At 44.3% G+C, this 144179-nt stretch overlaps 2 protein-coding genes and 1 pseudogene across 2 annotated transcripts in view; all 3 read right to left on the bottom strand.

Annotated features, from left to right (window-relative positions):
* Nucleotides 1-24289, bottom strand: part of LOC137346638 (myeloperoxidase-like) — a 66033-nt gene extending 41744 nt beyond the window's left edge. Inside the window, exons 1-4 of the mRNA XM_068010258.1 lie at nucleotides 24202-24289; nucleotides 19911-19984; nucleotides 5256-5349; nucleotides 1-10 (exon numbers count right to left, since the gene is read on the bottom strand). The exon at nucleotides 1-10 is cut by the window's left edge and continues 166 nt beyond it. Of these exons, the coding sequence (XP_067866359.1) occupies nucleotides 1-10; nucleotides 5256-5349; nucleotides 19911-19983 (177 nt within the window). The 5' untranslated portion in view covers nucleotide 19984; nucleotides 24202-24289. The remainder of the gene's footprint in view (nucleotides 11-5255; nucleotides 5350-19910; nucleotides 19985-24201) is intronic.
* Nucleotides 24290-59006: 34717 nt separating this feature from the next.
* On the bottom strand, nucleotides 59007-111785 carry LOC137346433 (myeloperoxidase-like; annotated as a pseudogene).
* A 16550-nt stretch (nucleotides 111786-128335) lies between these two features.
* On the bottom strand, nucleotides 128336-128812 carry LOC137346432 (protein HP-25 homolog 2-like). Its single transcript, XM_068009883.1, has one exon. It carries the CDS (start codon nucleotides 128810-128812, stop codon nucleotides 128336-128338), a length of 477 nt encoding a protein of 158 aa, XP_067865984.1.
* Nucleotides 128813-144179: the final 15367 nt, after the last annotated feature.

The raw sequence follows: 144179 nt of genomic DNA, 5'->3' as shown, positions 1-144179 counted from the left end.
TCTTCTGCTACTAAAATAGAAGAGAAAAGAATTTTATGGGCTTCATGAAGGCTATGGACAGAATTTTGTTCTGCCCTTGGAGGTTGGGGGGGGGGGGTGGGGGAGTGGGGAGGGCCATTCCCAACATTGCCCAGGCCCCCTGAAATTTTGTTCAGGACCGGGAAGGCTGAGGGCAGCCCTCCCACCCCAGGCCAATTGAGGCCCTTAATGGCCAATTAATGATCACTTAAGGGGCTCCTCCCACCTCCAGCTCAATTTTGTGGAGGGGCCAACAGCTGCATGGGAACACCACCAGGTAAAGCCTGTCAACCTTCCAGCAGGGTAGGGAGGGGTCCATCTCTTAGGGGCAATCCAGGGTCCCTGGTGTGTTCCCCTGGCAGCAATTGCCGCACCCCCCTCCCCCAAACCGGGAAGATACCCCCACCTCATCGTTGGGCCCCGTTGACCCTGACCCCACTCACCTTTCCCGGGATCTCTGGACCTCTTGGTACTGCACAACCTCTTGCAGTACTGGCAGTCACCACTGCTCCCAGTGGTGCTGTCAGTTCTGCAGAGCCGCCAGCTTTGTGATTGGCCAGCAGCTCTGGAGGTGGGAGCTCATCCCTTAAAGGGCCAACGTCCCTGACGGTGGACAGTTAAATGGCATTGGGGGCCTGACAGAGGGCTGAGGCGAAGCCTCCCCATGCCTTCTGGTCCACCACTGGGACCCCGAGTCAGTTTGACAATCTTGAAGCTTGTGATTACTTGCAAGTTTTCTAAAATCCCTACTTTTATGGGAGATCATCAAGGAATAGGGTGACCAGGGTAATTTTACAACATGCTTGTCACCCTGAGATTGCGACTCGTTGAATATCTTTTGTTACAACCTCAGTGAGACCGTTAATGAACACCCATACCAATTTAAAGAATTGCACAAGATTTCACATTAAGATTTTTATTATAACGACTAAACTAAAAGAAATCCCCAAGAACCAAATTGTACTTTTCAAGTAGCTGAGACCCCAAATTACAAACAAAGGTATTTTCTTATTAAAATTCTTTAAAACCTCATGCCACACCTATACGTTACAGTCCTTTTTGATTTGAAATCTTTGTTGTTAAAAGTCCCAAACTTCTCCCAGTAACAATGGGTTGGATCTCCCAGACCTTTTCAAAAATCAATGTGCTCTTCAATCACTTCTCAGAGCACTTCTGACCTGGGCATCCGTGAATAAGGTGATTCCTGGTGATCCTGCTAGATTTCTACTTCTCCGCAAGCTTCAACTTTCAAAACAGGTTCAAGTCTTTGCAGCCTTTTACTGTAATAGTCTTCTGAGAGCAGCTATTCCCTTCTCTGTCTCTCGAGGCTGCAACCACCGGTTTCTTCTCTTGCAGCATATCTGCCTTCAGAAAGTTTGTTAAATTTATCTGAACTCAAAGTTTATTATCCTATTCCAATATACAGAGTCCAGAAGTCTGGTTTCACAGAGCCACCTGGGCCTTCCATTGTTCCCAGGTGTTAACAGCTGCCTGGTACATTTGTATCTTCAGAATCACTGACCCCATGTTTTATGACTCATAAGTCTGGGAGGGCAAAACCCATTGTTCTCCAGGTGTTACCCCTGTGTTCTTTGTTGTCCTGGTAGCCAGGACTTCGGTCCTGTCCTTTCGCAGAGTGGATGGGAAGTCACCTGACCTGCCGGACTCCAACTTAAACTTTTAAAAGTCACAATTTTTAAAAACATAATCATGTTACTAAGTCCAGTGTTCATAACACTACCTACTGGGTAGTATAAGTTTCCACCTCTTATTCTCCATCCCTGCTATCTCAGAAAGCAGTGTTCCAAATTGGTGCTGAGTATCCATAAGTGGGACAAATTTCCACAGGGCTTCTTCCACTCACCTGCCATGGAAGATCCATAAAATGTTCAGCATAATAGCGAATGGTCTCCATGGTGTCCGAAATACAGCCCGCAGCTCCTTCAACCCAACCCCTGAACTTTTCCTTCTGTTTGTATGCTTAGCAGGCCAAATCCCCTGGGTCTTGACAATCCGAAAAGCTTTCCTGATTGGTGTATTTAGACCAATGAAAGGTAACACTTTTATACCAGAAAGGAAATGGTTTCTAGACGCAGGATTTAAAAAGGCTAAATGATCTTCCAGCTTAAATGAACTGTGGGACAGCAGAAAAACTGCAGCACAAAGTACAGCAGAAACTACAGTAGAAGACAGACCAGTCAGGCTATAGAAGAGAAAGTGGAATCACAAGACACAGCTGAAAAAAAACTGGATATGAGGTTGAGTCTTTGTGGAGGTAAATAGTTTGGCTGTTTCCTGTATTTCAATGATCTTGCAAATGGTAATACAGACTTTTAATATAGGAGGATTTTGATTTTTAATGTAAGAATATGGATTTTGTACTTGAGGGCTTGGATTTTTAGCATAGGGAAACTTTACACTTTAACATGAGTGGTCTGGGATTTCTAGTGTAAAGGGGTGGACTGCAATTAGCAACTTTGCATTTTTAACTTTTGAGAGGTTTTGGATTTTGAGTCTTCATTAGCCCACTCAATAATTGTGTCCCCATGATCAAGTGCCTCAATTAGAGGATATTTTATGCAGTAGACCTGGAGGTAGTTTATGGAGACTGTTTTTAGATTGTTCAAATACAGTGCCTACCATACGTGGGAATTTTTACCTCTTCTGTCTGTTCAAAACCAGATAAAATGATGGTGCTTGACCAGAGTATAGCAAGAAATATATTGTATGTCAAACTTGGGAAGCTACGATGTTTTGTTTGAGAACCAAAAATGTTAAGGGTGACCTGATAGAGGCCCTAAAGATTATAAAGAGCTCCGAGGAGGTAAATAGCAATAGATTTTTCCAATTGTTGAAGAGACGGTGATAAGAGGGCACACATATAAAATAATCACAAAAACAATGGAAGGGAGATTAGAAGAAATGTTCAGGACATGGATACTGTAAACTATTCTTGAAAGAGTTCATATTTCTTTCTTACAAGAGAATTAGTTAGATTCTCAGAAAAGAGGAATATTAAAAGGGAGTGTGGAATTAGATCAAGTTTCTGACATGCAGAAAGACACCAAACAGGTTGAGAGACCAAATGATCTGTTTCTGTGCTGTAATATATTATTCTCTCAACTGCTTTAGTCATTGACAGAAATAGAGGCGTAAATCTATCCTATTCGGTCATTTATGAGTTCATGCATCGTATTGTCCAAGACAGTGGAACTACTCATTACTCTTTCTCATTAGAGAGTGATGTAACTTTGGTTGCTGACATTGAATAAATTTGGTTTGACATCACATCCAAAGTAAATGTCTTCAACAGTCTTATTACTCAGGTAGAAGTATCAGCCTTAGGCTCATTGGTAGAGCTCTCACCTTGAGTCAGCAGGTTGCAGATTCAAGTCCCACTCCAGGACATAAGCACATCATCTGGGCTGATACTTCTGAGCAGTACAGAAGGAGTACTGCACTGTCAGAGATGCTATCGTTTGGATGAGATATTTAACTGAGGACCCTTCTACTCTTGCAGGTGGCCCTAAAAATTCCCACAACAAAAAAGAGCAGGGACATTCTCCCAGTGTCCGGACAACCATTTTATTCCATAACCAGCATTAAAAAAAAAAGCACCTTATCTGGTGTCATGCAGGGCCCCACCTGCCAAGAATGAGGCACACATTATTTCACCACATGAACATTAAAACTTAAAATTGCTGCTGGTAAGAAAAGAAGGCCTATCACAAGGAATTGCCAGGCCCCTCACTGGAAAGACCTTTTTTGCATAGTAACAGACAGCACTTGGAACAGACAAAGGGGCCACTCCCTGCTCCAATTTAATCCACAATGGACTTTTGATTACCAGACATTGAAGGTGGAGTGGCTAGCATTTTAGGTTAACTGCCAAGATGGCCGAATACACAAACAGACGTGGTCAGACCAGTTTAGTCACATGACTAACTGACTGTTGGAGTTTTTTGAATTTGAACTTGCCGCATGGAATTTGAACTGAGAAAGCTTTTTGTTCCTGGACTGAGAAGATCTCTCTCCTGTCTGTTCCCATCTCTTTCTCACAGAACTGAAGACCCATTGAAGACACGTGAACCCCAATAGAGAAATGTCTCCAACTGTGAACAAGGTTTAAGAAAAATACTGGACCCCCAAAAAAAGCAAGACTACTTACAAAAGGACTACAGTGAGCTCAAAGCACAGTAAACAAGAAACTCTTCTGATATTGCCTCAAACTTCTCTATTTTCCTTCCGCTCTTTTCTGTCCCTATTTGCATGGGTGTATCGTGCGTGCACGCTAGCCTGGGTGCGTCGTGTATCCATAGGTGTTAATAGTATTAGAGTTTAAGTTTTAATAAATTTCACTTTTCTTCTTTAAACCTAAGAAAGCCTGTTTATGCTAATCTCTTTGCCTTATAATTGGAAAGTAGCGAACAAGGATTCACCAAGGGGTGCTCAAAACACAGTGTTTAAAATTAAAGCCTGTTACAAGACCAGGTGAAGGCTAAAAGTGACCCCGAGGCACCTTTCTCACCTGGTTGCAACACTGGCCATTTATCTTATTGCTACTTGTGGGAGATTGCTATGCACAAATTAACGGCCACATTTTCCTGCATTGCACCGTGACTCAACTTCATAGGCTGCACAGTACTTTGGGAAATCCTGAGGTTGTGGAAGATGCTATATTAGATGCAACTTCTTTCTTTTTTCCCTTAGCATTGGAATGAGCAGTGAAGGCTTTAGGAATGAGCTGAAGTTCAGGAAAATTAATAACAGTAGACAATAAATAAATATCTGTGCTTGACGAGAAGTGAACAGAAGTGACTTTAGCTTCCATGTTCTTTGAACTATTCTCAAATGGTGTGAAGAATCTTAATTCTTGTAATGTCAGCAAATGTGTTGATGACATCAAGATATATGGCACATAACTAATAAAAAAGGGAAATGGAGCACATCCAAAGTGAGTTGGACCAGTTAAGCACATGAACCATGAAATGGCATGACATCTAGTCATGCACATTACATTGAGATAGTGAGACAGTTGGAATGTGACATATACACGATAAGGAATGTTGATTAACAAAACTGAAAATGGGAAATAATTCACTTATGATTATTGATAGTTCACTGAATATCCATTCAGTGTGAAGCTGGGATCACCACAGCAGCAACTGATTGGTCAAAACTATTCGAATCATAGAGATTGTTGGTCCAAGGGTAGTATTACTGAGGTAATTACTTACCCATCTCTGGTCTCTTTATAAATTCGGTCCATCATTTTGATAGTTTCCTGTAGAGGCCTTTGCTTGAACAGACTGCCCAGGGCTTCCTCAGAATCTGTACATATAGGAGGAACACAGCCACTCAGTAAACTCATGAAAAATCCCCAATCTGATATTTTAGCTCATTTCATTATTTAAATAATTTGACTGTAAATTAATAATACAAGAAATGTTGCTGGATAAACCATTTGGTTGCCCAGGAGTGTTCAGTTCATTTTTGTTAACAGTATTGCTCTCACATGCGTTCAAGTCTTCAGAAGAAGGAATTTTCCTCCACACAAGATCAGATGGCAGGTTGTTCAACCTTGCCCGTCTAAGAGCGAAGACCAAAGTATAGAAAGTCCTCATCAGGGAACTCCTCTTTGCTGACGATGCTGCATTAACATCCCACACAGAAGAGTGCCTGCAGAGACTCATCGACAGGTTTGCGGCTGCCTGCAATGAATTTGGCCTAACCATCAGCCACTTAATGGCCACTTAAGGGCCTTCGCCTGTCGCCACGGGTATTTTACCCGGGGGGTGGGGGGCAAGCCAGTCGGACACAGGGTGCCCAATTGAGGGCCGCCCCTGCCTCCCAACCCACCCCCGGGACCCAAGACACCCCCCTCCCCCCAAATAACCCCTCCAGCCTCACCAGGGAAGGACCGATCCCACTGGTGAGGCAAGCCCAACATACCTTCCCTCCTGGATCTATGACGTCGGCTGGGCTGCAGTCCCAGCAGTGGCCACCGCTCTCGGTGGCACTGCTGGGACTAAGAGCTGCCAGCCCGCTGATTGGCCAGCAGCTCATTGAGGCGGGACCTCCTCCCTCAAATGGGTGGAAGTCCCGCCTCAGGATAATTAAAGCCCGGGGATCCGTAAAATACGGGAAGGATCCCTGGGCTCGGCGGAAGCGGGTTAACCAACGACTTTCACGTCGGAGTCCGGCTCCCATCCATCCACCGTAAAATTCTGGCCAAAGAGTCCAGGGGACTCATCGCCAAGTTGCTTTGCCTTTTCAAATCTTGTTGGACCCTCTGTGAACTGGAAGATACTTTCAGAACATGCTCTTTCCCCCTTACAGACACAATGCAAACAGTTGGTGCACAATTACTACAATGCTATGCAGCAAGTTATCTGCTTGGCAGACTGCCGCCAAATAGTATGTTGCATCAGTGATGTTTGCAGGTGAGACTTCAGGCACAGATTGAGCACAGATAGTTATTTTTCCTTCTGCTAGCCCCTAAATTACTTGATTTATTGAGTTCAGTTTTGTTTCTGATGATGAATTTACTGTAGCTAGTGGCACCAGTTCTGGGTCATTTAACAGTGAACCATATTGGCTGATGTTCGGCAAGCTTGCACTGTTCCACTAACAGACCCTGCGGCAAAATAACTGAGAAAGTATCACTTTCATTGATTGCTGATAGAGCTCTGTGCTCTGCCAACTGCTCCTACTGGCTTAAAGCCAACTTTAAAGAGAGTATCATAAACCTAATGTGAGCTCCAAGACAAGCATCAGAATACCTACATATTTTTGACTTTATAATTAATGCTTAATGAACTCTTAAGCCAAAATAAAAGGTTAACAATAGCTCTATGAGTTAATGTGGGTTAAACTGATTCAGTCTTGGTTTGCAAATTTCTGTAAAATGGCTTTATAATACTAGCCATGAAACCTTCCTGTACTGACTTACTGAATCTATCTGCTGTCTTCATTTGCAAATAATTTGATTATATTGCGGAAGTTCTGCTCTCTGCTTCCCTGGGAATTTCAGGGACTTTTCAAAGTGTTAGCCCTTGTAACCCAGGCCCCTGACAATAGGATCAATCTTGTGCCTCGTTTATAGACCTTCCAGCACTTGACTGTCTCCCTTTCTTAAGTTATATAGGCAGGATCTTTTTATATTGTGGCGGTGGTGGGTGTGGGGGTAGGATGCTTACGTATGAGCTTACCAGATTAATAACAAAAGATTTCAAAAAAAGGTCTACTTTCCAGAATTTCACATGGAAACATTATTATGCCCATTTATCGAACAAATACAATAAGCGGGGCCTACTCACCAACAACCTGCACAGTGATGCTCAGTTTGTGTTCCACTAGGACCAGTCTGCTCCAGACCTCATTGGAGCCTTGGTCCAAACATGGACAAAAGAGTTGAATTCCAGAGGTGAGGTGAGAGTGACTGCCCTTGACATCAAGGCAGCATTTGACCGGAATGTGGTATCAAGGAGCCCACTCAAAATTGAAGTCAATGGGAATCAGGGGGAACCCTCCACTCTTTGGGGTCATACTAGCACAAAGGAAGATGGTTGTGGTTGTTGGAGGTCAATCGTCTCAGGTCGAGGACATTGCTGCAGGTGTTCCTCAGGACAGTGTCCTAGGTGCAAAAATCAGCTTCATCAATGACCTTTCCTCCATCATAAGGTCAGAAGTGAGGATGTTCACTGATGATTGCACAGTGTTCATTTCCATTTTCAACTCCTCACATGAAGCAGTTCGTGCCTGCATGTAGCAAGACCTGGACAACATTCAGGCTTGGGCTGCTAAGTGGCAAGTAATATTTGTGCCACACAAGTGCCAGGCAAAGACCGTCTCCAAAAAGAGAGAATCTAATCAACTCCCCTCGACATTCAATGGCATTAGCATTGCCGAAGACCTCACCATCAACATCCTGGGAGTTACAATCGACAGGAAACTTAACTTGCCCAGCCACACAACTATTGGAGCTACAAGAACAGGTCAGAGGCTGGGAATTCTGTGGCAAGTAACTTGGATATTGTCTTTCATCATCCACATAGCACAAGTCATGAGTGTAATGGAATCCACTCTGCTTGCCTGGATGGATGCAGCTCCAACAACACTCAAGAAGCTCAACATGATTCACAGCAAAGCAGCCCACTTGACTGGCACCCCATCTACCACCTTAAACATTCACTCCCTCCACCACTGGCGCACTATGGCTGCAGTGTGTACCATCTACAAGTTGCACTGCAGCAACTCGCCAAAGCTCCTTCAACAGCAACATTCAAAGAGGCGTGACTTCTACCACATAGAAGAACAAAGGCAGCAGCTGCATGGGAACACCGCCACCTACAAATTACGCTCCAAGTCAGACGCATCTTAACTTGGAAATATATCATCATTTCTTCATCATTGCTGGGTCAAAATCCTGGAACTCCTATTCAAAATCCTGGCATCTATTCAAAGGAATGGTTGCACCTCAACAGGAATGGGACCAATGTCCTTGCAGGGAGGTTCACTAGTGTGGTTGGGGAGGGTTTAAGCTAAATTGACAGGGGGGTGGGCACCAGCATACAAAAGTAGAAAAAAGGAATAAAGTGCATAAACTGAGAGTGTTGGATTGTATTGGAGAAGGGAATAGCAGCATATTAGATAGGAGCAGATTAAAAAGGACCATGAGGAAAACAAGGACAGGATTGCAATGCATGTATGCAAACACTCAAAGTGTGGTGTATAAGTCTTTTGAGCTATAAACACAAATAGCCGTGTGGGAATATGAGGTAGTGGCAAAAACAGAAATATGGCTTACAAATGGTGAGGTCTGGGTGCTTAATATTCACGAATACAAAGAGTTCTGAAAAGATAGGGAAGGGAAAAATGGAGGTGAAGTGGCAGTACTGATTAAGGAAGACATTGCAGTGTTGGAAAGAGAGGATGTCCTTAAGGAAGCAAGGACAGAATCCATTTGGTTAGAGTTGAGGAGCAAAAAGGCAATGATCATGCTACTGGGGATATCCTATAGGCCTGCAAAATAGCAAGACCGAGAGATACAGGAGCAAATCTGCAGGGAAATCACAGGGATGTGCAAAAACTATAGAGTGGTAATATTGGGGATGTTAATTGCCCAAATATTGATAAAGAATGAGGAGGGGTAGGAATTTATGAAATGTGATCAGGAGAACTTCCTTGACCAGTACGTTCTCAGTCCAACTAGGAAGGAGGCATTGCTGGATCTGGTGCTGGGGAACGAGGGGGATCAAGTGTCTGTGAGGGAGCAGTTGGATAAGAGTGATCATCATAACATAAAGTTTAGACTGGTAATGGAGCAAAGCAAGGAACAATATAAAGTCGAACACCTAAATTGGAAGTGGGATAACTTCAGTGGGATAATAAGGGATCTAGTCAGGGTAAAATGGAAGACTGACAGGCAAAACTGTAATGGAACTGTGGGTGATCTTTAAAGGAGGAGATATTTCAGGTGTAGGCTAGGTACGTTCCAACAAGAGTGAAAGGAGCCAAAGCCAGGGCTCCTTGGATGATGAGGTTGATCGAGAATATGATCAAACAAAAAAAAAAGAGGGTGTATGATACATTTGAATGCTTCAAGTAAGAACTGGGTCAAATACAATAAGTTGCAAGGGGAAGTGAAGAGGAAAGTAAGACTGGCAAAGAGAGAATAGGAGAATAGAATGGCAGCCACATAAAAGGGAACCCAAAAATCCTCTATCGCCTTGTAAATAGCAATCTTTGCAGTAAGAGGTGGACTGTGTTCTATAAGGGACAAAGAAGGTGATTTATGCTTAGAGGCACAGGGCAAGGTTAGGATACAAAATGAATACTTTGTATTGGTGTTTACTAAGAAAGAGGATGCTGACAAAATATCAGTAGAAGCAGAGAGAATAGAGGTAAAAGATGGGGTGAAAATTGAGAGACAGGAAGTACTGGAAAGACTGGCTATGCGTGGAGTGGATAAATTGCCTGGTCCGAATGGCCTGCCTCCCAGGTTGCCACAGGAAGTGGAAGTGGAGATAGAAGAAGGGCTTGCCATAATCTTCCAGTCTTCCCTAGATATGGGGGAAAAGAGGTGATCCAAGAAAGGGTGGAAGGACAGTCCTAGTATCTACAGGCTGGTCAGTTTAACATCTGCGGAGGGTAAGGTTTTAGAAACAATAAGCAGGGGAAAAAAAATCAACAGGCACTTGGCAAGGTCTTTGTTAATTAAGGAGAGCCAGCACATTTTGGTAAAAGGCAGATCATGCTTGACTAATCAAATAGATTTTTTGATGAAGTAATAGGGTTGATGAAGGGAATGCAATGGATGTTGTCAACATGGATTTGACAAAATACCACATAAAAGGCTGGCTAGCAAAATTGAGGCTCATGGAATATGGGAGTCAGTGGCAGCTTGGATAAAAAAATTGTCTGAAGGACAGAAAAAAAAATGAATTGAGGTAAATGTTTTTCAGACTGGAGGAGGGTAGACAACTGTGTTTCCCAAGTTTCAATGCTAGGACTACTGCTTTTTTGATATACATAAATGACTTGGATATTGGAATACAGAGCAAAATGCACCATGGCTCCTTAGAAAGCACCTTCCAAACCCGCGACCTCTACCAACTAGAAGGACAAGGGCAGCAAATGCTTGGGAACACCACCACCTGCAAGTTCCCCTCCAAGTCACACACCATCCTGACTTGGGACTATATTGCCGTTGCTTCACTGTTGCTGGGTCAAAATCCTGGAACTCTCTTCCTAACAGCACTGTGGGTGTACCTACCCCACATGGACTGCAGCGGTTCAAGAAGGCAGCTCACAACACCTTCTCAAGGGCAATTAGGGTTGGGCAATAAATGCTGGCCTGGCCAGCGACGCCCACATCCCATGAATGAATAAAAAATAATAAAATTTGCCGTGATACCAAACCTGGAGGAAAGGCAGACAATGAGGATGATACTGTCATGCTAGGCCCCCACCTGCCAAGAACGGGGCACATTGATTTTAAACTGTTACTGGAATGAGGGGAGTGATCTGTTGAACAGATCAGCCGTGGCTGGAAAGACATTTGCATATTAACAGACAGAGTTTGGAAGGACAAAGCAACCATTCCCTGACATTCAACCCACAATGGATTTTTCATCACCAGACGTTGAAGGTGGGGGAGCTCGCATTCCAGGTTGACTGATAAGATGGCTGAATACACAAACTGACATGGTCAAACCAGCTAGTCATGTGACTAACCTGCTGGGCAACCTGAGTTTTTTGAATTTGTACGAACAGTTTGGGAAGAAAAGCTGTTTTCTCCTGGACTGAAGATCTCTCTCTAGTCTGCTCCCATCTCTTTCTCATAAGCATCTGAATCCACTGAAGACACAAGAGAGAAAATTCTCCTACAGCGAGCAAGGTTTAAGAAGAATACTGGGCCCCAACGAAAAGCAAGATCTACCTACAAGGACTCTACAGTGAGCTCAAAGAACCGTAACAACAACTCTTCAGATATTGCCTCAAACTTTTCCACTTTATTTTTCTTCTGCTCCTTTCTGCCTCTATTTGCACCTGTGTATCGCATATGCATGCTAGAGTGGGGCGCCATGTGTATCCGAAGGCGTTAACCAAATTAGAGTTTAAGTTTAATAAATTTCAATTTTTCTTCTTTAAACCGAAGAAAGCCTGTTTGTGCTGGTTTCTTTGCCTTATAATTGGAAAGCAGTGAATAAGGATTCTCCAAGGGGGAGCTAAAGGTGAATACTGAAAGGGGGCCCTAGACCTCTTTCTCACCTGGTCGTAACTAACCTGCTGGGCAACCTGAGTTTTTTGGAATTTATACAAACAGTTTTCTGCAACAAGACATAGATAGGCTGGCAGAATGGGCAGACAAGTGGCAAATGGAATTTAGTAGAGAAGTGTCAGGTCTTGCATTTTGGCATAAGGTCTACGGAGAGGCAATATAGACTTAATGGCACATTTCTAAAGGATCTGTAGGGACAGAGGGACCTGGGGGTGCATGTGCATTCATCTTTGAAGATGACAGGACATATTGAGAGAGTGGTTAGAAAAGGATATGGGATCTTGGGCTTCATAAATAGAGACATTGAGTACAAAAGCAGGGATGTTAGGCAGAACCTTGATAATGCTCTGGTTCAGCCACCACTGGGAGCATTGCATCCAGTTCTGATCACCATAGTTTTAGAAGGATATGAGAGTCCTTGAGGCTCTCCGGACCCCATGAAGTCTCATGGCATCAGGTCAAACATGGGCAAGGTAACCTCCTATTGATTACCAGCGACCGCCCTCCATCAGCTGATGAGTCAGTACTCCTCCATGTTGAACACCACTTGGAGGAAGCACTGAGGGTGGCAAGGGCACAAAATGTACTCTGGGTGGGGGACTTCAATGTCCATCACCAAGAGTGACTCGGTAGCACCACTACTGACCAAGCTGGCCGAGTCCTAAAGGACATAGCTGCTAGACTGGGTATGCGGCAGGTGGTGGGGGAACCAACACGAGGGAAAAACATACTTGACCTTGTCCTCACCAATCTGCCTGCCGCAGATGCTTCTGTCCATGACAGTGTTGGTAGGAGTGACCACCGCGTAGTACTTGTGGAGACGAAGTCCCGCTTTCACATTGAGGATACCGTCCATCATGTTGTGTGGCACTATCACCGTGCTAAATGGGATAGATTTTGAACAGATCTAGCAATGCAAAACTGGGCATCCATAAGGCGCTGTGGGCCATCAGCAGCAGCAGAATTGTACTCATCCACAATCTGTAACCTCATGGCCCGGCATATCCCCCACTCTACCATTACCATCAAGCCAGGAGACTAACGCTGGTTCAATGAAGAGTGCAGGAGGGCATGCCAGGAGCAGCACCAGGCATACCTCAAAATGAGGTGTCAACCTGGTGAAGCTACAAGCCAGGACTACATGCATGCCAAACTGCATAAGCGATCCCATTACCAACGGATCAGATCTAAGCTCTGCAGTCCTGCCACAACCAGCCATGAATGGTGGTGGACAATTGAACAACTAACTGGAGGAGGTGGCTCCACAAATATTCCCCATCCTCAATAATGGGGGAGCCCAGCACATCAGTGCGAAAGATAAGGCTGAAGCATTTGCAACAATCTTCAGCCAGAAGTGCCGAGTTGATGATCCATCTCGGCCTCCTCCTCAAGTCCCCAGCATCACAGATGCCAGACTTCAGCCAATTCGATTCACTCCGTGTGATATCAAGAAATGACTGAAGGCACTGGATACTGCAAAGGCTATGGGCCCTGACAATATTCTGGCAATAGTACTGAAGACCTGTGCTCCAGAACTTGCCGTGCCCCTAGTCAAGCTGTTCCAGTACAGCTACAACACTGGCATCTACTCTGCAATGTGGAAAATTGCCCAGGTATGTCCTGTACACAAAAAGCAGGACAAGTCCAACCCGGACAATTACCGCCCCAAAAGCCTACTCTCAATCATCAGTAAAGTGATGGAAAGTGTCATCAGCAGTGCCATCAAGCGGCACTTGCTTAGCAAAAACCTGTTCAGTGAGGCTCAGTTTGGGTTCCGCCAGGGCCACTCAGCTCCTGACCTCATTACAGCCTTGGTTCAAACATGGACAAAAGAGCTGAACTCAAGAGGTGAGGTGAGAGTGACTGCCCTTGACATCAAGGCAGCATTTGACCGAGTATGGCATCAAGGAGCCCTAGCAAAACTGAGGTCAATGGGAATCAGGGGGAAAACCCTCCGCTGGCTGGAGTCATACCTAGCGCAAAGGAAGATGGTTGTGGTTGTTGGAGGTCAATCATCTGAGCTCCAGGACATCACTGCAGGAGTTCCTCAGGGTAGTGTCCTAGGCCCAACCATCTTCAGCTGCTTCATCAATGACCTTCCTTCAATCATAAGGTCAGAAGTGGGGATGTTCGCTGATGATTGCACAATGTTCAGCACCATTCGTCACTCCTCAGATACTGAAGCAGTCAGTGTAGAAATGCAACAAGACCTGGACAATATCCAGGCTTAGGCTGATAAGTGGCAAGTAACATTTGCGCCACACAAGTGCCAGGCAATGACCATCTCCAACAAGAGAGAATCTAATCATCTCCCCTTGACATTCAACGGCATTACCATCACTGAATCCCCCACTATCAACATCCTCGGGGCCACCATTGACCAGAAACTGAACTGGAGTAGCCATATGAATACCGTGGCTACAAGAGTAGATCAGAGGCTAGGAATCCTGAGGCGAGTAACTCACCTCCTGACTCCCCAAAGCCTGTCCACCATCTGCAAGGCACAAGTCAGGAGTGTGATAGAATACTCTCCACTTGCCTGGATGGGTGCAGCTCCAACAACACTCAAGAAGCTCGACACCATCCAGGACAAAGCAGCCCGCTTGATTGGCACACTATCTACAAATATTCACTCTCTCCACCACCGATGCACAGTAGCAGCAGTGTGTACCATCTACAAGATGCACTGCAGCAATGCACCAAGGCTCCTTAGACAGCACCTTCCAAACCTGCGACCTCTACCAACAAGAAAGAGAAGGGCAGCAAATACATGGGAACACCACCACCTGCAAGTTCCCCTCCAAGTCACACACCATCCTGACTTGGAACTATATCGCCGTTCCTTCACTGTTGCTGGGTCAAAATCCTGGAACTCCCTTCCTAACAGCACTGTGGGTGTACCTACCCCGCACGGACTGCAGTGGTTCAAGAAGGCAGCTCATCACCACCTTCTCAAGGGCAATTAGGGATGGGCAATAAATGCTGGCATAGCCAGTGATGCCCACTTCCTATGAATGAATTAAAAAAAAGGCTACAGAGGAGATTTATCAGAATGGTTCCAGGGATGAGGTATTTTAACCACCAGGTTAGGTTGGAGAAGCTGGGGTTGTCCTCCTTGGCACAAAGGAGGTTAAGGGTAGAATGATAGAGGTGTAAAGATTATGACAGGTTTAGATAAGGCAGACAGGGATAAACTGTTCCCATTAGCTAATGGTACAAAGATTAGGAGACACAGATTTAAGATTTTGGGAAATAGATTCAGGGCGGATGTGAGAAAGAACTTTTTTTCATGCAGCGAGTGGTAACGACCTAGAATTCATTGCCTATAAGAGTGGTGGAAGCAGTGATGATCAATGATTTCAAAAGGAAATTGGATGGACACTTTGTTACAAGCGTTTTGATATTAAAAAAGAAAACTCAGAATTCTGTGTGTATAAAAAAAAAACTGAGAAAAGGATTTTTTTTTGCTCAGTGGACACTAACCTGCAAATAGTTGGAATTCCTGCAATGTTTTGAAAGGAAGCTCGTAAGAGTTGAACCTTATGGGTGCTTTGAAAGGAAGTTGAACTTGTACCAGGACAGGAAAGCCAGAAATTTCAAGGAAACCACAGGGGTTTGACATTTCTTCAGAGCAGCTTTTGAGTGACAGGGGGACACACTGTGTCTGGTCATGTGACCATGTTCAGGAAGGTTCTTTTTTCACTTTGGTCTCTTTAAAAAGCCTCTGAATTGAACAAAGGGCAGGCATTTGAAATCTTTGCTTTGACCTGCCTGGAGCAAGAGAGAAAAGAACCCAAAAGGTGTTACCTCTCTGTAAAGAAGAATTGCATCTCTTGAAAAGGAATCCTGCAGTTGAAAGGTGGCAGATTCCTGTTGCCTCCAGCCTCTGAAGAATTCCTGCATTCAGTGAGATTCTTGCTGTCTCCTGTGTCCTACGAAATCCTGAAATTTGAGGAATTCTTCTGCTAGACTGCTGCTTCAAACCCAAGCAGACCTGTTGCTACACCCCTGATGGAAGACCTATGTGATGCCTGCTGTAGTTAAATTGCCCTGAACACCTACCCATCACAGACAGTTCATCAACCTCGCCTGGAGAGACTGAGTGGCATCCGACTCAGTTGACTCTGGGACACCTCACCATACCGAAAACATACTACCAGAACACGAAACTCAATTTTTATTATTCCTTCTAATCCTAAGAAACAGCTGTAAACCAAAGATCCTTTTTCCCAGTTAACCAGTTTCTTTTTGAATATATATGTGTGTGCATGAGAGTTAAGTAAATAAGGGTTTTTTTTAATATATAGATTTATCTCATGAGTATTCAAGACCTATTATTACTTTCCAAATAAATAGTTAATGTTGTTGTTGTTTAAAGAAACCAGCTATTCTTCAGCAGGTGGGAAACTTTATTTGTTATGCTGTGAGCTGTGGAGTAGTGGGCCTAAATTAACAGTGCATTACTCCCGCCTTGGTCACAACAACTTGAAGAAAATAAACTTGCAGGGCTACGAGGATAGAGGGGGATTGGGACTGTCTAGATTGCACTATGGAAACCCGGCATAGACTCGATGGGCCGAATGGCCATCTTCTGTGCTGTAAATGACTATGATTTACTACTGTTACAACTAAGGTTGGAGGAATGTACTGTCTTTCTCTCGTTCCACTATTTAAAATGTTTTACCCAGTTATCGATAAGGCCAATTATATACCTTATCTACATTAGTTTCAGAATAAAAATCCGCCAACCAGGTTACTTTAATAAACAACAAAATTTTTCATTTATTCTAAAGCAAACTTTATTCAATAAAAATGCAAAACGTAACACAGTTTGAAATATGAAAGTATAAATATCTACCCTTCTAAAATAATCTAACACATTCGTGCACACACACACAGGTTAAAGAAAAAAAATAGAAAAATGAAAAAACTGCCTCTGCAGAGATCAACTTTAAAAAATACTTTGGCCAAGTTATTGTCAATTCTAGAAGAAAAAGGATAATATATGGAATGTTCCAGTTGGTTTTTGGTTTGACGTCAGAGTACACGTAGATGGCTGACACTGGGATCTTACTGGAGCAATTCTGTTCATGAGACATTGAGTAGTCATCTTGTGAGCTCTTCAGGAGAATTACTGCATCAGTGGTTTCAGCTATCACACTGGATTCTCAGAAGATTTTTCAAAACAGGGTGAAAGGGATGAGTTGGGTGGCTTCTCTCTTAGCCGGATATGCACCAACTGAACATTCAAACAGTCCAAGGCCCAAAACAGAAAGCCAAAACTGCTGACAACCATAAACCTAGGCATGTGACTTCTCTAAACAATTCTAATAGTCAGCAAGGCTCCTTATGTTTATTTAACACATTATTGTCTCTTCTAGTAAGTGCTTTTTAAAACAAAAATCCAAAGTTTCCTTTTAGTAACCTTAAAAAAACAAATCCAGCATTTCCTCAGTCTTTCAAGTGAACCAATTTCACAATCTTTTAAACACAAGACCTCAAAAAAAATATTAATAATGTAAGCACCTTCATGACACCACCTAACAGCACTATGGGAATATCTATACCACATGGACTACAGCAATTCAAGAAGGTAGCTCACCACCACTTTTCAAGGGCAATTAGGAATTGCTGGCTTTGCCCACATCCCATGAATGAATTTAAAAAAAAAGGAAATGAGAAGAAAAAGCATGAAGTCCAAACTCTGATTATATATCGCAAGTCTATCAATAACTTTGATACTATTCACTGCAAAACCCCAGTGAACATTTAGAGGTGCACTGGTTGAATTGTGAAACTGACTAGCTCTGGAAGAACATGTGTTGTGATCCAAGCTAAGATCTTTCAAAAGAAGGAGTGGTCTAATTAAAAAAAACTTCAGGCTGTGTTTGAACACCATGAATGTCTCTGCCTATACTACAGCTTGTTTCACTGCAACTAGAACTGGACTTTGTACTTGAGGTGTGGTTTGATCAGGGCATGGTACAGCTTGATCATGAAATCCTCTGACAAAATAGTAGACAACTTGGTAGATTTTTGGATGGTAATGACCTGCCCTTTAAAAGAACCTGCCCAATTTTCATTCCATTTAAATTAATGCAATAAAAATCAGACAAGAGCAGAAATCCATTCTCCCAGATTACTGGCCAGGTGGTTAAGATGAAAATCTACCCCACGGTCCACTGCTAAAGGCTACGTACTTTGACATTCTTTATTGATCGCTGCTCAGTATTGGATGGACATTTTGAGCATTGAATCTAAGACTCCTAGATCTTTTTCAACTTCATCATCAGCTATTTAATAACACTCGGAGTAAATGCATGGCCCATTTTTACTTCCTACATGTAGTATTTTACATTATATTTTCAAATACATTGCATTATATATTTATACACATTACATTAAGCATCACCTATCATTGTTCTCTCTTTAATTTAACTCATTCTGTAATTTTAGGGCTGCCACCTTCAATCCCACCCCTCCTCCTGGTTTGATATCAGCAAATTTGACCAATTTGCATTGGTTTCTGAATTCAAGCCATTGTTGCAAATTAGAAACAGTAATGATCCCAACACCGAGCCCTGGGGAATTCCCACTTATTACTTCTTCCTCAATTCAACCTAACTCATCTAACAATTCCATATCGTTTTCACTTCTCAAAGAAATCAAGGAAATTGATCAGGCAGAACCTTCCCTATCTGAAGCCATGTTAACTGCTGTTTATGGCGTATCATTGCAAAGATAATCCTTAAATTTCCATCTGATAATCAAGTCCATTGTATTACAAGAAATGAAGTAAGCACTGTCCCTTAGGGTTTCCATTTAACTCTGGGTCATGAAGCAATCAACAACATCAACTTGACTTTATATGGCATCTTTAGTGTAGGGAAACATCACAACGCTCTTTACAGAAGCCCAATTGGACAAAAACTAACACTGAGCCAAAAAATGAAGAAATTAGGACAGCGATTAAAATTTGATCAAAGAGATTGGTTTTAAGGAGGGCCTTAAAAGGAGAGATAGTGAGGCAGAGAAGCTTAGGAAGGAAATTCCAATGCGTTGAGCCTAGACAGCTGAAGGCATGGCAGCCAATGGTGGGGCAAATGGAGTACGCAAGAGGCTAGAGTTAGATCAAACATTACATCCATTGAGTCTGAACCACTTGAGCTGTTCCAATTTATATTTGGCAATTCAAGTCTCCTATTAAAATAACTTTGTTCTGATATACCCTTATTATCACTTTACTGTGAAAACTGCCCTCCTTCTTAGGTTGACTTGGTGATCTAAAGCATCCCCCTGGTGTTAGCTTAGATGTATATTCAATATTAGGGAAGTCTAACTAGAGTATTTTGGAGCTTACTCCCTCCCTCCCACAGAATCCACTTTATTTACCTTCCAGGCATCCCTGACATAAAAAGAAGCTACATCAGCTCCTTTTCAGTCCAATTTGCCCTTTTTGAACACTCACCAGCCCTGAGCTTTATAAATTATTCTTATCCTATGGGTCTGAGAGTTGGACCCAATCTCTCCTAATCTGTGAAAATGCACGACAGATCTAATGAGCTAGTACCACAAAGGTTTACAAACAAAGAAGGAAGCTATTCATCCAAGTGTCTATGCCGCCAGTTTGCTAGAACAATCCAATAAGAATTCAACTGCCCTGTTCACTCCTCATAGCCCCGTATCTTACACAGCTTTGAAAAGTTATCAATTTTTCTCCTTAAAAGATTAAATGGTCCTCGTCTCAACCATTCCCTTCTGCATGCTCTGGTAACTGTGTAAAGAAATGTTTCACAGCTCTGGCCCAGCACGTGGCTCTAATTTTATCCACTTCCAACGCTCTCCCAGTTTGAGTGATATCCATTTGCTCTACCTCTTAGCTTCCTGTTCATCAACTAACTTTCTATCCATATGTTTCATCTTATAATGTTTAGCTGAATTTTTGTAAGAAGCCTTTTGTGAGACACCACATTGAGCTCTTCTTAAAACCCATGTCTATTCGGACTGCATTCCCTTTATTTATCCAGTCACATATTCAAAAGAAATCTCTACTAAATTTGTCAAACACAACTTGCCTTTAAAAACTATGCAGGGTTCAGTCTCTTACCTAGTGGAACTCCATCAATCTCAGTCAGGAGAAATCCAGCGAGGGAGACACCCAGGAACCACATGGGTGTCATTCTGAAAGAAAAACATCTGTACATGAGTCAGGGACCTAGCCCTCAGTTCAGAAAAGAAGCCTGTAATAAGTAAATTGCTCCAGCAGAGGGAATAGTTTCTCTCTATCTATCCTATCAAATTGTTTAATCATCCTAAATGCCTCAATTAGATTATCCTTTAGTCTTCTACACTCAAAAGAATACAAGCCTAATTTGTGCAACCTGTCCTCCTAACATAGCTGTGTTAGCCCTGGTATTATTCTGGTGTGTCTGCACTGCACCCACAACAAGGCCAATATATCCTTCCTGTGGTGTAGTGTTCAGAACTGAATGCAGTAGTCTAGATGCAATCTAACCAGATCTTTATACAATTGTAGCATATCTTCCACCCCCATGGGATAAAGACTATCATTCCATCAGCCTTTTTGTACCTATCCATGAGTTTTTGCCACATTTTCTACAGTACAGTGACTACACTTCAAAAGTAATTCACTTGCTGTAAAGCACTTTGTAACATCTTGTGGTTGTGAAAGGCACTATATAACTGAAAGACGTCCTTTCTTTCATTTTATTGATTTCTGTACATGGACCCCTAAATCTGTTTGCTCCTCTACAGTTTCTAGCTTTTCAACAATAAGAAAACATTATAATCGGTCTTTCTTAGGTGTAAAGTAGATGACCTCATACTTACCCACATTGAACTCCAGTTGCCACAGTTTTGACCATTCAATGTCCTTTTGCAACATTTTGCTCCCACCTACACTAATTACTGTGCCACCTAACTTAGTGTCATTGTCAAAATAATCCTAAATTTGAGCTTCAGAGTATCAAAATTAAAAATTAATATCCACAGAAGAAAATCAATGTAAAGCCCCTCCTAAAAATCTGCACTCAAATTTAATTAATCTGCTGAAGGTGATTTATGACAGGGAAACTTGACAGGAATATTTTATGCCTATGCTGCAATCATTATTGTTCTAAATGACACTGTCACATTAACTTTGCATTATAATGCCATATAAACGGTCTATTATTACAATGTCACATTATACACACTACAGCCTTACATTACAATCATATTATATTAATACTGCACTATTATACAACAACAGCAGCAACTTGCACTTGTATTGAGTCTTTAACATAGTAAAACATCCCAAGGCACTTCACAGGACTGTTATCAAACAAAACTTGACAGTGAGCCACGTAAGGGAATATTAGGACAGGTTGACAAAAGACTAGTCAAAGATGTAGGTTTTAAGGAACATCTTAAAGGAGGAGAAAGAGGTAGAGAGGCAAAGAGGTTAAGGGAAGGAATTCCACAGCTCTGCATCTAGGCAGCTGAAGACATGTCATCAATGGTGGAGTGATGAAAAATGAGATGTGCAAGAGGCCAGATATAGAGAAATGCAGACACCTAGGGAGGGTTGTTGGACTGGAGGTGACTACAGAGATAGGGAAGGGCACGACCATGGAGGGACTTGAAAACAAGGAAATTGAGGCTTTGTGGCGTGGGAGCTAATGTAGGTCAGTGAGCACAGAGGGGATGGGTGATCAGGACTTGGTGCAAGTTAGGATAGTTGTGGCCATCTTGTTTGGTGGATGGGAAGATGGAATTCTAACCCTTGATAATCTATTAGTCAACATACATCTGTATTTTAAAGGAACAAGGAAAGAAAAGGTAAATTCATTGGAATCTGTTGGTATTTTTGTCTCTGAAGCCTTGGTGCAATAATGGGGGAGAGTTGGTAGAATCTTGGTAACTTGGGTGGTGTATAGCTCTGTCACAGGTTTAGTGAAGAGGACAGAATGGTCTAATGGAAGGAAATCTTCTAGCTGAATCTCATCAATTTGTTGTGGTGTATTTCAGTGCCATGGCAACATCTTGGTTAGTGTAGCAGTTATGGTAGTCTTTTGGTAAAGGTGTGCCAACTATGGAAGCCTATTTATTGGTTTGTGTCTATTGACACCTATTCGTTAATGTATGTCAGAATGATGAAAGTCGACTGGTTCGCATATGTCAGTCATGATAGTCTACTGGTTGGCATGCAGTAGCTGGGTTAGAATTCCACCTTCCCATCCAACAAACAAGATGGCCACAACTTGCACCATGTCCTGATCACCCATCACCCCTGTGCTCACTGACCTACATTAGCTCCAACTCCACAAATCCTCAATTTCCTTGTTTTCAAGCTGAGAGTCTGTTGGTTGATGTATGTCAAGGTTCTTGGTACTTTAGATGAAGCTCATCCCCAGTTGAGAACCTCTTGGTTCATTGGAAATTTTAAATGCAGATTTTGAAAAACCAAATTTTAGAAGGATAAAATTCAATTACAAACTCAAATATAATTGAATGGCTGGCTACACCAGATCAGAAACCTTAGCCTGGTGTCGGAGATTTGGAGCAATGCATTTTTTACTAATATTTCCTGTAACTTTACTTGCCTATTATAGTCAAGCCCTCTGTATCAACAATGACTGACAAATTAGTTGGGGCCTCTTTCAGTTGAATATGTTTGTCAGTGGGAGTTGGATCAGGTTTGTGGTATTAGCCAGAGTTGGATCGAGCTGGGTTTACACTGAGAAAGGTCAGATTGGGTTTTCGCTGACAATATGGCTGTGCTAATAAAGGAGCCATATGACTGGATTCCCTGCACCCCTCCATTCAGTCAGTACTATATTCAAACTTTGACCTTTTGCTTGTCTTTTACATTTGTAACTCAGAGCTGTAAATATCAGCACAGAGTTAAACCTTATTTTTAGCATTAGATGAACAAATCTGATAGATTCCATGTGTGCCAAGTTGCCTGTTAACCAATCCTTAACCAGTAAAAATCTTGGTTTTGGACTCCTTTGTGCACAACCAGGAAAAGAGAGATCATTCAGCCCCTCACGTCTGTCAATTCTTTAATCTGAAATTTATCTCTCTGTCCTCTATTCTCCCTATTGTCCTGTATCTTCCTCCAATTCACATTTATTCATTTTTCCCTTGTAAATTGCAATGATTTTTGGCTCAATTATTCCCCACGCTTTAACAACTCTCTGCATAAAAGTTTATCCTAATTCCTCCCTTCACACTCTGTGGCAATTTTAAATTGATGACCCCCTCATTATTGGAACCCCAGAGGAAATAATCTTTCCCTATTAACCCTGTACTATTTTAAACCGCTGATAAATCTTCTCTGGTCCAGTGTAAACAGTCCCAATGTTGCAAGACTCTCCTTATAACTATATTTCCCAACCTATTGTCCCTAAGGAGATCTTCAGTAACAGATCACAAAATTGTGAGCTGTCTTAACACCAAGAGGAGGGTCTGTGATTGCTATCGAACAGCTTTGTTCACAACTTACTCAGGCTCAGTTAAATTTAGTCCAGAGAGCAACAGCACAGGTTCAAATGAGGGAAGGGTATTTTTTGGATACTTGGAACTAGGACATACATAGGCTTCTGCACAAATGCAGGACACAGTCATAGGTGAGATGTTTAATCAAACTATTAATGGCCAGGTCCCCAATAAACCATGATAAAAATAGCTCAAATGCTTTCACATTAATTTGTAGGACATTACTTAGTGATTGGAAACACAAGGGGAGTTGAGTTTAATTTACTGAGAGTGCTGCCAATCTTTTGCCTGGTCGATTATTTACTAACAATACCAAATAATAGCTTATGCATTACCATAGTGTGTAATGTTATCTGGGATATGGCAGTGTCACAAGAGGCTAACTCAAACAGTGAGCAGGCCAAAAATAACACAGCTAGGTACCGCAAAGATGAAACATTAAACATATTCAGTACTGGCCTCAGTTGGGGTCCTGCCCTCAGCAGGATGGGGCTTCAGTCACTCTGGAATTCTATGTTTTCATACACTGGCACAGATATTTCTCATCGCCTGTTTGGCAAAGGTATTTCTCAGTTCAGTTCAGCTTACCTCATAGCAATAAAACGTTGCCAATGATTTTGCCTGTCCCTTCACCAGTAGAACAGTGTATATCCTACACTCTCAGCTGTGTTCCAATCTACCTATTGTTATGTACAGCTGACCAGGGATAATTGCCCGAACTACTAATCGTCATAAACTACAATTCTTGCAAAAAAAAAACCCACTAGACAAACCCAACAACACAGAACTGAGTTTATCAAAAAAAGTATGGATTAGTGCTGTCTTTAGATAGTTGGCTTAACTAACTTTCCAATTAAACCCATTTTAAAGTAATTCATTCAAATGCATTTACCCACCTTTATAGATATAGCACTATCAATTGCACCTGCAAACCTTCCTGATCCAGGGGCTGAGACAATTGGTATTTCAGGTCTTCATTTAAATGGTATTCAGTGATCACATGAGATGTTGACCTTTCGATTCCAAGATTTAAATTCCGTAAGAAAGGAGTTTTCTATGACGGTGGTGCAGGACATTTAGATAAGCAAAGTATTTGGGTTGGTAGGGCAGCAACTTATGTTGTGTAATTCCAAAACTTTTTCAACACAGGGACATACATGGAACCCAGCCATTATTTCTTATGTTGAGATGCAATGAATATTGTGGAGGTGTAGTACATCACCAACAATTTTTTATTCATGACAGTGATGAATGACTGAAGCCCTTGCCCATATCTTAATAGATTTTGAATTTTCTCATCTCACCAGGGCCTGCATCCTAACAAATTTCAAATGAATGAGAACTTGTGGCCTGAGATCTTGCCCACACAATACCTTGCACACTTATTGTCCCTGTCCTTGTTGGGTTTCTTTGGTTTGCTGTGTCTGAAGGAGTTTATTTCAGAATTCTCCTTCTATATTTAAAAACCTTCTGTAAAGTCCATCCTATCAGATACAACTCTAGTCACACGTCCCATTCCGCTCACTTTACTCAATCTGGATTACTGTTTATGACAGTACAAGACTGCACAAATTGAGACTGTAGATGAAACTAGTCATGCATTGCTAATACGTGCACATGTGAACCTAATGCAGGTAGTACAGCAAACACCCAAAAATATTTTACAGGATGTAAAAGCACAGAAAGAGCAGTAGAAAAAAAAATCTGGTCAGCATGAATTTGAAGCTGTCGGTCATGTCTTACAAATATGTCAGAGTTCTTTGAGGAGGTAACTATATTGGCTGATGAGGCATATTCAATTGATATAGCCTACTTGGATTTCCATAAGGCACTTGGTGAGATTCCACTGGATAAACAACAACAATTACATGCATTTATTTGATGCCTTTAACTTAGTAATACCAAAGGTGCCTCACAGAGCATTATCAAACAAAATTAGACACAAAGCCACATAAGGAAGTATTAGGGCAGATGATTAAAAGCTGGTCAAAGAGGTAGGTTTTAAGGAGTGTCTTAAAGGATGAAAGAGAGATAAAGAGGTGAGAAATTTAGGAAGAGAATTCCAGAGCTTAGGAACTTGGCAGCTGAAGACAATGGTGGAGTGATTAAAATAGGGATTCTCAAGAGGCCAGAATTGGAAGAGCATAGATATCTTGGAGGGTTGTAGGGATAAAGGAGATAACAGAGATAGGGAAGAGTGAGTCCAGGGAGGGATTTGAAAATAAGGATGAGAATTTTAAAATGGAGATGTTGTTTAACCAGGAGCCAATGTAGGTCAGTGAGTATAGGGGTATTGGGTGATTGGGACTTGGGGCGAGTTAGGACACGGCCAGCAGCAGTTTGGATGACTTCAAGTACATGGAGGATAGAACCTGGGAGGTCAGCCAAGAGTGCGTCAGAATAATTAAGTCCATTAGTTAAAAAAAGCCAGCTGGACACAAAATAGAACATGAAACATATATATGAAGGATGTTTGTTATCAAAATAGGAAGCAATTTGGGTGGATTGCTGAATATTAGCACTCAGTCGGTGTAAGGCTATACTTGAGAGGTTTTCGTTACAAACTGAAATGAGATTTTCTGATCAATAACTAGGGATAACAGAGTTGGGAATTTGAAGTAACTTGGGAGCTGAAACTTAGGTCAAAATTCCACCTCACACAGGGTGAGTTGGAATTCTGGTGGAATTGTGACGGGTTTGCAATATAGAGCATAACCAGTGCAGTACACTGGTACTGTATTGAGGTATAACCAGTGCAGTACACTGGTACTGTATTGAGGTATAACCAGTGCAGTACACTGGTACTGTATTGAGGTATAACCAGTGCAGTACACTGGTACTGTATTGAGGTATAACCAGTGCAGTACACTGGTACTGTATTGAGGTATAACCAGTGCAGTACACTGGTACTGTATTGAGGTATGGCACACCAGAAGCTGGATTTTGTTGTCCCGGCAGCAGGTGCAGGAAACGGCGGCTGCCCCACGTGGGAGGCGTACTGCTGTGCTGCGGCAATTACAAAGTGGGCGGCCACTTAACAGCTTGACGCCGGCCGGCCCCCCCCCCCCCCGATTCATGCCGTCAGCTGACGCTGGAGCAGGTGCAGACACCATTGTTAAAAGGCTGCCAGCCTTGCAAACAGTTCTAAATAATGCAGAGTTGACCCTGTCCCCCCCCGATATCCATAAAATATTGCACAGTTGTCCCTTCCGCCCCCTTAACCTTACACACAATGCAGAGTTGCCCCTTCCCCTCAACCTTACACACAGTGCAGAGTTGCCCCTTCCCCTTAACCTTACACACAGTGCAGAGTTGTCCCTTCCCCACCCTCCATCTATACCCAATACAGAGTTGACTCCTTCGCCCACCCCTCCCCCAAATATACTCAGAATGCAGCGGAAACCCCTTCCCCCCCCCCTCAGTGGTGCCAGCTTCTCCTGGATGGGATAGCGAAGGCGCATGAGTGCCACACATTGCGCTGAAGATCGGGAATGGATGGGAAGATCCCAGCGGATGACATGGTAATGTATGCAGATAGGTATTTTAAATATTTAAACCAGGGTCCAGTTGCAGAGTGGCGGAGGGGCCGCCACGGAGCTTCCCCGCCTTCAGGAAGATCGGGCCCAGCAATCTCGGCGTCAAGTTCTGTGGTGGCCACTGCCACTCCGATTCTTCGCCACCCCCCCATCCCACCACTCACAATCTCACTAAAATATAGGAAGAAAATGCCAGATTCCAAACACAAAATGAAAAAAGCAAATTGGTGGCTGCTTTCCAATAATCTTTCTTGCTGTAAGAAATGGCTCTTGCATCAGGTGTGGTTAGGTATGTGCATAGTTACAAAACACAGCATCGGGCTTAGAACAAAATCCAACTCTATGACTGTAACTGAGGTGGTGCAAAAATGGGACTGTAATGGGTGGGGGGTCGGGGGTGGGGGAAGGAGGGTGATGCAAAAGTGGCCAGGAACAGCATGTTGAGCAATCACAGATGGAACTTTCAAAATCTAAGGTCCAACAATGAGAGCACATCCACATATGAAATTCACATTATGCACAGCTATGCACATACCTAACCACACCTGATGCAAGAGCTATTTTTTTTACAGCGAGAAAGATTATTGGAAAGCAGCCACCAACTTGCTTTTTTCATTTTGCCTTTAGAACAAAGAACAGTACAGCACAGGAACAGGCCATTCAGCCCTCCAAGCCTGCGCCGATCTTGCTGCCTGTCTAAACTAAAACCTTCTACACTTCTGGGGTCCATATCCCTCTATTCCCATCCTATTCATGTATTTGTCAAGATGCCTCTTAAACGTTGCTATCGTACCTGCTTCCACCAACTCCCTCGGCAGCAAGTTCCAGGCACTCACCACCCTCGGTGTAAAGAACTTGCCTCGCACATCCCCTCTAAACTCGCACCTTAAACCTATGTCCCCTAGTAACTGACTCTTCCACCCTGGGAAAAAGCTTCTGACTATCCACTCTGTCCATGGCGCTCATAACTTTGTAAACCTCTATCATGTCGCCCCTCCACCTCCGTCATTCCAGTGAAAACAATCCGAGTTTATCCAACCTCTCCTCATAGCTAATGCCCTCTAGACCAGGCAACATCCTGGTAAACCTCTTCTGTACCCTCTCCAAAGCCTCCACGTCCTTCTGGTAGTGTAGCGACCAGAATTGCACGCAATATTCTAAGTGTGGCCTAACTAAAGTTCTGTACAGCTGCAACATGACTTGCCAATTTAGAATCTGGCATTTTTCTTCCTACATTTTAGGGAGATTGTGAGTTATCATTACTGGAGTTTCTGCTATCATCTTGTAAAGAAAGAGCAGTGCATGGGGATTGCGACCAGGAAATCGGGGATGGAATGCCTGAACATGCAATAGAACATTCCACACTACAGGGAGTGCACAGGGTGAATGGAAAATGAGCAAGAGATGGACAGCCTAGCTTTACTGAACTCTGAATCCTAGTTGCAGAAACAGCAGCTGCCACAGTTCAATTGAAGTGCTTTGCACACACAGGTACAAGGAAGCCCAACCCTTCTGTGCTAGTGAAGAGCTCATCCTTACTGGAATAATGAGCGCACAGCTCACCAACTTCCTTTGGCACCAAAGTAATTGCCAAGTTCCGTTAAACAGAGCCAAAGCCACTGAACTGAGCAGAACTGAGCTTGTATTACGACAGACATGAACAACATATCAAATTGGGAGTAGCCTGAGTGTGCTGTCAACCCCATTATGTCAATATAATGGCACTCATGCATGAGGGAACAGGAGAAAACAAATAGTTTTGCAGGTTTTGTACATCAACATACAATCATAGAAATATACAAATTAGGAGCAGGAGTAGGCCGCTCGGCCCCTTGAGGCTACTCCGCCATTCAACAAGATCACGGCTGATCTGATTGTAACCTCAACTCCACATTCCCACCTACCCCGATAACCTTTCACCCACTTGCTTATCAAGAATTTATCTACCTTTGCCTTAAAAAATATTCAAAGACTCTGCTTCCACCGCCTTTTGAGGAAGAGAATTCCAAAGACTCACAACCCTCTGAGAGAAAAAATTTCTCATCTTTCTCAATTGGATGACCCTTATTTTTAAAAAGAGTGTCCCCTAGTTTTATTTTCTGTCACAAAAGGAAACATCCTTTCCACATCCACCCTGTCAAGACCCCTCAGGATCTTATGGGCTGAATTTTACGCCACCCCAGCGGGTCGTATGGTGGCGTGGGGGCAGCGTAAAATTGAGCGGGAGACTCTGGGAGGCCTAACCGCCCTGCTTCCACCTCCGGCCAAATTTATAGCATTGGGCGGGGGGGGTGGAAAATGGCACATCTGCCCGAGGCCTTTCAAGGCCCTTAAGTGGCCACTTAACGGCCACTTAAGGGCCCTTGCCCGCCTCCACAGGTATTTTACTTGTGGCAAGTGGACGTGCTGGAAACGCCAGCGATAACTGCCGGCCTTTCCGCGCCCCGGGGGGGGGGGGCATGCACAGGGTGTGCGATTGAGGGCCACCCCGCCTCCCAGCCCACCCCTGGGACCCAAGACGCCCCCCTCTCCCCCCAAACAACCGCTCCAACCTCACCAGGGAAGGACCGATCCCTCTGTTGAGGCAAACTCCACTGACCTTCCCTCCAGGCTCCCTGGCGTTGGCTGGGCTGCAGTCCCAGCAGTGGCCACCGCTCCTGGTGGCGCTGCTGGGACGAAGAGCTGCTGGCCCGCTGATTGGCCAGCAGCTCACTGAGGCGGGACCTCCTACCTCAAATGGGTGGAAGTCCCGCCTCGGAACAATTAAAGCCCAGGGACCCATAAAATGCAGGACGAATCCCCCGGGCTCGGCGGATGCGGGTTGGCTACCGACTTTCACGTCGCTGGCGAATTCCCGTGCGCCTAAGGTAAAATCCAGCTCAATATGTTTCAATCAAGTCACATCTTACTCTTCTAAACTCCAGCAGATACAAGCCTGGCCTGTCCAACCTTTCCTCAGAAGACAACCTGTCCATTCCAGCTATTAGTCCAGTGAAGCTTCTCTGAACTGCTTCCAACGCATATACATCCTTCCTTAAGTAAGAAGATCATTACTGTACGCAGTACTCCAGAAGTGGTCTCACGAATGCCCTGTGTAACTGAAGCATAACCTCCCTACTTTTGTATTCAATTCCCCTCGCAATGAACAATAATATTCTATTAGCTTTCCTAATTACTTGCTGAACCTGCATATTACCCTTTTGCGATTCACGCACTACCTCTGCATTTTAGAACTCTGCAATCTCTCACCATTTAGATAATATGCTTTTTAATTTTTTTAAATTTATTCATCTATGGGGATGTGGGCATCGCTGGCCAGACCAGCATTTATTGCCCATCCCCAATTGCCGTTGAGAAGGTGGTGGTGAGCTGCCTTCTTGAACCACTGCAGTCCAGTGCTGTTAGGAAGGGAGTTCCAGGATTTAGACCCAGTGACAGTGAAGAAACGACAATATAGTTCTGAGTTAGGATGGTGTGTGGCTTGGAGGGGAACTTGCAGGTGGTGGTGTTCCCATGCATTTACTACCCTTGTCCTTCTAGGTGGTAGAGGTCGCGGGTTTGGAAGGTGCTGTCTAAGGAGCCTTGGTGTGTTGTTGCAGTGCATCTTGTAGATGGTACACACTGCTGCCACTGTGCATCGGTGGTGGAGGGAGTGAATGTTTGTGGATGGGGTGCCAATCAAGCGGGCTGCTTTGTCCTGGATAGTGGCGAGCTTCTTGAGTGTTGTTGGAGCTGGACCCATCCAGACAAGTGGAGAGTATTCCATCACACTCCTGACTTGTGCCCTGTAGATGGTGGACAGGCTTTGGGGAGTCAGAAGGTGAGTTACTCACTGCAGGATTCCTATCCTCTGACCTGCTCTTGTAGCCAAGGGATTTATATGACTACTCCAGTTCAGTTTCTTGTCAATGGAACCCCCAGGTTATTGATAGTGGGGGATTCAGTGATGGTAATGCCATTGAATGTCAAAGGGAGATGGTTAGATTCTCTTTTGTTGGAGATGGCCATTGCTTGTCACTTATGTGGCCCAAATGTTACTTGCCACTTATCAGCCCAAGCCTGGATATTGTCCAGGTCTTGCTGCATTTCCACACGGACTGCTTCAGTATATGAGGAGTTGAGAATGGTGCTGAACATTGTGCAATCAGAGCGAACATCCCCACTTCTGACGTTATGATTGAAGGAAGGTCATTGATGAAGCAGCTGAAGGTGGCTGGGACTAGGACACTACCCTGTGGAACTCCTGCAGTGATGTTCTGGAGCTCAGATGATTGACCTCCAACAACCACAGCCATCTTCCTTTGCACTCCAAGCAGTGGAGAGTCTTCCCCCTGTTTCCCATTGACTCCAGTTTTGCTAGGGCTCCTTGATGTCATACTCGGTCAAATGCTGCCTTGATGTCAAGGGCAGTCACTCTCACCTCGCCTCTTGAGTTCAGCTCTTTTGTCCATGTTTGAACCAAGGCTCTAATGAGGTCAGGAGCTGAGTGGCCCTGGCGGAACCCAAACTGAGCCTCGCTGAGCAGGTTATTGCTAAGCAAGTGCTGCTTGATAGCACTGTCGATGACACCTTCCATCACTTTACTGATGATATGCTTCTTTTTTATTCTTAAGCTGTAAGTGTATACTACATAAATCTATTAAAGCCTCAAGGGGAAATCCAATTATTTTCAAATACAACGTTGGAGTTGTGCCTTGCCCGGTGGGGGGTGGGGTGGAGTTGGAGGCATTTACTCCATTAAAAAATTTGAACATTTACATTAAAAATAATGTATTTTGACCAATTTTAAGCAGTCTTTTATTTCACAATTAATAGGTTTATAATTTGAAATAAATGAAAAAAAAACCCAGTGGCATTTGGGATATCAACATACCTACCAGACCGCTACTTGCTCAAAGGGATTAACCATATTCAGCCCCTATTCTACCCCGTCCTGACCCTGTGCAGACAATCTTGGGTATAGATTTGTGTTGGCAGGTATTGCAAAACAGGCTATAGAAAATCAACCACCCATTTTACACGCTGCTTGGATTTTCTTTTCCATTCAAGTCAAGGAAAATTCATATCCTACTGTATCTCATTTTATCCCCACCATTTCACAGAAAGACTCTCTTCTCCAGACTTCCTTTTCATACTACCACTCTCCTCCCTCATCCTGGTCAGTTCAAACTGGCACTTTTCTCCTCTCCAGTTTAAACTGGTGCTCCACTTCTACACTCACTCATTTTGTCCTGTCCACTGCCATCCATCCCCTTGCCATGCATTCAACTCCCTCCACTTGAAGTCTATTTCCACCCACCTGCTCGTAGGGGATAATGAACTAAACAAGTTTCACTCCAATTTGCATACTTCAATGCTAAAAGCTAGGATTTCTGCCTTTTTATACTGTTCTCATAAGAGTTTCTATCTATGATATAAATTCTGCAGTCAAGGTCAGTACTACTGGAAGTGGTACAAAGAGGGGAGGCAGTGGTGTAGTGGTAATGTCACTGGACTAGTAATCCAGAGGCCCAGGTGTTTGCTCTGGAGACATGGGTTTCAATCCCACCATGGCAGATAGTGAAATTTGAATTCAATTAATAAATCTGGAATTAAAAATATAGTTTATTGGTAACCGTGAAACCATTGTTGATTGTTGTAAAAAACCATCTGGTTCACTAATGTTCTTTAGGGAAGAAAATCTGCTGTCCTTACCTGGTCTGGCCTACATGTGACTCCAGACCCACAGCAATGTGGTTGACTCTTAAATGCCCTCTGAAATGGATGAGCAAGCCATTCAGTTCAAGGGCAATTAGGGATGGGCAATAAATCCCACATGCGAATAAAAAAAGAGATGGACCTACTCAGTACATTAAACCCCAGACTAAGGGAAGAGTGGATTGGGCAACAGGATGTTCAATAATGCCAGATAATGCATTCACACTTGGGGCTAGTTAGCATGTATCAAATAAAAAAGTTACAAAAAGTCTTCAAAAATAAAATCTTGAAATACAAGGTAACAGCTGGGCTTCTCTGAACAAGTTTTATCAAGGAATGTTTTTTCGAAGAAGTCTAAAAGCTTCACGTAGTACATAGAATTTCTTTGGAGATAATCGCCAAGTGCAAATACCTGTGACCACAATTTTCAGAGACCACGTGTTATAATCAGATGAGGAGGGGCTGAATGGTTCCCCACTTTTCCCTCTCCTTGTTTGACTGCAAGGGATATACTTGCCAATTCATTGAATTGAACTGTTAACATACTTTGATCATAAAATAACCAATTGGACAGATTATCTTGAGTTTAAAAAGGAAGAGGTTGGCTTTATTATACTTAAATTGATTTAAGTAAAATAATAAAATATGCTGTGACTTTCTATCTCTCTCTCACACACACACAAAGTTTACACACATACAAATAGTTTACAGAGTGGAGAAGGACAGATTGATCAAATTAGAATCCAGAGAAATAAAAGGGGTATACAGTCTGTGGAGGTTGGTGACTCAGCTGGCTTCAGGCTGAATTCGGTGGTCATATGACTTTCCTTCAGTGGTCCCGATATTTCCGATTTAAAGATGTAGATGGTTGATTAGGCTGTTCTCCTGCAGACGGTAGTATGGGGTTGATTTCCTTCAAGGAGGCTCTGTCTGCAGGAGGGGCATCCCTGGGTCAGAATCAGCAAACAGGGTTCAAAGCTTGCAAGGCAGGTTGGAGACAGAGGGAGGAAGAAGGGACCCCACTCGGGACTACTGTTGTCAGCGTCTCAACTACTTGTCTCTTTACTGCAGAGAAAGCAGAAGCTGAAACACCCAAAGGGTGGGCCTGTCACATGACCGTCACCCAGTGATTCAAATATGGTCATTACTAGCGATTGCATTGGAGGGGGTGCAGAGACGATTCACCAGGATATTGCCTGGGATGGAACATTTAAGCTATGAAGAGAGGTTGGATAGGCTTGGGTTGTTTTCGCTGGAGCAGAGAAGACTGAGGGGTGACCTGATCGAGGTGTACAAGATTATGAGGGGCATGGACAGGGTGGATAGGGAGCAGCTGTTCCCCTTAGTTGAAGGGTCAGTTACAAGGGGTTACAAGTTTAAGATGAGGGGCGGGAGGTTTAAGGGGGATTTGAAGAAGAACTTTTTTACCCAGAGGGTGGTGACGGTCTGGAATGCCCTGCCTTGGAGGGTGGTAGAGGCGGATTGCCTCACATCCTTTAAAAAGTTCCTGGATGAGCACTTGGCACATCATAACATTCAAGGCTATGGGCCAAGTGCTGGCAAATGGGATTAGGTAGACAGGTTAGGTGTCTTTAATGCATCGGTGCAGACTCGATGGGCCGAAGGGCCTCTTCTGCACTATATTATTCTGTGATTCTGTGACTAGTGTATTTCCCCCTTGCAACTTGATCAGTTCATGGCCAAAATTTTACGGCCCCCCACAGAAGCGGGCTGATGACGAGGGGGTCAGTGGGGGGGACGTAAAATTGAGTGGGAGGTGGGGAGCCATTACTGATGCCTTCCCACCCCCGCTGCTACTTTACAAGGGGCAGCAGCGAGAAACGGCCCACACACCCCAGGCCAATCAAGGCCCTTAAGTGGCCAATTAACTACCACTTAAGAGCCTTCACCTGCCATCACTGGTATTTTACCAGCAGCAGGTGGGCGGCTCAGGCCCCCAGGACGCTGCCTGATAAGATCTGGTGGCCTCCTTGTGGGCTTTGGAGGCCCCTCCTGATCGGGCACACTGTGCTCCATGGAGGGTCACCCCCGAAGCCCTAACTATCCCCACTGAAAGATACCCCCCACAACCGACCCCCATCTTGCCTCGCTGGGACCCACCCAATTGCTCATGGTGAGGCCCAAAAACGTACTTGTCTTCCGGGGCTGTCATCCCTCTTGCTGCTGTGACTGGGCTGCAGTCCCAGTAGTGGCCATCGCTCCTGGTGGCACTGCTGGGACTGAGAGCCGCCAGTCGGTTGATTGGCCAGCAGCTCCATTAGGTGGGACTTCCAGCCTCAGAGAAGTGGAAGTCCTGCCCGAGGTTAATTCAGAGCATGGGGAGCAGAAAATCCCGGCGTGGCTCCCCGTGGCTGAGCGATGTGGACTCGCCCCCAACTTTTAGGCCGGTGTGCAGGCTCCCGCACAACATAAAATTCCGGCCCATGCCTGGGAAACCCCTCTAACAGCTAGGATCCTAGTGTTCAAGTGATTAGGTTTAGTGGTTCATCTCCACCAGTTGAATACCTCAGGTGATTGCCATGATGCCTTGCTAATGGAGACAGGATACGTTGTTCACTCAGATTCCCCAGGTCATTCTCCTTGATGGGTCTGTGCAGACATGGTGTCTCCATCTCAATGGATGGGAATGTGGAAGGTACAGTGATGCAAATTGGTGTAGCCATCTTTCGCTGTGAGCTCAAGTCACTTTTAGTCTCTTTTTAAAGTTCAATTTGGGTTTCCAGCCAATGGACTAAAAATCATCATTTGACATAAAGCACATTTTAGTGACACCACGTTAAAACATTTTGCCTCAATTTTTTTTATCCTCTGGGATTAACTGGCTCAAGAACAAACAAAGAACAAAGAACAGTACAGCACAGGAACAGGCCATTCGGCCCTCCAAGCCTGCGCCGATCTTGATGCCTGCCGAAACTAACACCTTCTGCACTTCCGGGCATCATGCAGATGGAGGCAAACAATCCAAGATCTCTATTGCTTGTTGGGACAAAGTAAAGGTGGTGATCCCAGCAAGTCTGACCTCATTCACTGAGCAAACTAATTTTGATTGGCAAACTGGCCACCAGATCAGCAACTAAACATAATCTTAAACCAAATTGCTCACATTAAGATTCCTCTCTTCCTATATATTTAATGGACTGTATCCTCTCAATAAATTGTGATTACTTTTTTAGCAGTCATAAATTAAGCCACATTTCCTTTCCGATAAGGCTGCCTGTCATACAATGAAGAGCTACTAAATTCTGCAACACAATAAATATATAGTAATTGCAATCAGCAGTCAGCCCCTACTGGTACCTGAAGAACCACAACATTGCTGGTAGCTAGCCAAGATTTATTTGACTGTTCAAAGGCATCCAGAGACTTCCTGGTCTAGGTAGTATCGTTGACAGTTGAAAAGCATAAAATAAGATTGTTTTTTAAAGCCTCTTATTTCAACCAAGCATGAGATTCTGATGGACTCTGTCCTTGACCAGTTTGAAGCATCCTTAGCTAATTTGTTGTCATTTCTGGAAGTAGAATGATAGAGCTACTGTACCAGATGACAGCTTTTGCAAGACTATTCCTGATGTGGAGCCTTGCTATCTGGGACTAGAGAACAAGAGTTGGCTCCATTATATTACAGACCTTTCCCCTGTGCTCTCATGTAGGGATTTACCCTATAATGCATTGAGAAGAAATATTAACTCCCGTCTTCCAGAAGTCATTCCTTCCAGACCTATGCCACAGCTGTCACTTGAAACTTTTATGAATTCTTGCCACACTTTTTTTACTCTGATGCTACAGTTGTTCACTCTCTTTCAATTACAATACAATAATTGTACACTAACATGCCACAATGTTATTCTGGAGATTCCTGTTTTTTTGTGGGTTGGTACATACATTTGCCTGTTGTTTCTCCAATTTCCTGTTTCAGGCCATGCGATGTCTGCCACACATTATTCCAGCCAATGAGAAGGGAGCAGCACTAAATTTTCTAAATCAGCTGTAAATAGCAATTAGAAGCCAGTTAAGCTGTGGAGCTGAGAAGTCAAAGTTAAGCTGATCACTCACCAGATTGACCCAATTATGATGGCACATTCTGGTTGCACCAGTGTTTTGGCAGTGATATTGCTGGATCTGCCCTTTATTTATTAATTCATGAGATGTTGGCTTCACTGGCAAGGCCAGCATTTATTGCCCATCTCTAATTGCCTTTGAGAAGGTAATGGTGACTCAACTTCTTAAACCATTGCAGTCTGTCTGGTGAAGTATTGTTAGGAAGGGAGTTCCAGGATTTTGACCCAGCAAAGATGAAGGAATGACAGTATGTTTCCAAGTCAGGATGGTGCATGACTTGAAGGAGAACTTTCAGGTGGCATTAAAAACAGAAATATTCTGCAGGTCTGGCAACATCTGTGGAGACAGAAACAGAGCTAACATTTCGGGTCGATGACCTTTTATCAGAACTGGCAAAGATTAGATATGTAATAGGTTTTGCGCAAGTGGAAGGGTGGAGGGGGAAGAAGAACAAAAGGGAAGGTGTGTTATAGGACAGAAAGTGGGAGAAATTAAATGACAAAGGTGTCATGGAACAAAAGGCAAAGGGAGTGGTAATAATTGTAGTAAAAGACAAAGGGCTGTATTTTGTGGAGATGGCAGGGCTCCTGGCATTGGTCTGAAAAGGCGGGGGGAACCTATCCTGCCCCTGGGAAAATCGCCTCTGACCCTGCCTCATAAAATCCAGCCCAAAACATTTATCCAGAGAATGTGCTAATGGTGGAGTAAGGAATAGCTCTGTCCGAAAGCAAAAACGTGAAAAACAAGTTTAAGACCAGCACATGGTCCACTCCTCCATTACCCCTGTCACCTTGTCCTCTTCCCATGGCACCTTTCCATGCAATTGCAGGAGGTGTAACACCTGCCCTTCCACCTCCTTTCCAAAATCCACCAACAGGACTGTCCCGGCAGACCCATCGTTTCAGCCTTTTCCTGCCCACTGAACTTATTTCTTCCTATCTTGACTCTATTTTCCCTCCCCGGTCCAGTCTCTTCCCAACTACACCCTGACTCTTCCGACACCCTACATCATTTCAACAATTTCCATTTTCCTGGCCCTAACTGACTCCTCTTCACTATGGACGTCCAATCTCTCTACACCTACATCCCCCACCAAGATGGTCTGAGGGCTCTCCACTTCTTCCTTGAACAGAGGCTCAACCAGTTCCCATCCACCACCACCCTCCTCCATCTGGCTGAACATGTTCTCACATTGAACAACTTCTCCTTCACCTCCATTCACTTCCTCCAAATAAAAGGTGTTGCCATGGGTCCTAATTATGCCTGTCCTTTTGTGGGGTATGTCAAACAATCCTTGTTCCTTTCCTACTCAGGCCCCCTCCCCCAACTTTTTTTTCCAGTACATTGATGACTGTATCGATGCCGTTTCCTGCTCCTGCCATGAACTGGAAAACTCTATCAACTTTCCTTCCAATTTCCACCCTTCTCTCACCTTCACATGGTCCATCTCTGACACTTCTCTTCCCTTCCTCGACTTCTCTGTCTCCAGCTCTGGAGAGAGGCTGTCCACTAGTATTTATTTATTATAAACCCGACTCACACAACTACCTCAACTACACTTATAACCATAGAACCATAGAGAAATTACAGCACAGAAGGTGGCCATTCAGCCTGTCATGTCCATGCCGGCTGGAAAAAAAAACTAGCCGCCCAATCTAATACCACCTTCCAACACCCGGTCCATAGCCTTGCCGGTTACAACACTTCAGGTGCATTCTTTTAAAAGAATTGAGGGTTTCTGCCTCCATCACCATTCCTGGCAGTGAATTCCAGACACCCACCACCCTCTGGGTGAAAACATTTTTCCTCATGTCCCCTCTAATCCTTCTACCAGTCACCTTAAATCTGTGCCCCTGGTAATTGACCTCTCTGCTAGGGGAAACGGGTCCATCCTGTCTACTCTATCTAGGCCCCTCATATTTTGTACACCTCAATTAAGACACCCCTCAGCCTCTTCTGTTCTAAGGAAAACAACCCTAACCCATCCAATCTTTCTTCATAGCTGCAACTTTCAAGCCCTGGCAACATTCTTGTAAATCTTCTCTGCCCTCTCTCCAGAGCAACTATGTGCTCCCTGTAATGTGGCGACCAGGACTGTACGCAATATTCCAACTGTGGCCGAACCAGCATTTTATAACATTCCAGCTTTTGTATTCTATTCCTCGGCCAATAAAGGAAAGCATTCCATATGTCTTCTTCACCACTTTATCTACCTGTCCTGCCACCTTTAGGGACCTGTGGACATGCATTCCAAGGTCTCTCACTTCTTCTACCCCTCTCACTATCTTCCTGTTTATTGTATATTGCCTCGCTTTATTTAACCTCCCCAAGTGCATTACCTCACATTTCTCTGGATTGAATTCCATTTGCCACCTTTCCACCCACTCAACCAAACCATTGATATAATTCTGGAGTCTACAGCCATCCTCTTCACAATCAACTACATGACCAATTTTTGTGTCATCAGCAAATTTTCCAATCATGCCTCCCGCATTTAAATCCAAATCATTAATATACACCATAAACAGCAAGGGACCAAACACTGAGCCCTGTGGAACACCACTGGAAACAGCTTTCCATTCACAAAAACATCTGTCAACTACTACCTTTTGTTTCCTATCACTGAGCCAATTTTGGATCCAACCTGCCACATTCCCCTGTATCCCATGGGCTTTCATTTTTCTGACTAGTCGGCCATGCGGGACCTTGTCAAATGCCTTATGAAAATCCATGTAGACCACATCCACTGCACTACCCTCATCAATCCTCCTTGTTACTTCCTCACAGAATTCAATTAAGTTAGTAAAACATGACCTTCCCTTAACAAATCCATGCTGACTATCCCTGATTAATCCGTGCCTTTCTAAAGTGGCAGTTTATCCTGTCCCTCAGAATTGATTCTAATAATTTACCCACCACCGAGGTCAGACTGACCGACATTTAATTATTTGGCCCAACCCTCACGCCCTTTTTGAACAATGGTATAACGTTTCCAGACCTCCAATCCTCTGGCACCTCGCCCGTATCCAGTGAGGTTTTGAAAATGATCCTCAGTGCATCCGTTATTTCCTCCCTGGCTTCCTTTAACAACCTGGGATGCAATCCATCTGGCGATTTATCCACTTTCAAGAATGTCAGACCCTCTAGTACTTCCTCTCTCATTATGCTTATCGTATCTAATATTTCACACTCCTCTTTTACTACAATGTCTGCATCATCCCTCTCCTTTGTGAAGACAGAGGCAAAAAACTAATTAAGAACTCTGCCCACATTATCTGCATCCACATGCAAGTTCCCTTGTACATCTCTGATAGGCCCTACTCTTTCCTCAGTTATCCTCTTGCTCTTAATGTACTGATAAAATATCTTGGGGTTTTCCTTGATTTACCTGCCAATACTTTTTCACGTCCTCTCTTTGCTTTTGTACTTTCCTTTTTTACTTCACCCCTGCACTTTCGATACTCCTCTAGGCTTTCTAAAGTATTAAGTTTTTTGTGATCATCATAAGCTTTCTTTTTCTGCTTCAGCATACCCTGTAAGCCTCCAGATAAGCAGGGGCTCTAGATTTGGCCGTACCACCCTTTATCTTTGTGGGGACATGCCTACACTGTGCCGGTAGAATCTCGCTTTTGAATGCCTCCCATTGATTTGCCACTGATTTTCCTTCCAGTAGCTTTTCCATGATTATGCTAAAACTAACTGTATTATGATCGCTATCTCCAAAATGGTCACCCACTGCTACTTCATCTACTTGCCCAGCTTCATTTCCGAAGACTAAATCTAGAATTGCACCCCCTCTCATTGGGCCTGTTACATGCTGGCTAAAAAAGTTCCCTTGAATGCAGTTCAAAAATTTGGTGCCCTCTGTGCCCTTCACACTGTTTGTATCCTAGTTTATATTAGGGTAGTTGAAATCCCCAACTATTATTGCCCTATAGTTTTTACACTCAGAAATTTGCCTGCATATTTGTTCATCTATCTCCCTCTCACTATTTGGGGGTCTATAGTACACTCCTAGTAATGTGACTGCCCCTTTTTTATTTCTGATCTCCACCCACATGGCCTCATTTGATGATTCATTTAGCATATCATTCCTCCTCACAGCTGTTATTGATTCCTTAACCAATAATGCCACACTCCATCCTTTTTTATCCTCCTCTCTATCCCGCCTGAAAACTCGATATCCAGGGACGTTGAGCTGCCATTCTTGCCCCACTTTAAGCCAAGTTTCCGTTATAGCAACAATATCGTGTTGCCATGTGTCTATCTGTGCCCTCAGCTCATCGGCTTTATTAACTATATTCCTTGCATTTAAATAAATACCTTTTAACACTGCCAAATTCCTGTGCTGTACACTTTTTAACCTTTGCTGCTTCTGTCTTACCGTGTCACTGGCTAATTTTCTGCCTTCCGTTCCCTGCCCTGAATTTGGCCTATCTGAAACTGCCCTCAGGTTCCCATGCCTCTGCCAATCTAGTTTAAACCATCCCCAACAACACTAGCAAACCTTCCTGCAAGGATATTTGTCCCAGTTCTGTTCAGGTGTAGACTGTCTGGTTTGTACAGGTCCTACCTTCCCCAGAATTGGTCCCAATGGCCCAGAAATCCGAAGCCCTCTCTCCTGCACCATCTCTCCAGCCACACTTTCATCTGGTATTTTCTCCTATTTCTATACTCACTAGCACGTGGCCTTGGGAGTAATCCAGAGATTACTACCTTTGAGGTCCTGCTTGCTTATCTCTTTCCTTCTTTCTTCCTATATCGTTGGTACCAATGTGGACCATGACTTCTGGCTGTGCACCCTCGCCTCCACTATGCCCTGTATCTGCTCGGTGATATCCATGACCCTTGCACCAGGGAGGCAAACATACCATCCTCGCTCACATCCTACCTCCTGTAAGGACTCCATTCCATTCTCCCAGTTTCTCCTTCTCCGATGCATCTGTTCCGATGATGCAACTTTCCACAACAGTGCTTCTGATGTGTCTTCCTTTTTCTTTAACCGAGGATTCCCCCCACTGTGTTTGACAGGGCCCTCGACTGTGTCCGACCCATTTCATGCACTTCTGCCCTCACTACATCCCCTACCTCCTAGAACCATGACATGGTTCCCCTTGTCCTCACCCCATCTAACCAGCCTCCACATCCAAAGGATTATTCTCCACCATTTCCACCACCTCCAGGGTGATGTCACCACCAAACACATCTTCCCCTTCCCTGTCAGTATTTTGAAGGGATCGTTCCCTCCACAGCACCGTGGTCCACTCCTCCATCACTGCTGACACCTCGTCCCCTTCCCACGGCACCTTCCCATGCAATTGCAGGAGGTGTAAGACCTGCCCTTTTACCCCCTCTCCTCACTATCGAAGGTCCCAGACAGTCCTTTCAGGTGAAATAGCGATTTACTCTTACTTCTTTCAATTTAGTATGTTGTATTTGCTGCTCACAATGCAGTCGTCTCTACCTTGGGGAGACCAAATGCAGATTGGGTGACCGTTTTGTGGAACACCTCTGCTCAGTCTGCAAGCATGACCCCGAGCTTCTGGTTGCTTGCCATTTTAATTCACCACCCTGCTCTCACACCCACATTTCTGTCCTTGGCCTGCAGCAGTGTTCCAGTCAACTGCAATGCAAGCTCAAGGAACAGCACCTCATCTTCCGATTAGGCAAGGAACGGCCTTCTGAACTCAACATTGAGTTCAACATTTGCAGAGCATGACTGCCTTTTATAATTTAATTTTTTTAACCATGTTCCTGTCTTAAACTTGTTTTTCATTGTTTTTGCTTTTGGACAGAGCGGAGCAGGCTCGATGGGCTGAATGGCCTACTCCTGTGCCTATGTTCCTATGATAGCATATGATAAAATTAGAACTAAAATACTAAATAAGATCATACAGTGCAAAGTGAGATTAGAAGGGTTAAAAGGCAATATTTAAAAAAGGAAAGCAGGTGGTATAAAATGCAATAGTAAGGGCTTTCACAAGCATGTAAAAATAGTGATAGAGGTTAGAACAGCTCAGGGATGAAGATACGAACATACGAACTAGGAGCAGGAGGAGGCGACTCGGCCCCTCGAGCCTCAACCTCAACTCCACATTCTCACCTACCCCCGATTACCTTTCGCCTCCTTGTTTATCAAGAATCTATCTACCTCTGCCTTAAAAATATTCAAGGACTCTCCTTCCACCAACTTTTGAGGAAGAGAATTCCAAAGACTTACAACCATGTGAGAAAAAGAATCTCTCCTCATCTCTGTCTTAAATGGTTGACCCCTTATTTTTAAACAGTGACCCCTAGTTCAAGATTCTCCCACATGAGGAAACATCCTTTCCCCATCTACCCTGTCATTTGTTTCAATCAAATCACCTCTTACTCTTCTAAACTCCAGTAGATGCAACCCCAGTCTTTCCAACCTTTCCTCAAAAGGCAACTCGCCCATTCCAGGTATTAGTCTAGTAAAACTTCTCTGAACTGTTTCCAACACATTTATATCTTTCCTTAAATGAGGAGACCAATACTGTGCACAGTACTCCAAATGTGGTCTTACCAATGCACTGTATAACTGAAGGATAACCTCCCTACTTTTGTACTCAATTCCCCTTGCAATAAATGATAATGTTTTATTAGCTTTCCTAATTATCTGCTGTACCTGCATAATAACCTTTTGCGATCCATCCACTAAGACACTGGTGAAATCGGCAGCGGGCAAAAACAATTGTGGAGACATAGTGATATTAAGTGCAGCGGCTCATTTAAATAGCCGGGGGGACCACCCACACCGATGGAGGGGGTGGGCTGCCCATCCCCGGCAATGGCATCAGCTGCCTTTGCACAGGCGCTGACACCATTTTTAAAGGGCTTCAAGCCTGACTTTTCAAATTAAATATATAAAGATAGATTGAAGGAAAAAAATTAAAAACATTTATTTCGCTCCTCTTCCACCTCCCCATTAACCATAGAATTCATTACTTGCCCTCTCCACCCCCCACAAAATATTTACCCTGTCCACTTAAACATCACCCTGCAAATTGTATCAACTTTACACTTTACCCCTTCCCACCATCCACTACACGAATGAGATGACTTTGACACTGCTCCCCCCTACTCCTGCACAGAGATAATTACCTGCTGCCCCCTCCCAACCAGTGTTTCGCCTCGGTTCCCCAGATGGGGATCCGAAGGCGTGGGAGTGCCGGCCACCGGCAGAAATATTGCAGCGGGATGGACGGCGGGAGTATGATGGTCATTAATTCATTTATTTAAATTAATTAAAATATTTAAATTTGACTCTTGTCGCCGAGCAGCGGGGGGTGAGGGCATCCATCAGGCCTCGCCGCCGCCGGCAATATTGGGCTGGGCCTTCCCGTGGCAGGCCTCTCCTGGAGACATTTTCTGGCACCCCACCTGGCCATGACCCCCGAGGTCGTTGGTGGGGGGGGGGGGGGGGGATCTGTAAAATTCACCCCAAAATGCTTTTTTATTCTTCCTGCCAAAATGGACAATTTCACATTTTCCCACATTATTCTCCATCTGCCAGATCTTTCTCCACTCACCTAACCTGTCCACATCCTTTTGTAGCCTCCTTATGTCCTTCTCACAACTTACTTATCTACCTATCTTTGTGTCATCAGCAAATTTACCAAACATATCTTCGGTCCCTTCATCCAAGTCATTTATATAAATTGTAAAAAGTTGAGGCCCCAGCACTGATCCCTGTAGCACACCACTCGTTACATCTTGCCAACCAGAAAATTACCTATTTATGCCTACTCTCTGTTTCCTGTTAGCTAACCAATCTTCTATCCATGCCAATATGTCACCCCTACACCATGAGCTTTTATTTTCCGCAATAACCTTTGATGTGGCACCTTATCAAATGCCTTCTGGAAATCTAAGTACAATGCATCCACCAGTTCCCCTTTATCCACAGCACATGTTACTTCTTCAAAGAACGACAATGAATTGGTTAAACATGAATTCCCTTTCACAAAACCATGTTGACTCTGTCTGATTATCTTGAATTTTTCTAAGTGCCCTGCTATAACGCCTTTAATAATAACTTCTAGCATTTTCCCTATGATGGATGTTAAGCTAACTGGCCTGTAGTTTCCTGCTTTCTGTCTCCCTCTTTTTTTGAATAAAGGAGTTACATTCGCCATTTTCCAATCCAATGGAACCTTTTCCAAATCTAGGGAAGTTTGGAAAATTAAAACCAATGCATCAACTCTGTCACTAGCCACTTCTTTTGAGACCCCAGGATGAAGTTCATTAGGACCCGGGGACATGGCTGCTTGCAGCTCCAACAATTTGTTCAGTACCACTTCCCTGGTGATTGTAATTTTTTCGAGTTCCTCCATCCTTTCCATCTCCTGATTTACAGCTATTTCTGAGATGTTACTTCTATCCTCAATAGTGAAGACGATGCAAAATACCTGTTCAATTCATCTGCCATCTCCTTATTTTTCATTATTAATTCCCCAGACTTCTTTTCTATAGGACCAATGCTCACTTTGTTAACTTTTTTTGTTTTTAAATATCTATAGCAGGTCTTACTATCTGTTTTTATTTTTCTCGCCAGCTTTCTCACATGATATAACTTTTACCTCCTTATTAATCCTTAAGTCATTCTTTGATACTTTTTCTAGTCTGTCCAGCCTTCTGACCTGCCACCATCTTTGCACAATGATATGCTTTTTCTTTAAATTTGATACTATCTTTGAGTTTTTTTAGTTAACCACGATGGTGGGTCCTCCCCTTGGAATTTTTCTTTCTCATTGGAATGTATCTATGCTGTGTATTCTGAAATATCTCCTTAAATGTCTGCTGCTGCATCTCTACTGACCTATCTCTTAACCTAATTTGCCAGCTCACTTTAGCTAGCTCTGCTTTCATGTCCTCATAATTGCCCTTATTTAAGTTTAAAATATTCATCTTATACCCCTCTTCTTTCCCTCAAATTGAATGTAAAATTCTAATTCAATCATATTATGATTGCTGTTGCCTCGGGACTCCTTCTCTATGAGGTCATTAATTAATCCTATCTCACTGCACAATACCAAGTCTAGTATAGCTCCAGAACATACTGTTCTATGAAACTATCCCAAAAACATGCTATGAACTCCTCATTTAGGCTACCTTTACCCATCTGATTTTTCCAGTCTATATGTAGATTAAAATCCCCCATGATTATCCCTCTTTATTGTGCTATACCATCATTAATTAACAGAGACACCCTCCACCTTCCTGTCCTTCCTAAATGTCATGTACCTTTCAATATTCAGGTCTCAATCTATGCCATCCTGCAGCCATGTCGCTGTAATGGCTATCACATCATACTTATTTATTTCTATTTGTCCTCTCAGTTCATCAGTTTTGTTTTGAATGCTACGTGCATTCAGATACAGAGCCTTTAGTTTTGTCCTTTTATTATTTTTGTGACCTCTAGCCTTATCTGCTGATTTATTCTTAGTTTTGTACTTTCTGTCACAGTCTGTTTATCATTTCCCATATTAAAACCTTTCTCTCTTGCCTTTTCTCTACTCTTTGATTTACCATATCTTCCCAAATTTGTTCCCTTTCCCCCACCATTTAGTTTAATACCCTCTCTACTTCCCTAATTATGCAGCTCACGAGAACACGGGTCTCAGGACGGTTCAGGTATAGACTGTCCCAACAGTACAGCCCCCACTTTCCCCAGTACTGGTGCCAGTGCCCCACGAACCAGAACCCACTTCTACCACACCAGTCTTTGAGCCATGCATTCATTTCTCTAATCTTATTTCTAAAGTATCTAATTGTGAGGATAAATATATGGCAAAGAAATTAAATAAATATTTTACATTTTTTGTTTACAAATGATGGAAGTGAGAATGTAGATGTACTAGAGGAGAACATGGAACAATTAATAGAGATAACTGTGGAAAAGGAATTGTTCTTGAAACAATTGGCAGTTCTCAAGGTAGATACATTACCAAGCCCTGACGTCATGCAGACTAGGCTGTTGAATGAAATCAGAGACGAGTTCACAGAGGTTCTGGCCATAACTTGTCAATCCTTCCTTTAATAGGCACATTGTAGCATGGGACTGGCGAGTAGCCAATGTAATATCCTGGCTCAAGTAGGGAGAGGATTAATCAGGTAACAATAGATTGGTTAGTCTAACATCAGTTTTGGGAAACCTCCCTAGCGACGGCCAGCTACTGATATTGTTTCCAGGATCTTTGTAGTGGATAAGATCAATGCCACAGATTTGCTTCCAAATTGCTCAATGCCTGCTCATGGTGTCCACTCCTCCTGACTCACAAAATTCAGCAAGGTTAGTAGAAAAGTTCTGTTGATGGGTGTAATCTTAGTTTAACTCCTAGGGTCACATCCCTACAAATTTTCTAGATGATAGGATTCTTTGAAGAAGTGGCCAATGACATAAGAAATGCTGAGCTATGGTTTTTTGTGAACTTTCAGAAAAATTCAAGCATATGGTACCAAAGGAAATAAAAAGCTGATTAACAGACATGAAACAAAGAATTAGCGTAAATGGATGTTTCTTGGATAAGGGAAGAATTGGAAGTGATGAGTTCCGGGGGAGGGGATCAGTGCTGCACTCAGTTTCATTCTTGGTACATATTGATAATTTGGGCTTGGGTGTAAAGAACACAATTTTGAAAACAAATCACACAACGTAGGAGACAGAAAACAGTGAGGAGGGCTGTATAAAAGATTTCAGGAAGATATAAACAGATTAGTAAAACATGCAGAAAAATTGTAGATGCAATCGGATCAGTGAGATGTAATTCATTTTGGAAATAAAAAAACAGCAATGGGACTATATACTTAATGGGTGTCATTGAAGATTGTTGATAAACAGAACCCTAGGGGTTCAAAAATTTCCTGAAAGTGTGAGTACAGATAAAGCTATAAGAGCTGTCCAATAGCATTTTGGATTTTATAAATTGGAACACAGAGCACAAGAGTAAAGAATAATGATTAATTCATACAAAACATAGTGTTAATCTGTTAATTGTGTATCAATTGTTTGATTATATACAAGTGGAGGGTGTTAATTAGGGTCTTACTTGAGCAATTATAAGCAGACACTTACTGAGGATTTTGAGTGAGGGGCTACATGTTTGTAATCCTTTTACTCTGTACAGTAAATGTGAAACTGAGTAAAGATAGGCTCCAGCATTATCCTTCCATAACAAGCTTTCTGGAGTTTTAACACATCGGCTAGGTCACAAATATAGTACTGTGTGCAATTTTCAGTACCCCATTTTAGAAAGGATTTACAGCCATGCAGAGCAGATTCACCAAGGTAATGTCAAGGATATTAAACTATTGTTGAAGAGATAATGGGGCTATTCTCACTGGAGCAGAGAAGGCTGAGGAGATTTAGCAGAGGTTTTTAAATTTATTATGAATGAATTTGTTTAGGGAGTAGGTGCGAAGGGGGCATCAATTAAAAAAGTGTCACAAAGACAGCAAGAAGGGAGATTAGTTTCTGAAAGTTGTATTTCCTCATGGGTTAACCAAAATTTCCCACTCCTTGTCTGGCCTAATGTTGTGTTTGGTTTATTTTTATAATTTGTGTTTCTTTTCTCAGTGCATTGCTAGCATGTGAACACTACGCTTCAGTGCACCAGAGCTCCTGTGATTAAAATCTCAAGATTTCAATCTAGGACATTTTCAGCCTCCATTTGTTCAGTCAGTTCCAGATTAGCAGATGAGATCTTCTGGCTCGGTTGTGGCCATTTCACTCACTTTGTTAAATCATTAATGAGTGACTAAGCCACCCTTCATAATTTATGAAATCCATTTAAAGCCAGCAATGCCCGGCTTTGTTCTTTATTGGGTTTCTTTGATAATTTCAATACAATCAAGATTTCAATTTCTGTATAATCATGCTTTCAGAGAAATTAACATTTCAAAAAGTCAGTTCTAACAATCCAGTCTCCAGCCTGATTAAGCTACTGGGCTCTTAATACGCTGCTGACCCAGTGACTGTGTTTAGAACAAATTCTTTGAAATTGCTAATTCAGAACATTCAGAACGTGAATTATATACACCTTCTGTAATTTAAAAATTACTGATCAGCTCTTTTATACCTACATTAATATTTCTCACCAAAGTTCTAAGAATAATTGAAAAATATTACTAATCAAATGAATACAAACAGATCCGGAGATAAAACAGCAACTTGCATTTATACAGTGTCTTTAAGGTATTGTCTGTTGTTCTGCTATGAATTAACCACAGTTGGAGCATTTCTATTAAGAAACATTGTTGTAGTGCTACCAACTCCAAATTAATAAGAAACATGATACACCCCCAGGACACAACAAGTGAACACACCCATGAGAGGATTATAGACCTGGATTCTTACTGACCTGACCCACTGGAAGTGGGTGGCTTAGAAAGTTGCGGGGAACCCGGGAATTGAGATTCCAGTGCACGCTGTGGAGTTTTAACTGTGGTTGATGTTCCTGATCAGTTACCCGCTGGGAAACCAGCCTGATTGGCAAGCTTGGCTTCCAATCAGATAGTGAACTAGCCAGTGAAGGCCGCAGGACCAGGTGCATCCACATCAGGGTGGGGGTGTAATCTCACAGAGGGAGTTCCTGGTGGGAGCACAGGGGTTCAATCTTGGAGGGGAGAGGGACTTAATTGGGAGGGGGGTGTGGGCAGGGTTGATCCAGGGAGCTGCCGATTCTAGGGTTGGGGAGTGAAGGTGGGTCATAGGCCTCGGTTGGGGGAAGTGGGAGGAGAGGTCGCGGTCCTGGTTAACGGGGGATTGAAGACATCGAGGGTAGGAGAGGGATTGAAGGCTTCATATGGGGAGTGGGATTAGAGACCTCGTGGGGAAGATTGGGGGTGGGAGTTCCTCAAGCAGCCACACTGGATCCGGGAAGTAGGTGTAAAGACTCTCAGCTCCTGGTTCCGGCAAGTCCGCGGGAAACCCAATCGACAGCAGTTAAATCCAAATAGCTGAATGGCAATGACCCAACCCACATCCTTGGAGCTGATTGGTCACCGCCTACCTTTCTATGTCGGTTAAAGCCAGGCGTGGGCGGGTTGGAGGCAGGTTTGGGTCCAGAATCCAATTTTTAACCCCTGTTTCCACCCAACCCAAACCTATCCTTTTTTAAGGATAATTGCACCCCCCCCCCCCCCCACCCCCCACCAAGTCTGTTTGGCCATTACCAGCTGTATCCCAGAATCGTATGAGTCTGCTTGATTCTGGATTATCTGTTGTAAGTTATATAAAAAGACTGATGTTTCCAGAATGCTTCTTTCATTTGGTCCTGGTGGCCCAACATCACCTTTATTTCCTTTCGGTCTAATTAAACTGGTTGGCTTGATGTTAACGTTCTTCTTTTCTCACAGGCAATCGGAGAGAACTGTAAGAGTAGATTACCATGCTTAGCTGCACTTGTTAAACAATGCTGCTTCCATCACCTGAAGCTAACAGTAAAATATTCAGAGGAGTAGAACAATGAGATGCTGTGGGTGAGATTTTGCTGGAAGGGTGGAGGTCCCATTGTCAGGTGGTTTCGGGTGGCTGGCAAGGTTGGGCGGGAGGCGGGACTTCCCCCGTGATATTGCCAGAAGGGGGCAATTCAGAGCCAGCAGGCAGGTGAGGCGTCCAATTAAGGACGGCGGGTGGGTCCACACTGCCAGCCCAATCGGAGGACCAGCAGCTCTGGAGCCTCGGCATTTTGAGGTGCCCTCCAGAGGATGAGCATTGAATACATTTTCACTTAGGCCAAGCAGGTAGCGCCCGGAGAACAGAGGGTAAACCTCTTCAGTAGCAACATTTGGGCCACGGGCATCATTTTCTGCCGACAGCTCCACCCCTGGGCCATGGAGGCTCTGGCTCCTATGGCGACCCCCCCTCCCCACCCCCCGGGAAGCCGCTGTGAGGCCACCCCCATGCAGCCGGTGGCCTCCCAATGCTCCGCCACTGGCAAAATGCCAGTGGCCCGGAAAAGTAGCCTTTAATTGGGACAGTAATCATTCTAGTTGACTGCCCGCTTCCCTTTGGCAGGCAGCTGAGCTGCTCCAATCCTGCTGCTGGGAAACTTCCCAACGTGTCGACATGGCTCCCTGATATTTTACCGGCTCCTCCCCACTCCACCTCTGTTTCCTCCGAAGCCAGGTAAAATTCCGCCCAATGGCTCAGCACAAAATGAACTACAGGGCTTTTTTGAGGATTCGGCACAAATGAAGCTGTGGCAAAGTTGGTCAATATTCAAAGTAACTACAAAAGTGATTTGTGTTAGAGTTCATGGATCCCTCACTTCACAGTACAACATTAGGAGCTGCTGAGAACCAGGTGGCCATGATTTACACAAATAAAGGAAAACTTTTGTGTGAAACTGCCTGTGTGGGGACAAACTTGCTCAGTGGAATATTCATTTCACTAAAACTTATCCCCAAAACAGGAGAGGTGGGATGAGCAGAACTTGGACTTCACAAACCTTAAAATGAAAAGTTGCAAATGCCCTGCTTCAGTTTTAAGTTACAACTTTCTCTCCGATGTATTCCCCGAAGTTTAAAGAAAAAGAAAGATTTGCATTTATATCATGCCTTTCAAGACGACCGGACATCTCAAAGTGCTTGAAAGCCAATTAAGTACTTTTTTGAAGTGTAGTCACTCTTGTATTTTGGGAAATGTGGCAGCCTATTTGTGCACAGCAGCTCCCACAAACAGCAATGTGATGATGACCAGATAATCTATTTTTGCAATGTTGATTGAGAGATAAATATTGGCCAGGACACCCCTGATCTTCTTTGAAATCTTTTACATTCAACTAAAAAAGGCAGACAGGGCCTCAATTTAACATCTCATCCGACAGATAGCACCTCCAATACTGCAGCACTCTCTCAGTACTGTACAGGAGTGTCAACCTAGATTTTTATGCTCTAGTACGTGAAGAAACTTGGGACTTGAAGACACAACCTTCTTACTCGGTGGTGAGACTGCTACAGACTGACACATGGCTATTAGGAAAAATAAACATACAAAATAAAACATAGTTTGCTGATTTCAAAGGGGTGTTGACATTTGGTTTCACAGAGGCCCCCAGCTTCTCTCTATAGTTGTTACAGTGATGTTGGTTTTGGGAAAGAGCTGTCTCTGCTTTGTACTGACATGATTCACTTTAAAAGCAGCTGCAATTTTAAATCCACAGCCTCTTGGCAGCTCTTTGCACTGTACCCAACACACAAAAGTACCCTGTATTTAGGTACAAAATTGGTACTTGCAATCAGAAAGGTCACTAGGGTACCAGGTGTGGGGTGGCGCAGTGGTTAGCACTGCAGCCTCACAGCTCCAGCGACCTGGGTTCAGTTCTGGGTACGGCCTGTGTGGAGTTTGCAAGTTCTCCCTGTGACCGTGTGGGTTTCTGCCGGGTGCTCCGGTTTCCTCCCACAGCCAAAGACTTGTAGGTTTATGGTAAATTGGCCATTGTAAATTGCCCCTAGTGGTGGTAGGAGAATGGTGGGGATGTGGTAGGGAATATGGGATTAATGTAGAATTAGTATAAATGGGTGGTTGTTGGTTGGCACAGACTCAGTGGGCCAAAGGGCCTGTTTCAGTGCTGTTGTCTATGATTCTATGACCAGGAGTGGGAAATGAAAAAGTGATACTAGTGCAGTAGCAATGTTCTACTGAGGTGTATTACCAGCAGAGTAGAGAGCGAAAGAACCAGAGGGGAGATAAGGAAAATTTGTTTTATGCAGCAAGTGGTTATGATCTGGAATGTTTTTATCTTGATCTGTAGCATTATCAGGGAAAAGCAGAAAAAAAAATTCCTGAGGTGTAGGCAGGATAGAAATGGCCATTTTCAGCTTTACTGTACAATAAGTCAATGGGGTGCAAGGGAAGCAGGGAAATCTTCAGCGTGGTGCCTTATGTTGGAAGACTGCTTTATGGCCAGCCCTTGGCTTAGCAGAAGCCCCACCACGTGACAGCTCATATGTGTTCCAAGTTGGGTCTTCCAAAGACCCCAATGTGCTTCCCAACAATTGATCCCAGACAGGATTGATTACCTTTAGGGATCTGTCCTTCTGTCTATTTGGAATGAAAAGGATAAACATAGCTTTATGAACATATGAATTAGGAGCAGGAGTAGGCCATTCGGCCCCTTGAGTCTGCTTAGTCTGTCAAGAGCTTGTACTTCCCCCATTGTGGACTGACCGGCATTGCTGCAATTTTCCAGCCAGCAGAAAGAGTGGGGGGTTTCTGATTTATTGGGACAGGTGTGGACCATCTGTCTTATTTCATTTAAAATTATGCACCCTTGGATTACAGGATGATATAGATGGGCTGGTAAGATGGGCAGAGCAGTGGCAAATGGAATTTAATCCTGAGAAGTGTGATGTGATGCATTTTGGGAGGACTAACAAGGCAAGAGAATATACAATGGAAGGTAGGACCCTAGGAAGTACAGAGGGTCAGAGGGACCTTGGTGTACTTGTCCATAGATCACTGAAGGCAGCAGCACAGGTAGATAAGGTGGTTGGGAAGGCATATGGGATACTTGCCTTTATTAGCCGAGGCATAGAATATAAGAGCAGGGAGGTTATGATGGAGCTGTACAAAATGCTGGCTAGGCTACAGCTGGAGTACTGTGTACAGTTCTGGGTGTCACACGATAGGAAGGATGTGATTGCACTGGAGAGGGGGCAGAGGAGATTCACCAGGAATTTGCCGGGGCTGGAGCATTTCAGCTATGAAGTGGGACTGGATAGGCTAGGGTTGTTTTCCTTGGAGCAGAGAAGGCTGAGGGGGGACCTGATTGAGGTATACAAAATTATGAGGGGCATAGATAGGGTAGATTGGAAGAAACTTTTTCCCTTAGCGGAAGGGTCAATAACCAGGAGCATAGATATAAGGTAAGGGGCAGGAGGTTTAGCAGGGATTTGAGAAAAAATGTTTTCACCCAGAGGGTAGTTGTAATCTGAAACACACTGCCTGAAGGGGTGATAGAGGCAGGAACCCTCACATCATTTAAGAAGTATTTAGATGAGCACTTGAAATGCCATAGCATACAAGACCACAGGCCAAGTGCTCGAAAATGGGATTAGAATAGATAGGCTTGATGGCCGGTGCGGATACGGTGGGCCTGTTTCTGTGCTATATAACTCTATGATAGTCCTGTTTTTGCAATGGGGTCAATGCCATTCACTTCCTGCACTAGAAAACGGACCCAGAATTTTTTGTTATCGCATCTGTGGCTGATCAAACAGTCTGTCCGCAAGCTGCCTCATTCAGTCTTTTAATTTCTTGCCAAGCCGAGGAGAAAATATATTGAGTTAATGCAACAAAAAAACAAAAAAGTCTGGCTACTATTCAGTTAGAATGACATTATATATATTAACAAAAGTTGGCTTTAACCGAAGTCTCCATTGTATAGGGAAACTCACAAAATAAAAGATCACATACAAGTTGTGGCCTGGTTCAATCTTTGGGCTAGATTTTACCAAATGAGTTGACTTCTCAATGCGGGAGTCATTTGTGAGTCGCGCAGCCAATTAAAGTCCGGCCAGTTAAAGCCTGGCTACCCGACCCAAACCCGACCCAACCCAACTACATGTGTTGGGTTTGGGTTAGGTCGGGTCTGTATTCTACGTCCAGCATTCAGGCTCGGGTTGGGTCAGGCTGGACTGTACTGTTTTGTTTTGTATTGTTTTCGTTATAATCCATGATTTTTATCTGTTTCAATGATATGTTTATTATTTTCAGGTCATGTTGGGCATTTAAAAAAAAATTAAAGGACTCGGGCCCGGGTCGGGTTGGGGTTGGCTGTTGTCAGGTCGGGCCCAGGTCAGGTTTTAATTTTATACCGAAGCCAGACTTTACAGCCAATGGGGGAGCCGGCCAAAGACAGGTGGTGGGCAGGAGGTAGTACCAGCTGGTAGTTTACCAGCACCATGTTTAAAAGCCAGTTTATAGCCTTCATACAGGCTGCACACATAGATTTGAATTACGTGGAGCTGGCAGCGGTCCTGCCTTAGCCCTTCAGAGCAGCCAACAACCCCCCGCAACACTCCCCGGCGCAATTCAACAGTGCTTGGGCAATTAACTGCCTGTGCTGGGGTCCCCATCCCTTTAAGGACAGGGATCTTGCCTCCCATAGCTGCCAATCAATCAGAGGGCTGGCAGCTCAGTAGTATTGGCAGTGCAACTGGGAGCGATGCCACTGCAGGTATTACAAGGGGCCTGGGAGCAGGCCCCGCGCTGGAGTTCCTGACCCCAGGTAAGTGTGGTGGGGTTGCCTAGGCCAGTCCAGTAGGGCCTGGCAAGGTGGTGGAGGGGGATGGTGGTTGCTGAGGGTGGGGGGAGGCGTGGTTAGTGGAGGGGCGGCCTTTGCCGCCGGGACCCTCTGCAGGCCACAGATTACCCACAGAGGAGGCACCCCCACCCACAACCCCTCAGGGAGGCTGCCTTGTTTTACTGGGCAATCTTCCCGGTGGCAGACGTTTCCCCGCCCCCTCCGCCCCCTACCCCGCATCACTGGTGTAATTCCAGTGGCGGTGAGACGAGGCCCTTAAGTGGCTATTATTTGGCCATCTTCAGCTTTTTCCACCCCCGACTTAATTGCAGGCTGACAGGAAGGCAACGGGCCCTCCGCTCCCCTACTTTCTGTCGCTATGCTATGGGCACCCACCCCCACCCTCTGTCTCTTGGGGGCCCATTAAGTTCCACTGATAAAGGAAGAGGGTGTGCAGTAGAAGTGAGTCTGCGGAGGAATTGCTGCAGTGAGAGGAAGGGTGGCTCCACATTTCAGTGATGCCTCCCTGAAGGTGCTCCTGCAGGCAGCAAGGGAATGGTGAGAGGTTCTGTTCCCAGTGGACGTGAGGAGGATACCAGAAAGCCTGATGAAGAAGGCATGGCTGAAGGTGGCAGAGGAAATCAGCAGCTGCCGGGTGGTCTCATGAACATGGGTGCAATACTGGAAGCGATTCAATGACCTTGAGGTTTGGCAAAGTTAGTGGCATACATGATGGCAAGGTGGAAGCCCTGCATGTCTTATATGGCACCCCTGAGATGTGAGGCAAGGCAGCCGAGCCAAGCGTAGGGAATGACCAAGGTCCACCGTGCACAGCGAGCTGCAAAATTGCCTCACACCAGAGGTCCATGGTCAGTCAGAGGTGCTCATTGCAGTAACGAGGGTGAATGGCCACTTGCAGTTGCCCTCTGAGTGTCGCAATGGTGGACATTTAAAGTGGCACAGTCGCATGAACACAGCTGGGTCATGAGGCAAGTGCGACACCTTGTGGTTCAGTCATTGCAGGAGAAATGAGCTCATAATGCTTGGGAATGGAGATGCACTCGAGGTGGTCTGCCCTTCACTGCACTAATCACGCAGGTGGAGGAGGAAGTGGTGGAAATTGAATGGGTTGCAGTTGGTCAGCCTGTCACAGAGGGAAGGTGGTAGTGGAGCCCAGAAAAGGTGAGAAAAGCAATAGTCACAGGCACTAAAACTTCTGATGAGTATTAATACTGGTGCCTCTGTGGCCTTTGATGACCATTTGAAGATGTAGATCAAGGACAGGTAGGAAGATGTGGGTGGATGTAGCATACATGTCTCTCCTGCAAGGCCAGAAGTGGATGAAGCGCTGTTAATGGCATCTGAACCACATGAGACATCAGAGGAGAGGCTACCATCTGAGCAGACAGCATCACATCAGTCCAGCACACCCTCCACCAGTGCGGATACTCTCACATCGGTGGGCATTGATGTGCGTTTACTGTGGCTGGCACCAGCTGGTGAGCATGGCAGACACGTGCAGGAGCAGGTGACAGTGGCAGTGACAGCTCCGATCAGTCCCCATGAGAGGTTTGAAGACAGGGCCAGCAATGCTCAGCTTCCTGCAGATGCTGAGCCTCGGGAGTACTCATTGACGCAGCAGTTTGAAATAGTCTCCTCCATTAAGAAAGTGGTGACCCTCAGGGAGAGTCTCATACTACTGAGTGGATGCAGGAGATACACAGGCCTCCACAGTATGGTCTCATCCTTGAGAAGGGTTGAGCGCTGCATAGGCGAGATATGCCAGACGTGCATGGACCTGTTGCCAGGTGTTGTCTCACTCCAGGTAAGCAGGGGAGTGCAAGGGTGGGCCTTGAAATAGTCAAGCGGCCTATGTCTGAAGGCTATTTGGGCTCTTTTCAAGGTGGACCTTGCATTGACAGTGGAGCCTCGGCCCCTTTGATGGTGATACGAGTGCTGCACGCAGCCTTGCAGACAGAAACTGCCACTGCACAGATGCAGGTGGCATAGCCTGTGCCAGCCGCTCTAGGGCTCAGCCATCTTGTGCACCAGAGCAGGAGGGCCAGCAGCCTGCCTCCGCATCAGCTACAGCTGCCGGGAGGGCACAACATTAGGAGCACCTGGAAGCTTTTGCATAAAGCCATCCAGTAGCGCTTAACATGTCCCTGGGTGATATTTATCTGCTGAATACCACAGTATTATTGCTTTGTACAATTTAAAATTTGGTGAAATGCATAACTAGATAGCTCACCTGGTTATTTCTAACCCAATGGGGCATGAGCAGATGTTGTGGCATGGGGAGGCATGAAATGGTGAGTGCATGAATGGTCTCATGACAGGGCATTTCATGGCAGGCCACCATGCCTACCACAACGAGACGCCTGCCTCATGTCCAATGGAGTTACAGAGAATCTCGAGAATCGTGTGTGAATGAGGGAGTCGTGTGTCTCCCTCACACACGTCAATGGCTGTGGCCACCGGCCCTGCATTACCATTGGCTGCTGGGTCTTGATGTGTTTCTTCTTCACCCTCCTCTGAGGATGAGGCAGCATGCTCAATGTGGTCATCTGTCTCCAAGCAGCTCCTTTCTGGAGTGCCAGGTTGTGCAGACCGCCATAATTCGGGACACCCTTGATTGAGCATATTGCAGGGCTCCCCCAGATCTGTCTAAGCATCAGAACCGCATTTTCAGAAGCTCAATTGCCTGTTTGATGGGTCGCCCTTGTAGTCACATGGCAGCGGTTGTAGTTTTCCTCTGCCTTGGTGTCGGGGTTCCGCAGAGGTGTAAGCATATCTTTAGTGGATACCCTTTGTCACCCAGGATCCATCCATGAAGGCATTCAGGTGGAGTGAAGAGTTGAGGCACCTGTGGCCGCCTCAGGATGTACAAGTCATGGCAGCTTCCACACGCCTGGAGGATCCTTTTGTGGAGGTCACAGATGATCTGAACATTGAGTGAGTAGAACCTCTTGCTGTTAACGAGCATGCCTGGCTGCTCTGAGGGAGACTGGATGGTTACATGCATGTAGTTTACAACCCCCTGGACCTGAGGGAATCCTACCATGGCTTCGAATCCAATTGCCTTCTCAGCCTGACTGGGCTGATCAGTGTGAAACCTGATGTATTGCCCTACCCTCTGGAACAAGGCATCCGTCACCTGCTTGATGCAGTGATGGGCTGCTGCCTAAAATATCCCACAGATCTCTCCAGATGATCCCTGGAATGAGCCTGATGTGAGAAAGTTGAGTGCACAGTCACCTTCTCCACCACAGGTATTGGGTAGCCACCACATCTCAGTGGCCTTAACACCTCTGCCAGCATTCCGCACATGTCCGCTACCACTGCCTGGACAGACATGGTCCTTGGAGACACTGCTGCACTGATATCTCCTCAAAGCTAAGCCTTTTTCTGTAAACCCTTTAAGCTGGATAGCACCTTCTATGAACATTAGCCTGCCTTATTGCTTGCATGCACCCTCCTCGTCTGCATCACATCGCAGCCTCATGCCACTGGTGCCCCTCTTCATGTGGCTGATGCAGTATCTCTCTCCCACTCTCCTCCTCGCTGGAGGAGTCAAACTCCAAGAGCAGGGCACCCATTTATCTTTGGAGCCTTCATGGTGCAATGGCTCCCCCCTTGTGCTGCCTGCACTCACTGCAGGGGACCTGGGAGACACTTTTCCATTAATAGCCCTCTGCTGTGGTCTTAAACTCTGCAATCCCTCTAAAGTTCAATTCTCTGACCTAAGCCTGCCTGCTTGTAAAAGGAGCAGAACTAAATGGCTGCTAGTTTCAGCCAACACTCACCTGCCGCCGAGCTCTCGTCTCCGTTGAGCAGGCAAGTCACTGACGGTCCATGGAACCCAGAAGCCTCATGGAAAATGGTACAACCTGTGTAAAATTGCGGTCAATTACCTGCTTAACAGGCTCAGTTGCCTGCTCGCCGCTGGCCTGCACAGTCCTATCCCATTGCCCGATTGCCCCTGGGAAAATTGGCTAGCAGCTGGAACACGTTGAGGATCTGCTCCAACGCATTCCCCCACCATTTTACCTGCTACTTTGCCTCCAAACCCATCACCATTCTCCCCTTTCTGATTAAAACAGATAGCCATCTTGTCTAATTCTTGCCAGAATTCATGCTAAATATGTAGCTGCTCAATAAACAGAAAATAACTTAATTTCTGATTTCCCAGCTCATACAAAAGTATCTGGGTGGGGCAGAGAGGCCTGCCTCTACTATGAAGATAATTTCATTGAACTATCCCATGCGTTCTATGAAGAAAGACTCCAACTGAACTTGCACTGGAACTGTATATACCACATTCATTCAATATAGTACTTTTCATGACCCCAGGGCATCCAAAAGTGCTGTACAGTCAAGAAATGTAATCACTATTGTAATGTAGGGAATGTGGCAGGCCATTTGCACAGAGCAAGGTGCCAATAACAGCAATATGCTAATAACCATATAACTTATTTTTAATGTTGTGGATCAATATTGACCAGGCCATTGTGGAGAACTCACCTACTCTTCTCTGAAATACGGCCATGGGATCTTTTATGTTAACCTGAGAGGCCAGGCGGAGCCTCGGTTTAACATCCAAAAGCCAGCATCTCACAGGTACACACTTCAACTTGCCCAAATTGCTGAGCCAAGGTGTTTCAGTGTGTCTGGGCACAGACCCAGTAAAGCCCCCTGCTATATCTTAACACAACAGGGGTAATTTTATATTATCGCTTTGGCTCAGCTGTTGCATCTGAGGTACAGGCCTGACTACAGATTTCAGCAGTTTTGGGATGTAATCCAGACTTTAGGGTTTAGGCAGCTGAAGGCATAGCCGCCAATGATAGAGCAATTAAAAAATCAGGGATGCACCAGAGGCCACAATTGGTGGAGCACAGAGATCTCGAAGGGCTGTCAGAGAGTACAGAGACAGGGAGGGGTGAGGTAATGGAGCCATTTGAAAATCAGAATTAAAATTTTAAAATAGAGGCTTTGCTTAACCGGGAGCCAGTGTAGGTCAGTGATTGCTGTGGGGTGATAGGTGAATGGGACTTGGTGTGAATTGGGATATGAGAGGTGAAGTTTTGGGCGAGCTCAACTTTATGGAGGGCGCAAGGTTCAGGTGCTATTTAAATTCTTTCTTTTTGTGTCTAATTGAGAGCTGGATTTATTGCTGAATGTTACAGTATAAAACAATGTATAATTAACAAGGGCAGAGGGAATGATTTGAGAAAGTAAACTTTTTAATGTGTTGCAGAAACCTTACTGCAGTCAAATAAAACTGTATGAATCAAGAAATATCATGAATCTACCAACAGAAGTGCAGTGATGGAGGACTTCCAGCAGTCGACTCCTAATGCTGCCAGATATTCCAGGGTCAGCTACTTTGCAAAATGCCGGACAGGACAAGGCCATGTGTGCCAACAACAATAGGTCAGTTGCACCACACAGTGGGTGAAGTAGGGACACAATTTCATCAGTTAAAGGGCCCATTCAAATTAAACGAATGAGAAAGGTCTCCTAAGTGGGTGCTCAGGGCAGGTGCAAGATGGTGAAAAGGGGGAGCAGCAGCTCATGCTGAATTTGAGCTGCCATAGGTGAGACTACAGAGGAATGCCAGGCCTCCTTTGGAATAGCTGGGATGAAATGATTAGGTGCAGCAGTATGGCTCTTGTGGAAGGAATGGCTATAACAGTGAATGGCTCATGGAAACCCAGGTTAACAATAGCATTATTTCTTACAGAGATTGCAAGTCAGGAAAGAGAAGAAAAGAACGATAATGGCCATGAGGATTTAACTCACACTACACTGTCGCTGAGCTCATCTGCCCCATCACTGAGCCTCTAGGAATGTAGAAATGGAGTAGGCCATTCAACTCCATGAGCCTTCTCCATCATTTAATTGCATCATTGCTGATCTATACCTTAAATAAATTTACTCACCTTTGATCCCGCCCTTGATATTCTTACCTAATTAAAACCTGTCAATCTCAATTTGAAAATTTCAATTGACCCAGCATTCACAGCCTTTTGAGGGAGAGTTCCACATTTTCACTGCATTTTGGGTGGAAAAGTGCTTCCGGTTTCAATCCTGAATGGTCTCACTCGAACCTTAAGATTGTTCTCCCCTTGCACTCAGCAGCTCAGAGACGCTCACTTGGCAGGGTACAGACTGTTCAGATGAAGAACTGAGGAGCATTGAAACAGTTGGATAAGAAAGCCAGAGAATGCAGGTGTGAAAGTGAAGTCTGATATTACTGAAAATGTCAGCTTTCCTCTATAAAACATGAGGATGATGATCTCAGGGGCCCTGCCATGAAGATTAATGCTAGCACAGCATCAAAAACAAATGGAAGTTCTGTACAGTGTCTTCCAAGACTTGCGGTAAGTGACTGTGATGGAGGTAGAATCCATTGTTTGCTGTGCACCAACCTTCTTGAGGGTTTCACATTACTGCAGTATATCCTGCAGATAGTGGCAGCTGCAGGAACAAATGTAAACATTTCCCTATGTCACAAAGTACTTCAGACACTTCCATCAATTCAGCATGGAGTTTTATTCAGAAAAGTCCTTGTCAACCCAATTAGCAAAGTATACAGGACTTGGCGATGCTATAGAATATTTTGATAACCATCTCTGAGATTTATGGATCTTCCTTTTTTCATAAAGCCAATCCCTACCTGTTCTGAGCCCCGGTAACCAGAATTCTGTTCCAAGTACCAGTGGTGTGAAGACCAACTGGCTGCTTTTCCTCAGAGAACTCCATCAGTTCACAGCAGAAGCCTTCCTTTTGCAGGACCAGAGCCTGTAACAAAGATTCAAACTTTTCCATATCCATACAAAAGCAAAATACTATGGATGCTGGAAATCTGAAATAAAAACAGACAATGCTGGAAACAGACCCTCTGTTTCTCTCTCCACAAATGCTGCCTGACGTGCTGAGTATTTCCAGCATTTTCTGTTTTCCATGTCCATTCCAGGACTTGGTAGCCCTAACAAGGGTAGGTGAGGTGGGGAAGCGGGTGGGCAGCAGGGGAAAGCAAACCTTTTCTGAGGCTCATGTCTGAAGTGCAGCTTTCTGAGACACAGCTCATGAAAAAGATCTTGGAAAGATCGCTGAGGTCTGTATCTATCAACTGGATGGCAACTGGATGTCTATCGTATTAAGTAGGATTCGCATTGAAGTCTTCAGATACTTCCTCCCTAACTTTCCTTCAGTACAAGCCCCTCCACAAATAATGGAGAATGTAAATGAAAACTGGCTGGGAAAAATGGTGCAAGAATTTTGCAGATACCTGTAGGCGATTTCCAAGAAATTGCTAAAAATCTGCAAAAGCAAGCTCACCTTCAGTAGTTTCCTGCTAACCACTTCCACTTTGATGAGCAGGTCCTGGTAACTGCACCTGCAATATAGTGGTGTACAATCAGAAGGGTACATGGGATTGTGGAAGTGATGGATAATGTCATCACATCCTAACTCCCTCTTGACATATCTCTAATCAATGACAGGCTGGGTGTTTCTGCTGGCATTGATGTGGAAACCTGATGTATCGAAGGCCTACACCAAATTCCTGCCCTCAAACATGTGTAAATACTGAGTTCCACCCTTTCCCAACCCAGGAATTTCAGGATCATTTTACTAGCCTGCACTAATTTGTTTTAAATTCAAATTAAACTAATTTAATTTTATGACCTCTGGGTATTATTAGAGCGAGACAGTCGTTTACGGCAGAGGAGGCCATTCGGCTGATTGAGTCCATGCCGACTCTCCGCAGAGCAATCCAGTCAGTCCCACTCCCCCCAGATATAGGCACCAACATGTTGCACCACGAACATTTGACAAAATTATTGACTCAGCCACAGACATGAGGGCAATTAATCTGTATATTAAGTGTATAGCCAACCTGATGCCATCAAAACGCAATCCGATTTAAAACACTTTTCTCCCTATTTAGTGAGATAGTTGGCATTGTTTTGCTTGCACAATATCTGCCCACACGCTTGATGTAGTGATGCGGAGAATCTGGATAGATGTCAGGTGTGATCTTGATCTCTTTCTCTCACCTCTCGCTCTCTGTCTCTCCCTCTGTGTGTCCATCTCTCACTCCTCTCTCTTTCACCCCGTCTCATCCCTCTGTGTCCATCCAACTTCTCCTCTCTTTCTCCCCTCTCTCTCTCCCCCCTCTCTCTCTGTCCGTCCCTCTCTCCCTCCTCTCTTTTTCTCTCCCCTCTCCCACGCTCTCTCCCGCTCTCCTCTTTCCCCCCTCTGCCTCTATCTCTTTCTCCACCTCTCTCTCTCCCTCTCCTCTCTCTCACACCCTCCTCTCTCTCGCTGTCTTGCTCTCCCCCTCTCCCGCTCTCTCTCTCTCCCCCCTCTCCTCTCTCCCCCTTTCCCTCTCTCCTCTCTCTATCCCTCTCTCTCCCCTTTCTCCTTCTCTCTCCCTCCTCTTTCTCTCCCCTCTCCCACTCTCTCCCTCTCCTCTTTTCCCCCTCTCTCTCTCCCTCTCCCTTGCTCCCTCTCTCTCCCCTCTCCCTCCTCCCCCCTCTCTCTCTCTGACAGTTGCAGAGAGCAGGAACTCTCCCCAGAGCAGCTTTGTGATTGGTCAGTTTTTAAAAAAAATTCACAGCCATCAGTTTCACAGCTGACAGGAATGGGAACAGCGGCTTCCGAACTCAGGACAAGTTTGGGGTTTTCCTGCAGGATCTGATTTTTAAAAAATATCTCGCTGCAACCCCAAACTTGAGTTTGGAAGCTGCTGTTCCCACTCCTGTCAGCTGTGAAACTGATGGCTGTGAATTTTTTTAAAGTTGGTCTGGTCTGGAAAGAAGAAGTCAATGGGAAATTTACTATTCCTGAAATTACCAGTCACCGACCTCAAAATCTTTTACCACGGATACTGGTATCCGTGTACGGACACGTTGCTGACCCCTGACTCCCCTTCTCAATCCCTGTAGTCCTGCAAGTTTATTTCCTTCAAGTGCCCATCCAATTTCCTTTGAAATCATTGATTGGTGGGCAGCGAATTCCAGGTCATTACCACCTGCTGCGTAAAAAAAGACTTCCTTATATTCTCCCAGCATCTTTTGTCCAAAAAGTTCAAACTGTATCCCCGAGTCCTTGTACTATTTGTTAATGGGAACGGTTTTTTTTGTCTAACTTATCTAAGCCTGTCATAATCTTGTACACTTCTATTAAATCTCCCCTCAATCTCCTTTGTTCTAAGGAAAACAAACCCAACTTTTCCAACCTAACCTTGTAACTAAAATCCCCGGTCCCATGGAGATGAAGTAAGGTGGGAGGAGGCTCATGTGGCGTATAAACACCGGCGCAGATCTGTTGGGCCAAAAGGCCTGGTTCATTGCAAAAAAATTCTATGTGTTAATTCAATCTTGTTCATTGTACATTTATGTTGCTTTTTCTTTTACATATAATACAAAACTTCACATTTATTAGTACTCAAATTGATTTGGTATTTTCTGTCTAGTTATATAACCAGTCTTAATCCTTCAGGAAATTATTAATTGTATACTCTGCCTGTACTGTTCTCTCTATTTTAGTTTCATCTCTAATGCTTCTCTGTATTTAGGACACTTATTTAGATAGGAAGTGACATGAGTCTAAGCATCAAGTTCTGTGGGACTCCACTCAGTACCTACCTTCAAGCAGACACTGACTCCTGCAGGCCTGCACTCCGTAATTCCCCCAAGATCGATACTGATCCCTGTGGGACCACTCAATACCTCCCCTGAGGCTGACACTGATAAGGGCTGTCACTATATATTTTCTCTGTAATATTCACAAAGAAGTGGAGAAGTTTTGTCAGGCAAGAACTTCCCTTTGTAACACCATGCTAACTGTGTCCTACTGAGTTACTGTGATACAGGTATGCTGCCAGCCTGTCCTTCAGAATAAATTCCATTATTTTAACTTCTAGTAGTGATAGACTGTAGTTCCCTCAATCAGTTTCTGAACCTATTGTCAGCAGAAAATGCAGAGTGCCAGTGATTCATTACATTATGCTTTCCCAGAGAATTTTAGTGGGCTTTTGCACTGTGACTTGTGGTAATTAGAAATCCATTTCAACACAGCACCCACTACAGGGGATCTTGGACCTGTGTGAACAGTGGTGTGAACAATGGTGTGACTCTCTCACCAGTCATTGATCTCACCAAAGCCTTTGACCTCGTCAGCAGACGTGGTCTCTTCAGACTACTAGAAAAGATTGGATGTCCACCAAAGCTACTAAGTATCATCACCTCATTCCATTACAATATGAAAGAAGGCACAATTCAACATGGTGGCTCCTCATCAGACCCCTTTCCTATCCTGAGTGGCGTGAAACAGGGCTGTGTTCTCGCACCCACACTTTTTGGGATTTTCTTCTCCCTGCTGCTTTCACATGCGTTCAAGTCCTCTGAAGAAGGAATTTTCCTCCACACAAGATCAGGGGGCGAGTTGTTCAACCTTGCCCGTCTAAGAGGAAAGTCCAAAGTACGGAAGGTCCTCATCAGGGAACTCCTCTTTGCTGACGATGCTGCTTTAACATCTCACACTGAAGAGTGCCTGCAGAGTCTCATCGACAGGTTTGCGGCTGCCTGCAATGAATTTGGCCTAACCATCAGCCTCAAGAAAACGAACATCATGGGGCAGGACGTCAGAAATGCTCCATCCGTCAATATTGGCGACCACGCTCTGGAAGTGGTTCAAGAGTTCACCTACCTAGGCTCAACTATCACCAGTAACCTGTCTCTAGATGCAGAAATCAACAAGTGCATGGGAAAGGCTTCCACTGCGATGTCCAGACTGGACAAGAGAGTGTGGGAAAATGGCGCACTGACACGGAACACAAAAGTCCGAGTGTATCAGGCCTGTGTCCTCAGTACCTTGCTCTATGGCAGCGAGGCCTGGACAACGTATGTCAGCCAAGAGCGACGTCTCAATTCATTCCATCTTCGCTGCCTCTGGAGAATACTTGGCATCAGGTGGCAGGACCGTATCTCCAACACAGAAGTCCTCGAGGCGGCCAACATCCCCAGCTTATACACACTACTGAGTCAGCGGCGCTTGAGATGGCTTGGCCTTGTGAGCCGCATGGAAGATGGCAGGATCCCCAAAGACACATTGTACAGCGAGCTCGCCACTGGTATCAGACCCACCAGCCATCCATGTCTCCGCTTTAAAGACGTCTGCAAACGTGACATGAAGTCCTGTGACATTGATCACAAGTCGTGGGAGTCAGTTGCCAGTGTTCGCCAGAGCTGGCGGGCAGCCATAAAAGCGGGGCTAAAGTGTGGCGAGTCGAAGAGAAAGAAGATACAGGTATGCTGCCAGCCTGTCCTTCAGACTAATTCCATTATTTTAACTTCTATTAGTGATAGACTGTAGTTCCCTCAATCAGTTTTTGAACGTATTGTCAGCAGAAAATGCAGAGTGCCAGTGATTCATTACATTACGCTTTCCCAAAGAATTTTAGTGGGCATTTGCACTGTGACTTGTGGTAATTAGAAATCCATTTCAACACAGCACCCACCACAGGGGATCTTGGACCTGTGTGAACAGTGGTGTGAACAATGGTGTGACTCTCTCACCAGTCAATTGAAGAATATTTACTATATTGTCACACACACCGGAAGTGCAATGATACAACAATCATGGACTAACTCTGAAGAGTTATGAAAAAACAGACTTTGTCTTTAAAAAATGAACCTTTATTTTAAAAGCTGAACAATGGTCCAGAATGGCCACTGAAGTAAAAGGGGATTGGCCTTTTGTGTATTCAAACTCTCTGACAAAGGCAAAGGACAAATCTTCAAAGCTGAAAGATGTCAAGGAACCCTATCCTAAAACATTCAAGAATTGAATGTCTTATTCTGAAACAAAGGAGGTGTGAAGTAGCCATGTCCTGGGCCATTGGCCAATCACCATGGGGAAGAGATGAGAACGTCGCCTTTCAGGAGGTGAGAAGTGACACAGTTTTACCTTAAAAAAAGACAGCCAGAGCGAGCGAGAGCAAAATCTAACAGCTTGCCTTTCCAGCATGCCAGAAAGCACATGCCCTGCTGAAAAAAATCCGACATCTACATTATACAGCTTTGACAGCTAGAAGTAACCCACCATCTTCAACAGAACCTTCAATCAACGGAGAAATCTATTCTCATCTCAGGCCTGCCTCCAGCTAGAACATGATTGTCATGAAATTTCAACAGGTTTATCATAACCTTTCACCCCACTGAAAGCCACCTTCTTCATTTCCCTCCTCTATCTGTTTCTTTGTGTGTGTGTGTGCACGCGTGCGCAAGTGGATGCACGAGTGGATATGATTGTGACAATTTTGGGATAATGCATATTGATCAATAAACAATTGATTTTCTGTTCTTTAAAACTTACAAGAAAACCTGTTGCTGTCTGTTTATATGAAAAATGAAACACCAAAGGGACTAAACTCTGATACAAATACACTTGCTGTGGTCAGGTGGGGAGTTCGATGGTGGGAACTACCCATGTCACACCATGTGGCCATAAAAAATAATAGCATAGTCAATTCAATGCCAAAAAATGTACAGCAAGCCAAATAAAGAAAGGGAAAGAAGGATGGAATTAAGAGAGAAAGAGGAGACACAAAAAAGTATTTAAAAATTAGTTTAATTTTCAATGTTTTAAAATCTCCAACAATAATTAAAATCTGAAGGAATGAAACTCCACACTTTTTCAGTGCCAGAGAGGTTATTTTGGGAGTAATCAAGATTTATCACAGTGTTTAAAATTCACTTACACTTGAATGGACAAGGCCTAATTTTTTCTGGTGGCTTTAGTGAGTGTCTATCACTTGAATAATACAACTTCGCACCCTTCCACCTATTTGAATGCCGAATCTCTCAGCGAGATAGGTGCAGCTTCTGGAGCAGCAGGGCAAATCAAACAGTAACTTCTTAATTCCTCCATTTAACTGCACATGTGCAGATGTCAGAAGTTTGCTGTCCATCACTCCTTGAAAACAGTGAGCATTGATCGCCTCACCATTATTCTTACCGCAAAATCTGGGCCATTGTATTCCAACCATTGGATATCAAGTCAATATTTGCTTCCGTGAAATGTTGTAGAAAATAATCAATTTATTGTATGTTTACCCTTCCTCTTCAATGACTCATTTCTTATGTTTCAGGGCTGATGTGTAATGCATCAGTCAGAATTCAAAATTCCTCCTTTTCCGGTCCTTTACCCTTAGGATGTTAAACTCAGAATAAAACATGCTTTGCTTTATTTCTCTCTTTATGCCACTCATGCCATCTTTTCCTGTTTTACAATTTTCCTATTTTGTTCTAATATTTATCCCCTCCTTTTTTCTTGTAGGTTTTGTATACATTAGGAGCAATTTAAACACCATGGAAACCAGACGGTACAGGAGTTAAATTCAAAGCAGTAGGCCCGCTGCCAACTCTCTGCTGTTGCTTTAGTACATGGCTGAGATGCCAGTTGACTCAGGTGGGAGTCCAATGAATACATTTTAATCAGAATCTTTTTATATTGATAGAACCTCACAGCCATTTTTACAGTCTGCTGGTGAAGTATCTTCCGTGAATACTCCACTCACTTGAACATGTCTATCAGGAGGTGGAGGCCCTCAAAGATAAGTGATAAATTGATTTTTTGTGGGACCAGGAGAAGCAGGAGTGCTCATCAAAAATAATCCAGGTGGCTGCTGCCCTTGGGCCCCCTCGCACACTCCTGCAATCGTGAACTCTCACCTCGCCTTCCCCACAAACCACACCCCGCCCCCCCCCCACCCCCACCCCCCGTCCACCCTGCTCCCGGTCTGACCTTACTGCCGACTACACGGCCTTCAGACTGCCTGATACTACATCGTGACTCCCATTCAGGGTGAACAGCTCGCCAGTTCTATTTAAATGAGCCCTAGAACTTGGAATAGACTGGATCTCCTGGGCTAACTGCTCAAATTGCTTCCTTCGTCCTATTTCAATTTTCTATTCATTCATTTATTAAAGCTCTTACCTATACAGCTAGGTGGTGTAGAGTTCTACTGTCCGTTACTCAGTCATTTTATCGTATCCCCTCCTGCCAGCTTGAATCCAGACTCACAGGTGTACCTGACCGAGGATTTACACATTGAGACATGGCCGTGAGCAACAACAGGGAGAGGACCGCAGTGGGTCACTGTAAAGGGAATGAGTAGACACTAATTAGGAGATATTACAGGGAATATTTGAGCAACTTTGGATATCAAGCCAAAGATTATGGAGATTAATATAAAGCTTGGTCAATGAGGTGAGTTTTAAGAAGCATCTTAAAGGCAATGAGGGAGATGAAGAGGCAGAGGGATTTAGGGAGGAAATTCCAGTGCACGAGGGCTAGATGGCAGAAAATATGAAAACATAGCTGCCAATGGTTGGGTGAAAGGAAGGGGCATGGACAAGAAGCTGAAGTCAGAGGAATGGAAAGTTCGGGGAAAGCGGCTAATAGAGGAGGTTACAGAAATAAGGAGGAGGGTCTTATACACAAGGATGAGAATTTTAAATTTGACACATTGAGGACCAAGAGCCAGTTTCAGCCAAGACACAGGTGATGGGAAAGTGGTACTTGGTGTGCGATTGTATATGAGCAGCAGGGTTTTCAGCATTTGAAGTTTATGGAAGGTGAAAGATCAGAGTATTATTTTGTTCATCGTCAAACATAGTGACTGAGCGTCGGCAACCTTCATGTATCAACAATCTATGATGCCATTATATACACCTTTACCTGAATTGTGAGTCTATGTATGGCATTTTCTACTAAAATGAATGCATGTGGATAAAATGGTATCACGTAGCCACATTTGTGATTAGTCAGTAATTTCTATTGGACTACACTAGTGTAAAGGGTCACAGATCTTATTCTGGACTGATGGCAGAGAAGTGTCAGAGGGATATGACGTTGTCCAGGGAAGAGTCACTCAACTTTCTCAAATGCTAACGGGGAGTGTGAGATTTGCCCTGTGACTAGAATTGCTCTTCGTGTCCCTTTTTAAGTCTTGGCTACCCTAAAACCAATTGCTATTGGATCTTTTCAATTACCTGGCAGTGATTCAGTGGCCACAGACAAGAAATTGTATCATGCTGCATCTGTGACAGGTGTTCTGTCTCAAAGTATTCAGATCCTCATCCGTTTTCACAGATATGTGAATAAACTGAAAATACAAATTCCAGGACTTTTGTGTGTTCACCAAGTTCTTGGCATCAAAGATCGTTGATACATGAAGATTGTCTAAGCTCAGTCACTATATTTGGCGATGAACAAAGTAATCCTATGGCCTAATTTCTGTTAGTGTATAAACGAGAAAGATTAAGGTCCAGAAACTGCAGGCGGCCTCCTCAGCCTACCAAAGAGCAAAGTGACACGACTAAAACACATAGAAAGAAATTGAATCCTGGTGTTATCACAGATTATCCTGGCCATGGAGATTTGAGTGAGAGCCTGACACTAGCTACTGGTAAAAACTCCTTTATTTTCCCACCAGAATCTAAAGGAAGAAAGAACTTGCATTTGTATAATTCCTTTCACAGCCTCACAGCACGCCACAGCAATGAAGAACGTTTAAAGTACAGTCACTGTTGTAATTTGGGAAACATCTCAGCTAATTTTGTGCACAGCAAGGTTCCACAAACAATAATGAGATAAATGATCAGATGTTTTGTCTTTAGTGATATTAGTTGAGGGATAAATATTGGCCAGGAAATAGAGAACTTCCATATCTCCTTCACATAGTTCTATGGGATCATTTACATCCACCTGAGGGGGCTATTTTAACATCATATCTGAAAGGTGGCACCTCTGATACTGCAGCACTCCTTCAAGTTGCACTGAGAGTAAATTATGTGTTTAGGTCTCTGGAGTGGGACTTGAACCCATGACACTTTAGCTCAGAGCTGAGAGTGCTGCCAGCGAGCCAAAGATGACACCTGGTAAACCAAAGGGGAAACTATCATTGTGAAGTCCCTGTCTCCATTTCTCAGGTTCTTGAACTGCTGTCCTATTATACAGGCCAATAAAGGGCCCATTTTCCTGCCTTCCACAAAGGGTTCGGAGATTCCCCTCATCCACACATCGATATTGTCTGGAGTTCCATACAAGTTGAGGAGTTTCTTTGCTAATTCCCAACTTTTGAGGACTGTAGAAAGTTCAATCAGGTGCTTGGGCTGTGAAAGGCCACAGAATTTCTGCCAAGCATTGTAACCTGTGAAATTCAGAGAGCAAAAAATAAAATACATCTGCCAGCTACTGTGTTAGTTGCACTAGATAAAAGTATGCAGTTTATTCTGTTGTCATTTAAAGATATCTTCTTTCTTTCCCTTTCCTTGTAGTCAATTCCTGCCTCCCTTTACACCCAGCTGCTACACACCATCCCCAAGAATGGTTGTGCTATATATTTGGTTCTTTATGCTGCCACTGTGTAGAGTCTAGCCAGAGAGGATTTTAGACTGTAGACATTGTCTAATGTTTAAACATTAATTTTTATTCCATAGTAACTATATGCACTTCACACTAGCCTGTGTGACTCCTTCAAAAGCCATGCTGTAACTGTTCTCGAGTCTCTCCCACATGATCTCTTACCTCATCTTTGTGGGCGCTAATCTTTACATTCTTTCAAGATTAACTACATCACTCCCCCACCCCCCAAGTCTTTTTACCAATATATATTTACAAACATTCTCCGTTTTATTTACATGCTACCCCATCTCCCCCCAAGTCTTTGACTTCATAGATTCATTCTATCACAACTCTCCCTGATCTTGTTGTTGTCAGATGTGGAAGATTAATAGTCTATGGCCCATGGAGGGCCCCCGACAGCAAATGCCACCCCTGTCCAACCACACACTCTCCTCAACATCCCATCTGTCTCCCCCCCCACCCCAACACACTTTTTCAGGGCCCCTGTCTGACCACCCACTCCCCTGCCCTTAACAACCTATCCACCTCTCACTGGGGCCAATCAGGCAGACCTCAGCGAACCCGCTCATACTTACCTTCAGTCCATGGCTCCATGGCTGCTCTTGGTCCGGTGAGTCCTCCAGTTCCAGCAGTAGCCTACACACCTATTGGTGCTGCTAGGACTGCTAAGCTGCTGACTCTTTGACTGGCCGGCAGTCCTTGGAGGCGGGATCCCTGACCCACCACAGTGCCAGGCAGTTAATTGCCCAAGCGGCCTGAAATGCAGCCGGGGTCCCCCAAATGGACAAGGCGGGGTTCCCCTTGACTTTTTGGCCTGCTGTTGGGACCCCACCAGCTGCATAAAATTCAGTTCATTGTTTCCAATCAGCAATGGGGTTAACCGGCTGTTCTCTGTGAGTGAAACTAATATTTTCCTGTCGGTTTCTTGATAATGTGACTAAATTGTTGGATTAAGTGACATTTTAACAATATGTTTTTCTGAGTAACACTCTACACTGTGTTTACTTTCCTCTTACCTGGGATTCCATGATCCCGGGAACGCTGCATATTCAAAGAACCCAGGTCCAGGGCTAAATGAGCAGTCAATTTAAACAGCTTCTCCCGCAATTCATCTGGCATCATCTTGTCCTGTGTCTGCAGTTTGGCCGGTCTACCCAATAATCCTCGCATGAGGGGATCGACTCCACCTAACACACACACACACACACACAAAAGCACACCCACACAATAAAACATGCTTTGTTAATCATTCCACTCTCTAACTTGAGTGACCAACATTTAAAGACCTCTACCCGAGCAACACAGAAATATCTGTGACAAAGATTATTACCCAACAAAAACAGCATTGTTTAGACGAGTCTCATAAAGATTGTTTGGTAAAACAGATAGGCCCTGATTTTCTAAAGGGATTCTCCCATTTTTCTGCCATAACTTCAGTGGAAATACTACAAAAATTGAATAAATGGCCGCTTTTAGCCAGCCACACTATTTTTCCAGAAGATTCACCAATCTTCCACTGTGTATGGAAATTCTGGGTGATGCAGTTCAATATAATACTTTGAAGGGAATAAGAAAGTATAATATAGCTGAAAATAGAGACATTTTTTTGAAGCTTTTCATCTTGCACTCATCAGGACAACTCGCAATTCTCTTCTCATACAGTATAAATTTGTTGTTTCCCTTACATTGGTATTCTTTCAAATTGTCCTGATGAGTGCAAGATGAAAAGCTTCGACAAAATGTCTCTATTTTCAGCAATACTCAAGTTCTACCAAACTATCAAATGACTATAAAGTATAATATGATAGTTTGAAGGGTATAGGAGAGAATATAGAAATTTAGATGTGTGTTTGAAACTACATACAGTAAGGCTGCTTGAAGGATATAAGAAAGAGCATAGTATGGTATGAAAGCAAAAATATTGTGGATGCTGGAAATCTGAAATAAAAACAGAAAATGCCAGAAATGTTAACTCTCTCTCTCCACAGATGCCGCCTGACCTGCTGAGTATTTCCAACATTTTCTCCTTTCAGTATAGTACTGTAATTTGATCTTTGTTTCTGTATATTCCTCCATTCCTACGCTGTACCTCTGTCAGCTTTATGAAGCTGCCAAACTGCAATTTTAAAGAGTGTTCTGCTGTTTGTGGGAAAAATATAGGATGGCAATCTCCCAGAGGAGAGCTGCATTCAAGTGAAGCATGGGTTGGAACTGCAATGCCAATTCTCCAACCATTCCTGTACTTGAATACTACTCCTCCATGATGATGGGGGGCCATGAATTTATTTCTGTATGCAATTATGGAAAGAGAAAACTTGACCGAGGTTCTCAGATTCTGCTGCAATGAGTAATGTTATGGGTCAAAATTGGTCAGTGCAGAGAACTGGGACCAAAACATGAAACCACCAGAAATTAAAAGTGGATTCTAGCCCTAGATGGGAAATATTAAAATGAACACTAATTACCATTACATGATTGGCTGAATTAGCTGATATCATATACATTAATGACCTTGAATCCTGCCAGCATTGAACATTGTTCCTTTATAGTTATTAAATGCCCATTAAATGGCACTGCACTGTCTGCTAAAATGGCACTGACTATGGTGAAAATACAACATGAAAGCAGTGGGAAGTTAATTTTCTTCTCCATCAACTTTAATGGTTCCATCCATCGTTTATCAAATGAAATCACTGAAGTCAATGGAACGGAAAACTGGAAGAGGACCATTTGGGCAGCCGATCTGAGTATAGACAATTTTACCTTATTGCCAAAAGTTAAAACTAGCCCTTAATGAGTTTGTGTTGCGGGGAAAACGAGTATCTGGCCCTGCCCCACCCACCATTACCTGCACAAATAACACAAGCACACAGCAGGCATATTGAAGGCAGCAGCTGAGGAAATCAGATTCAGCAAAACGCAAATGAAAGGCAATGGAAATTCCACCGCCAGGGACTTGAGTTAAAATCATCTCGTACAAATAGAAGCAAATGGGCATAAAACATAAAATGCTGGAAACATTCAGCAGGTCTGGCAGCATCTGTGGAGAGAGAAACAGAGTTAACATTTCAGGTCTGTGCAGAGCTTTTATTTCAGATTTCCAGCATCCACACTATTTTGCTTTTGCATTATAAGCAATAGGGCAACCTGAACTGCTGACATCCCAAGGGCTCTGTTCTGTGTTACATGAGTGCTTCTGTTTTTCTATGTAAAATATGTTTTAAGATTTCTGGAGATTGGTGAACTTTGTGGGTGTTTTTCTCAAAAGGAAGGTCAACAAGTTTTTACTGGAAGGCACATAATTTCAAGTAAACACATCAGAGGTTTGTTTGACCTGAAGAGCTATTTGCCTATTGGCAAGTCAGGATTTATGATTGTCTTAGGACTTGCCTCTGGAAAGGTTTTTTCTTTCATTTTGAACTGTTAAAAAAAGCCAGCTGGTTTGGCTAAAAACAAGCAGTTGGAGTTTGATTATTGACCTGCCAGGAGAACAGAAAATCCAGCCGGCCCTCTCTTGAAAAGTAAATTCTGCATCAAGTTGTACTGTCGCCTCCTGTATTCGAAGACATCTTGAATGTTTGCTGAAACCTTGCAACTTTGAAAGAATTTTGCATCGAATTGAAACGTTAGTTGCTGCATACCTGATAAGACCTATGTGAAGCTGCATTTCTTGAAAGCCTACCCAGACTGTTCATCAACATTGCTAGGAAAGATTCCTAGTGGCAGCCACCTATTCGCCTTTGGGACACCTCGCCAAACAAAGGGCTTTCATACCTTCTTTGAAGCATAAGTGTTTTTTTTTATTCTTTCTATTTCTTTGTAACAGCTGTAAACAAAAATCCTTTTTTCCCCTGGTTAACTGGTTATGTATATGAATACATGTGTGAGGGCTAGGATAAAATAAGGGGCTTTAATATTTCCATTTGTGCATATGTTCTACTTCATTAATGGTTAAGACTTGGTTTATAATGAACGGATAATTTAGTTGTTTATTAAAGAAACCTGGTTGGTGTGCTTTATTCTGGGGACAAATAGAGTATCTGATTGACTGTTTCAGTAAGTGGGAAAATTTAAATCCATGTTGTGACCTGTGGAGATGTGTGACTGAATTAACAGTGCACTCCTCCTGCCTCGGTCATAACATCTGCATTGTTTAAACTGAAACCCTGAGGATGTTGCTTTATGTTATCATTTATCAAATGGAATCATTTACTCCAGATTCGCTTTATTTTAAAAAACCAGGGGGGACTACAGACAAGTCACCAATCTGAGATCCACGGTGTTGTCTTTGTGGGGTAATTGGTGCCCTGTCTGATCATAGTGTTACTGCAGGGAACGGAGTATTTAGCTATATATCACACACCTCATTCATTCGGCGCTAGAATCTGGTTACGGCGATCACCACACTAATTGCCCATTAATGAAGTCCAACTCTGTTTTCAGTATCAGTATAATGTCTCATGCTGAGTATACTGCAGTAATATTAAAGCGTGTTACTGACCTTCCCTGATCAGTCTCCAGGGAGTGAAGAAAGTCTGGTGCAGGTCAAGGCTTTTGAATTCAGGGTGTTCCTGGTAGTTTTCATCAAGACGAAACAGAGTTGGCTGAATGGTGAGATGTCCAAAACGGAAAGCTGCTGTTGAGAAAACATTGGCAATACTGGGATCCACAAATTCATCGTAGTCTTCGTAAGCTGGGAGAAATTTTGCCGTTGCCTCCTTCACGATTACCAGGGGAACATAGTCTCTGTGGTTTATTATCTACAGCAGAGAGAAAAGTCACCATTCAGTGCAATTTGGTCAAAAACAATAAACTCGAAAGGAATCAGTAAGTGTTGTGTTAGAAAGAGATCTGTTCACCTCTGTGCATTGGATACAGGTCTGACACAGACAGAGGGATTCAAGGTTTCTGCCACAAGGTTTGGGAGTGAGTGTGACAGAAAATTGTCCTTTCACCATGGAACCTGGGCTAGTAATGGGAGTTCAGAAAGTAATAATCAGGTACAGAAGCTGCAATTTGTATGTTCTCTCCATTCCTGCCCCTGTGAGTGGGCCTCATGTCGGCCAAACATTTACCTCAGCAAGAAGGAATCTCCTGAATATTTAAGGTCATCTGATCCCAGAAAAGGTGCAGCCCACTGTCTGACCCCAGAACAGAGGCACCGCATAGTCTGACCCTAGAACAGAGGCAAACCATCGTCTGACCCCAGAACAGGGGCACCGCATTGTCTGACCCCAGAACAGGGGCAGCAGACTGTCTGACCCCAACATAGGGGCACCACATTGTCTGACCCCAGAACAGGGGCATCCCACCATCTGACCGCAGAACAGGGGCACCGCATCGTCTGACCTCAGAACAGGGGCATCCCACCATCTGACCCCAGAACAGGGGCACCGCATTGTCTGACCCCAACACAGGGACACCACACTGTGTCTCCCTTGGAGTAGGGGCATCCCAATTTCTAACCCCACATCACCACTGCCACTGGAAGTACTTTGGCCATATAACATATTGTTCAGGTGCAGTCATCTGGGTCAGAATGGGACGATATTAAAAAAATATTGAAACACAAGACAGTATTAATATCAACAATTGCAATGTGAATAGAAACAAGGAAAACAGATCAAAATAACTGGAAAAGTAAGTCTGCCAAGCCACAAACTCAACTGAAGATGACCCATACCTGTTCTTATATATTTTACCAATGACATTTTCTTCCTACCTGTTGAAAAGCTCCCGTGATTTTCCTCGACTCCTGGAAGATCGTATCTCCACTCCAATGTGGGTTAAGTCTTTTCAGCTCCCTTGCTAAACGATTGTGTTCCCGTAGAAATATTGTATGGAATGATAACTGCCCCAGCTGCTCGTTCACACGTACATCACCTGTGAGAAGACAATTAGTGTCAAGTTTACAAGGGTTACTTTTACAATTTTAATGAAAGAGTGCAAACACACACAAAAGAAATATCAACTAGAACAAAGCACCTGCTCATGGATTAAATGATACATTATGATTGGGGCGGGAAGGGGACTTCAGTAGCTTCACAAAGCACGAAGATGAAGCTATGGGTGGATTATGGATTCCATCTGTACAACAAGACTGCCACACAATGAGTGGAGTGTTCGTAGTGTATGCTTCACCATTGGTACCTCAAAATTGCATCAGGGTTCTACAACTGGCATTGCACCAATTAGCATATTACAAATAGGCACCCACTTGAAACAGGCAGTTGCCTGGATCAGGGTTTGGCAATGTGTCCGTAAAAGATTTTGAGATCCGTGACTGGTAATTTCAGGAATGAGGAATTTCCCATTGACTTCTTCTTTCCAGACCAGCCCAACTTAAAAAAAAATTCACATCCATCAGTATCACAGCTGACAGGACCGGGAACAGCAGTTTCTGAACTCAGGACAAATTTCGTTTTTTTTGGTGGGTTCCAATTTTTTTTAAAAAAGCTCGCCGCAAACCACAAACTTGGCCTGAGTTCAGAAGCTGCTGTTCCTCCTCCTGTCAGCTGTGAAACTGATGGCTGTGAATTTTTTAAACAAACTGACCAATCACAAAGCTGCTCTGGGGTAAGTTCCTGCTCTCTGCAACATTCAGAGAGAGATGGGGAGACAGGGGAGGGAGAGGGAGAGGCAGAGAGAGGGAGTGAGAGGTAGAGGGAGAGAGAGAGAGAGGATGAGAGAAAGAGAGGGAGAGAGGTGGGAGAGTGAGGAGAGGGTGAGGGAGCGAGAGAGAGGGGGAGGGGGAGAAGGAGAGAGAGGAAGGAGAGGGAGGGAGAGGGAGGAAGACAGTGAGGGAGAGAGAGTGAGGGAAAAAGAGGGAGAGAGAGGGAGGGCAAGTGAGAGAGAGAGAGAGAGAGAGGCAGATAGAGGGAGATGGAGGGAGAAGAAGAGAGATGGAGATGGAGGGAGAGGGGGAGAGAGGAGAGGGTGGGAGGGAGGGATAGAGAGAGGAAGGGAGAGAGGGAGGGAGACAGAGAGAGGGAGGGAGGGAGAGAGAGAGGGGGAGAGAGAGAGGGGGAGAGAGAGAGAGAGGTGGGCGAGAGAGAGGGGGGAGAGAGAGGGAAGCAGAGAGAGAGGGGGAAAGAGAGAGGGGGGGAGAGAGGGAGAGGGGGAAAGAGGTGAGGGAGAGAGTGTGCAAGAGGGGAGAGAGAGAGGGGATGGAGAGTGGAAGGGGAGAGAGAGAGAGAGGGAGGGGAGAGAGAGGGAGACGGGGAAGATGGATATACACTGAGGGAGGAGACAGGGGTGAAAGAGAGGAGAGAGATGGAGACGGGGGAGAGAGATGGACACAGAGAGGGAGAGAGTGCATGAGATGGGAGAGAAAGAGATCAGGATCACACCTGACAGATGAACATCTATCCAGATTCTCTGCATCACTACATCAAGCATGTGGGCAGACAATGACTACTTATGCAAGCAAAAACAATGCTAGGTATCTCACTAAATATGGAGAAATGCGTTTTAAATTGGCCTGTGTTTTGATGGCATGAGGTTGGCTATACACTTTATATACAGATTAATCAACCCCATGTTCGCGGCTGAGTCAATAATTTTGTCAAATGTCCGTGGTGCAACATTTTGGTGCCTATCCCTGGCTTGAACTGCCCGACTGAAGGCAGTGAAGAAAATGGCAGTGGCTGTACGGCTAACAGGAACAGGCAGTAATGATGTATTGCCATTTTTGACTGGCTATTGGTCTGTTCTCACTGGATGGCCATTTTCCATACTCCTTTATTTTAATTGGTGTAAAAAATTGTTTATCTAATAATTCAATTATTCTGTCTCCAGATGTCATCTAAACCCTTACATGATCAATTCCTATATGATAGCTCCAAACACCTTTCAATATAAATTCTGGCAATGTGTGTTAAACAATTGCAAGGGCACAGCATGTGAAAGAAATGCCCTGTATGAAGGTGGCATGTGACTGGATTTCTTGATCCAGCCAGTACTCACCAGCTATAAAACATGGAGTTGAATTTTGACCAGTGAAACAGCCTTCCTCCATTCTTCCACAAAGGTTGCTTGAAATGGTGCTAAATGGTAAATATTCTAGTCCATTGTCAGAGAATTCCTCATTGACAGCCAACAGGTCATGCTCATTGGTGAGGTTTCTGAGTTTGTTGGCCAGACACTCTGTGCTGCCATAGACTTCATTAACATCAAGGAAAGAGGTCAGGGTGTTGATCTGCTGACGAGTGTTAACATCTCTGAACAATGAGCCCAGCTCACCGCTTCTACACGATCAGAAGAAAGGCATACACGTGTTAGTGTACTTGATCCTCGTATCATGTGGAGATATCTGTCAGTAAAGATCCAGAACACTTATAGAACAAACAGTGATAGTAAGTGGAAGAAGCTCTCTCTGGAGCAGGGATAGACACCACTAATGTCCGGTGGGGCCTTCTCGACGTCGGGGTTGAGGCGGGCCTCTCCTGGCAGAACTTTACAGGCCCCCTGCCAGGACCCCTGACATTGAGGGGCTCATAAAATTCAGCCCTACTAGTCGTCATTTTCCTGAATACTTTATCAGTCAGATGGAACACTTGGTTCTTCAATATTCTCCATATTCCACTTTATTTAATATTTCAGGTAACAAAGGAGCCTATTATTATTATTATTACTCTCCAGATCCATCATGAGTAAAGACTTTAGCTCAAACTGGGTCAGGGAGCTTTGCATAGTTGAGAGTTTAAGGTGGACCTCTCGGAAAAACATTATTTATCAGGTAAAATGTTCCTAATTTCTCAGCTGAGCCGATGCAGAAAGTATAGGTCAAGGCTGCAAAGAAGGGAAAAGGACACATGTTATACAGAGAACTTCAGGAGAAGAATGTAGGTCTCACCTTAATTGGGAAACGAGGATTTCTCTGAACACAAGTTGTTTCACAGTTAATGCCATCATTGAAGGTTTGGATGCTGCCAGACACAGGACTTAATCATAGACACAGTGCTTCATCCTATCTGACTGTGCTGGATTTAACTTTAGGTAAAAGGACAATGTACTAATGCACCTCACTGCCTGTCCCCAGTGTAGTATAAGAGTCTGAAAGGGTTAATGTGGAGAATGTGTAAAGAATACCTTCTATGATGATGTAAGAGATCAGATGTGAGAGAGATTTGAAGATAGATGCAGTGTGGCTTTGGAGGGGTCACACAGACTGGTGTGAAGCTATACATAGTTATAATGGGCAGTTATAGGGAAGTAGTGACACCTAAGTTACAGGATAAAGGTAGCTGGGTGACCGTCAGGGGAGGGAAAGGGAAAGGGAATAGGCGCACAGTGCAGGGATCCCCTGTGGCTGTTCCCCTCAATAATAAGTATACCGTTTTGGATACGGTTGGGGGGGACGACCTACCAGGGGAAAGCCACAGCAGCCAGGTCTCTGGCACTGAGCCTGGCTTTGTGGCTCAGAAGGGAAGGGGGTAGAATAGGAGAGCGATAGTGACAGGAGATTCAGTGGTTAGAGGAACAGACAGGAGATTCTGTGGTCGCGAACGAGACTCCCGGATAGTATGTTGCCTCCCGGGTGCCAGGGCCAGGGATGTCTCCGATCGAGTCTACAGGATTCTTAAGGGGGAGGGGGAGCAGCCAGAAGTCGTGGTACACATCGGTACCAATGACATAGCTAGGAAAAGGGATGAGGACCTGAAAAGTGAACATAGGGAGTTAGGGTGGAAGCTAAAAGGCAGGACGAGCAGAGTAGTAATCTCAGGATTGATACCGGTGCCAGGTGCTAGTGAGGGTAGAAACAGAGAGCGAGTGAGGGTAGAAACAGAGAGCGAGTGCAGCTGAACACGTGGCTACAGAGCTGGTGTAGCAGGGAGGGCTTCAGATATGTGGATCATTGGGATACCTTCTGGGGAAGGTGGGACCTGTACAAGAAGGACAGGTTGCATCTGAACTGGAGGGGCACCAATATCCTGGGCGGGAGGTTTGCTAGAGCTCTTCGGGAGGGTTTAAACTAGTTTGGCAGGGGGATGGGAACCGGAGATACGGATCAGTGGATGGGGTAGCTGTTGAACAGGCAGATACCGAGTGCAGAGAGTCTGTGAGGAAGGTTAGACAGTTGACAGGGCAAAGTTGCAGCCAGTATGATGGGTTGAAGTGTGTCTATTTTAACGCAAAAAGTGTCAGGACTAAGGGTGATGAACTTAGAGCATGGATCAGGACTTGGAGCTATGATGTTGTGGCCATTACGGAGACGGGGATATCACAGGGGCAGGAATGGATATTGGATGTTTCGGGGTTTAGATGTTTCAAAAGGAATAGGGAGGGAGGTAAAAGAGGTGGGGGAGTGGCATTGCTAATCAGGGATAGTATCACAGCTGCAGAAAGGGAGGTCGTCGAGGAGGGTTTGTCTACTGAGTCAGTATGGGTGGAAGTCAGAAACAGGAAAGGAGCAGTCACTTTATTGGGAATTTTCTATAGACCCCCCAAGAGCAACAGAGACACGGAGGAACAGATTGGGAGGCAGATTTTGGAAAGGTGCAGAAGTAACAGGGTTGTTGTCATGGGTGACTTCAACTTCCCTAATATTGATTGGAACCTCCTTAGTGCAAATAGGTTGGATGGAGCAGATTATGTCAGGTGTGTCCAGGAAGGTTTCCTGACTCAATATGTAGCTAGGCCGACTAGAGGGGAGGCTATGTTGGATTTGGTGCTTGGCAACGAACCAGGCCAGGTGGCAGATCTCTCGGTGGGAGAGCATTTCGGTGCTAGTGATCACAACTACCTGACCTTTACTATAGTCATGGAGAGGGACAGGAGCAGACAGGATGGGAAAATATTTAATTGGGGGAGGGGGAATTACAATGCTATTAGGCAGGAACTGGGGAGCATAAATTGGGAACAGATGTTCTCAGGGAAATGCACGACAGAAATGTGGAGGTTGTTTCGGGAGCACTTGCTGCGACTGCTGGATAGATTTGTCCCGATGTGGCAAGGAAGGGTTGGTAGGGTGAAGAAACCTTGGATGACAAGAGATGTGGAACAGCTGGTCAAGAGGAAGAAGGAAGATTACTTAAGGTTGAGGGAGCAAGGATCAGAAAGGGCTCTAGAGGGTTACAAGGTAGCCAGGAAGGAACTGAAGAATGGACTTCGGAGAGCTAGAAGGGGACATGAAAAAGTCTTGGCGGGTAGGATTAAGGAAAATCCCAAGGCGTTCTACACTTATGTGAGGAACAAGAGGATGGCCAGAGTGGGTGTAGGGCTGATCAGGGATAGTGGAGGGAACTTGTGCCTGGAGTCGGAGGAGGTAGGGGAGGTCCTTAATGAATACTTTGCTTCAGTATTCACTAGTGAGAGGGACCTTGTCGTTTGTGAGGACAACGTGAAACAGGCTGATATGCTCGAACAGGTTGATGTTAAGAAGGAGGATGTGCTGGAAATTTTGAAAGACATGAGGATAGATAAGTCCCCGGGGCCAGATGGGATATACCCACGGTTATTACGGGAAGCGAGGGAAGAGATTGCTGCGCCTTTGGCGATGATCTTTGCGTCCTCACTGTCCACTGGAGTAGTACCAGATGATTGGAAGGTGGCAAATGTTATTCCCTTGTTCAAGAAAGGGAGTAGGGATAACCCTGGGAATTACAGACCAGTCAGTCTTACGTCGGTGGTGGGCAAATTATTGGAGAGGATTCTGAGAGACAGGATTTATGATTATTTGGAAAAGCATAGTTTGATTAGAGATAGTCAGCATGGCTTTGTGAGGGGCAGGTCATGCCTCACAAGCCTTATTGAATTCTTTGAGGATGTGACAAAACACATTGATGAAGGAAGAGCAGTGGATGTGGTGTATATGGATTTTAGCAAGGCGTTTGATAAGGTTCCCCATGGTAGGCTCATTCAGAAAGTAAGGAGGCATGGGATACAGGGAAATTTGGCTGTCTGGATACAGAATTGGCTGCCCCATAGAAGACAGAGGGTGGTAGTAGATGGAAAGTATTCAGCCTGAAGCTCGGTGACCAGTGGTGTTCCGCAGGGATCTGTTCTGGGACCTCTGCTCTTTGTGATTTTTATAAATGACTTGGATGAAGAAGTGGAAGGCTGGGTTAGTAAGTTTGCCGATGACACAAAGGTTGCAGGAGTTGTGGATAGTGTGGAGGGCTGTTGTAGGTTGCAACGGGACATTGACAGGATGCAGAGCTGGGCTGAGAAATGGCAGATGGAGTTCAACCTGGAAAAGTGTGAAGTGATTCATTTTGGAAGTGATTCGAATTTGAATGCAGAATACAGGCTTAAAGACAGGATTCTTGGCAGTGTGGAGGAACAGAGGGATCTTGGGGTCCATGTCCATAGATCCCTCAAAGTTGCCACCCAACACCCAACGACCCAATAGGGTCGTTAAGAAGGCGTATGGGGTGTTGGCTTTCATTAACAGGGGGATTGAGTTTTAGAGCCGCGAGGTTATGCTGCAGCTCTATAAAGCCCTGGTTAGACTACACTTGGAAGATTGTGTTCAGTTCTGATCGCCTCATTATAGGAAGGATGTGGAAGCTTTAGAGAGGGTGCAGAGGAGATTTACCAGGATGCTGCCTGGACTGGAGGGCATGTCTTATGAAGAAAGGTTGAGGGAGCTAGGGCTTTTCTCATTGGAGCGAAGAAGGATGAGAGGTGACTTGATAGAGGTGTACAAGATGATGAGAGGCATAGATAGAGTGGATAGCCAGAGAATTTTTCCCAGGGCGGAAAGGGCTGTCACCAGGGGGCATAATTTTAAGGTGATTGGAGGAAGGTTTCGGGGAGATGTCAGAGGTATGTTCTTTACACAGAGAGTGGTGGGTGCGTGGAATGCACTGCCAGCGGTGGTAGTAGAAGCAGATACATTAGGGACATTTAAGCGACTCTTGGATAGGTACATGGATGATAGTAGAATGAAGGGTATGTAGGTATTTTGATCTTGGAGTAGGTTAAATGGTCGGCACAACATCGTGGGCCGTAAGGGTCTGTACTGTGCTGTACTGTTCTATGTTCTATGTTCTAATGTAATAAAGGTTAATTCTCTAAGTACTCAAGATGAAAGAATCTCTCTAAGCTAGACTAACTAAGGTGGCAGCGTACCAAACAAGCGTACAATACCCAGTATCAAAGGGTTCAGTACAGTTGACAGTAATCAGAAACCTCTTTTCTCAAGATGACAGTGAATCTGATTTGTTTCTGTCTGATGTGTGAACAGTTACCAGTGGCAGATGGAATCCAGATACTAATCTGTTTGGAGTCCAGCCCAGTGGGAGTGAGATTCCATCCTCATAGCGAGCTGGGGGCCATCGGGTGAATGCTATGTTAGACGCCCCCAGGTGAGGCGTCCTCCTGGAAATCAGGAAAACAAAAAATTGATTTATCTTACCCCAATGCACCCGATCCAAAAATCTTACTCAGTCTGAATAAAACTCCAAAAAGTTGCATCTCTATAAGTGCAGGACTAACAGCAACATTTGAATTCAGGTTCATAAAGTTTACTTGTCAAAATAAAGTTTGGCTAAAGGACCCTAATAAGCAAAGATTTGCACAGAAGTTTTGGATTACAAATTAATGACAAGAACATGCTTACTGCTAAAGCTATTTAGGCAAATGTATTCATCTTGTTTTTGCAAACACGTCAATCTTGCTAATTCATGGTTGGCAGATAAGATTGCTTGAAGTAACATTTAATCTTGATAAAATACAAATAGGGATGTTTTGGCACTATGCTTTAGAAGTTAAGACCATTGTTTGTGTGGAGAGTAAACACCAACATCACCAGTTGGACCAATACCCTGTTTCCATGTTGTAATATCTATGTAATTCTAAGTTGGTTCAATAGTTTGAACAGTAAAAATTGGAGATGACAAGGGCAGTCAAAGATACCCGAGAGAGAAAGAAGCCAGTAAATGCCAGTACTAACTAAATTTCCAGATAAAATTCAAAGATTCAACCAACAATTGTGATAGCTTAAAGAAGTCTTCGTCTTTGGCCTCCTTGTCTCAAGAGACAATGGGTAAGCGCCTGGAGGTGGTCACTGGTTTGTGAAGCAGTGCCTGGAGTGGCTATAAAGGCCAATTCTAGAGTGACAGACTCTTCCACAGGCGCTGCAGATAAAATTGGTTGTCGGGGCTGTTACACAGTTGGCTCTCTCCTTGCGCTTCTGTCTTCTTTCCTGCCAACAACCAAGTCTCTTCGACTTGCCACTCGTTAGCTCCGCCTATATGGCTGTCCGCCAGCTCTGGCAATCACTGGCAACTGACTCCCATGACTTGTGGTCAATGTCACAGGACTTCATGTTGCGTTTGCAGACGTATTTAAAGCGGAGACATGGATAGCCGGTGGGTCTGATACCAGTGACGAGCTTGCTGTACAATGCGTCCTTTGGGGATCCTGCCATCTTCCATGCGGCTCACATGACCAAGCCATCTCAAGCGCCACTGGCTCAGTAGGGTGTATATGCTGGGGATGTTGGCCGCCTCGAGGACTTCTGCACTGGAAACACCTGATGCCAAGGATTTTCCTGAGGCAGTGAAGATGGAATGAGTTGAGACGTCGCTCTTGGCGAACATACGTTGTCCAGGCCTCGCTGCCATACAGAAAGGTACTGAGGACACAGGCTTGAAACACTCGGACTTTTGTGTTCCGTGTCAGTGCGCCATTTTCCCACACCATCTTGGCCAGTTTGGACATAGCAGCGGAAGCCTTTCCCATGCGCTTACTGATTTTTGCATCGAGAGACAGGTTACTGGCAATAGTTGAACCTAGGTAGGTGAACTCTTGAACCACTTCCAGAGCGTGGTCGCCGATGTCGATGGATGGAGCATTTCTGATGTCCTGTCCCACGATGTTTGTTTTCTTGAGGCTAATGGTTAGGCCAAATTCGTTGCAGGCAGCCGCAATCCTGTCGATAAGTCTCTACAGACACTCTTCTGTGTGGGATGTTAATGCAGCATCATCAGCAAAGAGGAGTTCCCTGATGAGGACTTTGCGTACTTTGGTCTTCGCTCTAAGATGGGCAAGGTTGAACAATCTGCCATCTGATCTTGTGTGGAGGAAAGTTCGTTCTTCTGAAGACTTGAACGCATGTGAGAGCAGCAGTGAGAAGATCCCAAACAGTATAGGTGTGAGAACACAGCCCTGTTTCATGCCACTCAGGATAGAAAAGCGGTCTGATGAGGCACTGCTATGCTGAATTGTGCCTTTCATATTGTCATGGAATGAGGTGATGATACTTAGTAGCTTTGGTGGACATCCGATCTTTGCTAGTAGCCTGAAGAGACCACGTCTGCTGACGAAGTCAAAGGCTTTGGTGAGATCTATGAAAGCACCATAGAGGGGCATCTTTAGTTTGCGGCATTTCTCCTGTAGCTGATGAAGGGAGAACAGCATGCCAATGGTGGATCTCTCTGCTTAAAAACCGCACTGTGCCTCAGGGTAGACACACTCAGCCAGCTTCTGGAGCCTGTTTAAAATGACTCGAGCGAAGACTTTCCCCACTATGCTGAGCAGGGAGATTCCACGGTAGTTGTTGCAGTCACCGCGGTCACCCTTGTTCTTATAGAGGGTGATGATATTGGCATCACACATGTCCTGTGGTACTGCTCCCTCATCCCAGCACAGGCAAAGCAGTTCATGGAGTACTGAGAGTATAGCAGGCTTGGCACTCTTGATTATTTCAGGGGTAATGCCATCCTTTCCAGGGGCTTTTCCACTGGCTAGAGAATCAATGGCATCACTGAGTTCTGATTTTGTTGGCTGTACGTCCAGCTCATCCATGACTGGCAGAGACTGGGTTGCATTGAGGACGGTATCAGTGATAACATTTTCCCTGGAGTGCAGTTCTAGGTAGTGCTCCACCCAGCGGTTCATTTGCTTGCGTTGGTCAATGATCATAACCCCGATTTAGACTTGAGGGGGGGCGATCTTCTTGATGGTTGGCCCAAAAGCTCTCTTAATGCCATCATACATTCCTCTGATGTTTTTGATGTCGGAGGCCAGCTGAATACGATTGCATAGGTGTTGCCAGTAGTCATTTGCACAGCACTTGGCTGTTCTTTGTGCAGCGTTTATGACTACTTTAAGTGCTACGGATGTTAACTCGCTGGGGGTATTCTTGTAGTTCAACAGTGCAGTGCACTTAGCGGCTATGACAGGTTCCAGCTCTTCAAAGTGAGATTGAAACCAGTCTACATTCTGCTTCTCACATTTGCCAAAGGTGGTCATTGCTGAGTCATAGATGACATCTCTGATGTGGGCCCACTTGGTCTCTGCATCCCCTGTAGGAGTGTTTTGAAGGGCTTTTTCAAGTGAATTTAGAAACTTGCGTAACAGCTGTGGATAAGAAATTCTGCTTGGAGTGATGTAGCTTCTTCAGTTTGAGTCTAACTTTGCTGCACATCAGGGAGTGGTCGGTGTCGCAGTCCGCACTCGGGAAGCTGCGTGTGATTTGGACACTGTTTATAGAGGCTCGCCTTGTGACGATGAGGTCCAGCTGGTGCCAACAACGTGATCTTGGGTGTCTCCATGAAACCTGGTGACAGGGTTTAGTGTGAAAGAACGAGTTGGTGATGCAGAGGTTGTAATAGGTAGTAGTAGTCTCTGTCCATTCTCATTCATCCTTCCAATGCCATAGCGCCCAAGGCAGGAGGGCCATGAGTCACGGTTAGCACCGACCCTGGCGTTAAAGTCCCCGAGCAGGAACAAACATTCGGTATTAGAAATGCTACTAATGATATTATGGAAGGGGGCGGCACAGTGGCGCAGTGGTTAGCACCGCAGCCTCACAGCTCCAGGGACCCGGGTTCGATTCCGGGTACTGCCTGTGTGGAGTTTGCAAGTTCTCCCTGTGTCTGCGTGGGTTTTCTCCGGGTGCTCCGGTTTCCTCCCACAAGCCAAAAGACTTGCAGGTTGATAGGTAAATTGGCCATTATAAATTGTCACTAGTATAGGTAGGGAAATGGAGGGACAGGTGGGGATGTTTGGTAGGAATATGCGATTAGTGTAGGATTAGTATAAATGGGTGGTTGATGTTCGGCACAGACTCGGTGGGCCGAAGGGCCTGTTTCAGTGCTGTATCTCTAATCTAAAAAAAAAGTATAAAAGCAATAAGCACTTGCAAGTGGCTGAACTTTCCTGGCCCATTGAGGTTGGGCTGGGAGGCGGGAGGGGTTGGAATATCAGGACAGAAGGCATCAGGACAGAAGCCCGTGTCTTCCGGATATTCCGAAGGGCGGCTGGCATGGCAGGCAGATCTCACGCGGCGGGAAGGTATTTAAGCTTGTTAAACAAGCAATTAACTAATTTTACCTGTGTTTTCAAATTTTTCTAAGAGTGCACAGGAGCCACAGGTCTTCAGAGCCTCACCAGGTATAAGGAGGTGGTGAAATAGCGGGAGGTCAGTTCTGGCTCCAGCTGGCAGCCATCATGAATCCGAGTGTGGTTTGGCACGGAGGGTGGAACAGTGCAGGCACTGGCAGTGTTAGTCCTGAGAAGGGAAAAACTTACCAGAACTGTGGTGGCATAGTGCCAGAGTGCCATCTTGGAGCTGGCACTTGTGTGCGTAAAGCAGGGGTGGGGTGGGGTTTAGAGGCCCTCAGGACTGAGTGCATCCACCTGCCATGGGCCTCATTCATTCAGGCTTTAGGACCTCCAATGAGAAGGAGCATCAGAGAGGGAGAAAGCTGCAGCCACAGGCAGTGGGGCAGCAGGAAACAGAGGGGCAGCAGGAGCACCAGCCTCGGGTGGGGGGGGGTGGAACGCAGGAGAAGGGTGCAGAGGAGCACGCAACCAACTTCCTGGGTGAAGAAGAGGTTACTTCCACAGTGGGCTTACAAACCAAGGCTCAGCCACCTTCAAACTTCGGAGCTGCAGTGTTGCCGAAGACAGTGCCTCTCCAGGGAGGCCGTCACAGGGCTGTGTGCCATGATGGAGGATGAGCTGAGCCCCAGGGGAAGTGGTGGCCACCCAATGTCAGTGGTGCTGAATTTCTATGTCTCAGGATCATTCCAGGGATCCACTGGGGATATGAATGGGATCTCCCAGTGTGCGGCTCATCGCTGCATCAAGATGGTGAACAATGCCATCTTCAAAAGGGCCAGCCAATACTTGTACTTTTGCACCAATCCGGATAGTTAGGCTGAGATGGCCATAGGCTTCGGGGCCATTGATGGATTCTCCCAGGAGCAGGGTGTCATCAACTGCATGCATTTGGCCATCAAGGCTCCCACTGACCAGGCAGCAGCCTTCATCAACTGGAAGGGCTGCCACTTGATCAATGTACAACTGGTTTGTGACCATCACTAGTGGTTCCTGCAGGTGTGTGCACGGTTCCCGGGAAGCAGCCTCGATACTTACAGACTAAGGCAGTCCCAGGTGCCAGAGCTTTTCAGGCCCCTAACCCCCAGCATGCCTTCAAGGATGAATACTGGGTGATAAGAGATATCCACTGAAGACGTGGCTACTGACACCTGTGAGGAAGCAAAGCACAGCTGCAGAAGGAAGATACAACATCTGCCAGGTGACAACTTGTGCGATGATTGAGCAGGTCATAGGGCTTCTGAAAAGATGCAGTTCAGATGCCTCAATAGATCTGGTGGAACCCTTCAGTATGCCCCAGCTAGGGTCTCGTGTATCGTCGTGGTGCTACAGAGGGGAGAGCATTTGAGCATTGAGGATATTGTGGAGTGTGCTGCCTCCTCTGACAATGAGGAGATGGAGGAAAATAATGACCAGGCAGAGGATGTTGAAGAACTCCAGGACCACAGGCAAGGCGGTATGAGATACGCACAATGGAAGCTCAGGACACGTTAATACATACACGCTTCACATGATCCACGCAATTCAATAAAGCTTCAGCACTCTGCAGCCCTGTTGCTGCCTCCTTCATTGACTTTGGCATTGACCTGCACCCAGTAAGACATTAGTTTGTGCCAAGTAGAATGTATCGACCTCACATGTGGCTCCACCCATCACACCCTTTGTCGGAGCCTGGATGCTCCTGTAGTCCCAGCGGCAAAATTGCAAGATACCATGCTTTAACAAAATATTAACCCGTGAAGCCTGAGTGCACCTAGTTGCTCTTCTTAAATCTCTTATGTGGGCTTCTATGTGGTGTTCTCCATGCTCTGTCAGCCGAGATGGAGGCAGGCTGCTGACCTTGCTGCCTCATGGCTTTTGATGACCTTGGCCATCATCCTCTGGCTGCCTGAGGCCTGGAGGACTCTGGCAGATTGAGGGCCTCCTGCATAAGTACAGGAGCCTCCTCTGACATCATGGCTATGTGAGGGACTGGTGCAACTGACGGAGGGACTGAGGAGCTGCTGTCCACACCAGGAGCACCCTAAGAGGAGCCCTCATATGTATCAGCCTGCCACTCCTCCTCCCTTTCAATGCATACCTGTATCTCCCTGCTCACCTGAGTGTGAGGATCTGGTGTGAGTCCAGGTGCCTCACACACCCCTTCTTGCCCAGCTATTGCTGCCCAGAGCTCTTGGAGTTGGCAATGCCATGCAGGTCCGCATGCATCTCCGATATGCACTGGTTAGTTTGCTGGATATGGTTCTTCATGAGAGTCGCCAATCTCTCGATGGAGGAAGACGTGCGCAGGCACCAGAGACATGGTGGTACCCATGGCCTGCATGGACACCTCCATCATCCATCTCCGGAAGCTCCGCCAAATGTTCCCTCACTTCACGATTCAGCTCCAGCATCTGCCACCTTGCTGATGACTCCAGAGGCATGTCATCAGCCTGTGCCTCAGTATCTCCCTGGCTTCCTCACAGTCTTCCGAGTGTCAGTAGCCTCAGCTGTCACAGCCTCCATCAGCTGCGTGGGCTTGTCCGTGCTGTGCTCACCAGGTTGTGATCCTAGATCTACTCGCAAGTGGCTACCCACCGACTGAGAGTATCGGTGCTGGTGGAGGGTGCGGGGGAATGATGTGACAGTGTATCCTCTGAAGCTCCCTTCTCCTCCTCAGAGGTTGACAGCTGTCCCCCGGTCTCTAGACCTGTCTGCTCTTGTCTTTGATCTGCTTGAGAGCGAGAAGGTTAATTAGGTGACTGTGCGAGGAAATGGGATTAGTTAGGATGGGTGCTTGATGGTCGGCGCAGGTGCGTTGGGCCGAAGGGCCTGTTTCTGTGCTGTAAAACTCTATGACTCTATGATAATGCGCATTCCATCATGTCTTTCAGACTACTCCTAGTGTGGAGCTCCATGTGACCAGTGGTGGACACATCAGCACCTTGTCTCTTGTTCACAAGAGGCTCTCCTGTGCCCATCCATTCAGCAACTCACTCTCTCATGTCTCCACTCCTGCCTCACCATCTGCGATGGAACAGCCCCCATGGTGTCCTCCTAGTTCGAGAGCTTCCGCTTCCATGGGGGTTAGGATTGCGAGGTAGGAGATGCCACAGCCAGTCTTAGCCCTTTCCTTGGCATTGTGGGCAGTCTTCTCCTGCAGGTACATAAATGGCCATGGTTAGTCGCTCGACAAAGACTGGCACAACACCGATACTGGTGGCCACCTGGCTGTCCATGGTGGTGCCTCAGCAATGGCTCTTGCTTGCTACCACTCAGAAGTGACAGTGCAGGAGGCAACTCTGACAGTTCGGGGCCATTCACCAAGATGCTGCCAAGCCTATGACAGGCAGTGTTGCTGCTTGGCCTCATTGGCACCGACTGGATTGGCATTCTTTTTGTAGCAATCCCACCCTCATGCATAGCCACATGCAAGGCTGTAAGGAAAGCAATGTGTGGTACACTCACCTTGGTGGATCGCATGAGGTCATTAACCTGCTTGAGGCACTGCAGCCAGCTTTGAGGGCGACCCCATGACTGCTGACCTCCTCTGCGATCTCTGTCCAGGCTTGCTTGGTCTGGTGGGCAGGTCTCATCCTCCCATCCTGGGGGAAGAGGACCTCCTGCCTTGTTCAAGAAGCCTGGAGGAGAACCTGCAGGGCTGCATTAATAAACCGTGGGGCTACCCGGGATCTTCCCTCTGTCATTGCTTGACAGGCCTTCTTTCTCAGGTCTTCCACTAAGGCTTCTTTGAGGATGGATCAATTTCACTGAGTGCTGGTAGCCCTTTAAATATGCCACCAGCACTTCCAGCTGTGGGACCTGACACCATCACCACCATTTTACTGGACACCCCCTCCATCTCCCAGCAGTTAATAGGCTGGCTGCCACAGAATACTGACCCCAGCCAGCACTTCGCCCAAGTGACAGCGGCTCCGGCTTTCAATTCCGGTGGGGGGACCTTGGGCCTTGCTGCAACACTCAGCCCAAGATGTTAGTTTGAAATTAGAAAAGTGCTGACAAACCAGGGGAGAAATTTGCAGCTGAATTGCTGGAGGAGATGTACAGAAAAGCTGGGGAGTTCATCACCTTTACATCACAGCAAGGCAGCAGCAAGATAGGGTCTTGTAGTTTTATGAAGTTGCTGACTTTCCCACCATTCAGGGTGCAGTCCTTGGCACCCATGTTCCTTTGTGAGGTCTGACAGAAAACACCCTCAAATACCACTCCCTCAATGTATATCTACCCAAATTAAAAGGCATCTCTCATTGCAAACATGTCTATGTCTTGCTGAAATCTTTTACAATCCACCTTGCTGTTTGCCTAGCCTTCTCCTTTTCCATGGATCTCTCTTCCTTTTAGACCCTTGACAACTTTCACAGGATCCTACATGTAAATGTGACATATGCTGCAAGTTGGTACGATAATACATTCATCCTTCGACATTCCGCCCTCCTGACCTCTTCAAGAAATAAAATGATGTGAACGGATGGCTTGTGATGAAAAAGACTACCCTTGCTCCCATAGATAATGATTGCACGAAGAGAAGCCCGAGCCACAGCAGAGCAGCACTACATGGGGTACATGCCTCTACAAGATTGGTCATTGAGATAAGGTACGTTCCCTCAATCCAGAACCTATCCTAGAGCATAACAGACATTCATTTTTACCCCTACATGACCATGTCAATATTGTCACCTGGTTGAATAAATTTGCCCCAAATAAGTACACCCTTTCCTGTATGACTAAACACAATGAATAACAAAGCACAATGACAATGCAAATTCTATTTTATTACAATTAAGTCCAAAGTTAACACAAGCCAATCTATTTTTTCCACGCACCGTGCTTCCCTTTGGTGGCTGCATATGTCTTTCTTTCACCTGTTCCAGTATTCCTCCTAGGTGTTACCTGAGAGCCAGTATCGCAAGAGGTGGTTGGCTGTTGTTGTCTACAAAGGGTCAAATTGGCTCTGTTCACATGGCAGCTTGCTCCTGGCAGGAAGCTACTGCTGGCTGTCTCTCTAAGGCTTGTTCCTGGGCAGGCTGGTGCTTGCCGTCTACATTCCTGAGGTGGAAGTCCAGAGAGCTGGCATGTGCTGCTGTCGTAAGGGATAGTTGTATAAGGAAGGCTGATTCCAGTCAACACCATTCCACTGGACTCTGGATCAGTGTTCCTATTGATCGGTAGGAAGGCAGATCTAATGGTAGCTAATAGATCCCAAAAGCTGAGAGACGGCAACATGTGTTTTGGTCACCATAATCAGGAAGCTGGGATGTAAGGTACTATTCAGGTGAATGGAATAGATACATCATTTAGGTGAATGGAATAGAGGATATGTTGATAGGGTGAAATGACGTAAATGGAGTTGGAAGAAGCTCAAGTGGAAACACCGACATAGGGCCAAATAACCCATTTCTATGTTGTAAATTCTAAACTGTTCTGTTCTTTCCTCTATTACTACCAGAGCTGCAGTCTGTAATTATGTAGGGGTGAAGACACTGACTGGTCCCTGGAAGAAAAGGGCGAGTGGTCCATGTGCCAGCTTGCCTGCCCTGCTCATGTTCTTCAAACATTGGGTTGCAGTCCTGAGGGGTGGGTTGAGGAGGGGGGGAGGGGGGCACGGGGGTGGTACTGAGGGTTGGCATAAATGACATTTTTAGGTTTTCTGTCATGAATACCAAGCAATTTCTGTATCCTGAGCTCAATATCATCAAGGAGAGCTTGTAGGTCAGACTCTGTGACATTGCGGCATCTTTTCTACCTCTGTGGCACTCCTGCTCACTTGCTTGGCTGCCAGCTGCTCCTGGGTAAGACATTTTCGATAAGTGGCACAAAAAAGATTCATGAGACAACAAGTCAAGCTGACTGACAGTTAATACTGAGCCAAACGCAGTTCCTTACTTAACTGCTGCTGAAATATACAGCTAAAACAGGGATGTTAATGGCTGCGCTCTATGCAACACAGATTATTGCCATTGGTTTTGATGCCAATCACTACTCCAATGGATAGGCAAATGAGCAGACTCAATAAATTCTCATGTAAGTACCTCTCCAGGCCATTGTCAGGGGCAAATTCTTTCCATTGGCATAAAGCATTGCATCTCCAAATAGAAAATCAGAGTATCATGTCCGAGCTCCATCAGGGACTAAGTCCTTCCCTTCCTTCATCAGGGACTAGGGCCCGGTTCTTCCCTCATCAGGGACCAGGGCCCGGTTCTTCCCTCATCAGGGACCAGGGCCCTGTTCTTCCCTCATCAGGGACTCGGACTCATATTTGTATCTGAAGTTTGATCCAATCTTCACTTGATGAAAAGGTGAAAGAATAGACCCTGCAATGTGCACACACTTTAATTATTCACAAGTACAGATATGGGCTTTCCTCACTGAATTCTTCAAACACAATTGATTAAACACTAATTCAATAGCAAAATACTGCAGATGCTGGAAATCAAAAACAAAAAGAGAAAAATGCTAGAAATACTCAGCAGGTCTGGTAGCATATGTGGTGAGAGAAACAGAGGCCAGGATTTTATGGGATCCCCGAGGCGGGGTCGGAGGTTAGGGGGCACAGTGTATTGCGACGGATGGTGGGGGGCGGAGAGCCTGTCGCCAAGTGATTTTCCCAGGGGCAGGATAGACCGACAACGGCCTTCCCACCCAGAGGCCAATTGAGGCCCATAAGTGGCCTATTAATGGCCAATTAAGGGCCTCTTCCCGCTGCCACTGGGATCTTAACAGCGATGGGGGAGGCCTCTGCCAAGAAGGGAGGCCACTTTGTAACATGGTGCATTCCCTGTGGGCTTGGGGGGGCCCCCTACTCTGTGGGTAATTTGTTGCCCACGGAGGACACTCACTGGGAACCAATTCACTCCAGGACCCCTCCCCTTGGACTGCAAGACGACCCCCCAAGCCCCCCTTGCCGGGGCCTTCCGGACTGGCCCTGGCGACCCCGCCTCACTTACCTCTTGTCCGGGGATCCATTGCTGGGGCTGGGTCTGAGGCCTCTGCAGTACTGGCAGTGGCCAATGCTCCCGATGATTGGCTGGCAGCTTTTGGAGGCGGGATCCCAGTCTTTAAAAGGGTGAGGATCCGATGATGGACACTTAGGCAAAAAAACAACGGAGGATCGCTCGGGGGCATAGAAAACGTCAGAGGCAGGCTTTCCCCCATCTTTTCAGCCTGGCGCTGGGAGCCCTGCCTCCAGCACAAATCCAGCCCTCCAGGTTAATGTTTCAGGTCAATGAACTTTCAGCAGAACCGTTTTGAAAGGTCACTGACCTGAAACGCTAACTCTGTTTCTCTCTCCATAGATGCTGCCTGACCTGCTGAGTATTTCCAGCATTTTCTCCTTATTACAATTATTAAATGTTCCTGAGGACATGTTAATTATTAGTAAATATTAATCAGAATGAAAATAGAAACATTTAGTGAATGGCTATACTTGTATTGCAGTTAATCACTGAAGTAGAGTAGACACTGGTCACCAGCCCTGCCAGTTCCTACCTGTTGTTGCACTCAGAGTTGAAGGTCCGATACCGGTTTGACCAACAGTCGTCTTTACAGACTGGGGGCTGACCTATGGCTAGACAGCCTGTGACATGTGCAATGATGTCCAGGTCACTCGCTGTTAACAAATCTGCAGGACATACACACTCTATCAATTCAAATCACTGATAAATTCCCATACAAGTTGCACTAGTTAAACAACAATCTGACTTTCTGTTACAGCTGGAGCACTAACAGGTACAGTTAGTAAACTCCTGGTAGTGTAGCAATACAGTTACTCACTACACTCCATGTTCTGTGGTTGTAGGTTTGAGCTGCAGTCTGGCCTGCTGTTGTGTGGCACTGGCTGGTTTGATCTCTGCTCCACCCAGCTACTCATGTGATACACTTCACCTGTTCCCAAACAGGTTGCTTACTGGGAAGTCTTGTGACATTGGAGAATAAATGGAGCCGATATCATCTTGTCTGATGGAAAAGCCCTTCACAGGATTTCCACCCTCTCCTCCTGCTGCTGAAAGAATGTGACAGCTTTCAGCACCAGCAGACTGACTGCAGAGCATCAGGGCAGGAATCTGAAATGTGAAGGCAAGTGTTGATCTGAAGAGATCAGTAAAATGTTGGGTGCCTTGCCTGAGGTCGGACAATACAGCAACTCTCGGTTATACTGAGTTCAATCATCAGCGCTATCCTGCCCTGCCTCACCCCCACCCTGGCCCCTGTCTGCACCACCCTCATGCAGACACTACTTTTGGCTCAGTTTGTTACACAGTTGCAAAGTCTCAGCAATGTCCATGACCAACCCATCTGAGAAAGAACTCGATGATAATGAGAAAACGAGACTAGGCTGATGAAAGCAGTAAGTGTTTCCTCTAGGTTTCTTTAAAACAGACCAAGTAGGCAGACGTGAGTGATGTGCAGACACTTACCTGTGACCAGGTAGGTGACTCTGAGCACTGGCATCACCCACTTATTGATCATATCAATGGTTTCCTTGAACCTGCAACCAATTTCCTGCCATTCCTCAAAGTGAAAAGTAATGAGAGCCTCAATCTGATATATTCACATTAAACTAAGTTGGAATTGGTTCAGTCGTCGCCATGGGAGCACACACATGGAAGAACTCAGCAAATGGAAGTCAAGTTCCAAAATCATACTTGCAAATTTAATAAAAAAGGGACTAATGTGTGCAACAGGCTGCAAAACTTTCTATATGTTTCAGCTCAGCATTTTTTTGGATATCAGGACTGAGTGACTAACAGTGGATTGATCTCTTTAATTGACTGGTTAATAATGCACTGTTGAAGTCACTAGAGAGAGATGGCAATAGCTCCTCACCTGTAATACAGCACTTGGTAGGAAACAGGCCTCACAAGTGCTTGTTATTCACTTCAGGAGAGTGACACTATCAATACATGGGCAAAAAAGCTCTGTAGTGCTGAAAGACCAGATACCACAAATACAGCTGGCATAATCAGAGCTGTTCGTGTGTTACATTCAATAGTGATTTCAAATTACATTAAGAAAATGTATCACCAGAGATTTAAACCACTTCATGCAAAAGGTGAATGAAAAATTCAGATACTCCAAATTTAAATTCAAACGAATTGGGTGAGTGTGTCAAACTGGGTATAATAAATAACACATTGATAAATGCAAGAAATGCTGGAAATACTCAGCAGGTCTGGCAGCATCTGTGGAGAGAGAAGCAGAGTTAACGTTTCAGGTCAGTGACCCTTCTCCAGTTCTGAAGAAGGGTCATTGACCTGAAACGTCAACTCTGTTTCTCTCTCCACAGATGCTGCCAGACCTGCTGAGTATTTCCAGCATTTCTTGTTTTTATTTCAGATTTCCAGCATCTGCAGTATTTTGCTTTTATTACATTGATAAATGCTCCTGACTCATTCATAGGTTGGGTTTGGTGTAATGAGTTGGAAAGTGTGCTCCATATTATTAGTGCTTGACACATTTCACAGTTATTTTGATCATTTTTTATCATAACTTATTTGGAAAATGTATTCATTTTAATGCTAATTTTTTAAAGCAATGGATATTTTCACAAGTTTATTTTTAAAAATAGCACCCAGAAGAAGGGTGGTTAATATTGTAAATGGAAAATGTTTTCTTTAAAGACTAAGCAATGCTTGATTTGTTAGCTTGTCTGGATAAAACACCTCTGACGCATTGTGTTGGAAACTTTTTGTTTTCCCTCTGTCTATTAAATGAGGGACAAAAAGGCACAGACATCTAAAAAGCAGTCTGGCTCTTTCCGTACAGAAGTGGCTGTGGCAGAAAGGCCCCAGAAAAGGCAGGCTCAGAAAGTTAGAATGCAGAGGAATTTATCTGCTTAGCTCAAGCAACATGACACACTGAAGTGGTACCGTAATGTATTCATTATTTTTATGTTATTGCGCAGAATTAAGTTGCATAGATTGGACCAAGTAAATCTGCTGATAACTAATTCTCTGTACATTTGCCTTATGGTTGAATAAAGCAGCTTAACTATTTGAACTATGGCTCATTTCATCCAGTGTAAACTTGAGCCGCCATCAAAGAGATTGAAGAAATATGTGTGCAAAAATCATGGATATCTGGTTCAAGTTAACAAGGGGTTTCCATTGTTACACCATTGGGTCTCACTATTATATAGGTAGATATAGGGAAGTGTGAGTCAACTTCCGTAAAAGAAAGTGTTCAGATTGCTTATGGGAGCAACTGACTTCACTGAACCCAATCAGATATTGACAGCAGACCCAAATTCATAACAGCACTTCTTTACAATATATGGTGAAGATGGAAATTCAAGAAGTGAGGAGTGCTGTCAGGAATCCTTGCCTGCCTGAAGCTACATTAGGTTATAGTTGAGACATAGTTCCTATGTCAGCACCAGGGTACATTAACCTACATTCAAGCCTGCACCATCAGAGCAATTTGCGGTGACTGAAGGCATACAATATAAAACAATGGCATCGGCTCAGAACAATAAACTGGTAGGAAAGGGTGGGCAGAAATGATGAGAAAGGTGGATAGCACTGTTTAGTTTGTAAATACGGAAAATGGAAATGAACAAGTACGTTCCTGTTGCTTCTTCTGCCACATTCAGACCGTTTCTATAATAAAAGCAAAATACTGCGGATGCTGGAAATCTGAATTAAAAACAGTAAGTGCTGGAAATTAACAGAAGGTCTGGCAGCATCTGTGGAGAGAGAAACAGAGAGCTGGATTTTACCAAGCCCCCATGACGGCAGGCTCCATGGTGGTTGGGGGGGTGATGGGGGTGCAAAAAATGGTTCTGACAGCGGTCCGCCACAAAGGCAAACGCTGGGAGGACCTACCTGATATTCCCAGTGGCTGCAAGGTGCCGTGGCAGGCCCCCAGCTGCTGGGCGATGGGACCTGGATTTAAATAAGTAAATTAACTAAATAAATAAATTACAATACACTCACCTGGGATCTTACAGGCTCACTGCGATCTTCGACATGGCAGCTGACACTCCCGCGCTTTCAATTCCCCGTCCAGGGAAAGTCAGCATAACACTGGTGGGGGGGGGGGGGGGGGGTCAAATAAATGTAATAGGTGTACGGGATGGTGGGAAGGGGTAACCTTTAAACCTTGTGCAGTCTGTGCAGGCGGAAGGTCAGGTTTAAAAGGTAAATATTTTGTGGGGAGTATGGCAAATACTTAATGTAATTGTTATTGGGGGTTGGGAAAGGGGCATTAGACATTTATTTGATAAATTTTGTGAAGGTATATCTTTAAAAATTTACATAAGCTGGCAGGGTTGGCTGTCCTTTAAAAATGGTGCCAGCGCCTCTGCACAGGCAGCTGATGCCATTGCCGGGGATGGATAGCCTGCCCCCTCCACATGAATGAGCCGCCATGCGGGAGATCGTGGCGGCTCTTTAGCGTGCAGTCCGTGCAGGCGGGCCACCATTTTTTAAACTTGTCGCCGATCTCGTCAGCAGGCTCTTAAATTCCAACTCAGAGTTAACGTTTCACGTCTGTGACCTTTCATCAGAAGGAATTCTGCCTGACCTGCTGTGTATTTCCAGCACTTTCTGTTTTTATTTCACACCATGTCGGGTACAGCTTTGTTCAATTTGTGTTTCACTCATCTGTGGCTGAAACTGTTTCTAAGCTGACCTGATACATTCAGTGCATGTTTGTGCACTCGATGAATATTGCGTTGGATTAGGCTCAGTGCAGTTTCCATGTACTCTGCAGATCGCACCGCAGTCCTGGTCTCTGCCAGAGGTTGCTTAAAGAAACTCAGGAGGTCATTTGCTTTCAAAGACCTTTTGCTCGGCTTTTTTTTTCTGGAAATGGAAGGGCTCAGATTAGATGGAAATATCTGTCAGGAAGTCAGTTTATAAATATAAGCTTAAGATACAATACCACTGTGTTACAAAAACAACTCGATACATAGGAATGTTGGTTACAGTCACACAAGGCTTCAGATTCCAGACACTGATCATTATACAGTTCCTTCTCTCTCACTTGCTGTTTGAGAGATCTTGGGCTGAATTTTACCGGCCCCTCGATGCCACAAGTCATGGCGCAGGGGCCAGTAAAATGCTGTGGGGAGAGCCCTTGGTGCGGCCCCGCCTCTGCTAGGTGGCGGGCCCTTCGTCTCCATATTAAAATGAGCGCTAATGACATTCAAATTAACTTACCTGCAGGTGATAGTCATTTCAGACAATGAAATGACCATTGGGGGGATTGGGGAAGGGCTTCCAGCTCCTAATTATTTATTAAAAACATATTAAGTGCAATCCATCTTTAAAAATGTAAATGTGCGTTAAGGGGTTAAGGGCTTAAAGCTCTTTGAAAATGGCACGGTAATATCGCGGGACTCAGGGACGGCGCATCCATGCGGGATGCATGCCGGTTTTCGAGTGTGCTGCCGCGAACTCATAAAATTCAGCTCCTTGTGTGCAAATTGATTGTAATGCTTACCTATGTAACAGCAGTGACACTTGAAAAATAAAAGCAATTTGTTGGTTCTAAAATGTTTTGGGACTTCTGCAGCTATATAAATGCAAGTTATATCTTTTATCAATAATATACATAATGGTCACATGATACCATTCACATTTGATATTTTAATCGGATTACTTCTAACATTCAATCACAAATAAAAGCAAGCTATCCTTCCTTAACCTTTCTTCCTAAATCTCTGATATCAAACATTTTATTCTGTGCCCCATCTCACAAGGCAGGAATATTCTTCTATGGTCAGAATTAATGCCAGAATGCAATTTAGAGCCTTAAAATGTTTGGCACAAATGGTGCCTGCTTGGTTACTGGTTACTATTCAGGTCGCCAAAGCTGAACAAACTGTGAACACATGGACCTGTAGAGAACAGTAGAGCTATGTTTATTGGGAATGGTGAGTTATATTTTAAGAAATCAGTAACTTTAATTTCAAGTAAGTGAAATTGATAGATTTGTGTTCCTGTTACTAGCTGCACATCTCATGGAAATGGTATCTAAGTCAGAGTTGTTGACGTAATTACTTACTGGTCTCTGGTCACTTTATATGCTCGTTCACCAGTTCAATGGCTTCATGTACAGCTCTTTGTACGAATGGACTGCCCAGGGGTTTATCATCATCTGCAACAGAAACATAGCAGCTCTGAGCGATGCAGTATGCACTCTGAGAAAAGGGCTAGGTGATTTGATATGGATTTTATTATTTGGACCAATTGAATCAAAAACAAATTGGTCACAATATTGTTGAAACCATGGCACAAACCTGCGAGAATAGCTGCTTTCTGTTTAAATCTATATGAAAGTGCTACATTGTGACAAACGTATTAATTATAAATGACTTGAAGTAAGAAACTTAATAGTTAAAGACCTGGAAATGTAATACAGGCCCAGGATAACTCCATAGAGCTGCAGCAAGATCTGATTGGCATTAAACTGGGACATGCCGCCAGTGTGGCTCCAATTTAAAGAGATTAACATTCCATCAAATTCATTAAGTGCCTCTCCAGGCGCAAACCCACAATTTACTCAAACATTTGTATAAAATATGGGCGTGTACACAAGCTTTTATTTCAGCTATGGTGGGAATTGATACATTGCCTCTTGGTATTGTGGCTCAACCTCTACCATAGGCACTTGCTCGAAGATACAAAGCAAATAATCTGGGGAAACTGAATAAACCTGTCTGGAATAGAGAACCCTGTCAACAGCAATTTAGAAAAAAAAATTTTTTGACCAAGTGAACAGCTCTTTCTTTGAGGCATGACAGAAAAAGCACTCATAGCACTTGAGCGGGGTGAGTGATGTTTTTACTCCTTCCCCTTCGAATTAAATGCTGGAATTGAACATTTCAAACCACAATCTCACAGCAGTCAGACAGCAAAGCACATTTTAATGTAACTTTGTAATGAATATAACAGAAGTATAAAAACATGCAGATGAGTCCAAAACACTAGAGGTTGTATTTTCATTTAAAAAAAATATATAATTGTGCCTTTTTTCGTAGCTATTTACCATGTATTAACAAAATAGTATTTGGGCACAATTTTTGTAGATGGTACGATATGATTTTATTACTCCCTCCAATAATGATACTTTAACACTTTGCACGCAGCCATTAAGGATTTATGTGGCATAAATTATGAAAGTTTAACTCCTGCTGTGGAGCTTCCAACATTTCTATGTAACAATTCAGTTGAAAATTAGTAAAGCCTGTTTAACACATCTCCACTCATCCTCGATGACCTCATAATTAAGGAATGGGATGACCTTTTAGATCTGGGAAGATAGTTAAGGAAGGTCACCACAGTAAAACAAGGATAGTATTGTAGAGTAGCAGCATAGGAGGGACATGGAGATGGTGGAAAGCAATGATTGTTATAGAGAACTATTTTACAAAGGTTTGTACACACACAAAGAAATGTTGAGGATGCAGCAGGGAAAGCGGTAAAGTGAATAGCAAGGTTGTGTAAACTACATTGCATATGCAGTGATGGCAAACAGAACATACTGCAGGAATAATTTGCGTAGGACAAATCACCCTGTCTCAAACTACACTGCTCTTGTATTTAAAGGCAAAACTGTCACGTGGTGAGAAGATACAATCTGGAACAGATGGCGGACCCCAGCAACAGAAATGTTTAACTAAACAAGAATAGAGAATGGTGCATTTATTCCAGAGGGTGATCCCGAAGGTGTTGTTCTGTACAGATGAATTGGTATTTACTATACAAATTGAATATTCTATAGCCTGCCCCACTTGTTTTATATTTATTTATTTCTCACATATTAGACTGATTTATGAGTTAGATATTCATGGAATAAATAGAAAAGTATTAGTCTGGCTTCATGCATGACTGAAAGGTGATCACCAAAGGATGGTAGTGCACAGAGATTTGTCAAAACCAGTTCCCCAATTCATTTCATAGAGGGCAGTATCATGGCTGATATTTATTAATGACCTTAGAGGCAAGAATCTTGTCTAGATAATGACAGATAGCTAATGAATACAACTTGTAGAAAGAATTTGCTAAGAAGTTTGGGATTAACAATATATCAGCTGAATTGAAAATTAGCAATGATAAAGGAAATCTTTCTTGTTTTTGAGACTATGGGCCCCACGCCAAAGAGCCGCTGCGATCTCCCACGTGGCGGCTCATTTAAATAGCCGAGGCAGCTCAGCCCCCCAGTCAAGTGGAGGGCCGGGCTGCCCAATGCCAGCAATGGTGCACAAGCGCTGGCACCATTTTTAAAGGGCAGGCAGCCCTGCTGATCAATTTGAATTTTTAAAGTGATATTCCCCCCAAAATCTACCCAATAAAATTGTAACGGCCCTTTCTCACCTCCAATAACAATCACATTAGCTATTTGCCCTTTCCCCCCAAAACACTTCCCTTTGAAATCTGACATTCCAACCCCCCAGACTATACAAAGTTTAAAGTTCACCCCTTTCCACCATCCACTACACTCATTACATTTATTTGACCCTGATCCCCCTCCTCCCTCCACACTAAAAATCTTAACTCCACGCTCCCCCCTCCCCCCCTCCACCAGTGTCACGCTGGCTTTCCTCAGACATGGAAGTGAAGGCACGGGAGTGCCGGCCACCGCACTGAAGACCGTGGCAGGCCTGGAAAATTGGAGGTAAGTGTATTTAAATTTATTCATTTTATTCATTTACATATTGAGATTCAGGTTTCGTCACCAGCGGGAGGGGGGCTGCCACAGAGCCTCGCCGCCGCCAGGAGAATCAGGCCGGGCCCTCCCAGTGTTGAGATCCATGGCAGGCCTCTGCCGGAACCATCTTCCAAAGCCACCCGCCCCCCCCCACCCCACCCCCTCCCACCTCGGAGCCCGACATCGGGGGCCCAGTAAAATCCAGCCTATGAGGGTATGGGAGAGGGTGAGACAGCAGCAGATCACCTAGAAGTTACATGCAAAACACATCAAATTAAGTTTAAAAACCCTTTACGTTAAGGTACAACACAGGACATTTTGATGTAACCTAAAGGGACTTGGAGGATTATTTTTGTAATTATATGAACTACTAAGTATTTTTGTAGAATTGGTATGGGTAAGTAATTAAATATGAACATAGTAACATGATACTGTTTAGACAGGAAAAGTCCATTAGTCTTTTTAGCCCACCCTTCCAAACCACCTATCTGGTCCTTTACCATGAAATAATAGCCTGTATCCTCTTTCCTAACAGGAATTCATTTGCTCCAGCAAGCAATAGGGCTGATAATGAATGGGATTTGATATGAGTTAGGAGACAATTGCAGAGTTTTGGGAGAGCTCATGTTTATGGAATTTTAGATGTATAAGACACACCCATATTCCGAAAAGTTTATGTCCTTTCCCATTGTCTGTGAAGATGGAATTGATGCTTTTAATGACCTATTCTCAGAAATCTGCAGATCTCTTTCCTGTCCTCTCACCTCACAAACATTGCCATTTCATATGTAATCCACATTCCACTCCTACATAATCTCATGATTTTACACTTACCCCAGTTGAATTTCACTTGCCACCTCTCTGCTAATTAACATAACCCATGCAGATCCTTTTGGATTATCAAACATGGTTAGTATCAGTGGCATTGCTTTCAATTTGGTGTCATTTGCAAACTCCAGAACTATTGAAAAGAGTCTGCATTCCACTACAGTCCTCACATACTCTTGTGCTCATAGTTTCAAAAACTAGAAATATTTCCTCTATCATTGCTAATTTTCAAATCAGCTGATTTAGCATTAATTTTATGAACCTCAGTCTTCTAAAAAAACCACAGAAATGGGCCAGGATTTTATCCGGGCGACGGGGGTCGCTACCTCCAGCAAAAGTGCTGCCAAGAACCCCGGCATCATCTCTTCTGTGGGAGGCCTGCCAAATCAGGTGCCAATTAGGCACTTAACTGGACAGCAGTGGGCTTTCCACGGGATCAAGGACCCCAGCGATGGAAGTCTCGCCCTCTGAAAGCTGCCAGCCAATCAGAAGCTAGCAGCTCTTTAACTGAGCAGCGCCACCGCGGAGGTGGTGGCTACAACTGGTGGAGCACCTACCCTAGTCCTAGGAGTGACACTGTAAGTAGGGCACAGGTAGGTCAGGGTGGAAGGTGTCTCGCAGGGTGGGGGTCACGGGAAAGTAGGCTGTAGGGGGGTCGGCAGCAAGAGCTGGGGGGGGGCGGGGGTGGCTCTCACCGAGCCTCCACTTCCCGATGGCTTTTAAAAAAGCCCCCCCACCCGGGAGCTGGCAAGCAACCCGCATGGTTTTTCTTGCCGTGCTTCCCATGTAACGACAGGCCCGCCAGCTGCTTGGCTAATTGTGGCGGCAGTGGGATGAGGCCCTTAATTGGCCTGAATTGATGGTAGATGGGAAGGCTGTTCACAGGCCTTCCCGTCCCGGACTTAATTACAGCAGAGGCGGGAACCTGGCGGGGTGCCACTCCCGTCACCATCCCCATCCGATGTTATGCTCCTCCCGCCTCCGAACCCACCGTGGGGAAAGCATAAAATTTCTCCCAAGTTTTAGTGAATTCCTCATATATGTTTATTCGTTATTTATCCCTCTGTTATTAATTCAAAGATTTCAACAGACCCATGTTGCATGGTCTACACAATTCCATTCCCTGTTGTGCATTCCATTAAATAATACCTGATTCAAAGACTTGGTTCCTTTTTAAATGTCAATGTCGCAAGGTAGTACTCCAGAACTTGAGTACTACGATTTTCTTCACACCTGAGAATTACTACTCACTGTATAGATCAACTAAGTTTGGCTAAACATGGAATTTATCCATTGTCCTCATTCAAGAAAAGTGGTGTGAAGGATTTATGTATCAGACTTTCCACATTCTAAATGACTTGGTATTTCTACTCAGCGTTATCATCTTAAGTACATAGCTTGTCTTTATTATGACATCTAATTTCATATATAGTGACAAGAGATTCTTAAAGTCACTCATGTTGCTTTCTCCTATTCATCTCTCTATTGCTCCTTTCTCAAAATGAGACAGATTGGGGGAATACCAGCCTCTTTAACATTGCCATTACACAGAACAGACCAATGGAGTCAGATTCAGTTTCTCCGACTCTGTAAACCAGTTGGGTTCGGCCTCTTACCTGCTGGAACTCCATCAGTCTGAAGTAGGAAAGTCCTAGCGAGGATCACACCCAGGAACCAGATGAGTGGCATTCTGAAAGAAAAGCATTCAGTCATGAGTTAAGGACAAGGCTGGCAGTTCAGAAATGGTGTTCGTAATTAAATTCCATTTAAATGAGTTAAGATGGGAATAAACTGAAGTAATCCTTTGACACTGAGCTTCATGATACCAATAGCAAAATGGTAGTAAGTCACTGAACAACTTCATTGATTAAGCTGAATGAAAAATTCATCTGTGTTATATCAATATTCATTCACTGAAATTAAAAGAAAATATTTTCTAAATACCATAAACATGGTTGACACATATACAGAAACACACAATGATTTGGTTTGCTTTGCATGTCTTGTCTTCAGTAGATTGGATATTTTTGCATAAGATTACCCCTCATCTTAAATGTACACAAGGTCAGGGTTCAAATAAATGGACCTAAGTTCCTTGCAAGGATCAAATAATGAACAAGACTAAATTTGACTCAATAGTAAAATATGTGTATGATTAACAGGCAACTTCATTTATGTACATTAACTGCAAAACCTGAGAGTAGAAGCCAGACTGACACTCATCTTGGGATCTCCGACTCATTCTGCAAGAAAGTTTCTGAAACTCCACCTTATAAATAATTTGTGTGGTCCCAACATTTGCATAGAATGCTTGCATTTCCAGTTAATCCAGGTAAATAACAGTTGGAATAAAAAATTATTGCATTTTTGCTTATCTTTTTGTTTGGAATTTGCTGCCTATGGATTCTTGCAGATCCTATTGTTGTAGGTGTGAGGCAGCTACTCAATGGTCAGAAGTAAAATTCAAGAATTTCAAAATGAATATTAACTCTTTCACCACCACTCCCTGTAACTCAGACTAAGATTCCTCATATGTCATTGCTCTTCATATTACATGTTTTAGGGTGTTTTATTGGTTTACAGTCTTCCACGATACTATTGAGTATACAATGCAGTGACACTTTCCATGTACATTTTATTGTTGTCTTAAATTTGGTCTTGTTCTTTATTTGATCCTTGTGAAGACCTGAGTGAGATTCATTAATTTAACCCTGAACTTGTGTGTATGTATAAGATTAGAGGTAGTTTTACAGTATTTCCCATTTATGAATATCCAGGTGCACAAAGCCAACCAAATCTGTGGATCTTAGGGTGATGTAAGGATCCTAACTCACGTGTATCCAGCTTTGATCAGAACTTTCCTTGGATCATTTCCTTCTCCGTTTCTCTTCCTTGACGATCCATCCTGCTGAGCTCCCAGTGACACTGATTTCTGACAGGTCCAGCATCCAGAGAAGTCAGCTATTCCATTTTGATAAGAAAAATAAGGAAGTCACATTTTATTTGGAAAATAAAAATGTAAATGGGGTAGAGGAGAAAAGGGATCTGGGAGTACAAATACACAAATCGCTAAAAGTTGTGACACAGGTCAATTAAGGCCATAACAGAAAATTGAATTTACTTCTAGAGGAATAAAATTGAAAAGTAAAGAAATTATGCTAAACTCGTTAGACCACACTTGGAGTACTGTGTACAGTCTGGTGACCATATTAGAAAAAGACGAGGTACTGGAGAGGTTCAAAAGTGATTTCTAAAAATGATACCAGATGTGAAGTTATACTGATCAGGAAAGGATCAGCAAACTTGGTTTCTTTTCCTTTAAAAATGAAAGGCTGAAGGATTACCTAATGGAGGTCTTTAAAGTTATGAAAGGTTTTGATAGAGTAGACACAGAGTGTTTCCACTTGTGGGGAAGAGCTAAACTAGATGCCGTCAATATACAATAGTCACCAAGAAATCAAGTAGGGAACCCAGAAGAAACTTGTTTACACAGAGAGTGGTGAGAATGCAGAACTCGCTATCAGAGAGAGTAATGGAGGCAAATGATATAGATCTCTTTAAAGGGAAGCTAATAAGCATACAAGGGAGAAGAGAACTGAGGGTTGTGCTGATAGAGTTGGATGAGGAAGGATGGAGGAAGCACGAGTCAAATATAATCCTGGTGGACTGAATGGCCCGTTTCTGTGCTTTTTATTCTATGTAATTCCATCTCCAGCCAACATGGGGCACTATAACATACAAAAAGAAACAACAATTGCAAATCTAAAGAAAAACAAACATTGCAGGTACGCACAACAGATCAATTAAGCTGTGTAGGGAGAAAACATGGGGAAGTGCTTTGGGTTCTGAAGAACATTTTTACTCAAACATTAACAGTTTTTTTTTCTCTGTACTGACTGACATGACCTACTCTATATTTCCAGCTGTTTCTGTTTTTAATTTAGGGTATTATATCTCTCAAACAGTAACTCCTATTCATCAAATTTAAACTAATGCACCCGATTATGTGATGTGAATTAAGCAGTAAACTACTTGTCATGCAGTCAGCATATCTTACAAAGGCTCATAGTGTTTATAATCTATATGTGCCATGATTCCGATGGTTTAATTTTAGTAAACTGCTCAGTACTCCTAACACCTCAGGTCGTGAATAACACAACAGATACATCCAACTCCAGATAAACTTTAATATGGGGTAAAACTGTATCATGCACTGTGTCATGAAAACCCTACATGCCAAATGGGAAATATTAATTTCGGTTAATTGGCTGGAACCTTGCCTGAGACTTTTACTGGAAATTCTTACAAATAACTTTTTTTTAAAGAGTAAACTGGCAGCCAAGGTGACCACTGAAATTTACATTTGAAACACCAAAGGATTAGACTGGAGACAACATGACTGATTCAACCTAGCCAGAACAATGGGGTGTTCTCTGATTAAATTACCTGAAATGGCTTTATCAACACGGTTGTCAGGAGCCATTGACACCGATTGACTTTGAAGAGCCAAGCCCCAGCTTTGGGGTAAAGCCTTGAATATCACAGAAGAACCTCATTAAAAACACAAAGAGGTTTGGGAATGTCATGTGACTGCTTGTGCAGCTCTGGAGAGACTAATCCTTGTCACTCAAAAAGCAGAGAACAGTAACTAAGAAGCCATCCACAGAGCAGCTCTCTCTCTTGTAAAGATCCAGAGAAGCCTCGGCTGCAACTGGTAAAGCCTCCAGCCTATCAACTACCACCACCAATAACTAGGGGACAAGGATCGAACCCCCCTCTTCTGCCTTCCGGAACCCGAGAAGCAAACCCCCAACCATGCTCATGGCCCAGCGAGGACTTTCAACTGAGGACTGTGGGTCTGATATTTGATATTTAAATTCCATTTATTCTGGACTCTACTCCAACCACCCAACTCTGTTTTCCTTCTGTAATCTATGTGTGTGTGTGTGTGTGTGTGTGTGTGTGTGTGTGTGTGTGTGTGTGTGTGTGTGTGTGTGTGTGTGTGTGTGTGTGTGTGTGTGTGTGTGTGTGTGTGTGTGTGTGTGTGTGTGTGACTCTCATGTGAATGAGTGCATGACTGCATAGTGTATTTGTAATAATTGTAACCGGTTTAGAGTGTTAAGAATCATAAACTTACATCTCTCTTGTTTAAACTCAAGAAAACCTGTCTGATTGGTTCTTTGGCAATTTTATTTGAGGAACAGGAACAAGCACTCACTGAGGTGGTAAGTTCAGTCACTGTGTTAAAAAAGGATAAACCCTATTGCAGTCAAAACAAAGAAGGAGTGAAAGACCCCCTCCTCACCTGGCCGTAACAACTGGATTATATGTTTAGATAAAATTCTAACAGGTTCTGTTTTAATGTCATTTTTAATGGATTATACATTTGTTTATAATAGCACATGTAAAAATGTTGCAGGATCATGTTACACAGGACCTGAAAGAAGTATTCATATCAGAATATCAAGAAGTGCAATGTTCCTTAAATTTCAAACTGAAGCAAAGGGTGCAGCATAGGGCCAAAGTGTTTAGCACAGAACTAAGATGTGTAACACAGAAATAAGGAGCTAAATTTTATTGGGGCGCCGCACTCTGTGGCAGCACCCTTTGAAGTCGGCGGCACCTCCACATTCGTCGGCCACCGCGAGTCCCTGCAATATTAATCGCAGGAGCTCATTTCCATAGAGGCTGCGCGTCCCCCCCCCCCCTTATTATGTGGGGAAAGGCGGGACATTTAGCACAGCAAGAGTTTTGACAGTTGTGCAGCAGGTGCTGGAGCACTATTTTAAATGCTCCAGCACCTGCTTCCTGACAGCTGTCAAAGAAATACTGACCTGACTACTGAAGAGTGGGGCTGCTGTCAATCTAGCAACACAGCAGAAAGACTGCAGAAATCCAGTAGGTCAGGCAACATCTGTGGAGAGAAGCAGAGTTGACTTGTCCAAGTTCACAGACCTGAAAGTTAACTCTGCTTCTCTCTCCACAGATGCTGCCTGACCTGTTGAGTGACCCCAGCACTTTCTGCTTTGCTGCCAGATACTTACCCTGCTGTGTCCCAGTGTCTGGTGGCAGCCGGGACTGGTGCGAGACCCAGGTGTTATGGCAGCTGCCTGAGAAGCAGTCACACATTCGCAGCAAGCATCTGCGGTGATCACATACCAGCTTCACCTAGATTGAAAGGCTCCTTTAATGTGACTTCTGCAGGTGGTAGCCTGGCAGTCGGCCTGATGGCCATGTGAGTGCAGTCTATGAACATTACAACCTATGGTTCTCCCGCAATGGTGCCAGAACCAATGGCCCTCTGGGCCTAGCTGTGAGAGTCCATCCTGAAGCAGACATACTCACTGGCCCTCTGGTGCAGGGCATTGGTGACCTCCTTGATGCAGTGGTGCACTGCAACTGTGTGACCCCACAAAGGTCTCTGGTGGGCCCCTAAAAAGATGCAGAGACGTCAGGCTTGAGAACCGCTGCCACTGTGAGGAACAAAGGCATGGGATGTCCACCAGAAACCCTGGGCTGAAGTTCATCCTCAAGCAGGGCACAGAGACATGTCACCACCCTCTCTATATGCACAATCACCTCTGACATTGGTGCTCTGACATACGGTGGCTTGTCATGTGGGGTCTGCAGATGCACAGCAAATATAATGGTGGGCTGCCCTTGGGGGTTGCTGCTCATGACCGGGGGCCTCTACATGGATCGCACCTGCTTGTTTGTATTGCCTCTGGTGCATACGGATCCTCACATGCAGAGGATCACACAATGTAGGATGAGCCATACCTATTTTCACGTGATAAGAAAAGTTGAACCCTTCATGTATTTGAAAGTTCCTAACAGGGCAGGGATTGGTGTTGACGGATACATCAGCTGCTTTCCTGGATCAACTATGTGGCGTGCCATGGCATTGCCCATCTTGGCCAACAGTCAGAGTGGCACAGCATGACCACATCAAGATCCTACAGCTGAATCGATTTCCCCCACCATCCATACAACCTTAATGCTCCTGCCTTTCTGGCACCCTCCCCACACACAGGGTGCCTAGTGTGCCATTGCTCCTTCACAAATACAAACAAACACAGAGCGTACACTGTTGATGGAGGGATGGTACACAGTACTTCCCTTCTTGCCTGCAGAGCTTTGCCACAAATAATCCCAGACCCCTTCCCTTAAAGAATGCAGAGTGAGCCCCCTGTGTATCCCCCCTCCCTCCTCCCTTTAAGAATGCAGAGTGAGACCCCTATAATGCCCCCCTCCATCTTCCCTTCCAGTATGCAGAGTAAAACCCCTGAAAAAAAACTTACCTTCTGCTGTGAAACCTTCTGCCTCTGTCGACCCGCCGGCTTTTGCAATCGTGAACGGGACAGCACGTGACGGCCGCCCGTTCATCGGAAAGTCTAGAAGTGTCAGTGGAGAGGCGGTGGGCTGCATAATCAGCAAAGGTAAGTACCGGTTACCATATGCTAACTGTGGTGCCGCCGCTATGCGGCGGGGGGGCTGCACCGAGGTCCCGCTGTCGCCGGTAATATGCGGCGTGCCCTTCTTGACGTCATGAGTCAAGGCAGGACTCAAAAGGGATTACAAAGGTTGGAGGGCCGTGAAACCCCTCTTTGAATCTCCAGTTCACTGGTCAGAAGCGATCAAGGAGAACATCAGGAGGTTCTTCATCCACAAAGGTGTCCAGAGAGCGAGAGAGAGACAGAGGGAAATGTCCCGACTCCAGAAAAGTATGCAAAATCTGCTCCGGTTGCAGTCAATGGGGGTCGAGGTCAAGGAAGACCTCCAAGAGGTGAAGAGCCAGCAGGCCTCGCTCTTTGCCACGGAGGCCTCCAAGATCATCTTCCGGTCCAGAGTCCACTCCATCGAGCAGGATGAGACGTGCTCGCGTTACTTCTTCCAAAAGGTACACACAGAGAGCTCTGTTATCAGCAGCCTGAAGGAAGAAGATGGCTCGGTAACGTCTTCGCAGTCCGACATACTAAGGATCAGCAAATCCTTTTATGCTGGGCTGTATGACGCGAAGCCCACAGACAGCAGAGCCTCCCAGTCCTTCCTGTCATCTATCACAGAGGTCTTAGATGACAGCAGGAGGGAGAGACTGGACAAGCCTCTAACTCTGGACGAGCTGACAAAGGCCATCGAGTCCTTCGAGACGAGTAAACTCCTGGAAGCGACGGCTTATCGGTCGAGTTGTACTCGGCTCTGTGGGACTGGGTCGGCCCGGACCTGCTGGAAGTATACGAGAGTATGCTCCTGGCATGTCAGAATCCATGAGGAAAGGCATCATCACCTTCATTTACAAACGGAAGGGGGAGAGGGCAGAAATCAGAAATTGGCGGCCCATCTCACTGCTTAATGTTGACTACAAGATTCTGTCCAAATTCATAGCCAGTCGAGTCAAGTCTGCTCTGGAGTTGGTGATCCACCCCTTGTACTGTACCCGGCAAGAAGATCTCTGATAGTCTCGCGCTACTCAGGGATATGATCGCCTATGTACGGGACAGGAGGGTGGACACCTGCCTCATCAACCTGGACCAGGAGAAGGCTTTTGACAGGATATCACACACCTACATGATGGACGTGCTTTCCAAAATGGGGTTTGGGGAGGGAATCTGCAATTGGATCAAACTTCTCTGCACAAACATCAGTCGTGCAGTCTCAATCAATGGGTGGGAATTGGAAAGTTTCCCGATCCAATCTGGTGTCAGACAGGGCTGTCCTCTCTCCCCGGTCTTGTTTGTTTGCTGTATTGAACCCTTTGCTGAGTCTATTATTATTAGGAGGGATGTGAGCATAAGAGGGGTGACAATCCCAGGCAGTGGAGGCACTCAGGTTAAAACCTCCCTGTACATGGATGACGTCGCCGTCTTCTGCTCAGATCCGCTGTCTGTGCGCAGACTGATGAGCATCTGCGACCAGTTCGAACTGGCCTCGGGAGCCAAAGTTAACCACGGCAAGAGCAAGGCCATGTTGTTTGGGAACTGGGCTGACCGATCCTTTGTCTCCTTCACCGTCCGGTCAGACTACCTGAAGGTGCTGGGGATATGGTTCGGAAGGGCCAGGGCGTGCACCAAAACCTGGGAGGAGCGAGTAGCCAAGGTACAACAAAAGTTGAGCATGTGGGGGCAGCGATCTCTCTCCATTGTGGGTAAGAACCTGGTCATCAGGTGCGAGGCGCTCACGTTGTTGCTGTACGTGGCGCAGGTCTGGCCCATACCCCACTCGTGCGCTGTGGCGGTCACCCGAGCCATTTTCCGCTTCATCTGGGGATCTAAAATGGACCGAGTCCGGAGGGACACGATGTTCAAACCTCTGGATAAGGGCGGGAAAAACGTACCCAACGTGGCCCTCATCCTGATGACCACCTTCGTGTGCGGCTGCATCAAGCTGTGTGTAGACCTCCAGTATGCAAACTCCAAGTGTCACTACGTGCTGAGGTTCTATCTCCCCGGTGTTGCGAAGGATGGGCCTGGTCACATTGCCACGGAACGCTCCATGCAGTTGGACCGTGCCGTACCACCTATCCTTCATGGAGCAGTTTCTGCGGGAAAACACCTTTGACCACCGATCCATCAGGCAGTGGTCTGCATGGAATGTCCTCAAGGCCCTACGGGAAAAGGAGACGGTGGATCCTGTCGGATGGTTCCCCGAGCAGACTGCCGAAGTCATTTGGCGGAATGCCTCATCACCAGAACTTTCAAACAAGCACCAAGATGTAGCTTGGCTGGTGGTGAGAAGGGCCCTCCCCGTCAGATCCTTCCTGCACGACTGAAGTCTCGCCCCCTCCGCGCAATGCCCCCGCGGTGGCTGTGGTGGGGAAGAGACGGTTGCCCACCTCCTCCTGGAATGTGTCTTTGCAAAGCAGGTTTGGAAAGAGATGCAGTGGTTTTTGTCGAGGTTCATCCCAAGCAGCTCTGTAACACAGGAGTCTGTGCTCTACGGGCTGTTCCCAGGGACGCACACCGAGACAAACATCAACTGCTGCTGGAGGACTATCAATTCGGTGAAAGAGGCCCTTTGGTCTGCCCGGAACTTGCTGGTCTTCCAGTGCAAAGAGTTGTCCACGACTGAATGTTGCAGACTGGCACATTCCAAGGTCCAGGACTACGTGCTGAGGGACGCACTAAAGCTTGGGGCAGCCACAGCAAAGGCTCAGTGGGGAAAGACCACAGTGTAAGGTCCCCCCACCAAGCTGAACTGAGGGGCTGGATCCATGGGAAACCCCTCGAACTGTATCGGGAAAATTTTCATTTGCTGTAAAATGTAAAAATGTTAATGGCATGACAAATGTGAAATGGAAGGGTTGTGAAGCAACTCATGATTGTATTGAAGGAAACTGATCTCCCTTGCAATGTTTGTATTTTTTGGTGCTGTTTGAAACTGTTTGGCAATGTAATTTTTACAGATTTTTATGAATAAAGTATATTTTGGAAAAAAAAAATGAATCAAGGCAGGACTCTCCCCGCAGCATTTTACCAGCCCACGCACCATGATGTGCAGCGTCGAGGGGCTGGTAAAATTCAGCCCAAGGTGTTAAACTCAAGACATACTGATTGAATGTTTTCAATGCATTCGGACAGATTTTGGGCAGCCCACCAGCTCTTCCCTTTTCTTTTTTCCTGCCTCTTTGATCTTTCAGAGCCCCATTTAGAAGGACTCGAAGTAACTTAGCCAGTGATGTTATTGCACAAACTTCTAATATACTTATACCAAATTCATCATTTTAGCATAGGTTTTTACAAAGGTGGCATGTTCCTCAATCTACCGCTACCATCAAGCCAGGGGATCAACCTGTTTCAATGAGGAGTATAGAAAAATATGACAGGAGCATTAACAGACTAAAATTGAGGTGAAGCTACAACCCAGGACTACTTGCGTGCCAAACAGCGTATGCAACATGCGATAGACAGAGCTAAGCGATCCCATAACCAACGGATCAGATCTAAGCTCTGCAGTTCTGCCACTTCCACTCCATTAAACAGCTAACAGAAGGAGGGAGCTCCGGGAACGTCCCCAGCTCAACGATGGTGGAATCCAGCACATTAGTGCAAAAGACAAGGCACTTTTTAAAAAAATCAGCAAAAGAGCGACAGCCAGAATGCAAGTGGTGATGAAAAATTAGAGAGACTCAAGTTCTGCAAACCAGGAAGAAAACATATATCAGAAATGTGGAGCTAAAATCACAAGAAAAACACACAAAAAAATCAGAGTTGAGGAAAAGCTGTTTCACCCATTGACGACTATCACTCTTTTTCAGTAATTTTCCCAACAAGACATCTCATTGTATATTGAATAACGCCAGTGTTTTTGGCTTTATTACTTTTTGCCATATTATTCAAAACATTTTCCACTGAGTGGAGAGATTTTTCCTGATAAGTGTTTAAATTCACTTTTCTCATTGTTATTTATTTTCTCTGACTCTACCTGCTTGCTGTGCTCAAATTATATTCTGGTCCCCTTCGTTATTACAGCTTAATATTTTCTATGAGTTCCTGCGTCTGCCACCTTCTTGCTAGATTGGGAGTGAAAGCGATGCATGAAGGGTGGTCCTGAACATTAACAATTTGAGTTCTGAGGAAAGATTATGAATGCTTTGTTTTTCTTATTTTGCAAAAGGGGGACTTAATGGTAATCCAATCGAAGATGAGGAAGAGGATTGGCAAGGATAATCCAGGCAAATTTATTCAGTATAATGAAGGATTCAAACCCACAGCAGAAAAGCATAAAATCACTTTACTGTATGGAAATATCTGAAGGTGTGTGAGAAAAGGGATGAGAGCCAGACAAGAGCTGGGGCAGGAAACCAAAAATTTGGTTGAAGGAAAAGGTTTTCAGGAAACATTGGAAGGTGGGGACAATGGAGAAGAGTTTGGGAAGAGGATTCTAGAGCAATGGCTGAAGGTTTTTTTATTTTTTATTTAGAGGTACAGCACTGAAACAGGCCCTTTGGTCCACCAAGTCTGTGCTGACCATCAACCACCCATTTATACTAATCCTACATTAATCCCATTACCCTCTCACATCCCCACCTTCCCTCAATTCCCCTACCACCTACCTATACTAGGGGCAATTTATAATGGCCAATTTACCTATCAACCTGCAAGTCTTTGGCTGTGGGAGGAAACCAGAGCACTCAGCGAAAACCCACACGGTCACAGGGAGAACTTGCAAACTCCGCACAGACAGTACCCAGAATCAAACCTGGGTCGCTGGAGCTGTGAGGCTGTAATGCTAACCACTGCGCCACTGTGCCGCCCAAACTATGAAATTAGGAGAGAGAAGGGAAATCAGATGGACATTTCCTCACAGCTTATGCAACAATCGTTGGGGAAGTTCATTGAAGCTAATTGTGTAACTGAGCTCAAGAGGAAATAAATGGTATCAGAGGGTAACCGTAACGAACCGGAATCGAGGCATGTAATGAGATAGTGGATGGATGGGTTGAGATCAATCAAAAATGAATAGGGTTCTTGGTCCAGTGGCCTTCTCAGGTTCCTAATAATTCTTTGTGTTCGTATTATAATCCAGGAGATTAGAAATATATGCCAGAATATTATTTGTTTATAGTGTGATTGTATTTTCTTGCCCTCTGGCTAGGGTCCCATGTAACTCTTGGTTGATTCAGAAATTGATGGCTAAGACTCCCAATTGCAAAGTTAACCCATAATAGTGACAGTGAGCAGCTCGGCCATCTGCCTCTGATTTAAGTGTTGAGAAACTCTCTCATTGCTGGTTACTGAGGACCTGGGGTTGGAGTGCAGACTAAAGGCATATTTGATGAAAACAGCAGCAAAACTTACTGGTCACTGGTACTTTGACGACCACATGGGTGCAAGTGATGATGCCCTTGCACCTGGAGGAATCCAGCGATGAAGGCTGAACCCAATGCCCTCTGTGCTAGTGCAGGTCCATCTGTGTCAAAGTTGGTGTAGTCCCCTGACCTCCTGCAAAGGGTATTCGTGACCTGCCTGATGGCCTAATGAGACATCAACTGCAGATGCAGCTGATCCCTGGAATGAGGTCCACAGCTGATCCCTGGAATGAGCCAGTTGCATAGACCTTCAGGGCAATGGAGACCTTGACTGCTGCAGGCAGAGGACTGCAATGAAGGCTGTGAGGCCTCAGGTCATTGTAGATCAGAGGGCACAGGACTGAGATCATCTTCCTGGATATGCACAGCCTCCTGCTGCACTGGCACTCTGTCATGTGCAGGTATCTGACTCTTGGGTTGTGCACCCAATGTCTTGGGTAATGCCTTTATCCCCTTGTAGCTCCCCTGGCTGAGCTCCTCTGGCCTCCTGCTGTCCAGGAGGTTACATCGGCTGCAACTCATCCTGGCTGCTCTCTCCAATGTCAGAGTAGCCTGTTCCCATCTGAACTCCCTCAGCTGGGCTTTATACATTCATCAGGCCTTCTCCTGCCAACCTCAGCTGCCTCAGTGATGCCAACGACCTTGCATCCCTCTCCAGTTTCTTGCCGCTTACCAATAAGAAGTTCAACTCTTTCAGCTGAGCAATAGCCACACTGAGGCACATCTGAAGCAGCTGAGCTTTTTTTGCTGGCTCTGCAGTTTTTCATTCAGCCCTTTCCATACCCTCATGACCCTCTACACTATTTACATCTTCACAATCCTGTTGTATTTCTCCCATGGCGTCTTCCCTGTTCCCAGCCTTTAAAAACTGTTGCCTGAAACTGACAAGCCTGTTAATAAGCTCAACAGGCAATTAATTGGAAGTCTGCGCCCGACCCATTCCCTCGCTGCCAGTGTTCCTTTAAAAATGGTGTCGCATTTCAGAGGCGGACCCAGTGCCGAACTCCAAGAACGCGATCTTCAAATTGTGTTCACCTCCGTACCTGCATTGAGCAGACTTTGAACATCTAGCCCCATATCTCCCCACAGAATGTCCATTGACTTATGAACAAAGCCCTTTCTGTTCCTGAGCTTATTATGGATGATTGCATTGACATCGTGGGCTTGACAGAAACTTGGCTTCAAGTTTATCCCCTAATGAAGCCTCCTCACCTGCCTATACCTTCACCACTTTCCCTGTTCAGACTGCCACAATGGCAGTGTGGCCTTATCACTGTATCACATTCAAGGACTCCCCCTACTCTGCCGGCACCTTCTCCTTTGAGCATCTCCCCTTCACGCATTTCCTTTAAAATCCTTGTTCTCTACCATCCACCAAAGTATCTCGGCAAGTTTCTCACCGAGGTGCCTTCACTGCTTCCCTCCCTCAGCCTCTGCACTGAGTGACTTCTCATCCTCAATGATTTCAACTTCCATCTCAACTCATCATGTCCTTTCTCCTATGAATTCACTGCCATCTTATCCTCCCTTAATCTTTCCCTCCATATAATTCCCTGAACAACATTCACAGCCACTTCTTCAATCTTGCCACCTTGCATGGCCTCTCTATTCCCATCGTACCAATCATGGTCTCTGATCACTTCCTTGTATCTCCCTCCACTCACATCCTGCTTTCTTCTCCCAACCCCACATCTTCCATATCAACCTCTGGAAAAGCTCTACGCCAATGCATTTACAACAGTACTTTCAAACTCCCAACTGTCTAGCCTTTGGTCCTTCATTCACCATGACATTTCTGCAGCTACTGATCTGCTCAATGCATCCTCACCTCCATCTTTGATGCTTTTGTCCCCATTAAAACTATTACTCCCTCTCATCTTGGTTATTCCCCAGTACAGCCTTCACCTCTGCTCCCTTAAATCCAAAGGATGCAGACTTGAACGGATATGGCGGACAACTGGTTTAGCCATTCTTACCAGATCTAGCTGGACCACATAAAGCTAGATTTGTCATAGAGTTATACAGCACAGAAACAGGCCCTTCGGCCCATCGTGCCTGTGCCAGCCATCAAGCACCTAACTATTCTAGTCCCATTTTCCAGCACTTGGCCCGTAGCCTTGTATGCTATGGCGTTTCAAGTTCTCATCTAAATATTTCTTAAATGTTGTGAGGGTCCCTGCCTCTACCACCACTTCAGGCCGTGCGTTCCAGATTCCAACCACCCTCTGGGTGAAAAAATCCCCTCTAAACCTCCTGCGCCTTACCTTAAATCTATGCCTCCTGGTTATTGACCCTCCGCTAAGGGAAAAAGTCTCTTCCTATCTAACCTATCAATGCCCCTCATAATTTTGTATACCTCAATCATGTCCCCCCTCATCCTTCTCTGTTCTAAGGAAAACAACCTTTTCAATCTTTTCAGTCTCTCTTCGTAGCTGAAATGTTCCAGCCCAGGCAACATCCTGGTGAATCTCCTCTGCACCCTCTCCAGTGCAATCACATCCTTCCTATAGTGTGGTACCCAGAACTGTACACAGTACTCCTGCTGTGGCCTAACTAGCGTTTTATACAGCTCCATCATAAATTCCCTGCTCTTATATTCTATGCCTCGGCTAATAAAGGCAAGTATCCCATATGCCTTCCCAATCACCTTATCAACCTGTGCTGCTGCCTTCAGTGATCTATGGACAAGTACACCAAGGTCCCTCTGACCCTCTGTACTTTCTAGGGTCCTACCATCCATTGTATATTCCCTTGCTTTGTTAGTCCTCCCAAAATGCATCACCTCACACTTCTCAGGATTAAATTCCATTTGCCACAGCTCCGTCCATATTACCAGCCCATCTATATCATCCTGTAATCTAAGGCCTTCCTCCTCACTATTTACGACACCACCAATTTTCGTGTCATCCTCGAACTTATTTATCATACCTCCTATATTCATGTCTAAATCATTAATGTACACTACAAACAGCAAGGGTCCCAGCACCATTCCCTGTAGTACACCACTGGTCGCAGGCTTCCACTCACAAAAACAACCCTCGACCATTACCCTGTGTTTCCTGCCACCAGGCCAATTTTGGATCCAATTTGCCAAATTGCCCTGGATCCCATGGGCTCTTACCTTCTTAATCAATCTCCCATGCAGGACCTCATCAAAAGCCTTACTAAAATCCATATAGACTACATCAAATGCTTTACCCTCATCTACACATCTCGTCACCTCATTGAAAAATTCAGTCAAGTTAGTTAGGCACGATCTCCCCCTGACAAAGCCATGCTGACTATCCCTGATTATTCCCTGCCTCTCCAAGTGGAGGTTAATCCTGTCCCTCAGAATTTTTTCCAATAGTTTCCCAACCGTTGATGTTAGACTCACCGACCTGTAATTACCTAGTCTATCCCTGCTGCCCTTCTGGAATAATGGTTCCACGTTCGCTGTCCTCCAGTCCTCTGGCACCTCTCCCGAGGCCAGAGAGGATCTGAAAATTTGTGTCAGAGCCCCTGCTATCACCTCCCTTGCCTCACACAACAGCCTGGGATACATCTCATCTGGGCCTGTGGACTTATCCACTTTTCAGCCCACTAAAACATCTAATACTTCCACTCTTTCAATGTTAATATGTTCAAGTATATCGCAATCCCCCTCCCTGATCTCTACACCTACACTGTCCTTCTCCATAGTGAACACAAATGAAAAGTAATCATTTAAAACCTCACCTACGTCCTCCAGCTTAAATTCCATTTGCCACTTTTCTGCCCATCTGACCAGACCATCAATATCTTCCTGCAACCTACAGCTATCCTCTTCGCTATCTACCACACTGCCAATCTTTGTGTCATCAGCAAACTTCTTGATCATGTCCCCAGCATTTACATCCAAATCATTAATATATACCACAAAAAGCCAGGAACCCAAAGCTGAGCCCTGTGGAACCCTACTGGAAACAGCCTCCAATCGCAAAAACACCCATCAACAATTACCTTTTATTTCCTGCCACTGAGCCATTTTTGTATCCAACTTGCTGCATTTCCCTGGATCCCAGGGGATTTTATTTTTTTAACCAGTCTGCCATGTGGGACCTGGTCAAAAGGCTTGCAAAAATACATATAGACCACATCAACTGCACTACCCTCATCTATCTTCCTTGTTACTTCTTCAAAAAATTTGATCAAGTTGCTCAGACAAGATCTTCCCTTAACAAGTCCATGCTGACTGTCCTTGATTAATCTGTGACTACTTGCATGCCAAACAGCATAAACAGAATGCAATAGACAGAGCTAAGTGATCCCACAACCAACAGAACAGATCTAAGCTCTGCAGTCCTACCACATCCAGTTGTGGATGGTGGTGGATAATTAAACAACTAACTGGAGGAGTTGGCTCCACAAATATCCCCATCCTCAATGATGGGGGAGCACAGCACATCAGTGCAAAAGATAAGGCTGAAGCATTTGTAACAATCTTTATCCAGAAGTGCCAAGTGGATGATCCTTCTCGGCCTCCTCCTGAGGTCCCCAGCATCACAGATACCAGTCTTCAGCCAATTCGATTCACTCCACGTGATATCAAGAAACGATTGAAGGCACTAGATACTGCAAAGGCTATGGGCCCTGACAGCATTCTGGCAATTGTACTGAAGACTTGTGTGCCAGAACTTGCTCCGCTCCTAGCCAAGCTGTTGCAGTACAGCTACAACACTGGCAGCTACCCGGCAGTGTGGAAAAATGCCCAGGTATGTCCTGTACACAAAAAGCAGGACAAATCCAACCCGGCCAAATACCACCCTATTGGTCAACTCTCAATCATCAGTAAAGTGGTGGAAGGTGTCGTTGACAGTGCTATCAAGCGGTACTTGCTGAGCAATAACCTGCTCAGTTTGGATTCCGCCAGGGCCCCTCAGCTCCTGACCTCATTACTGCCTTGGTTCAAACATGGACAAAAGAGCTGAACTCAAGAGGTGAGGTGAGAGTGACTGCCCTTGACATCAAGGCAGCATTTGACCAAGTATGACATCAAGGAGCCCTAGCAAAACTGGAGTCAGGGGGGGAAATCTCCGCTGTTTGGAGACATACTTAATGCAAAGGTAGATGGTTGTGGTTGTTGGAGGTCAATCATTTCAGCTCCAGGACATCACGGCGGGAATTCCTCTGGGTAGTGTACTAAGCCCAACCATCTTCAGCTGCTTATCAATGACCTTCCTTCAATAATAATGTCAGAAGTGGGGATGTTTGCTGATGATTGCACAATGTTCAGCAACATTTGTGACTCCTCATACACTGAAGCAATCAGTGCAGAAATGTAGCAAAACCTGGACAATATACAGGGCTGGGCTGATAAGTGGCAAGTAACATTCGCGCCACACAAGTGCCAAGCAATGACATTCTCAAACAAGAGAGAATCTAACCATTTCCCCTTGACATTCAATGGCATTATGATTGCTGAATACCCCACTATTAACATCTTGGGGGTTACCATTGACCAGAAACTGAACTGGAGTAGCCATATAAATACCATGGCCGCAAAAGCAGGTCAGAGGCTGGGAATTCTGCAGCATGTAACTCACCTCCTGACTCCCCAAAGCCTGTCCAACATCTACAACGCACAAGTCAGGAGTGTGATGGAATATTCTCCACTTACCTGGATGGGTGCAGCTCCAACAGCACTCATGAAGCTCAACACCATCCAGGCCAAAGCAGCCCGCTTGATTGGCACCCCATCCACTAACATTTACTCCATCCACCACCGATGCACAGTGGCAGCAGTGTTCACCATCTACAAGATGCACTGCAGCAACTCACAATGGCTCCTTCGACAGCACCTTCTAAACCTGTGATCTTTACCACCTAGAAGGACAAGTGCAGCAGATACATGGGAACACCACCGCCTGCAAGTTCCCCTCCAAACCACACACTGACTTGGAACTATATCACCATTCCTTCACAATTGCTGGGTCAAATCCTGGAACTCCCTTCCTAACACCCCTACACCCCAAGTACTGCACCGGTTCAAGAAAGCAGCTCATCACCACTTTCTCATGGGTAATTAGGAATGGGCAATAAATGCTGTCTGAGCCAGCGATGCCCACATCCCACGAACGAATAAAAAATGATTGAAACAATGACCGTCATGTTATTTGTTCGGGGCTGAGAGATGCAGGCAGTGGCTTTTCCCGGAACCTGATTTTGAGTCTAGCTGAGACTGAATGATTTGATATCTTGTTGCTCGCTGGCAACATAAACCCCATGTTAATTATGTTGCAAAGTCTCAACCTCGTTTTGAGTGGACATGAACCACAGAACAAAAGTTGGCAATTTAACATGGAGTTACAAGGATGGTTAGTGAGGGACATGGAAAATGGTTTTCTGATGGTGCAGCAGAGTTTACTTTGATTTTTGAAATACTTAACGCCAGTGTTTGAAGAGAGATTTTCCTATGCCTGGATCACCTGACGATTGCTAAATCCATTTGATCCTTTTACAGGCATGCACTCTATCTAGCTTTGTATTTCTGATATTCATTACATCCTGGTGGTCCAATGCACCTGGACCCACTTGGTGTCTGAGATGGTGCAATTTCCAAAGCTAACATTTGTTTTCTAACTATCCTCGAAATTTTGCAGAACACTGCCTCACCTTGCTCTTGGAGTCTCAGCCAAAGTCAAGTTTAACAAAATACTGAATTGTAAACAAATTTCTCCCATCTCTGCTTTAAGTGTGTGCCAGATTATGCATTATATACTAAAGAAAAGTTCACGATTCTGACGCAAATGAAGTAGCTAATGTAGATCTTCTGCTTCTGTGAATGAAAATACCATTTATACTCTCAGAATTACAGTCAAATTTGGCTTTGTTATATTGCTAAGAATTCTGGGGCAGAAGTTAGTTTAGCTCATTTTTTATGTGCAGAACGGTCGATGTGCTTGGAGCATGCATCAGAAGCTGCACACCTGAGGCTCGTCCAAAATTGGACCTTGAACCTTATCTGATTAATTCCACAGGGCTGTGGGCACCACATTAATGATTTAGACGTGAATATAGGAGGTATGATCAGCACCTTCGCCGATGACACGAAAATTGGTGGTGTCGTAAGTAGTGAGGAGGAAAGCCTTAGATTACAGGACGATATAGATGGGCTGGTAAGATGGGCAGAGCAGTGGAAAATGGAATTTAATCCTGAGAAGTGTGAGGTGATGCATTTTGGGGGGACTAACAAGGCAAGGGAATATACAACGGATGGTAGGACCCTAGGAAGTACAGAGGGTCAGAGGGACCTTGGTGTACTTGCCCATCGATCACTGAAGGCAGCAGCACAGGTAGATAAGGTGGTTAGGAAGGCATATGGGATACTTGTCTTTATTAGCCGAGGCATAGAATAAAAGAGCAGGGAATTCATGATGCAGCTGTATAAAACGCTAGTTAGCCACAGCTGGAGTACTGTGTACAGTTCTGGTCACCACGCTATAGGAAGGATGTGATTGCACTGGAGAGGGTGCAGAGGAGATTCACCAGGATGTTGCCTGGGTTGGAGCATTTCAGCTATGAAGAAGGACAGGAAAGGCGAGGATTATTTTCCTTCGAACAGAGAAGGCTGAGGGGAGACCTGAGTGAGGTGTACAAAATTATGAGGAGCAGAGATAGGTTAGATAGGAACTTTTTCTCTTAGCGGAGGGGTCAATAACCAGGGCGCATAGATTTAAGGTAAGGGGCAGGAGGTTTAGAGGGGATTTGAGGAAAAAAGATTTCACCCAGAGGGTGGTTGGAATCTGGAATACACTGCCTGAAGGGGTGGTAGTGGCAGGAACCCTCTCAACATTTAAGAAGTATTTAGATGAGCACTTGAAACGCCATAGCAAGCAAGGCTATGGGCCAAGTGCTGGAAAATGGGATTAGAATAGAAAGATGCTTGATGGCCGACACTGACATGATGGGCCGAAGGGCCTGTTTCTGTGCTGTATAGCTCTATGACTCTATGAGTCTAATTGGATGTCGAGCTGACCTGTTTTGCTGCAGACCAAACAAATGCTGCCAGTGGCTGTCATGTGGGTTTTGGGGTTGGCATGGGAGGGGGTGGAAAGAATAGGAGGGGGTCTGTTGCCAGCCTCCTGCTGTTGCGATAAGAACCAATGGTAAGGCCAATGAAGAACCTGAAAAACTAAGCAAGCTTGCCCAGTGCATGCTCTTCTCAGTTTCCAATGATTTTCAGAGTGAGTTCCTTGAACAGGAGTTAGACCTTCATTATCATACACCTGATTAAGGTGGCCACTGGAGAAGTCTGAATATCATCTGAGTCAATATAGTGTTGGATGTTTTTCAGATGCTCTTGTTGTGCAGGACATAGCCTTGTGAAATTGTGCAACTCAAAAAAGGTCCTGTTTTACTTCTACCACCCCCATCTCAAATATTAATTAAGAAGGATATTTACAGAAGTTAAAGTTGGCAATTGTTTAGGGAGGTGTATATGGTTTTTCATGCATGCAGCCAGATCTTAGAAGCTGAAAATTTAGTTGGTTGATATTTTGTCAGCTTTTCTGACTGTAGAAGTAAAACTGATTGGTCTGTTTTTCAGTTTGAGATATGTTGCGTGCAACCTGGCCTTCTGGAAGTTATTTTGCATTTAAATTAACATTTCCTCTGTGGGAAATTTCACTCAAAAAATCAATTCATTCTGAGCCATAGCATTATAGAACTGAAAACACAGGTAGCTCCTTAATTCAACAAGAGCTGCACATATAAAATCACCATTACCGGAATGAGAGTGCGGTGTTCTTTATTGTGTATCTTGCAAGTTTCCAAACAATCAATGTTTCAATTTCCATACAATTAAGATTTACAGAAACAACCATTTCAAAAGGACAGTTCTAACAATCTGTTTCCCACTGGACTAATTTACTAGGTTCTTATTATGCTGCTCACCCAGCCACGCTGTTAAGAACTGATTCTTTACAATTGCTCATTCATAATATTCAGAATGCGAATTACAGACATATTTTGCAATTTAGCATGTACGAATCAGTCCTATAGTACTCACATTAATTGTTGGCTCCAAACAAAATTGTGAGTGACAGGTCAAGTGAAATGTTTTAAATCAGACAAATCCAGACATGAAATGCAGATACATTGGAGAGATTTTCTTTAGTATTCTAACTTTTCCACAATTTGTTACCAGTAACTCTGAGCAGCCACCTGCAGTCACTGGAGTTCCGAGACAGTGATGCGCAGAGCAGAGAAGGGCAAGATGCTCAGCAATCTGTAGCCAGTGAATATCATAGAGTGAGGGTAAGACTTACAGTCATTGAGCTGAATTGTAAACTTTCAGTTAACCTGCTGATTGGGCATTTGTCACTTTGTAAATCTAGACTTTTTATATCCGACTAATAAAGTCTTTGGTTTAGGAATAGCAAAAGAAAGTTCTCATTGGCCAGGAGCTGTCACATAGATTCAGCTGACCTCAGTCAAAGTTGCTGCTGTGAAGCTGGTACGATGACAGGTGAAAGCAGAAAATACATAAAAATGGACAGTAATAAATGCAAGCAGATACATAGCCCAATGAGGGTAGTGAACTCAAATGAGAGCCTTTATCGTTCTAATACGTAACAGCATTTGGGGTATAAACCCCTCAGATTGATTACCTGTTATCAATGTGCAGTTACTAGCAACATATATGATTGAGGTTGAATAGAGTCTAATTATAGCAGATACAATGACCGTTGTTTCCTTAACAACATTAAGGTCTCAGACCATCTCGAGTTATCTGCTGCTTATACTTCGCCCATGTCCTATTCATCCATATATCACGCAGAAAGACTCCTAGATGGTATCGCAGATAATTAACCAACAACTAATATGCCAACTAGATTTGCAATATAATATTCACAGCATCCTTCAACTTTTTTTTTAATGTAGAAGCACTCATTAAACGAACAGGCTGTGAAAATTGCACAAGAAATTTGCTGTTTTAGTGATCTTGTTTTGTTCTGATTGCAGATCATTCTGTCCTAGCTGGACTCACAAAGCTCCAACTTTGCTTGGTGTATGTTCATACAAGTGGTTTCACAGAATAGGTGTCTGGAATAGTTAATGTTCAGTTTGTATGTGCTTTTGGTTTGATGTTACTTTATTACTATGCCCATCTTAAAGAAAGTCATCTCTTCAGTTATGTCCAGATAGAGTTGATGAAACAAACTTGGTTTGTCTTTGGTGTTGACAGGAAAGGTACAGTTAAATAATTGGCAGGTAAAATAGGAATGCATTATAATCACTTTTTAATTCTTTAAAACTAAATCACATTTGTCGTTTTTCTCCCCCCCAGGAGTTTGTATTTGTGAGTGATCCTAAAATAAAATGTGGAAGTTGTGAGATGATGCATCATTAAATTAGGTCCACACTGAGATTAATCGAATTAGATACACAATGCCAGTCTTTAACGAGAGTAGGTTGGACATGGGAAAAGTAGTTGTCCGGCAAAGACACTTATTTTTGTCATGCCATTCTGGTTTTCTGAAGTTTCCAAGTGAACTTTATCTCCAACATCTAGTGTTATGATAGCACCTCCTGCCATTGATTGATAACCATTTTGATATGCCTGGTAGGCAACAACAATGGTTACACCATTTTTCTTTAATTCAACGTATGTACTTATTAGGTTGACTTCAAAGTTAAATGTAAAGAAATACACACCAGGAATGGCACATGTGAAAGTGCCTGTTGTAGCAGAATAATGTTCTTGGCCATTATATATTACATTTTCAAATCTAATTGGCATATTAGGTGCTGGATAATTGTAACCAAGAGTCGCACAGAAAGCTGAAACTATGATATTAACAAGTCCGAAAGGACCTCGTGGTCCTTGTGGTCCAGTTTCTCCTTTTTCTCCCATTAACCCAACGTCTCCTCTCATGCCCATTTGTCCCCTTTGCCCAGGAGGACCTCTGTTACCATTTGCACCTGGGCTTCCATTAGCACCTCGTCCACCTTTAGATCCAGGTCTTCCTCTGGGGCCTCTTGGACCTGGTGGTCCAGGGGGTCCTTGATAGCCTGGAGAACCTCGTTGTCCTCGTTGTCCAGGTTGCCCTGGTGTACCTGGTGGTCCCCTCTCTCCATTTGCACCTGCATCACCTTTTGGTCCATTTGGTCCCATGGGACCTGGATCCCCTTGCGGTCCTCTTGGAGCAGCAATGACTGTTCAAAAAAATAAGTTTATCGTGTTTAGTCACAGAATCTTCAAACGTACTATATGCTAAAATAACTCATGCTATATACATATTTGGCAAGATTCCCACTGGCAATGCGCGATCATTGCAATTACCCTTGTCATGCAGGCCCCCACCTGCCAAGAATGAGGCACCCATTATTTTGCCCCATGAACATTAAAACTTAAAATTGTTGCTGGGAAGAAAAGAGTGTCTATCACAAGGAATTGCCAGGCCCCTCACCGGAAAGACCTTTTTTACATACTAGCAGACAGTGTTGGAACAAAGGAACCAGTCCCTGCCTCCCCAATACACAGAAGACCTGGTCAGACCAGTTTAGTCACATAACTAACTGGCTGTTGGAATATTTTGAATTTGAACTTGCCACAGAGTTTTGAACTCAGAAAGCTGTTTGCTCCTGGACTGAAAAGACCTCTTTCTTGTCTGCTCCCAGCTCTTTCTCACAGAACTGAATACCCATTGAAGGCACATGAACCCCAAGAGAGAAAAGACTCCTACAGTGAACAAGATTTAAGAAGAATACTGGGCCCCAACAAAAAGCAAGAATTACCTACAAGCAAGAATTACCTACAAAAGGACTACAGTGAGCTCAAAGTACATTAACAAGAAATTCTTCTGATATTGCCTCAAACCTCCACTTTATTTTTCTTCTGCTCTTTTCTGTCTCTATTTGCATGTATGTATTGCATGCTAGCACGGGGCGTGGCATGTATCCGTAGGCATTAACTGAATTAGAGTTTAAGTTTAAGTTGAAATAATTTCACTTTTCTTCTTTAAACCTAAGAAGGTCTGTTTGTGCTCATTTCTTTGCCTTATAATTGGAAAGCGGTGAACAAGGATTCACCAAGGGGGAGTTCAAAACAGTGTGTTTAAAATTTAAACCCTGTTACAATAAGACCAGGTGAAGACAGTAAAAGACCCCTAGACACCTTTCTCACCTGGGCATAACACCCTGAACTTGTGCAATATGAAACTGGTGTTAGACACTGATGCCATGCATTGTTTCATCAAAAAGGGGAAAGTTCACTCTCTGCATGAGATTGGAATTTGATTCTGAAAATTAAACGGGAACAACTTCAAGGAATAATGATTCAAGGAAATCACTCAATTGCAGCTCTGTTTGGATGTGCAACAACTGTAGTAGAGAGAGATATATTGCCTTCTAGTCTTCCCAATGCCTCAAATTTAAAATTGCATTTAAATCTCTCCATGGCCTTGTTCATCCCTTTTCTCTAATATTCTCAAGCCTTACATCCCCAAACCAAACTTTCTGGTCCTCTGAATCTTCCACCTCCTTTCGAGCCACCATCGGTGGTCATGCTTTCAGCTGATGAGACCCACAATCAGGAATTCCCTCCCTAAACCTGTCTTCCTCGTCATGTTATCCAGGAGAATTTTGAGCTCCTGTCAGCACAGGATTGATAAATTAGGTGAGCTTTTAGTCATAGATTTTACTCCAGAAACAATAGAGCAAGATTTCCTGCCCTTTCTCCATTGATTTTTCAGTGATACTAAGGAAAGCGGTTGTCAAAACACGATAAGAGAACATTGTATATCCAGACAATATTCAGCAGGCTACACACCTGTTTGTGGGAAGGTATATTGTAAGAAGATAAAATAAGTGAAATACATCCACCAACATATTTTACATATCAGTGCTGGATGGCAGAGGTCACCATCATCTCAAAGTAGAGAATTCTAATTATTTTCTTTTTTAGCAGACAAAAAGAATTGATTAAGCAGAGGAGCGGGGATATCAATGTTATTGAACTTTTAAAAAAAAAACACTGTCGCAAGCAGCTAAGCGCTGTTAAATGCAACTCCACCCTGACCTGACTTCCCAGTAGAGGCTGAGAGCCTGCTTACAAAATGTTAAAAGTTCTGAAGGACAGGATATCAAATGAGATCAGAGGAGCCTCTTTGTAGTGGGTAGTTGTTCCACCCCAAATTTGCAAAAGTGGAAAATTCAGACCTGAATGTGTTGCTCCACAGATGAAAAGCTCAGTGTTTCTACAAACACCTTTCATACTTTATTACCTCACATTAATATATTATCCATCTGTTAAAGTTGTGATTCATAGACCCTTACCACACAGCATGAGGCCCTTTGTGCCTGTGCTGGCTCTTTAAAAAAACTATATTTAAAAAGAAGGGTGTGCATTAATACTTACGGCTACAACGTGGTGTAGGTCCACTCCATTTACCAGTGTTGAGACAAGTGAGCATGCAATTACCCACCATATAAAAGCCACGTGCACAGAAATATGTCACATGGTTTCCAACATGTTTGAAAAATCCATTTTTAATGTCTAAAGGAGGTTGGCAGACAATTTCTGTAAAATAAAATTAAGAATAATTGTAAAAGTTACCTAGTGCACAATGTCAAGCTATGGAAAGGATAAGGCAGTGACAGCCAGTGAAAGAGAATTATATATTGTGTACCCTGACACACTACAGAAAGAAGTAGTACATGTATTCCTGTAGCACCGACCTTGCAAAAATAAATGCCACCAGGTGCTTCACAGAATAAGTGAATGGAGAATGCAATTTGTGCCAGAAAGAGAAATTAAGAATTGTAGCCAAAATCTGGTTGAAGAAATGGCTTTAAGGGAGGAGGGAAAGAGGTGGAAGGGTTTAGAAAGGGAATTACAGACAGTAGGACCCAGGAAGCTAAAAGCCCTGATGCAGATGGTGTGATAAAGGGAGGGCTCAATGCACAAGAGGCAAAAGTGAGTGTTTGGAGCGTGTAGGGTAGGATAAATGTTAATCTCATTGTATTTCCTGTTACTATGAATAACATAAGGGAGCCAAAAACCCTTGGCCTGCCAAACTGCCATAATGTCAGTGGGATTGTGCTGGAAGGACCATGACCTAGGTTAGCACCTGGATATGGCAAAACCCAAGTTGCTGTCTGGCCTTATGGGAATAGAGTGTCTACCTGCCCTAAATAGGGTTATTGGCACAGGAGGAGGAGGGCCAAAAAGCAATGATTCACCACATTAGGAGTTCCTGCTGTCCGGTCCTCAGAGTAATGGTGGAGCATCAGTAAACCTGGTAAAACCAGGTACAGCATATCAGGCTGCTAATTAGAGGATTTGCAGTCAACCTTGGGAAGTTAAGATTGGATTCAGCTACACTCTAAAAAATTCTGCTGTCTGGCAGATTTAGGAATTCTTTAAGTATTTCTGAGAAGGTCCATCACTCTTGCTTGGCCAACCATTTTTCTGCCGCAGTTTGCAATAACCTGAGGCAGGGGCCCCAGCAATTGCCCTAGCGAACATGGGAGCAATACTCTTGACAGATTGCAGGCACCACAGAATTTCACCGAACTATCCGATTTGAACTCTGGGCATGGAGCAGGTGAACAGTGGGTGGAACACCTTCCTGTTTTTGCCGATGGGATACTCGAGCTATTCCAACAGCTGGATCACATTTTCATGACTCCAGCGAGTTGTGCAAGCAGGATTTCTGCTACAGCTCGCTAGTTCTGGGCTGGCACAATACTAAGCAATATGTATTCTGAGTTGGACAACAGGCAGGTAGATAGGTCCCGCGATGGGGGAACCAATCGTGGAGGTGGGGTAGCCCAGGACAGCAGTGGTCCACAGTGTTCTTCTGGAGCCTGAAGAAGAACTTCTGCTCCTTCTGGTCTCAAAAAAATTATTCTGTGCATTGCTTTTTGGGCCTTTTATGCTTCACTACCCTTTACAATTGGCAGAAGGCCCAGCTATCCCTCCAAGTTTCATTTGGGTCCAATGTATGTTATAGGACCTTATATGTATGCAGTAATGAAGCTCCCAGCTGATTCACTTGAGCTGCCCAGTGGAAGACCCTGGAAAAAAATGACAATTGGAATTGGAGACGGATTGGTAAGTGAAGCACAGCTATCTGAGGGCTTATGTCACCCTGTTGCCATTGGATGGACCAATTTAAATTGACCCCAGTAAGTGGAATCTGTAACTCTACACGTAAAATCAACTGAAAAGCTTGATGGTTGAGAAATCGTCCTTTTATACTTAATCCTTCCAAGAAACACATAGTGAACCGAACTTTCCTCCAGAGTGATATCACTAATAGATGTAGGTTGTGGCAGGAATTCTAACCACCGGTCGTGGTGACCATGATCCATTTTCTTAAGTTGTGGTCAATTATATGTTCAGGGCAGGCTCTCCGGAGGATGACCACCACTGCCAACTCAGTAATGGACTCCTTGCCCCATATTCATTGGTATAGCACAACCACACCACCTGAAATAAGACACTGTACCTGAAGAAAACACAGTCCTACCAATCAGTTAATGTTACAAACATAGACAATTAAGTTACTTACTTTTACAAACTGGTGCATTACAGTCCCATTGACCTGAGGACTGACAGTGTAGTGTTGCTGTTCCTATCATCTCAAAACCTGGATTACAGGTGTATGTCACTGTTTCGCCAGCAATGTGAGACTCTCCACCAAAGACAGAAGGTGGTTTGCCGCAGCCAGAAACTGAATTAAAGATAAAATCATCTGAGAATCATGTACAACCAGAAGAACATTATTTAACTAGTGCTTTGAACATAGGATGATGTACCAACACTCTTCAAAGAGCCATTAAAAAAGCATGAACCTAAAGAAGGAGCAATTGGAGATGTGACAAAAAACTTGATCAGAGGTGAATTTTAAGAAGATTCTTTAAAAAGGAGAGGGAGATTGAGAGATTTAGTGACGGAAGCCCAGGTATTGAAGGCACAGATGCCAATGGTGGGATAAATGGGGTGGGGGGGGTGGGGGGTTGTGGTGTTGGACTCAGAGGAAATGAAAGTTCAGGGTGGGGTGCAGTAGGACTGGAGGAGGTTGCAAAGCTATGGATAATAGTGATGGAAGAGTTGGCCTGGGATAAGACATGGGCAGCGAAATTGTGGGTAGGCTGAAGTTTATGGAAGCTAGAGCATGGGCGGTTGGCCATCAGAGCACTGGAGTTATTGATATTTTTATATGGAGTGCATATTGGTTGGATGGATGCCTGGTCTCATTTTGATGATCAGGACCCATCAGCATGTAGGAAGCCAGCTGCCAGCTTTGAGGTTGATTACTGTTCAGGAAGGTGGGAAATATGGCTGGTTGACCATTTCTTAAATCCAGCAAAGGGGAGATGGAGTTTTCAGTGGTGATGAGCTAACAATGCATTGCTGAGGCACAATGGCATCAACTAGGGCATGCCAATTCTCAGATATTGCTGTCAAGGTCCTCGTGGAGCCAATGAGGACCAGGAAAGAGGTCCTCTCCTTCAGGTGGTGTTTGGTCCCATTGTGCCTGGAGATGACAAAGGTATGCATGAGAGTTTCAGCAGCAGACGAGCTGATATAGCTGTGGAGGCGGGCGATGTTGTGGAGGTAGAAGATGGAAATGATAGGTAGACTTTTGTCTTCACTGCCAGACAACCACCAGGTGACGTAGCTGAAAATCTTCCCCGATGTTAGGTTAGAAACTCAACTTGGGATCATATACTGTATACGTTGACACTAAAGAAAGGATAAATTACTGATAAACAATTACTGAAAATTACAGACTCTATCATGAAACTAATTATGACAATCATTGACGAAGGATCATATGCTGTGTACTCTATATAAAGGTTATGTTACAGATAATTTATGCTTGACTTTCTATCATGGGTTTAAGTAATTCAGAAATCACCTGGGGATGAAACATCTGTGTACCTGAATGCACTTCACCTGCCTCGGCCCTGGAATTACTTTTTATTTCTGCCTTAAGCTGAATGGCCTGGAAGTTGCTCAAGCTCAGGCTCTCCCCTGGTTGGCCTAGTTACAGTCGGAGGGGCAGAAATTCAGAGGCACCTGCAGACCACAGAGGCCTGAAGCTGCTCCTCTACCCCCAGTGATCAGGAGATTGTCAACCAGAAGATCTCATTACTGTTTAGGCCTCAGAGGGAGGAGGATAAAGACTCAGGTTTACCTTCAAAGCTTCGGCCTGCCCTGGGAACATGAGTGTTCAGGGGTTTGCAACAGCGTCAGCCTTTTCTGGGAACCCTGGTATTTGGGCAGTCAAAGAGGCAAGAGGCCAGGAACACTATCGCCTGCCTTATTTACATGGTTCTATCTTGCCCCTGAAAGTGCTAGGAATCTAGAGGCATTGTAAAAGGGTTGAGACCTGGCCCTAACCCTGTTACTTGGGTAATGTGCAGTGTCCCAGGTGCAAAGACCAGCAAAATTGACCATATGAGTTCCCACAAATGAGTCAGATTTCAAATTGTAAACCTGATCCACTGTACAGGACCCTAGGTAAATATTATAATAAAATGTATGAATAGCAGGGAGTCACACACAAGTGAAGGAACATTAAATAACTTTTGTTATATATAAGCTATGTTAATTATGTAAAATAAAACTGAATTCTAAAAATTAGTAATAGCATTTGTGCCTTTGAAATCCATCACTCTGCTATATTAACTCGGCCATCAAAGCTCACCCCTCTTCTGATTTGTAGCCTATCCTGCTGCTAATGCTAGTCAATACCAGAAATGTAAACCAACTATAGAGGATAGATAGAGGGTTGAATTTCCATGGGGATTCTTCTGACAGTTCACCGTAACTTCACAAACCACCCACAGGAAAGCACGAGAATCGAAGTAAACAGTATTTGTGCCATCTCTCCTCACCCAATTACGTTATTCCCTTGATTGTGCCTAAAGATGTTTCTCAACTCACTATAAAAACGTTTTTGGAGATCATCAACATTGTTCTCGAGGTCCAAAGATGCTGGAATTAAGTTGCTGTAAAATAAAAGATGAAATGTCCCAATTAATGGAATGTTAGGTATATTAAAATTTTTAATATGCAAGAGGTTTTGATGAACTGACTGAACATTTTTCTAATGGGAAAAATAGGGTTAGCTCAAGAATATTAAAGCATAAGAAAAACATAAAATGAGAAAAAGCAATTCAATGTATTAAGGCCCATATTAACTCTCTCACTGAAATTCATTGTTTTGGTGCCTAACACGCTCAAAGTTCGCTCTCTAGCCCATTAACTGTTCTATCGAAGCTTATTTCTCTAGTACAGTAACACACCCATTTCAGCCCATCCTTCTAATGTCCAAACACTCCCAAACTTACCATGTCACGACGTTTTAGGTGTTCCCAGTGTATGTCAGATTATGCCAAACATTTATCACTCTCTAATTAAAGATGCTCATCCTGATAATACAATTAAGTTGCTGAAACATGGAAGCAGATCTATATTATAGGGTCTGTGTAGAAAATGGCTTAGTTGAGAGTCACACTGATGGTTAACCATAATGAGAGAATCAGTCCTCGTGCACTAATTATGTTTGGGATTATAAAGTATGAGGATGGGAATATCCATTATTTATGTGATATTTAATTGGAAGAATACTTGATTCATTTGAACATTTAATAATAGAGGCAAACACCTAATGGCCCAATAATTGCTGTGGCCGGTCACAACAAACGACCCCCACTGTTAGACTTGCCATTGCCCTTTTAATGTTGCCAATATTTTGTCCTGCAAGTTATTGGATATGCAAGATGTAAATGACACAGCATTCTCTACAGGGCATCTGGGATCTGAGTGAACAGGGCAAGCAACTGCCAATTTCCTTCGTCGATCAGATTGAAGGACCCTGAAATTTGCAGCACAAAGACTGAGCAGGAAGGTAAAGTTAGAATGGTTCAGTCAATGACAAATCAGGTACAGAAAGAGAAATACATAGACAGAAAGGAAAGTTGGATTAAGAGAATGAGGAAAAGAGACAAAGAAAAGTAAATAAATGTAATAAGTTATTGTAATATGGTAGATCTTTAATGATTGTTTCCCAGTTAAGCACTGACATTTTTAAAGTCACCAGTTTTCACATATTGAGAGGTTGATAAAGGACACAGAGAAACATTGTCAGCTAGTGCCTTTTGACAGAAAATGCCACCTGAAAAGAGACTAGAAGATTTTCTGTCCACCAAGATGGATCTCTCCAATTGCATGTTTTTGAGTTTACTTGCATCCAGTCAGTATCTCAATTAGTTCATACCTCCTATAAGACAGTGTCTAATGTATCACTATATGTTAATAAATGGGAATGACTGCACAATAATGTACAAATTCTGTTGGAACGAATAAAATATTTGGCTTCACAGAATTCTGGCATTTACCATTACACAATCAGTTTTGTTTCAAATTTTATTCATTGACCTGAGGTTTTGTTTATTCTAATCTCAGATCACAAAGAACAGAGCACAAATATGATCATTACTCAGCACTGATTGGCCAGTCTCTAGTTGATGTGGGCAGTGGAAATGTCACACTGATACAGTATGACTAGACTTCCAGTCCCAGCCATGTCTCACTATTGACCTAGATGACTATAAGGGACTATATTTGCTTTCTCCTGGTTAGCTTACTAAAGGGAGTTCCATCCCAGGGAAGGTGGGGGCAATGCCCTCAGTATCTCAGTGGCAAAATTCATTTCCTTTTGATTGGTTCCATTGAATGTGTGTCAGTGATTGTGAATGTCCTGGGGTTCCCATCATGCACAGTACAGTCCCACCCTGAATCTAACATTATTACTGTGAGTGACACCATTTACAGACAGACCAATGTGAGAGCAGGGCTTTTGAGAGAAATACCTACTTGTCACCATAGAGGTAGTTTCTTCCCACTAGATCAATGGATACCTCAGAATCTATGGAGAAATCAAAAGTACAGTATGTCAAGACTCAGAGGACTAGTTTCAGAATGAACACAAGCAGTTTTGATGGTGTTCATTCTTCCATTTTTTTCGTCTCCGTATGTATGTACATGTAAAATCTCAACTGAACACAAGAAAATGGTCAAGCTTCAACATTTAATCAGTCAATGTAGAAATAAATCTCAGTTAACATCACAGAGAAACAGGAAATATAACAGAGATAGAGCTCTCAGAATTAACGGTCTGTTAGGAGACTCCAGAACTTTAACCCGGAACTTTTTCCTGTTATTTTCCATTCAACAGTCACCACATTAACTCTTAGTAACCTCCAAGGTGCTCCACTCCTGTGAGCTGCACGATAATGGGGGAAAAGTTATACACCAAAAGCAGAAAACTAATTCAAAAGGTGAAATAAAGTATTTTGGTTGGTGCCGCAATTGGGCGGGCAGCTATTGTTGGGGTAATGCAACTCATCCAATTGCAGCAGCAAGAGATCTGAACCATTTCTGTGCTGGACCTCATTAGCATGTGGTCAGTGAACTGTGTGCAGCAAACAAATGCACATCAGACAGCTCCAAGGCCAAGCCAGCTGGCAGTGCAGACTTCAAGAACAGAAGTAATTCTGGGAGAGTGGTGTGCAAGGGTGGGGATTATTTTTATGGAGCTAAGTAGGGCACTTCTGCTCCTCCTGACTCCCGAGATATTAAAGGAAAAAAGGGGGCACTTTTGGAGAGGATTAGACTGCCTATTTTAAGAAAATAATCCATGGTACTTTGATGAACAATGACTGGGATTTTGCTTGCTGGCGAGAGGGTTAAGGGAAGTTTTAATAGAGGTATTCAAAATCATGAGGCTTTTGATACAGTACATAAGAATAAACTAATTCTGCTGGCAGGAGGGTGGGTAATTAGAGGACACAGATTTAATATAATTGTCAAAAGAATCAGAGGGGAGATGATCAGATATTTTTTAAGCAGCGAGTCGTTGTGATCTGGAATACACTGCCAGAACAGTGGTGGGAGCAGATTCAATAGTAATTTTCAAAAGATAATTGGATAAATAATTGAAGGGGAAAAAATTGTAGGGGAAGAGCAGGGTAGTGGAACTAATTGGGTAGCCCTTTCAAAGAGCCAGCATGAGCAGGATGGGCAGAATTGCTTCCTTCTTGGGCTCGAAGATTCAATGACTGAAAGATTACAGTGGCATTGTAATGGAACTCACTGCTGTTGGCCAGATGGTCAAGTAATGATATTGGTGCAGTGCCTGCCACAGTAGTGATTGCTAGAGATAGCACATTTCTGGTTGGTGCATTATTTTATTTGTGTTAAATGTTATTACGTGCACTTGTGTATCTTGTGGGGAGCAGAGTAATACAACAAATTAGTGTAACCCTGAAAACAATCTAATGATCATATGACAGCTGTTAACACTACTTAAAATATCTAGACCAATAAAACCCCAGAAAATACAGATACATTCATTTTCCCATTCCTGATCTGATGGAATCTGGGCTCAACATTCCTGCCAAAGGTAATCTTGCTGAAAATCAGACATCCACAAAAAATTGTGTAATGTTGGAAGAAACAATGAATGGACTAATTGGTCATATCAGGAACTGCCCAAGCATCCACAACCCTCTAAAATAGATTAACATTGATCAAAAGTGGCACAGTGGCACAGTGGCTAGCACCACAGCTCCAGCAACCCAGGTTCCGTTCTGGGTACTGTCTGTGCGGAGCTTGCAAGTTCTAGCTGTCACCACGTAGGTTTCCTCCCACATGCCAAAGACTTGCGGGTTGATAGGTAAATTGGCCATCGTAAAAAAATTGCTCCTATTGTAGGTAGGTGGTAGGAGAATTGATTGAAGGTGGGGATGTGAGTGGGAAAAATGGGATTAATATAGGATTAGTATAAGTTGATGGTTGGCACGGAATCAGTGGGCCAAAGGGCCTGTTTTGGGGCTGTATCTCTCTATGACTCTAAAAGGAAGAAAATGGAACTGTTCTTTTTTCTTTTTTTAGCTCATTAATCAGGTGCCTGTGCAGCGTTCTGCAGTAGCAATGTCAAATCAAAAGATAAGGATTTTAGCAATCAAAATTAGTGTTAGTGAGCTGAGCAAAGGGGATATCTCACTGCAGCAATGAGCAGGACATGCACTTATGGCAGTACGTCCAGGTGGGTTAAAGGAAGCATCTAAGTTGCAACAGATTAAGGAGATAAAGTTAGCAGGTGCCACTACTGGTTGAACAGTGTTAGATTTAGGATGTGCTCCAGCATCCTGTGGGTGATGATTACATGCTGCTTTAGTTCTTCACATATCATTGGTAAGTTGGTTTTAGAATCCAAAGTAATATTTTATAAAACACTTGGGGTGATTTTAACTCCCTCCACCGGTGGAAATGGAATGGTAACAGAGTTAAAATTGAAGTGGTCAATCTAATTCTCAATCAACTGCATTGTGTGGTCCAAAAAGTTTGTGGCCCACACTTTATTTCCCCACCACCCCACCCTACCCTCTAAAAAGAAAGGTGAGACTTTTTTTTTGACTGGCTCTTGTTGATGACCAACACATGATGATTTAAGTTGATGGATCATTTAAATTACATGATAACTATTAAATTTCTTTAAGACGCCAGTATCAAAACCACACTGAATCTCCCCTACTCTGGGACATTACTCTGAGGAGCCGAGTTCAGTCTCTTACCTGCCGGAACTCCATACGTCTGAGGGAGGAAAAGTCCAGCGAGGCACAGCAACCACACTGGCACCATTCTGAAAGATACAACTTCAGTACATGAGTCAGGGCTGACAGTTCAGCGATAGTCTCATAAATAACAAAAAACTAAACCATACTTTTAGAATGAAAATAAATAAATGATGTAAGGAGACATATAGGGCCAAACTCTCAACACTCCTCAAAACCTGAAGTTTTATATAAAAAAATCCTTATTCTAAAATGTTATACTAATCTCAAGTCTGAAAGTGAAGCTCATTGGTTTCAGATTCCCATCAAAGCTCTCCCTCCTTCATCCCAACCACATCTATCTTTTCAGAATTCTTGTTTCAAATGCCATTATCCCAGCTGTCACCCTAAATTCTAATGTTGATGTAACAAGGCCCTGCAGGTTGTCAGCGAGTGACCTACATAACCCCTAGATTGGGAGGCAGACTGTCACTCACCTCAGGCTTTCAGAATCTCTCTGAACATGTTTCTGCATCTCTGCTTTTTAAATAGCTTAGTCCCTCCCACAATTTGCATAATGTAGTCCTTTTCTGGCTTGTCACTTTGCACAATGAGTTATATGGGTTTGTACAATGCCAGGCACCGAACAGAATTAATCATTCAGTGTCACCAGCTTTAAAGGGACCTTTCTTTTGTAAGTCTGTAATTCTGATGGAGGGAAGCACTAGTGAATATTTGAGGTTGGAAAAAGTGAAAACATTTAGCAATTATTTGTGAAGACAAGATCTTTATTTGCAGGCTATGGAGGGTGAAATGGCAAGAATTCTGTCGCACAATAAAATATAGCCAGTGGCACTATCCAAAGGGGCTCATTCTAGATCCATTTATGTTTTAGACTGTATGATGCTGAATTGCATGTCTGTCTGCATCAATAGAGGAAGGCTGCATCAGATTACTTTACTCAACATCAACTAAACTTTAAACTCTTCAAACTGGCTGCAGTGGATAAATTATTAAATCCACTGATTTGCTTGGCTGGGCATTCTTGTAACATTAGAAAGCATGGACTGAAAACTGGCGTCTCAGCCATCAAACTAGGAACATGCACAATCTGGAGTGTCAGGGATACCTCCTAACGCATTTAACCTGCAATAGATATTAACACGCTGATCCTAAAATTCAAAAACCTCTTTCAAAACCCAATTATCTGTACATTGCAATACCTCTAATATCTGATATGGAATATTACACAATTGTAGAGTTAGTTTCCTTATGTCACATGTTCTTCTATTAAAAGATGATAAATATTTGCCATCTATTACTTATTTCAGGCACTCAAGTTTCCATAAGGTATTTTCTTCCAAAGTCTTTCTGTCTGTCGGGCTGTCTATGATGTAATTCACGTTTAGCATGAATCTGCCAAACACCAGATGCCACATACTGGATGCCACACCCAGGGTCTTAGAGTCATACATCAAATGTCATATACAAGGTGTCACAGAACTCATTTGAAACAACCAGCCTGCCCTATGAAACCTCATACACCAAATGCCACACTTCTTTACAGATAAAAAATAGACTTATAAAATAGGAAGCCAGTCATTAACTTCCCAGAGCCTGATATTTACAAGCAATTTACTGACCACGAACTGAACTGATGAACTAATAGCAGCTACAATTACTTCAACACTTGCAAGGATTATTTCAGCACTGTCTTCAGAAGCATAGCTCTGGTTTTCAGGTTAACATTATAACCTTACACCAGACCCCAGACTGCCCATAATGTGAGATCCACAATCAAAGACTGAGTGGATCTGTTTGAAGTCCTCCTTCTCAAGTATTTACAGTTGACCCAAAATACCAGACTTCTGAATACCTGTTGCAGTGGATCTTGACCCCAACCCAAATTATGAGGACAGGCTCATTTACGTAGTTGGAGTGGAAGGCCCATTCCTGTAGAAGTGCACTGGAGGCACCCAGCCCAAGGAATAGCCTCCAAGAGGAGTCAGCTGAGACCTGAATCCTCATTTTTGTTTCCCCTCCACCCCCGCTGATGGAGCAAAGAGTCAGCAATGGGAAGGTAATCAATTTGTCAGTGATTGATTTTTTTTTCTGCTGGCCATTCTAAGGCCCAGTACATGACCCTGCTTGCTCTCAGCTGGAATATACTGGTGTATTGGGCAGAATTTCTGGGGTATCCTGGGAGTACCCGGGGCATGCCCGCAAAAACAACAGCGAATCTGAGATAGCGGGTTGAAGATTTACCTATTCATATTTCTGTGGGGCAGAAAACTGGTGGATCTGAGTTTCACCCTAAATTCCTGTCCTCTCCTGGAACGATTCAGCATATTTTGCCCTTCCTCTCCACATTACTTTTAATGGAATTATAATTGTTGCACAGTGATAAATATAATCTATTTTTTTAATAACATGCAACCTGCCTAAACAAATGAGCACCAAACTGCTCTCAACAACAAAATAAGAGCCAATAAATTAATTTATTGGAACATTGAAAGAGTACTAAGAATTCAAATTCTGTTTCAATGTAAATATGAAAAGCATTCAGTGATGTTAGGCTGACTTTTATTCATTTTCCAAGTGCATGATTGGTCATTCCTAGAGAAGCTCAGCTGAACTGAACCATGTTTCTGAATCTAGGTTGACTAAGCCATTCACCTGGCCAGGTAGTTACATAAACTAATGAGTATAATGAAGTCTACATCCTGAAGGTGCTGCTCTATAACTGAATAACACTCTGGGTTCCACCTCTGCATTAACCATGTGGCTGCAGTGTGATCACTGTGGTTTCTTACACTCTCAATAGCAAGAGTTCTCAGGTTTTTCTGGTATATTTTAATGCCATAGAGCTAAGAAAATGGGGAAAAAAAGACAGCAATATTGAAAGTAATGTATGATATGTGTGCTCCAGAGGGAGGTTAAGGGTTTATTCTCAAAAGGCTTATTATGCAGGCCTTTGGTATGCAGTGGAACATATTTGGCATTTGGTAACAAAGTCCAATGTCTTCTACTTATTAAGAAAGCGAGTGGAAATATTGGTTGAGTCTCTATCTTGGTGTTGGGGACAATGTTCCTCAGGATCACATCCAAATAGGCAACTTGTCACCCATGGCAACTATTGCAGATTGTATAGTCAGTTCAACCTGACCAATGTACTCAATATCCTCCTTTCACAGAATTCAAAGAAACCAGCAATAGCAGATGGACTCTAAAAAGTGCATCCTGGAACAGAGCACAGCAAATATGGAGAGGCAAGGACAACATTTTTTTAAGTAGGCTGGCGGAATAGTGGGTTAAGTGAGTGTAACCCCACTGGAAAACATACAATCAACCTCCCTAATGATACAAACCACTATAACTCTCAAGGAGGGTTAGCTCACCCAAATCAATTAGTAAACAGATCAAATTAAATTAAATTAAATCAAATCAAATGAGTCAAATCTGGTAAAATCCCTTATGGCAGTTACCAGTGTATATGGTGAGACGTGTCCATTAGCAAAGCTGGAAAAGAAAAAAAAGATTTGGGTTTAATTGTTTACTGAAAGCTTCCAGTCAACGTGAAGCTATAATCAACAAGGTCAATCAAATAGTGGAACCAGCCTCAAGGTCATTAGGCCATAATATAAGCTTGCATTATTCATGATGTG

This window comes from Heterodontus francisci, chromosome 30, assembly GCF_036365525.1.
Source record: "Heterodontus francisci isolate sHetFra1 chromosome 30, sHetFra1.hap1, whole genome shotgun sequence".
Taxonomy (NCBI): Eukaryota; Metazoa; Chordata; class Chondrichthyes; order Heterodontiformes; family Heterodontidae; genus Heterodontus; species Heterodontus francisci.
This window is presented reverse-complemented; position numbering and strand designations above follow the sequence as displayed.

Bases quoted from the DNA above. Each gene is read 5' to 3' on its own strand.
- LOC137346432 (XM_068009883.1), bottom strand. From the start codon at position 128,812: ATGAGAGGAGACGTTGGGTTAATGGGAGAAAAAGGAGAAACTGGACCA.